The sequence below is a fragment of the Nycticebus coucang genome, chromosome 6 (genome assembly GCF_027406575.1).
Source record: "Nycticebus coucang isolate mNycCou1 chromosome 6, mNycCou1.pri, whole genome shotgun sequence".
In the NCBI taxonomy this organism is placed as follows: domain Eukaryota; kingdom Metazoa; phylum Chordata; class Mammalia; order Primates; family Lorisidae; genus Nycticebus; species Nycticebus coucang.
In genome coordinates this window covers 33,331,672-33,475,850 of record NC_069785.1, presented here as the reverse complement: position 1 = coordinate 33,475,850, position 144,179 = coordinate 33,331,672, and the positions used below count along the sequence as shown (strand labels likewise).

The window sequence follows — 144,179 nt, the reverse complement described above, 5'->3', positions numbered from 1 at the left end:
GTACTATCTACTCCTAACAGGTACAATGCACACATTCTGGATAAAGGGCACACTTAGAATTTTGACCTAAGTGTAGAAAGCAAATTGTGTAACCAAAATGTGTAATATTATGAAATCAAAGCAAATTGTGTAACCAAAATGTGTAATATTATGAAATCAATAAAAAAATAGAATGTAAGTGGTTCATATCTGAGTCACGGACCCCCTCCCCACCAAAAAAAATAGAATATATATATTCTAGGAAAAGTATAGGTAATTCATATTGAAGGGCTCCAAGGAGCTAAAGAGCAGGGGCCCAGGTTGGAGGTCACTTCAGGGAAGTAGATAGGTGGACTCCAAAATGTCAAGGTGTCATAATGGTCAAGCACATGGAATCTAGAACTTCACAGTTTGCACTGAAATTCTAGTTCCAACATTACTAGCTCATCTCAGGTAAGGAGCCCATCTGGCTCCTATTTATCATTAAGTGGAGATATCTGAGTAGAACTAATACAATGTCTTGTATATTGTATGTGCTCAACGTGTTTGTATACTCATTTTTTGCATGGTCCATTCTCAAACATTGGCTAATATGCTTTGATCTATCTTCCCTGGTCCTTTTATAGTTCTTTTCTTTTTTTATTTTTATCTTTATTTTTTGAGTGGGGACCAGGGTCTCAGTCTGTTGCCCAGACTAGATTTATTTATTTAGAGACAGAGTCTCACTTTGTTGCCCTCAGTAGAGTGCTGTGGAGTCATAGCTCACAGCAACTTTCAATTCTTGGGCTCAAGTGATTCTCTTGCCTCAGCCTTCCAAGTAGCTTGGACTATAGGCACTGCCACAAGGCAGCTATTTTTAGAGATGAGGTCTCACTCTGGCTCAGGCTGGTCTCAAACTTGTGAGCTCAGGCAATCCATCCTCCTCAGCCTCCCAGCATGTTAGCATTACAGGCATGAGCCACCGTGCCCTGCCTGAGCTAGAGTTATTTATTTTTTTTTAGAGACAAAGTCTCACTTTGTCACCCTCAGTAGAGTGCCATAGAGTTACAGCTCACAGCAACCTCCAGCTCTTGGGCTTAGGCAATTCTCTTGCCTCAGCCTCTCGAGTAGCTGGGACTACAGGTACCCACCACAACACCTGGCTATTTTTTGTTGCAGTTTGGCCGGGGCCAGGTTGAACCCACCACCTTCGGTATTTGGGGCCGGTGCCCTACTCACTGAGCCCCAGGTGCTGGACTAGAGTTATTGATGTGAAAGAATGTAGATGAGTTCAGTGAAAGAAGTTTATAGTATCTTTATTATAATTTCATTTTATGAAAACATATACCTTTATTTGTAAAAGCAAATTATGTAGATATATTTGCATGTAAAGTTCTGGAAGGACAGATATGAAAATATTATCAATGGTTAATTTTTGGTGATGAGATTTTGGCCAATTTTAATTATTTTAAAATTTATTTGTATTTTCTAGCTTTTTCCCTGGTGATCTAATGAATCATAAGAGTAATACAATTCACTGTAGAAAATTAAGACAATAGCAAGAAAGAAGAAAGTCATGATTGAATGTACTTACACCTTTAATATTTTGGTGCATATGCTTTTAGCCTTTTTTTTTTTTTTTTGAGACAGAGTCTTCCTATGTCACCCTTGGTAGAGTGCTGTGCTGTCACAGCTCACAGAAACCTCAAACTGTTGGTCTTAAATGATTCTCTTGCCTCAGCCTCCCAAGGAGCTGGGACTATAGGTGCCCACCACAAGGCTTGGCTATTTTTTGGTTGCACTTGTCATTGTTGTTTTGGAGGCCCAGGCTGGATTCGAACCCACCAGCACTGGCGTATGTGGCTGGCGCCTTAGCTGCTGTGCTATAGGCACCAGACCCTATTCTTTCTCTTGGATGTCTGCCTTGCTCTGCCCCACCTAGTAGCTTTAGGACTAAATTGTTTAGAAAAGGTAAAGAAGGGAAGAGGGTTTATATTTTTTGAAAATTAAATTATATAATAGCATTTCTACTCTAGACTACGTTTACAGTCAGTACTTCGGGTCTGGAATTGGGGTTGGGGAGAAAGGGGCCGCAGGTGTCAGTGTTGGAGCCATCAGAGGAGCAGAGTGTATTGTTGCTCTACAGAGGCCACATAGGCTGGGTGATCTCAGCAGAGGTGATCTCAGCTCAGCAGAACACGCTGTGATCTTCTTAGAACATAGGAGGTTTGTGAGTTGCTGCCACAAAGCCCTGTCCTCAGCCTCCCAGCCTCCTATCCTCCTGGGAGGCTGCCTTGTACCATGAACCTTGGAACATCTGGTCTCTTAACTTTCTAATAGAAGGCTTTGTATGTGAATATACAACTCCAGATGGCAGTACAGGGCTCATTCAGACCTGCCAGGGTCTGTCCAGCAGCACCCAATATGTAGTGGTTATTTAGGATAACAGTGGCTGCATCGTTGTTGGGTATCCTTTAAAAAGTTTTACCAGAAGATCAGACACAGTGGCTCACATCTGTAATCCCAGGATTTTGGGATGTTGAGGTGGTAGGATTGCTACAAAAAGGACAAATTAGAAGGGTGTGGCACACTCTTGTAGTTCCTGCTACTTTGGAGTCTGAGGTGGGTGGATTGCTTGAGTCTAGGAGTTCCAAGCTAGGGACTTTTAAAACTTGGGAATTTTTTTTTTTTTTTTTTGAGACAGAGCCTCCAGCTGTCGCCCTGGATAGAGTGCCGTGGCATCACAGCTTACAGCAACCTCCAACTCCTGGACTCAAGTGATTCTCCTGCCTCGTGCCTCCCAAGTAGCTGGGATTATAGGTACATGCAGCAACGCCCAGCTATTTTTTTCTTTCTTTCTTTTTTTTTTTTTTGGTTGTAGTCATCATTGTTGTTTGGTGGGCCCGGGCTGGATTCAAACTTGCCAGCTCAAGTATATGTGGCTGGCGCCTTAGCCGCTTGAGCCACAGGCACCGAGCCAGAGTTCCAGGCTATTGTGAGCTATTATTATTCCATTGCACTCTAGCAGTGGATGGCAGAATGAGACTCTATCTTTAAAAAAATTTTTTGTTGTTGTTGGGCACTTGGGTTGATTCCACATCTTGGCAATAGTGAATTTCACTGTAATAAACATTGCAGTATAAATGTCCTTAAGGTAAAATGACTTTTTTTTTCTGTTGGGTAGATCTCTAATAATGGGCTTAAAGGATCAAATGGAAGGTCTACTTTTAGCTAGCCTACTTTTGAGGATTCTCCATACTTCTTTCCAAAGAGTCTGTATTAGTTTGCAATCCCACTAACAGTGTAAAAGTGTTCCTCTCTCTCCACTTTGCCAGCATCTGCAGCTTTGAAACTTTACGATGTGGGTGGGCTATTCTCACTGGGGTTAGGTGACATCCCAAGTGGCTTTGATAGGCATTTATCTGAAGATTAAGGATGATGAGAATTTTTTCATATGTTTTTTGGTCATTTGTCTTCTTCAGGGAAGGTTTTGTTAATTTTTCTTGCCCATTAATAAATGGGAATGTTTGCTCTTTTCTTGGTGATTAGAGTTCTCTGTAGATTCTAATTATTTTGTCAGATTTGTAGCATGCAAATGTATTTTCCTATTCTGAAGGTTGTCTGTTTGCTTTAGTTGTTGTGCTTTTTCCTCTGCAGAAGCTTTTTAGTTTGATCATGTCTCATTTATTTATTTTTGGTGTTGCTACAATGGCTAAAGGGCTCTTTTTCATACAGTTTTTCCCAGGCCCAAGAGTTTTCCCCACACTTCCTTCTAGAGTTTTTATTGTTTCATGTCTTAAATTTAAATCTTTTATTCAGCAAGAGTCACTTTTTGTATGTGGTGAGAGGTACAGGTCCATGGATATACTTATTCAGCCATTAAAAAAGGATGGTGACTTTATTTATTTATTTATTTTGAGTCTCATTTTGTCACCCTCAGTAGAGTACCGTGGCGTCATACCTCGCAGCAACCTCAAACTCCTGGGCTCAAGGGATCCTCTTGCCTCAGCCTCCCATGTAGCTGAGACTACAGGTGCCTGCCATGATGCCCAGCTGTTTTTAGAGACGGGATCTTGCTCTAGCTTAGGGTGGTCTTGAACTCCTGAGCTCAGGCAATCTACCTGCCTAGGCCTCCCACAGGGCTGGGGTGACTTTAATGTGGATGGAGCTGAAGATCATTCTCCTTAGGAAAGTATCACAAGAATGGAAAAGCAAGTATCCTATGTACTCAGTACTAATATTATTTATTTATTATTTATGTATTTATTTTTGAGACAGAGTCTCATTTTGTTGCCCTCGGTAGAGTGCTATGATGTCACAGCTCACAGCAACCTCGAACTATTGAGCTTAAGTGCCCAGCTCCTGAGTACTCCCTCAGCCTCCCAAGTCGCTGGGACTACAGGCGCCCGCCATAATGTCCGGCTATTTTCTTGTTGCAGTTGTCATTGTTCTTCAGCTTGGCCTGGGCTGGGTTCAAACCCACCAACCTTGGTGCATGTGGCTGGTGCCGTAACCACTGTACTATGGGTGCTGAGCCATCAGTACTAATATTAAACCAGTAAAAAGCAACTACAGGCCGAGTGCGGTGGCTCATGCCCGTAATCCCAGCACTCTGGGAGGCCAAAACAGGTGGATCGCCTGAGCTCTCGAGTTTGAGACCATCTTGAGCCAGAGTGAGATTTTTTTTTTTTAAATCAGCTTTTTTTAAATTTTATTTATTTATTTATTTATTTAGAGACAGAGCCTCAAGCTGTTGCCCTGGGTATCACAGGCCCTGTGGCATCACAGCTCACAGCAACCTCCAACTCCTGGGCTTAAGCGATTCTCTTGCCTCAGCCTCCCAAGTAGCTGGGACCACAGGTACCTGCCACAATGCCTGGCTATTTTTTTTGTTGTAGCTGTCATTGTTGTTTGGTGGGCCTGGGCTGGATTCGAACCTGCCAGCTCAGGTGTATGTGGCTGGTGCCTTAGCCGCTTGAGCCACAGGCACCGAGCCCAGAGTGAGATCTTGTCTCTAAAAATAGCCGGGAGTTGTGGTGGGCGCCTGTTGGCCCAGCTACTCAGGAGCTGAGGCAAGAGAATCGCTTAAGCCCAGGAGTTGGAGGTTGCTGTGAACTGTGATGTCACAGCACTCTACCGAGGGCAATAAAATGAGCCTCTGTCTCTAAAACAAACCGGCCAAAAACTGCAAAAAAAAATAAAAAATAAAAATAAAAAAATAAAACAAACAAACAAACAAAAACAACTACAGTTCACAGGAAAGAAAACACAATTACATTCAAGTGAGGGGGGTTAGAAAGGAGAGGGGAGAGGGAAAGAAGGGAGGGATTGATAAATTCGCACCTAATGGGCATAAAGCAAGGGTATATAGCACACCCTTTGGTTGAAGGGCTCAACAACAACTTGTAATTTGGCTAACAAATGCAAACCATGTAACCTAATCCTTTGTACCCTTGAATTAAAAAAAATTTTTTTTACTATGCATTTTCAAATATATTAATATAAAATTTGTTTAAGTATTCCTCTACTTTTGAATATTAAGGTGATTTCCAATCATAAATAATTAGCTGATTTTTTGCCTTAAAACAAATTCCCCCCAGTGAATTTCCCTCCCCCTCCCCCGAGATAATGTTTTTCTCTGTCTCCTAGGCTGGAGGGCAGGGGCAGGATTATAGCTCAGTCTAAACTTAAACTCCTGGGCTCAAGTGATTCTCCTGCCACAGCCCCTCCCACCCACCCCCAGTAACTGGGACTATGGGCTTGTACCACGACACTCAGCTAATTAAAAACAAAATTATTATAGAGCCAGGGTCTTGCTATGTTGTTCAGGCTGGTCTTAAGCTCCTGGCCTGAAGTGATCCTCCTGCCTCGGTCTGCCCAAATGCTAGGATCACAGGCATAAGCTTCCCACTAGCCTCTGTGTGGAACTATTAGGTCAAAGAGTATAAATAATTTATTTATTTATATTTTTTAGCCTGGAGAGAGGACTAAGTATAAATAATCTCAAAGCTTTAGGTACCATTCACACATTCCCTTTCAGTTAAGGCTGTACTTTTCTGTACACTCCCACCGGCAATATACATAATGGACCAATGATACTATGTCTTTTGTATATTATCTTTGGTTTTAATCTCTGACAGTTTGATAGGCAAAATAGGGTTTTCATAATTTTTTAAACTTTCCATACCTTTTGTAAAACAGGCCTTTTCTTTCTTTTTTTGAGACAGAGTCTCACTCTGTTCCTCAGGATGAAGTGCCATGGCCTCAGCCTGGCTTACAGCAACCTCGAACTCCGGGGCTCAAGTGATCCTTCTGCTTCAGCCTCCTGAGTAGCAGGGATTACAGGAACCTGCCATGATGCCTGGCTGATTTTTCTATTTTCAGTAGGATGGGGTCTCACTTTGTTTAGGCTGGTCTGGAACTCCAGAGCTCAAGGGATTCTCTCGCCTCTAGCTCTGAGAGTGCTAAGTATTACAGTCATGAGCCACCATGCCAGGCCAAAACAGGCCATTTCTAAATCACTTCTATGTGACACAAACCCTCATGAGTGTGCACACACTCCCTTTTTGCTATCCTACAAACACAAATTAAAAACTCTTTAAATCTAAGCCGACTTTTCTTGGTGGCTACAGAGTCTTATCAGTCATGTATTCAATATAATTTGAAGCTGGGTTCATTTGGGAAGATAGCTAGAGAAAACATAATTCAAGAATTTCTTCTAAAGCAGAATTGCATCATAGAGCTTAGGTTATGGAAGCCCTGAGGGGTTTCATTCATTACTCAATCCACTTTCAGTCTCACCACGTGCCTTTCTTTGGGCAATGCCACCATCAAGCCTCACCACTCCTGAGACAGTCTATACCAGTGCAGATTGTTCCCCATACTCAGCCTGCTTTCCAAGGGCCCATTCTTATAACCAATTTATTTTGCTTAGTTGGCCCATCTCAACCACTTTTGAAGCGTCTCTTTTAATACTAATCCTACAGTGGAAGAAGATTTAGTTAAAATCCCAAAACAAGATTTACCAAACAATGCAAATCAGTTTATAAGACAGAAACTTTCTCCCTGGGCAGACCTTGTTTGATGGTCACTCATATTTTAAATTTTGAACAGTAAGTATACATCCAGAAACGATCAAATAATCCTCATATGACCTGTGTGATTTCATGGTTCTACAGTTATTTAATTTTCACATCTGCAATCACTTAAATCTATTCTGTGTGGAATTCTAGGACTAATCACTTCTCTAAGTGAAGTTATTGGAGGAAGACTTAGCGAAACACAAATCTTACCTTGTTTCACTTTTTTTGTTATGGTGGTAATATATATATAAGACATATCATTTTCCATATTAGCTATTTTTGAGAATACAATTCAGTACCATTAATTACATTGGCAGTGCTGTGCAACCATCACTATTATCTATTTCTAAAACTTGTTTGTTACACCAAATAGAAACTGTTACTAGAGCCCTACTTTGTACTTATCAAAATAATACATGCAGACAGTTAAAAGCCACAGTCTCCTTCCTGTCACTTTCTAACATCAGTCCAAGTCCAAAGAGCACCACTTCTACTTCTTATTATCTCTAGATAAGGTGTCCCCCTCATTAATCCATCAAGTGTCTGTTGACTTTGTTATGACACATTAAGGTTTAGCTCAATTCCACTTCATCCCCTTCCATACACACACACACACACACACACACACACACACACACACACACACACACACACATATATATAGAGAGAGTCTCACTATGTCGCCCTTGGTAGAGTGCTGTGACATCACAGCTCATAGCAACCTCCAACTCTTGGACTTAAGTGCTTCTCTTGCCTCAGCCTCCCAAGTAGCTGGGACTACAGGCATCGCCCGGCTAGTTTGAGCTGCATTGTTTGTAGGACATGTGGTTGACCGTTGTTTTGCAAGAGCATTGACTTGTCTCTATTGACCAATCTCGGCTGCTTAATCATAAGCATCTTTATCATTCCATTCACTTGGTTGCAGTAGACATCTGCTGTAATAAATTTATCAGTTTTCATGAAGCTGTGGTGGATAATACCAGTGCTGGGCCGCTAAGCAGACACCATTAGCTTTTTCTGAAAAATATTCAGTTTTGGACTGTGTTTCGGCACTCCATCTTTATCCAACCCTTGTGTGGAATGCTTGCAATTGTCAAAAGAATCCATTTCTCATGACATGCAACAATACAATGTAGAAATGGTTTGCCTTTAGGTCATGACAGCAAAGAAAGGCAGGTTTGAGGTGATTTCTCTTCTCTGATGCTTGTTTAATTCATACAGAACCCATCTATTCAGCCTCTTTACCTTGCAATTTGTTTCAAATGCTCCAATATTGTTGGACCAGTAATGTCAAACTTTGCTGCCATTTCACACATAGTCTGAGATGGATTCGCTTCCACTGCAGCTTTCAGCTCATTGTTATCCACCGTGGTCACAGGTCACCTACATGGCTTCATTTCTATTTAACATTGCCAGAAGGGAACTTCTCAAATTAGCCACGCCCTTCCCAAACACTTCATTGATATTTCTTTTCTTTTTTTTTTTTTTGTTCAAACACTTTGTCACCCTTGGCGAAGTGCCTTGGCGTCACAGCTCACAGCAACCTCAAACTCTTGGGCTCAAGCGATCCTCTTGCCTCAGTTTTTCTATTTTTAGTAGAGACAGGGTCTCAATTTTGTTCAGGCTGGTCTCAAATTCCTGAGCTCAAGCAATCCACCTGCCTCGGCCTCCCAGAGTGCTAGGATTACAGGCATGAACCACTGCGCCCAGCCCCATTCATTGATATTTTGAACTTGGAGTTGGCTCCACAATGGAACTCATATTTGAAAATAACACACATTTTTGATTTATCAATGGTTTCGTAAAAATTGCTCTAAAAAAATCTGAAGGATAATCACAACCCAAAATGTGATTTTGAAAGAAGAAGGATGTACCTTCACAATAAAAACAAAACAAGAAGTGTCAAAGTGAGATGTCAGAGATATAAATTGTCAAACTTAGTACTTAAAGGAAATCGAACATTTCAAATCCAAATAAAACCTCCACCAACTACACTGTGTGTGAGGTATGGCACAAGATGGCGCCAATACACTAGTCTTAGGAACAGAATTGTAAAGTGGAAACTTGACTTCTACATGTGCCATACTTTTTAAAGATACATTTGAGTATTCTAGCAATTATCTTGTGACATAAAACCTGGAAGGATATACACCAATAATTTAATCATGACTTTTTGTAGATGATGGAATATAGGTTATTTTTACATATCAATCATTGTTTATTCTTCAGTAACTTAATTATTATCCAAGTGATGAAAATCAAAGAAATATATATCTGTAAAATAGTTGTATTTCAACACAAGATATTACAATATATAGTCTTAACATTTGGGCTGGAAATAAATTAATATACAGGTGCAAACTGGTGACTTAATATTTTCTTGTCACTATTTTAAAATATTCCAAAGCTAATCTCATGAGAAGACATTTTTTTTTTTTTGGCTACAGAGTCTCACTTTGTTGCCCTTAGTAGAGTGCTGTGGCGTCATACTTGGTAGAGTGCTATGGTGCATAACTCACAGCAACCTCAAACTCTTGGGTTCAAGCAATCCTCTTGCCTCAGCCTCCCAAGTAGCTGCGACTATGGGCGCCCACCACAATGCCCAACTATTTTTTAGAGATGGGTGTCCTTCTTGCCTAGGCTGGTCTCCACCTCATAAGCTCAAGCCATCCACCCACCTCGGCCTCCCAGAGAGCAAAGGATTACAGACAAGAGCCACTGTTCCTGGCCACTCATGATAAGACTTTTATCAGAGGCTAGGCACGGTGGCTCACGCCTGCAATCCCAGCACACTGGGAGGCTGAGGTGGGTGAATTACCTGATCTCATGGGTTCCAAACCAGCCTGAGCCAGAGCAAGACCCCATCTCTAAAAATAGCTGGGCATTGTGGTAGGCGCCTGTAGTCCCAGCTACTTGGGAGTCTGAGGCAAGAGGAACACTTGAGCCCAAGAGTTTGAGGTTGCTGTGAGCTATGATGCCACAGCACTCTCTGGAGGGCAACAAAGTGAGACTGTCTCAAGAAAAAAAAAAAGAGGGAAATAAAAAAGAGACTTATCAGAATGTTTTCTCATCTAATACCATTAAAAAAGTGAGAGACACTTCTTCCAATTCCTCCATATACCACCTTCACATTTAAGGACCATACGCTGTACATTTTAGGCATCTTAGATTTCTTTTAAAAACTGATAATGTAAATTAAATACAGAGGAAGTAATAAAAATAGTAATGTAGGCTTGGCCCAAGAGTTTGAGGTTGCCGTGAGCTGCGATGCCACCAGCACTTTACCCAGGGCGACAGCTTAAGACTCTGTCTCAATAAATAAATAAATAAAAGTGTAAACATCCATACACTATTTTATAAATGTTCCTGCTTGGGCATATTTAGTTCAGGTCTTTCTTTTTTCTCCTGTCATCAATCCTGGCCTATGGTTCAAATATTTTTATTCTTCAATTCCATGTATGTTAGATATGCCTCATATGTCTCTCACACTTTTTTTCTCTATTATTTCTCTATTATTATTATTTTGTTTGTAGTTTTGGCTGGGTCCAGGTTTGAACCCACCACCCCCTGTATATGGGGCCTGCGTCCTATTCCTTGAGCCACAGGCGTCGCCATTTTTTTTTTTTTTTTTTTGAGACAGAGTCTCACTGTGTTGCCCTCAGTAGAGTGCTGTGGCATCTTCACAGCAACCTCAAACTCAAACTCTTGGGCTTAAGTGATTCTCTTGCCTCAGCCTCCCAAGTAGCTGGGACTACAGGCGCCCACCATAACGCCCGGCTATTTTTTGGTGGTAGTTGTCATTGTTGTTTAGCAGGCCCGGGCTGGGTTTCAACCTGCCAGCCCCGGTGTATGTGGCCAGCACCCTAACCACTGAGCTACGGGTGCCAAGCCCTCATTAAACTTATTCATGATAACTTTAAATGCTGCAGGACTGAGGTTTAATCTCTGTGAGGGTAGTTTTTATTCATGTCATGACAATATTCTCCTAGGATATGCTCTCAGCATTCAAACTAAAAGCTTTAGATACTGTCAGGTGTCTCCTCATTCTTGGGTCTTAAAGTTTAATTTTTGTCCCCTCAGCCCTGTGATTCTGAGTAAAACTCTTCTCAGCTTCTCATATGCCATGCGGAATTGGCGTTTGTCTTGAGGCGGGGGAAGTGAACCCAAATACTAGGCTCAGCTTCTCCTCTCCTGAAAGTGGTCACAAAATTCATCACTACCTTGGCACTCCGATTCTTTCAGAGAAATTAAGAACATTTTCTTGTTCAGGTTTTTCAATTATTTTAGCAAGGGATTGGTATGTAACAGCCTATCTACCATGCCGGAAGCTGAAATAGTGGAATTTCACACTAGCAGGGGCGTACTGGGCTATCCTTTGAAAGTTAGTAGAGTGGATTTCTACCTCACACCATATGCTAAGAATATTTCATATGAATTAAATATTCTACACGTAAGAAATTTAGAAACCACATTATAAAAGCAAAAGCAGAAAATGTAGGAAAATCTCTTTAAAATGTTAAAGGATATGCAAAGTATCAATTATAATTTATATAAATTTTAAGACTTCTAGATGACAAAAATATCACAAAATTATAAAAGAGGCTGGGCACAGTGGCTCACTAGCACTCTGGGAGGCCAAGGTGGTGGATTGCTTGAGCTCACGGGTTCTTGATCAGTCTGAACCAGAGCATGACCCCCGTCTCTATTAAAAATACAAAAGCTGAGGCAAGAAGATCTCTAGAGCCCAAGAGTTGGAGGTTGCTGTGAATTACAATGTCACCATGGCACTGTACTCAGGGCAGCAGCTTGAGACTCTGCCTCAAAACAAAAAAATTATGAAAGAATCATTTGGATAGGGATCATTTATGCACCTATTGCAAGAATTAATCTTTTTTTTTTTTTTTGAGACGAAGTCTCACTTTGTCGCCCTCAGTCGATTGCCGTAGCATCACAGCTCATAGCAACCTCCACCTCCTGGGCTCCACCTCTTGCCTCAGCCTCCCAAGTAGCTGGGACTACAGGCTCCCGCCACACACCTGGCTATTTTTTGTTGCAATTTGGCCGGGGCTGGGTTTGAATCCGCCGCCCTCAGTATATGGGGCCAGTGTCCTACCCACGGAGTCACAGGCACCACCCAGAAGAATTAATCTTTATTGTATAAATGCTCCTGAAGTTTTTAAATGCATAAAGATATGAAAAAAATAGGAAATTCACAAAAGAAAATAAATTGCTATTGGAGATGGATTTTTTTTGGTTCAAAAAAAATAAAAAGAAAGAAGAGAAAGTAAATTGCTAGCAAACATTTGAGATGTTCACTGATAACCAAACCAATGAAATTTTTTATCTACAGTGCTAGCATAGAATATGACATATTTGACAATAATGTTGGAAGAATTTAGAGGTACTTTTTGTTAGATTATGAACTGATACGTATTTTTGGAAGAAGATTTGTCAATATACTTCAGGTTTTAAAGTGCAAATTGTGTTTAAAACAATAAAAAACTGTTTTTCTGTGAAGCGTATTTTAAAAAATAAAAATAAAATAAAGTGCAAATTTTCTTTGATTCCAGAAAAAATTAAACATATTAAGGTTGAGGCATTACACAGCTATACAAAAGTGCAAAGAACACAAATGTATTATCTTAGTGACACCACAAGTCAAATACTCACGTAACCAAGAGGGGCACTTCTAGGACTCTATCCTTTGGAAATACCCCCAAACAGAGATTCTGTCTGACTTTTTAAATATTTCAGTTTTTTTAAGAATTTAATTTTAAAGACATTTCTATGTGATCACACTCTGTTCTGGATAATTAAATGAAGGACACAGCATAGTCTTGGGACCTAAAAGTAGAAGGGAGCAGCATCTCTCGTGTTGGGGCAGGCTGGAGACATCCTCTCACAGGACAGTCAGTGAACGTGACTCCGGGACAAAGAGCAACAGGAAGAGCTGGAAGGACACGTGAGGATGCGTGAAGTCAGCGCCCACAGGACATTTGGAAGTTACCCAAGGACATTTATGGAGGAGTACATTCATCTGGGGACATGGGCTTTTGAAGTCTTTAAAATGTGTTTTTTAATACAGGTTCAGCCTTGTTTTACACTTAAAATAAGCCTGGACATGTTGCTTTTATTTTGTGAAAAAAGAAGGAAATCAGTACCTGTCCTCAGATAATGAGGACAATGAGGTCAAGGTGAGATAGACTGCACATATCAGAATGTTCCACATCTTCTATGTTATTTTTAAAACTGGTCAACGCTGTCCTTTGATCATGTTCAACCTGTGCCCCAGGATTTCTCCTGGGTCGTCAGGAAGGTCCAGAGCCATTGTTCTATGCCTCTTGACCCTAAGCAAGAAGGCCCAGGACAGGCTCCAGGCCTAACATCACCAGGAATTTTCTATATACTGTACATTGAGTAGCAATTAACGACAGAGGACATGTTGATGTCATCAGGCTATTGCAAAACCGGCCATGTGGAATGGAAGAGCTGATGTGAGTTTTTTGGTGCACTCAAAACAGTTTTTCCAGAAGACCTATTAAGAAGTTTATTTTGGTAGTAATGAGGGGAATTAAGTCGGTTAAAATAAAAAAATTAAAACATGTAGTTTTTCTTTAGGTTTATTCAATTTAACTTGCAAATTTTTTAATTCAATTCATAAGTTCAGTAGATAATCTGACAGCATTTTGGGTCTCTCACGAAGCTTTCTTTTGACCTATAGTCATAAATCATGAGATTGATGTGTGGACTCTGGGCATTAGGAAGCTCAGTCTGGATCTTAGCTTGGGGCTTAGAGAGGTAAAAGGCTGATCAAAGGGCCTCACTTCTGCCTGCAGCAGTCTCAGGGCTAAGAATCATCTGAGTCTAATGAAGCAGAGAAACTGCGTGTAGTCCTCCCGACTCATAAATAAGTGATAAATAGGTGCCTCCCAAACTATAATTCCCGAGCTAAGAGCTGTGTCTTCTAGTCCATAAACTTTAATTTTCTTTTGTTCTCCTCCTACACCAGAACATTTGAGGTAAAGAGTGCAGATCAGACGGAAGTTAGAAAAGGTTCACAATTTCTGCAGTATAGCTTCAGCTGTTGCGCTTCTGTTTTTACAATTATATCATTACACATAATGTGAGAAAGTCATATTCATATGAAGCCTAACCAGGGCAGCCAAATCTTCTCAGGCCTCAGCAGTCTGGGGTCCCTTTAATAGTAGTAATCACTTACATCTCACGTGATTTTGTTCCTATCTCCCTGATTCCTCTGTGTATTAGAATTTGTTTAGCAGTGATAGAAATAGCAGCAGCTTAAACAAGATAGATGTTTATTGCTCTCACATTTATTTTTCCAAAGTCCAGGGATGGTCAGCTGGGAGCTGGCATAGTGCCCCATGGTGTCAGGTGTCCAGGCACTTTTTTTTTGAGGTAGAGTCTCACTTTGTTGCCCTTGGTAGAGTACTATGGCATCATAGCTCACAGCTCAAACTCTTAGGCTCAAGTGATCCTCTTGCCTCAGCTTCCTGAGTAGCTGGGACTACAGGCACCCACCACAATGCCTGGCTATTTTTAGAGACGGGGAGGTCTCACTCTGGCTCAAGCTGGTCTCGAACTCCTAAGCTCAGGCGATCCACCTGCCTCAGCCTCCCGGAGTGCTAGGATTACAGGTGTGAGCCACTGCGCCTGGCCCTTCAGGCTCTTTCTCTCTTGCTGCTCTGCCAGACTGGCAAGGTGGTGTCCATGTTAGGGCCCATATGGCTACTCTAATTTCAGCCACCATCATGTCACAATAAGGAAAAAGAAAATAAAAGGAAAGTATGGGCATTTTCCTTCTCTTCAGGGATACTCCCCAGAGGTTTCACTCCTTTCACTCATTTTCCATACTACTGTCATCTCTAGTATTTGGTCACATGGCCCATTTTACTCACAAACGAAACTTGAAAATACCTGCCTTATTTTGGCTGGCTGTGTGGTCAGGTAAAATGAGAGGTTTCTATTACAACCCACGAAGGAAGAAAGAGGTCACAGATATTGAGGTTCCACTTCTGAGCACTTTATTCTGTTCCATTATCTACTTGTCCTATTCTTTAGCCAAAATTAGAATGCCTTAGTATGGTAGCTTTGCAGTAAGCCTTGAAGGTGGGTGGCGAGTCCTCCAGCTTTGTTCTTCACTGATGCTGTGTTGGCTCTTCTGGGTCTTTTGCATCTCTAGATTAGCTTTAGAATCAGTTTGTTCATATTCACAAAATAACTTGCTGGAATTTTTACTGGAACTGCATTGAATCAGTAGATCAAGTAGGGAATAACAACCATCTTTATTAAGTCTTTCTAATCATGAGCATGAAATACCTAACCATTTATTTAGTTATCTGATTCTGTTTCATTGGAGTTTTATAGTTTTCCTCATATAGATCTTATATACACTTTATTAGCTTCATACTTGGGTTTCACTTTTTTGAGATGCTAATGTAAATGTTATTGTGTGTGCGTGTTTTTTTTTTCTTGAGACAGAATCTCACTATGTCACCCTCAGTAGAGTGCTGTGGCATCACAGCTCACAGCAACCTCCAACTCTTGGGTTTAAGCAATTACCTTGCCTCAGGCTCCCAAGTAGCTGCGGCTATAAGCGCCTGCCACAACAGCCGGCTATTTTTTTGTTACAGTTGTCCTTGTTGCTTTAGCTGCCCCGGGCAGGGTTCGAGCCTGCCAACCTTGGTGTATGTGGCTGGAGCCCTACCCACTGAGCTATGGGCGCCACCATGTTACTGTGTTTTTAATTTCAGATTTGGCTTGTTTATTGCTGGTATATAGGAAAGGATTGATTTTTAGATATTAACCTTGTATTCTGCAACCTTGCTATAGTTGCTTTTTAATTTTAGGAGGGTTTTCTTTTCTTTTTGTCAATTCTTTCAGATTTTTCTACATAGACAATCATGTCATCTGTGAACAAGTACAGTTTTATTTCTTTGTTCATAGTCAGTAACACCTATTTTATACCTTTTTTTATTGCATTAGCTAAGACTTTGAGTATAATGTTGAAAAGCATTGGAGAGAGGGGATATCCTTGTCTGTTTCTGATCTTTGTGAAAAATCTTCTAATTTTTTCCCCATTTAGTATGATAGCTGTGAAGTTTTTTTTCAAATTTGTAAAATAAAGTTGAAGGTTCCCTCTATTGCTAGTTTATAGAAAGTTGTTTTTTTTAAACCATGAATGGACATTGGGTTGAGTCAAATGCTTTTATGTATCTCTTAATATAAGATTTTCTTCTTTTAGCCTGTTGATTTTGATACATGATATTAATTGATTCTTGAATTTTGAACCAGCCGTGCATACTCAGGGTATATCCCGTTTAGTTGTGGTGGGTAATTCTTTCTATAGAGTATTAGATTCAATTTGCTAATATTTTATGGAGAATTTTTGCGTGTATATTCACCCTTGGTAGAGTGTCGTGGTGTCATAGCTCACAGCAACCTCAAACTCTTGGGCTCAAGTGATTATCTTTCCTCAGTCTCCTGAGCTGGGACTACAGGCACCCTCCACAATGCCTGGCTATTTTTAGAGGTGGGGTCTTGCTCTTGCACAGGCTGGTCTCGAACATGTGAGCTCAAGCAATCCACCAGCTCAGCCTCCCAGAGTGCTAGGATTACAGGTGTGAGCCACTGTACCCGACCTTGCTTATTTGGATTTAATTTGCTCTTTCCTCCCTCTAGTTTCCTAAAGTAGAAGTTTAGCTAATTGATTTATAGATTTTTTTCTTCTAATATATACATTCAGTGCTATAAATTTCCCTCTAAGCACTGATTTTGCTGTGTTCCATAATTTTAGAGGAGTTGTATTTTCATTTTCTTTCAAAGTATTTTTAAAATTTTGACTGATATGTCTTCTTTGATCTTTGTGTTACTTATTAAAAGTGTCTTGTGTAATCTCTGAGTATAGTGAGATTTTTCAGTCATCTTTCTGCTCTTGATTTCTAGTTTAATTCTATTTTTGTCTGAGAGTACATAGTGTATGATTTCTGTTAATGTCATCTGTTTTGGAGAACATTCCATATGAGCTCAAGAAGGATGTGTAGTCTTCTATTGGATGAAGTAATCTATAGATTATCAATTATACCAATTAATTAATTGATGACGTTGCTGAGTTTAAAAGTGTTTTACTGATTTTTATACCTGTATTTGTTCATTTATGATAGAGGGTGTGTTGAAGTCTCCAACTATAATAATGGATTCATCTGTTTCTCCTTGCAGGCCTATCAGTTTTTACCTCATGTATTTGACATTCTGTAGTTAGGTGTTTGCAGATTAAGAATGTTTATGTCCTCTTTGAGAACTGACCGCTTTATCATGTAATGACCTCTTTATTGCTGATCAATTTTCTTACTTTGAAGTCTGCTCTGTCTAAAATTAATATAGCTACTTTCACATTCTTCTTTACAAATTATTTTAAGTTTATAAAAACTATATATATTTATCATGTACAATATGATGCTTTGAAATACGTATACACTGTGGAGTGACTAAATTGAGCTATTGACACATATCTTACTTCCATACTCATCATTTTTTGTGGTAAGATCACTCAAAATCTACTCTTACTGATCTTTAAGAATCCTATACTAGCTGTGGACAGTGGCTCATGCCTTTAATCCTAGCACTCTGGGAGGCCAAGATGGAGGATCCTTTGAGGTCAGAAGTTTGAGAACAGCCTGAGGAAGAGGGGAGATTCCATTAATAGCCAGGGGTGGTGGCACGTGCCTGTAGTCCCAACTACTTGGGACCTGAGGCAAGAGGATTGCTTGAGTTCAGGAGTTTGAGATTGCTGTAAGATAGGCTGAGGACATGGCATTCTAGCCCAGGGAACAGAGTGAGACACTGTTTCAAAAAATATATATATTAGCAAACCAAATTCAACAGCCCATTAAAAGCATCATACAGCATGACCAAGTTGGATTTATCCAGGGAGTGCAAGAATATTTCAAGATGTAAATCAATAAATGTGACACGTTAAGCTAAAAGATCATTGCAATAAATACAGAAAAGTAATTCAATAAAATTCAATGTCCTTTCATGATAAAAATTCTCGGGGAATTAGGTATAGAAGTAATTTAAACCAATCTAATGAAGACCATATATGATAAGCTCACAGCTAACACCATACTCACATCTAACACAAAAAGTTGAAAATTTTTTCTCTAAGATTTGGAATAAGACAAGAGTGCCCATTCTCTCCACTCCTATTCAAAAAGTACCAGAAGTTTTAGCTGAAAAATTAGGCCAGAAGAAGAAATAAAAGACATCAAAATCAGAAAGAAAGAAATTAAATTGTCTCTGTTTTCAGATGACATTGTCTTATATATAGAAACCCTAAAGACACTACCAACAAACTTTTAGGACTAATAAACAAATTCAGTAATGTTGCAGCATATAAAATTATCACACAAGAGTCAGCAGTGTTTCTTTACCTTAACAACGAACTATCCAAAAAAAAGAACTCAATAAAACAGTTTCATTTAGAGTTTTTGCCAAAATACTACTTAGGAATACATTTGACAAATTGGGAGAAAGAGTTGTACATAGAAAACTCTGTAACTTTAATGAAAAATATTGAAGATGACACAATTTAATGGAAAGATCCCAAAGGGACCAAGAACACACAGTAAGGAAAAGATACTCTCTTCAATAAACGGTGTTGGGATAACCGGATATTCACATCTCAGAAGAATAAAATTGAAACCTTATCTCACAATTTATAAAACATCATCCCAAAATAGGAGTAAAGACTTAAAGGTCAGACCTGAAGCTATAAAACCACTTTTACAGGGGAAAATAAATCAGCAGGAAAACAGGTGAAAATCTCCTTGATATTTGTCTGGACAATGCTTATTGGATAGGAGCCACAGGTACAAGTCACAAAAGCAAACAAGGACAAATGAGATTGCATCAAACTAAAAAGCTATGCAGCAAATGAAACAACAGAGTGAAGAGACAACGTACTGAATACCGAATCGAAGAAAAGACTCACAAACTACAGTCTGATAAGCACTTAGTATGAAAACTTAAAGAACCCAACTCAAAAGTGAGAAAATAAATAACCAGATTAAAAAATTGGTAACAGACCTGAACAGAGATTTCTTCAAAGAAAATATACAGTTTGAAGAAAATATTTCAAATTGTATATAATACCAGCATTGTACCCCATGATTGCATTAGTGTACAGAGCTATGATTTAATAAAAATAAATAAATAAATAGATAAACTTCTAAAAAAAAAAATAAACTTGGAATGCTATGCTGTAAGCTCCCGGTCAGGGAATAAAGCCCTTCTTCTTCTTTTTTTTTTTTATTGTTGGGGATTCATTGAGGGTACAATAAGCCAGGTTACATGGATTGCAATTGTTAGGTAAAGTCCCTCTTGCAATCATGTCTTGCCCCCATAAAGTGTGACACACACCAAGGCCCCACCCCCCTCCCTCCTTCCCACTTTCTGCTTCCCCCCCAATAACCATAATTGTCATTAATTGTCCTCATATCAAAATTGAGTACATAGGATTCATGCTTCTCCATTCTTGTGATGCTTTACTAAGAATAATGTCTTCCACTTCCATCCAGGTGAATACGAAGGATGTAAAGTCTCCATTTTTTTTAATGGCTGAATAGTATTCCATGGTATACATATACCACAGCTTGTTAATCCATTCCTGGGTTGGTGGGCATTTAGGCTGTTTCCACATTTTGGCGATTGTAAATTGAGCTGCAATAAACAGTCTAGTACAAGTGTCCTTATGATAACAGGATTTTTTTCCTTCTGGGTAGATGCCCAGTAATGGGATTGCAGGATCAAATGGGAGGTCTAGCTTGAGTGCTTTGAGGTTTCTCCATACTTCCTTCCAGAAAGGTTGTACTAGTTTGCAGTCCCACCAGCAGTGTAAAAGTGTTCCCTTCTCTCCACATCCACGCCAGCATCTGTAGTTTTGAGATTTTGTGATGTGGGCCATTCTCACTGGAGTTAGATGATATCTCAGGGTTGTTTTGATTTGTATTTCGCTAATATATAGAGATGATGAACATTTTTTCATGTGTTTGTTAGCCGTTCGTCTGTTGTCTTTAGAGAAAGTTCTATTCATGTCTCTTGCCCATTGATATATGGGATTGTTGGCTTTTTTCATGTGGATTAATTTGAGTTCTCTATAGATCCTAGTTATCAAGCTTTTGTCTGATTGAAAATATGCAAAGATCCTTTCCCATTGTGTAGGTTGTCTCTTTGCTTTGGTTATTGTGTCCTTAGCTGTACAGAAGCTTTTCAGTTTAATGAAGTCCCATTTGTTTATTTTTGTTGTTGTTGCAATTGCCATGGCAGTCTTCTTCATGAAGTCTTCCCCCAGGCCTATATCTTCCAGTGTTTTTCCTATGCTTTCTTGGAGGATTTTTATTGTTTCATGCCTTAAATTTAAGTCCTTTATCCATCTTGAATCAATTTTTGTGAGTGGGGAAAGGTGTGGGTCCAGTTTCAGTCTTTTACATGTAGACATCCAGTTCTCCCAACACCATTTATTGAATAGGGAGTCTTTCCCCCAAGGTATGTTCTTGTTTGGTTTATCAAAGATTAGGTGGTTGTAAAATGTTAGTTTCATTTCTTGGTTTTCAATTCGATTCCAAGTGTCTATGTCTCTGTTTTTGTGCCAGTACCATGCTGTCTTGAGCACTATGGCTTTGTAGTACAGACTAAAATCTGGTATGCTGATGCCCCCAGCTTTATTTTTGTTACAGAGAACTGCCTTAGCTATACGGGGTTTTTTCTGGTTCCATACAAAACGCAGAATCATTTTCTCCAAATCTTGAAAGTACGATGTTGGTATTTTGATAGGAATGGCATTGAGTAGGTAGATTGCTTTGGGAAGTATAGACATTTTAACAATGTTGATTCTTCCCATCCATGAACATGGTATGCCCTTCCATTTGTTAATATCCTCTGCTATTTCCTTTCTGAGGATTTCATAGTTTTCTTTATAGAGGTCCTTGACCTCCTTCGTTAGGTATATTCCTAGGTATTTCATTTTCTTTGAAACTATGGTGAAGGGAGTTGTGTCCTTAATTAGCTTCTCATCTTGACTGTTATTGGTGTATACAAAGGCTACTGACTTGTGGACATTGATTTTATATCCTGAAACATTACTGTATTTTTTGATGACTTCTAGGAGTCTTGTGGTTGAGTCTTTGGGGTTCTCTAAGTATAAGATCATGTCATCAGCAAAGAGGGAGAGTTTGACCTCCTCTGCTCCCATTTGGATTCCCTTTATTTCCTTGTCTTGCCTAATTGTATTGGCTAGAACTTCCAGCACTACGTTGAACAGTAAAGGTGACAGAGGACAACCTTGTCTGGTTCCAGTTCTAAGAGGAAAAGCTTTGAGTTTTACTCCATTCAGTAAAATATCGGCTGTGGGTTTGTCATAGATAGCTTCAATCAGTTTTAGAAATGTGCCACCTATGCCTATACTCTTCAGTGTTCTAATTAGAAAAGGATGCTGGATTTTATCAAATGCTTTTTCTGCATCTATTGAGAGGATCATGTGATCTTTATTTTTGCCTCTGTTAATATGGTGGATAACGTTTATGGACTTGCGTATGTTAAACCAGCCTTGCATCCCTGGGATGAAGCCTACTTGATCATGATGAATGACTTTTTTGATGATAAGCTGTAATCTATTAGCTAGGATTTTGTTGAGAATTTTTGTGTCTATATTCATGAGTGAGATCGATCTGAAATTCTCCTTTTTGTTTGGTTCTTTTCCTGGTTTTGGTATCAGGGTGATGTTTGCTTCATAGAATGTGTTGGGGAAGATTCCTTCTTCCTCAATTTTTTGGAATAATTTCTGCAGTACAGGAATAAGCTCTTCCTTGAAGGTTTGATAGAATTCTGGAGTGAAGCCATCTGGACCAGGGCATTTTTTGGTTGGAAGATTTTTTATTGTTTCTTTGATCTCAGTGCTTGAAATTGGTCTGTTCAGGAGCTCTATTTCTTCCTGGCTGAGTCTAGGGAGAGGGTGTGATTCCAAATATTGATCCATTTCTTTCACATTGTCAAATTTCTGGGCATAGTGTTTCTGGTAGTATTCAGAGATGATCTCTTGTATCTCTGTGGGATCAGTTGTTATTTCCCCTTTAGCATTTCTGATTGAGGTTACTAGAGATTTTACTTTTCTATTCCTCGTTAGTCTGGCCAATGGTTTATCTATTTTATTTATTTTTTCAAAAAACCAACTCCTTGTTTCATTAATTTTCTGAATGATTCTTTTGTTTTCAATTTCATTGATCTCTGATTTGATTTTGGATATTTATTTTCTTCTACTGAGTTTAGGCTTAGATTGTTCTTCTTTTTCCAATTCCATAAGATCTCTTGTGAGATTGTTGATGTGCTCTCTTGCTGTTTTTCGAATGTAGGCATCTAAAGCGATGAATTTTCCTCTCAAAACTGCTTTTGCAGTATCCCACAGGTTTTGGTAGCTTGTGTCTTCATTGTTGTTACGCTCAAGGAAGTTAATGATTTCCTGTTTTATTTCTTCCTGCCCCCATCTGTTATTCAACAGAAGATTGTTTAATTTCCATGCCTTTGTGTGGGGTCGAGCATTTTTGTTAGACTTGAGTTCCACCTTTAGTGCCTTATGGTCTGAGAAGATACAAGGTAAAATTTCAATTCTTTTGATTCTGTTGATATTTGTTTTGTGTCCCAGGATATGATCAATTTTGGAGAATGTTCCATGGGGTGATGAGATGAATGTATATTCTTTGTCTTTGGGGTGGAGTGTTCTATATGCGTCTATCAAGCACAGTTGTTCTAGTGTCTCATTTAAATCTCTTATATCCTTGTTTAATTTCTGTTTAGAGGATCTGTCCAGCTCTGTAAGAGGAGTGTTAAAGTCCCCTGTTATTATGGTATTATCAGATATCATATTGTTCAGACTGAGTAAGGTCTGTTTCAAGAATCTGGGAGCATTTAAATTGGGTGCATAAATATTTAGAATTGAAATGTCTTCTTGTTGTATTTTTCCCTTGACCAATATAAAGTGACCATCTTTGTCTTTTTTGACTTTAGTTGCTTTAAATCCACATGTATCTGAAAATAAGATTGCAACTCCTCTTTTCTTCTGAATTCCATTTGCCTGAAAAATTGTCTTCCAACCCTTGACTCGGAGCTTTAATTTGTCTTTTGAAGCCAGGTGTGTTTCTTGCAGACAGCAAATGGATGGCTTGTGTTTTTTAATCCAGTCAACCAATCTATGTCTCTTCAGTGGGGAATTCAAGCCATTAACATTTATTGAGATAATTGATAATTGTGGTAGTATTCTATTCGTCTTATTTGGTGAGAGTCCATTGCTTAGTTTTATCTTTTGCATCAGTGTGGAGGTTTGGTTCTGTCCTTTAATTTCTGAGTTCTTACTTTGCTGCTGATCCATTGTGGTGGTCAGTGTGCAGAACAGGTTGAAGTATTTCCTGTAGAGCTGGTCTTGTTGTGGCGAATTTCCTCAATGTTTGTATATCCGTAAATGATTTGATTTCTCTGTCAATTTTGAAGCTTAGCTTAGCAGGGTACAGAATTCTGGGCTGGAAATTATTCTGTTTAAGTAGATTAAAGGTAGATGACCATTGTCTTCTTGCTTGGAAAGTTTCATTAGAGAAGTGTGTGGTCACTCTGATGGATTTGCCCCTGTAGGTCAACTGGCGCTTACTCCTGGCAGCCTGCAGAATCTTTTCTTTTGTCTTGACTTTGGACAGGTTCATCACAATGTGTCTTGGAGAAGTTTGGTTAGAGTTGAGGCGACCTGGGGTCCGATAGCCCTCTGAAAGGAGTGTGTCAGAATCTTTGGTGATATTTGGGAAATTTTCTTTTATAATATTCTCTAGTATGGCTTCCATTCCTCTGGGGCATTCTTCTTCCCCTTCTGGAATTCCTATAACTCGTATGTTGGAACGCTTCATAAAGTCCCATAATTCTGACAGTGAACGTTCTGCTTTCTCTCTCTTCTTTTCTGCCTCTTTTACTATCTGAGTTATCTCAAAAACTTTGTCTTCTACCTCTGAAATTCTTTCTTCTGCATGGTCTAACCTGTTGCTGATACTTTCCATTGCATCTTTAAGTTCCCTAATTGACTATTTCATTTCCTTCAGCTCTGCTATATCCTTTTTATATTCTTCATATCGTTCATCTCTGATTTGATTCTGTTTTTGGATTTCCTTTTGGTTATTTTCCACTTTATTAGCAGTTTCCTTCATTGTTTCCATCATTTCTTTCATTGTTTTCAACATGTGTATTCTAAATTCCCTTTCTGTCATTCCTAACATTTCCGTATAGGTGGAATCCTCTGCAGTAGCTACCTCATGGTCCCTTGGCGGGGTTGTTCTGGGCTGGTTCTTCATGTTGCCTGGAGTTTTCTGCTGATTCTTCCTCATGAGTGATTTCTTTTATCTGTTTCCTTGCCCTAATTTTCCTTTCACTTCCTCTTGCTCTTTAAGTTCTCATGCCTGTGGACTAAGGGTTACAGGACCAGAAGGGTGAGAAGGTTGAAGAGCAAAAAAAGGATGAAAGAAAGGAGGACCGAGTGTTAAGAAAAATAGAGAAAGGAGAGGGGTGGGTAAAAGGAATATTGACAAAAAGAAGAGAGGCACAGAAAGAGGGAGACAGAGCAATATAGGTGTACAGTAGGGTACTTTGACACAACCTTAAAAAAAAAAAAAAACCACCTTCTGCGGGTGCCCAGTTGGGTGGTTCCCTTGAGGTCAGCAGCTCTTTGCTAACCTGAGTAGACACAGTACCCCACCTCCACCAAGTAGAGAGGAAAGACAAAAATGCTATAAATCAAACCAAAACAAGCAAACAGAAAACTATACGGGATAAAATTGGGTGGAAAACCAAATAATAGTGGTAGGAACACTAACAAAATTGAAGTTCTAATTATTGAAATAGGCAGCAATGGGAAATTATAATTAAACTAGAAAAATTGAGAAAGAAAAAGGATCTGTATGGAAAAGGTTGAACTTAAAAAACAAAACAACATCAACAATATCAAAATAAACAAAAAAAACAACCAAACCAAAAAAAAAAAAGAAAAACACAACCAAAAACAAAGCAGTATGTATATGTTATTGAGTATTGTCTGGGCAACACGTGGTCTTCTGGGGTATGAGATGTTAATCACAGTTCTGATACGACTGGAGGCTGCTAGTTTCTCAAACCCCAGCAGGTGGACACCCTAAATCTCTCTTCAGCCCACTTAAAAGGCACTTTGAACTTGTTCACTGGCTGAGCAGAAGCTTTCCCAGGGAAGTGCTTGTCTCTGGAATCACTGCTGAAGTGGCTATCCACTTACCCAGTGTGCCAAAACTGGTCTCCCTCTGCCCCTGAGGTTTAGGGCTGCAAGGCGGCTCAGACCCCGCCCTTAGGCTACTTGGTCGTTGGGTTACCAGCTCCCACCCAATTCTAGCTCTGCCACCCTGAGGGCGGAGCTTGCCGGGGCAGATCCCTCACAATGGCTGCCTGTGACCCAGAGCCAAACACTATTAGCTCCGTCTGGCTCAGCGGCTCAGACTTGGGCCCTAGACAATGGCCAAAGTTCTCCGCACTCCCGCTGAGGCTCTCCCCAAGGCAGTTCAGCTGAGTGCCAAGTCCAAAGACACCAAAACAGTTCACAGGTAAGGCCTTTCTGGTTTGCAGTCTTGGTGCTACTGAACTTACAGTTGCGGCGGGTTTAGGCAGATTGAACACACGTGACCACTTGCCGGTTTTCCACTGTTTTAGTCCTCCTCTTGGGGTCCAGAAGTCTCTCACTGACTCCCTGTATCCTCTCAGGGGTGATGATAGGCAGATCCCACCAGCCAGAGATCCCTGGAGTCCTATCTCCCCAGACTCACGGTGCCCAGATGCAAGGAAGCTGTTACTCGGCTGCCATCTTGCTCCGCCTCCCCAAGCCCTTCTTCTTATAAAAAAAAAAAAAAAAGAAGAAGAAGAAGAAAGAAAGAAGGACAAAGAAAATATACAAATGGTCAACAGGTATGTGAAAAAATTATCAGTATCACAAATCATTAGGGATATGCAAGCTAAAACCACAATGAGATAATCACCTCATTTATACCTGCTAGCATGGCTATTATCAAAAAGATGAGAGATAACATGTGTTGGCAAGGATGTGTAGACAAGGGAACCACTGTATACTGCTGGCAAGAATGTAAATTAGTACAACCATTATGATGGTTCTTCAAAAATTAAAATAGAACTAACATATGAACCAGTAATCCCAGGTCTGAGTGTATATCCAGAAGATACATCCAGTATGTCTCATGTTTATCGCAGCATTATTCACAAGAGCCAAGATATGGAATGTCCATCAATGGATGAAAATGTATCTATATATACAGGGGCATAGACACACAATAAAATACTATTCACCCTTATAAAAGAAGAAAATCCTGTCATTTGTGACAACATGGATGGAAATGGAGGACATTATTCAAACTGTAGCAAGCTAAGCATAAAAAGACAAATACTTACATATGAAATTTATTGTAAAATAGCTGAACTCACAGAAGCAGAGAGTGGCATGGTGATTGCCAGAGGCTAGACTTAGGGGAAAGGGGAGTGAGGAGACAATGGTCTAAGCAGCGTTTTTCAACCTTTTTTACGTCATGGCTCACTTGAACCTATAGTTAAGTTTCTGCGGCACACTGAAATTATGTTAATCAAACAAAGAGTAAAAAAAAAGAACTTACTATGCTCTGACCTTCTTTTGAAAATAATTTAGTTAATGATCTTTTAAAAATTTTCTAGGCACACGTAAGCTCCTAAATTTTCTGTGGCATACTAGTTGAAAATCATTGGTCTAGAGGTACAAAGTCTCAAGATGAATAACTTCTGGAGATCTATAATGTAGTATGGTGACTATACTTATTAATATAATGTGTAGAGAAATTAATAAAAGAGTAAATTTGAAACGTTCTTACTACACACAAAAAATGATAATTATGTGAGGTGATATGTAAATTAGGATGGTTGTGGTGATCATTTTACAAAGTATATATATTATCAAAACATCATGTTGTACACTGTAAATATATACAGTTTTTTCAATTATACCTTAATAATTCAGGGGGGAAAAAGAACTTGTGAATGTATTTTAAAACAGCAAGTAGTGCAATCATGTGGAACCTGGGTAGGGGGAACCAAATGTCTGTGCTTTTAAAAGTGATAAGAGATTCTGCAAGATGAATCAACTATTATCAGTTTATTTTATGTCCCTTCTAGTGACAAAGAAACACAATTTTTACTCAGTAACCCAAAGAAGCATATGTAATCCTGTTATTGCAGATGAATCTGGTGAAGGTTGTTTTGGGGATTCAAGCAGTTAATGCAGGCATTGACCTCACTCGACATACACCAAACTTATTATTGATGGACACGGTATTATATCATTAATGTTAATTGTTAGTCACTTGAGGAAAATCTTTACGCCATTTTCCAGAATGTCGTTTTCCACCCATCCCCCCGCTTCATGTTACTGGTGTATGTATACTCAAATATGCAGAGAAGACAATTCCCCCAAATTTTAATATAGCCTAAAAGAAACATTTGCCATTTTTTGAGGCCATCAGCATCTATTACCCTTCTGAACTACATCCAATTTCCTTTCAGGGAATTAATATGTCCATTTGTGTTATAAGGTATTCGTGATAAGCATTTTGAAAACCTCAAGGAGCAGATTCTTCTTTCCAGTTTCCTCTGGACTAACTAACTGAGGGACGAAAACATTGTCTGTGATTGGAAAATCAGACACTGTTCCTGGACCCTGTCTCTTGAGTGAGTGAATCAAGGATTAGAGGAACTGCTGGAGGAATTCATCCATTACAAGGGCAGCATCAATGGCAGTAGCATTTGTATCAGGCTAATCTAATATGAAACAATTACTGTGTTTTCTAGTTCCTGATTTTTCTTTTTCTTTGCAGACAGGGTCTTGCTCTGTTGCCCAGGCTGGAGTGCACTCAAATTCCTGGGCTCAAGTGAGCCTCCAGCCTTGACCTCCCAAAGTGCTGAGATTGCAGGATTCAGCTACCAGGCTGGGCCCTAGTTCCTGCATCTTTATTCTGTTCCATTCATAACCTAGTCCCCTGCTTCCTTCCTTGGTGTGTGTCTGCTAACTTTACAGTAAATTCTATTTTGGCTGAGAGGCCTGGTATCAGTTTCTGTCACGTGAGCCAAACTATCTGATTTAATATAGAGCCTTATCTCATGGCCCATCCAGTAGTGCAGATGGAAATAAATAGGGCTGGGTTTGGCATTGTTAATTTTCTTCAACAAGGAATAGCACAGCTCTGGTTCCAGTCTAGCTCTAACCTCATTTGTGAATGTCTGATTAGAGAGAGAGAGAGAATGGAAGCAATCATGCTCTCTGCTTATTGGGCTAAATTCTTCTCTTTTAAAAATAATATTATGCACATTGGGAATTTCCATCAGAGAATGCTGGTTTGGTTTAATTTGCTTAGGAAACAAAATAATGTGTCTGTTTTCTTTCTAACTCTTGTGAAGTCTGTTTTCTGTAGGATTTAAAATTAAATGTTGCATCATTTCAAGGGAATCTTGCATAAACAATAAATTCTGTGGCTGGGTGCAGTGGTTCGTGTCTGTAATCCTCACACTCCAGGAGACTGAGGTAGGAGGGTCTCTTGAGCTCCAGAATTTGAGGTTACAGTGAGCTATGATGATGCCACTGCACTCTAGCTGGGGTAACAGAGTGAGAGTCTGTCTCCAAAAAAAAAAAAAAAGAATAAATTGTGAGGTGAGTCAAGGGTATGGATAATATTCACCTTAATAATAAAATCTAGGGCTCGGCACCTGTAGCTCAGCAGTTAGGGTGCCGGCCATATACACCAAAACTGGCAGATTCAGACCCAGCCTAAGCCTGCTAAACAACGACAGCTACAAAAAAAAAAAGCCTGGTGTTGTGGCGGGTGCCAATAGTCCCAGCTACTTGGGAGGCTGAGGCAAGACAATCACTTGAGCCCAAGAGTTTGAGGTTGCTGTGAGCTGTGATGTCATAGTACTCTACCAAGGGTGACATAGTGAGACTCTGACTCAAATAATAATAATAATAATGAAATCTAGTATTATTGAAGAGGGAGTGTCAATAGAAGTTGGACAGTGACCATTATGAAATCTTATTCAGTGAAACTGAAAATTGTACAATATCTCTGGCTCTGTTTTAGTCTGTTTTATGCTGCTGCAACAGACTCGGTAACTTATAAAGAACAGACATTTATTTCTCAAGGCTCTGGAATTTGGAAAGTCCAAGATGAAGGTACTGTCATCTGTTGAGGGTTTTCATGCCATGTCCTCACATGGCAGAAGAGTGGAAGAACAATCTAGTTGAATGCTACATAAAAGCTATTTATTTATTTATTTTTTAGAGACAGAGACTTATTTTGTTGCCCTCGGTAGAGTGCCATGCTGTCACAGCTCACAGCAACCTCCAGCTCTTGGGCTTAGGCGATTCTCTTGCCTCCGCTTCCCAGTAGCTGGGACTACAGGCGCCTGCCACAATGCTCAGCTATTTTTTAGTTGCAGTTTGGCCAGGGCCTTGTTCGAACCTGCCACCCTTGGTATATGGGACCAGCACCCTACCCACTGAGCCATAGGTGCCTCCCATGAAGGCTCTTTTATGAGAGCCTTGATCTCACAAGGGAGAGGCTGTCATAACCTAATTGCCTTTTATTTTATTTATTTTTTGAGACAGAGTCCTACTATGTCACCCTCTGTAGAGTCCGGTAGCATCACAGCTCACAGCAACCTCAAACTCTTGGGCAGAAGCCATTCTCTTGCCTCAGCCTCCCGAGTAGCCGGGACTACAGGCGCCCATCATAGCACCTGGCTATTTTTTGTTGCAGTTGTCATTGTTGTCTAGCTGGCCCGGGCTGGGTTCGAACCTGCCAGCCTCGGTGTATGTGGCTGATGCTGTAACCACTGTGCTACGGGCACGGAGCCCTAATTGCCTTTTAAAAGCTTCACTTCGGGAACATCTGAATTTTGGAGGGAACATATTCAGACTATAGCAGGTCCTCTCCTAGGCAATCTAATTGATCGAGGCCAGTTTCTGAATTTTTAATGCAATATTAGACAGCAAGAGTAATCTATGTAAATGATTCTTGTTTTATTTCTATGATTCTATTTCTGAAAGGTATTAGATCACATTGGCTATTCTGGATAGAAGAGGTACATTATGGTTGTTTTATTTTTTTATTGTGCTTTACCATACACTTATAAATACACTGTGTGTTGTATAACCCCAAGATTGATGATAGAGCATGGCCCAGATAAATGGTTCTTGCATACCCAAGCTCGCCCTTGTGCAGAATTTCTTCAGCTCACGTATAGATGGTTGGATTTTAGTGGGTGTCATGGAGATTCAAAAAAGTTCAGTGAGACCCTCATTCACTCATATATTACAATTAAAATCTATATACCTCCAAGGGAAGATAGGTGTCTAGAAGAATGATTTTTGGTCCTTCCTCTTGATCAGTGAAGAGTAATAGCAGTTTTTGCCCCGAGGTCTTCATTTATATCAGTGGTTCTCAACCTGTGGGTTGCGACCCCTTTCGGGGTTGAACGACCCTTTCACACTGGTAGCCTGAGACCATCAGAAAACACATATTTCCAATGGTCTTAGGAACTGAGGCACTGCTCCTCTGTCTGTCTCCAGGCAGGTCCACCCACATGCAGATATGCCCACATACCAGATATCATCACACCAACCCCATCACATACACCTGGTACAAATACAGGTGTATGTGACCAGGTTGGCACCATAATGTACTTACGCGGACCAGTCATACGTGCGTAGCAAGCAGCTACTGTGTAGAGAGCAGCTACTCTGTCAAAAGCAGCTACTGTGTTGAAAGCAGCCGTATTGGAGGTAAAACAACACTTCATGAATTATAATGACTGGGTAAATGTAAAATCATGTACTGTAAAATCATCATCTACTGCGAAAACCCAAAATATCTGTACCATGGGTACTTCATCTGGATGCTGATTGGTCTTTTTATATTCAGCTGTGGTTGATGTGAATACTGCCCCCTTGCAATAGTAACAGGTATGTAAAAAAAAACACAAATGGTAAATCATAGGAAACTTTGATGAACTGTATTGACTGAACTATGCCATGTATTATCTTTTGTATTATTAAAATTATTGTTAATACATTATTTTCATTAACAAACTGTCCCATGACAATGGATCATGTAGAAAAGAACGTTAGAAAAGAAAATATAGTGAGGATTTTTTACAGTATGGTTTTACCTCAATAATTATAGCAGGAATTGAGAAACTGCAATGTGTTATTTGTTGTGAAGTTCTATCAGTCAAATCTATGCAGCGGAACAAACTAAAATGCCATTTTGATAGCAAGCATCCAAGCTTTGCTGCAAGGATACCAACTATTTTAGAAGCAAAGCTGATGGACTCAAGAAAGCTGGATTTGACACTGGTGGCAAGTACCACAAACAAAACGTAGCAGCCATTGAAGCTTCTTATTTGGTGGCACTCAGAATCGCCAGAGCTATGAAACCTCATACTATTGCTGAGGATTTACTGTTGCCAGCAGCCAATGACATTGTTCGAGTTAATGTCGGAGACGAATTTGTTACGAAATTGAGTGCAATTTCCTTATCTAATGACAGTGTCCACAGAACAACAGACGACATGTCTGCTGATATTCTCGATCAGGTAATCCAGGAAATTAGATCTGCTCCACTTCCACTCTTTAGTATCCAGCTTGATGAATCTACAGACATTGCAAACTGTTCACAGTTACTGGTTTACGTGAGGCATATTAATGATGGAAATTTTAAAGATGAGTGTTTTTTGCAAACCTCTTGAGACCACAACTACTGCACATGCTGTATTTGACACAGTTGGTTCATTTCTGAAAGAGCACAAGATCTCTTGGGGAAAGGTTTATGGTGTTTGCACAGACGGTGCTCCAGCTATGGTAGGATGTTGATCTGGATTTCAACGTTTGGTACTGAATGAGTCACCAAAAGTCATCGGAACTCACTGTATGATTCATCGGCAAATATTAGCAACGAAGACGCTGCCACAAGAGTTACAAGAAGTAATGAAAAGCATCATAAATTCCGTCAATTTTGTAAAGGCGAGCACTTTAAACAGTCAACTGTTTTCGCAACTGTGCGAATTGGATGTGCCAAACAATGCTCTGCTGTTTCAACACGAAGTGAGATGGTTGTCAAGAGGAAAAGTTTTAAAACGTGTTTTTGAGCTTCGTGATGAACTCAAAATGTTTTTTAATCAGAAAGCAAGACTGCAGTTTCAAGCACTTTTCAGGGATAAAAGTGAACTGCAGAAAATAGTTTACTTGGTTGACATCTTTGCCATCTTGAATGAGATAAATTTATCACTGCAAGGACCAAATGCAACATGCCTCGATTTGTCTGAAAAGATCCGATCATTCCAAATGAAACTTAAGCTTTGGCAAAAAAAAAAAAAAAAAATTGGATGAAAATAAAATAAAATTTACATGTTGCCTACCTTACCTGCTTTCTTTGAGAAACATGACATTGAACCAGACAAAAGATTATGATGATAATTTCTGTGAAAGAACACTTGTACATGCTTGCAGATGAAATTTTATTGTACTTTCCAAATCTACCTGACACCCCAGGAAGGGGCCAGAAGCCCATGCACAAAGCTGAAGATGTTCCTAAGACAGCACAAGGGAAGTTCATTGAACTTATTAACAGCGATAAAGCAAGAACTGATTTCTCTACAATGTCAGTTACAAAATTCTGGATCAGGTGTTTATAGTCATATCCTGTTCTATCTGAGACTGTGTTGCGCCTTCTTCTTCCATTTCCAACAGCATATCTTTGTGAAGCAGGGTTCTCCAGCTTGTTGGTTATCAAGTCTAAATACAGAAGTGGACTTGTTGTGGAGATGATCTTCGTGGTGCTCTTGCAAAGACTGCCCTGAAAATTTCTGATCTGCTTGCAATCTCAACCTTCACACTGACTTTGGCTTTTTACCCATACTGTCACAAAATGTAGCAATGTACTTTACTGTTGTTATATTCAGACTGTCACCCATGCTACACCATACTTCAAGACAAAATTTCATTTATTTGTAATTAGAAATAAATATTTCACAGTATATAATTACTATTGTTTTGTGATTAATCACTAGGCTTTAATTACGTTCAATTTGTAACAATGAAAATACATCCTGCATATCAGATATTTACATTATGATTCATAACAGTAGCAAAATTACAGTTATGAAGTAGCAACAAAAATAATTTTATGGTTGGGTGTCACCACAACACGAGGAACTGTATTAAAGGATCACGGCATTAGGAAGGCTGAGAACCACTGATTTATATCAACCAATTGATAAATTAGGATCCCGGCTCTGATTATGAAGACAGGGATGAGGAATGGGAGGAGAACAGCTTGGACTGGAGTGAAATGTGCTGGGAGCAGTGGATACTCAGCCTACCACCCCCATCACTATCCCTTCTTCCATTTTCAGAACGTTTTAAGCAATTATAACAAAAAGATGTTAAGAAGTTTGGGGGAAAAGGAGATAAATTGTTACTTAAACTAGACAGATATTTTTTTTTATTGTTTTTTTTTTTATTGTTGGGGATTCATTGAGGGTACAATAAGCCGGGTTACACTGATTGCATTTGTTAGGTAAAGTCCCTCTTGCAATCATGTCTTGCCCCCAGAAGGTGTGGCACACACCAAGGCCCCACCCCCCTCCCCTTTCTCTGTGACACATATATATATATATATATATATTTTTTTTTTTTTTTTTTTGCAGTTTTGGCCAGGGCTGGGTTTGAACCCACCACCTCGGACATATGGGGCCAGCGCCCTACCCCTTTGAGCCACAGGTGCTGCCCTGACAGATATATTTTTTATCATATGATTCTCCACCCTTTTTCTGAGGTGGTGTGTTCTCAGAACCACATACATCTACTGAAAAATGAGGGGAAAAATTGTGGATAATTGTATCGATGCCAGAAAGTGAGAAATTATATGTGGTTTTGTGAATACTGATGTCTAAGCTAAAGCAAAGATGCAGGAATGCACACAAATAACGGGGGACAATTGAAAAGTACTCTGGGGGAATTTGCTTCCATGAAGATTAAAGGCTTTCATCCTGCACTGTCCCCTATCTGGACGTACTCCTTCTTGGTCTCATGTGCTGTGTTGTAAGGAAAGAACAAGACAAATGAAATACCTACAAATATGGTGTTGGAAACTGCAGGCATTTATACCCGCAACACAAGACGTGCTGAATCATGTGAGCTGTGTGAAACCACATCTCTGAGAACTACTTGTGAATCTAGCCCGTGTTGCCTTTGAGGGGTGGGGGTGGGGCGGAGAAGAGAGGGAAGTGGCTGATTAAAATGAATAGAATCAAAATTATCATTCTCGATTTTAATCTATAGCGATCAGTATGGAGAAAATTATATCCTCTCACCCTAACCTCTTAGACAATATTCTGTTAGGATGGTGGAAGACAGACACATTTCTGGTGGATGATTTTTTTCTGCTGATCAGAGTGGAACTATATCATTTATACCATCAGGAATAAATTGTTCGGTTTCATTTTTCCATCGACAAGTGATAAGAACAATTCCTCTCCTGTATGAAGATTGGTATACACATTCTGGCATTCTGAGTCCTTCTAGCAATGTACAATAGACTCCCTGTATTATTTTATTGCCTCTCCTACATCTTTGAATCCCATTCTTACAAGGCACTACTGGGTGGGTGCAGATCTCTAGCAACTCCTCATAGAGCATTTGGAGGAAGAAATGTTCTGTGATACACATGAACCTGTTATGAACATTTCTAAACGTCATTTCACCATTACAATAATCCCGATCCCATAAAGGTCTGTCAGGATCAGCAAGGACCATCTGTAGGAATTTATTTTTGGTAGGTGGTCTGGTAGGTCCTGTACCCGAAATTTCATCAAAATAGTCTAAAACTTCTGTTGATACATTCTCATTTGCAAAAAAATAGTGGTTTCTCCCTTGAAGCTGCAGTGGCTGCAGCAGGAGGAGCAGGACAGGCAGCAGGTGCACGGCGGGCAGAGTCCTCATTCTTTCTCTGCGGGGAGTAAAAATGATAAGGACACATGTGTTACTGTGATAATGTCCTAGCTTCCATTTCCTGGCCAGGGCCTATTCTATTCCTGTTCTGAAATATAGGATTTCAAAATCACTGTAAGTGATGATTCGAAATCTATTTAAATAACTCTGAAATATTGACCAAAAAATGACCATACTAGGTGTATATTGGTAGACTGTGGATAAGGGTAGGAAGGTGAACAAAGGAGAGGAAGAGAGGGAAAGGGGGAGAGAATATGTCGGGAGGGGAGAACAGGCAAAAGAGAGAGGAAGGACAGAACAGAGGAAGAAGAGAGAAAAGGGGAAAAAAGGGAAAATGGGAAAAGAAAAGGAAAGAGACAAGAATGACGAAAGAAGAGATGAATGGGGGGGAAGGACTTAGGAGAGCAGCACAGCTGTGGGAGAGGGAGGGGGACACAGAGGAGGCTCACGTGTTCCTTCCATGTGGAACCAGTGTATCTTATCCCTTCATAACTTGCACTGGCAAGCACCATAAGTGATCCACCCTCCCCTCCTTAACATTCTACTGTGATGAGGAAAATTCTTCAGTATAAGAGTGTTCTTCATCTACTTGCTCACGTGTAGCTGTAGACACGCCCGGAGAAGAGGTCAAGCACCCAAGTAAACATGATGCTAAGCTTTTCTGTGTGTCTGCTTTGCCCTTGCCTCCTTGCCTGACATTGCTTTGTGCATTGTGGGACTATGCCTACTCATACTTCTTGGCATAGTTCTCTCACTAAGACATCACCGCTTTTTGTTTTTCTGGTTCATTTTTTTTTTCTCTTAGGTAGACTTCATGGTTTCTGCTACCATACAATTTTTGTATCCTTTAAACTCTTTCCTTACTGTTCACCCATCTGCAGGTATGGTGACCTCATCATCCGAGATTTCACAGTCATTACATTACGTCTCTGTGTATTTCCAGGTCTCTTCCCCAGTAGCAGGCTGCACTAATATTTCCCCAATACTCTAAAAAGTTATGAGCAAGTGTCTTTGCTACACAAATGTATAATGCTAATCACATGACATACATTAAAAATTAAAATATGAATCTGGCACATATTTGTAGTATTATGCTGCATGGTAGGTAGATTGTGATAAATATGTTTTTTTCTTTTTTGAGACAGAGTTTAGCTTTGTCACCCTGAGTAGAGTCCTGTGGCATCATAGCTCACGGCACCTGAAACTCTTGGGCACAAGTGATTCTCTTGTCTCAGCCTCCCAGTGGCTGGGGACTATAGGCATCTGTCACAATCCTCAGCTATTTTTAGAGAAGGGGTCTTGCTCTTGCTCAGGCTGGTCTGGAACTCGTGAGCTCAGGCAATCCACCCAACTTGGTCTCCCAAAGTGCTGGGATTATAGGCGTGAGCTACCGTACTCAGCCTGTGATAAATAATTTTTTAAAAACTTTCCTAATAGGTCCCTGAGCAATAATAACGTGTCCCAGGAACTCAGGTCACAACCTCCTCTTTAGTAGGGTATCTTTCATAGAGAACTTCTGGGCTTATTTATCATTTTCTATTCCTATTGCAAATCTGAGTGTTTGTCATTAATTTTTGAAGGGCTTTCCTCTTAGACAAAGGCAAATACAAGGTCAAGAGCAGGATTCTAGGCCTCTCGTGCCTCCGGCTGCCTTACTGTATTCAGTCCTTGTGTCGTCAGTCCTTCAGAGAATGGATGGTTAAAGGGCTAGGCTGGGGAGATCCTAAGAGGGCAGGATCCTGGAGTTAGGAAGAAAGAAGAACAAAATTTTTCAGCTCATAAATATACTGTTGGGATCAACCTCAAATAAAAAACATAGGTACTGTAATAAGCAGTTATGTGCCATGTACTATGCTAAGGACTTTATATACATTATTTTCATCATCCAAACAACCAGAGAATAAAGGCTCTGGTTTCTTGTTGTTGCTGTTGTTGTTAGCATGTCCTCCAACCTCAGTTATCCTCTAAGAATTGTAACCCAGACTCCCTAGTCTACATGCGACAGAGATGGAGGTGGAGAGCTGTGGCCAATTTTAGGTTGGATTTCAGTCGTGTGAGTAGAAAAGGCCAGAGAATTGTAGAGATAAAGAAAGGTGGGTGTTAGGGAACACAACAGAAGGTGGAGACAATGGGAAAATTGAGCATTGACGTGCAGAGAATAGGACAGAAAAAAAGTGTATCTGACTTGGTGATGTGAGAGTGGACACTCTGGTATGAAACCGTGTTCGTAACCCATCCCTCCCATCCCTGCTCTCACATTCTCATCCGTGTCCTCCAGGAGTCCTCATATAGCAGCAGGGTCACAGGAATGAGAATGCACACAGAGCATGCCTTGTAAATAGTATTTATAATGTAACCATTAGAATATAGATAACACCTTGCAAATCAGTGCTCATAAGAGTGTAACAAGGTGGGCAATCATGCATTTCTAACCAGAAAGCAATTGTTGCGATCCTTTTTAGGAAAAAAAATGTCAGATATTTAAAAAGTTTTAAAAGCCAAACGCTTTTTTACAGAGTATACCTAGAATTCTAAACTGAGGAAATAATGGGAGAGAGTACAATAACTCGTGTGGTAAGATGGACAGCGAGTTTTACTTAAGGAAGAGAAAGACTGAAAATACATATGTCCAGTAATGTGGGAAAGGTGAAATTAACTCTGGTACGTTCCTAGCAACAACAATAATATACACAATAATAGCCATTCAAGAAGTAGTATCTATGAAGACAGCATTCTATATTCATGAAATGATGTAGCCTTAGAATGGGCTTTCTCACAATTTCAAAATACAGTAATCAATGAAATTTTAGAGATATGGAACATTTTGTGATACAATATTATAGGAGTAGGACTATCCGGTCGACAGTGAGAAATACCACACAAATAACCCTAAACATAAGAATTTCTAAATTAACTCACAGAAGATGGAAGTCCAAGAGATACAGTAGGAGAAAAACATCAAATTCTTCACTGGACTCTTGTTCACTCTCTCCTGCTCTGCTCTTCTTTGTATGCTTACTTCATTTTCATGTAGAATCTCTCCACTTAATGACAGAGTCAATCTTGTCACCTTTTGTACCCTTGTATGTAGGGTCACAATGGGAAGTATCTTCCCTCCCACCTTCACCCAATGTGGACAATAACTACTTTGATTGGCTGTGCTTCTGTCACATAAATAAATTCAGCGATGTGGGGGCTTCTGATTGGTCAACCTGAAAATGCATGCCTTTTCTTGAAGAGTAAAGGCAAAATCACATTATTAAAACCCCTCAGAATTCCAGTTGCCGACAGAACAGCTGTTCTCTACTACACAAAAAAGGGAGACCAAATATAAAAGTAGCAAAGTGCATTACAAATGGGGAAAAATCAAAACACTGTATCTGCAGCATGATCCCAAGTAATGAAAATAAAGATTATACAAGGGTAAAAAAAAAAAAAAAAGAAAAGAAAAAGGAAAAGATAATCTTAATGAAGTGTTATTTCTGATTGATATATTTCTGATTTTGTTTGATTTCAGAACTTGATTTTCCTAAGAGATAAAGAATAGTATGAAAATAGAAGCATGGAATTTATTAGGATGTGGTATCTCATAGATTTTGCTCTAGAATCGGAAAATCTGATGAGACAGTGGGCTCTATATTAAGAAAAAAAAACATACATACAAGGATTCATATCCCCCCATACATTCTCACACTCCTCAATTTAAGATGGATTGAATATCAAAGTAGTATTTTGAAAACAACATATAATATATTGAATAAAAGCATAGTACATTTATTTTTTATTGTTCCAGAGTCAATAAAGGATGTTCTTATTTAAAAAGACAAAGAGCACAGGCATAAAGAAAATTATCGAAAGACTCGATCACTTGGGCAGCACCTGTGGTTCAGTTGGTAAGGCTCTGGCCCCATATACCAAGGGTGGCAGGTTCAAACCCGGCCCCAGCCACACTGCAACAAAAAAATAGCTGGGCATTGTGGTGGGTGCCTGTGGTCCCAGGTACTGGGGAGGCTGAGGCAAGAGAATTGCCTAAGCCCAGGAGTTGGAGTGAGCTGTGATGCCACAGCACTCTACTGAGGGCGATAAAGTGAGACTCTGTCTCTATAAAAAAAGGAAAAAAGAAAGAAAGACTTGATCACACACACATAAACTGAATCATATACCACATATACATGAGTACACAGAAAATTTTATTAAAAACAAATAGCAAAATAATAATCTCTCATGTCAAAAGCTACCCAAATAAAGTTCAAAGACCAACAACAGCTTGAAAAAAATAATTCTGAAACATGTGCAGTATGAATTTGCCTCTCAAACTCAGTGTAAAAAAAGTGTTCATTTCTTTTCTAAATCTAATATATCTGCACCAAAACCCCAATTCTTTTTTTTTGTTGTTGTTGCTGTTTTTGGCCAGGGTCGGGTTTGAACCTGCCACCTCTGATATATGGGGCTGGCGCCCTACTCCTCTAGCCACAGGCCTTGCCCCCAAACCCCAATTCTTTAGAGAGGAAGCTAACTTTACTTCAGCTATAATTTGAGCTATTTTCCACTGAGCTAATATTCCAGAATTAGAGGAATCCAGGGATCTGAAATTGTCTTAGTAATACAAAAAAGTTCAATATGTGGGTGTTGATTGGCATTCATCACAGTTTCTCTTCAATGGTCTTAATAGTGAACATAGTGCTCTCTCCCCTGCTTTTTAGATATTTAAAAATTTTTTAATTTAACACAAATACCATTAACCAGGCCTGGCACAGTGGCTCACATCTTTAATCCTAGCAGTCTGGGACATCAAGGTGGGTGGATTGCTTGAACTCAGGAGTTTGAGACCAGCCTGAACCAGAGCAAGACCACGTCTCTACTAAAAATAGAAAAACATGCCAGACATTGAGGCAGGTGCCTGTAGTCCCAGCTACATGGGAGGCAGAGGTAAGAGGATCTCTTGAGTCCAGGAGTTTGAAGTTGCTGTGAGCTATGATGTCATGGCACTGTACGGAGGGTGAAAGAGTGAGTGTCTCAAAAACAAACAAAAAAGTCATTAACTTCCACTTGAACCATTAAGACTCAAAGATATGACAGCTTTTTGTGTTATAAAAATAAAGTTCTCCCTTTCTTTTCCAGTCTTCCACTGCAATAAAAAATGTCAGTCTCTAATTACAAGGTATAAAATGCCAGTTTATACATTATTCTCCCAAATAGTTCCCTAATAAATCTTTGTAATGTGTAGAAGATATACAACCCCATACAAGGGACTCCTAAAAGACGAGTTATATGGAAGTTATTGTTTAAAGTACATTTTTTTCCTACAGCCAGTTACCAACCTCAGCATTCATGCTCTCGCTCAACCTTAGGCATAAAGTTTGGCTTAGTGAACTTTTATATCCCACTTGTGCATAGAAGTGACTGACTCACCATGAAATAGAAATAGAAATGCTTATTTGTAGGACTTCCAGGAAGACTCTGTGAAAGGAACGAGGTCCCTTTGGACCTACAGAGCTTTCTCCTGACGCTGACCTGGAATATGTGTGTCTTGACAGAAATTTCTTTTCTTTTCTTCTTCTTCTTTTTTTTTTTTAAGAGATAGAGTCTCATTTTATTGCCCGTGGTAGAGTGCTGTGCGTCACAGCTAACAGCAACCTCCAACTCCTGGGGTTAGGCGATTCTCTTGCTTTCAGGCTTCCAAGTAGCTGGGACTACAGGCACCCCCACCAACAATCCCCGGCTGTACTTTTGTTGCAGTTTGGCCAGAACCGGGTTTGAACCTGCCACCCTTGGTATATTGGGCCGGTGCCCTACCCACTGAGCCACAGGCACCGCCCACTGACTGAAATTCCAGCTGTGATCTTGCCCTCAAGGAGGGCATCCTTGAGGATAGAAGCCACACTCTGAGGTTGGCAGAGTGGAGCTCTGTGAGCCCAGGTTCCCAGTGAAAAACATGGGTACTCATGCCAGTCCCAGAGCACTTTACCTCCAGATTTCTTTTACATGTGGAAGTGGAATTTCAGTCTTGCTTAAAGTACTAATACTATCTTTTCCACTTTATTTGGTAATAAATTGCTCACAGGTTCAAGACCAAATTCAAACACATATGGACAATAATCACACAGGAAACAAGCAATAATTGCTTAACAATGTTCTCTTCAAGTTTTCTAAGGTCTGCGTTGCTTAGAAAACTTTAGAAAAAAATTACTTCAGCTCCTTACACTTGGGTAGATTACCAAGTGTAATTTCTGTCAAGAAATTACCAGCAGGACTATGCTCCACTTCAGGTAAAATACCACTGGCTCCTTTATTTTATTTTTTATTTTTTATTATTAAATCATAGCTGTGTACATTAATGTGATCATGGGGCACCATACACTGGTGTTATAGACCGTTTGACACATTTTCACTGGCTCCTTTAATGTCAGGGCATGGGCTTCAGTGAATCTTCCTCCCAGTACTGGGAAGTCTCAAAGAGTTGGGGTTAAGGAAAAAAAAAAAAAAAAACTAACTGCAAGTCTAGTAGCTTGCAGTTCACTGAGGACCTGAGAAAGGTTTTATTTTATCTATGAGTAACAGTTTATTTATTTATTCATTCGTTCATTTATTTAGACAGAGTCTCACTTTGTCGCCCTCAGTAGAGTGCTGTGATGTTACAGCTCACAGCAACCTTAAACACTTGGGCTCAAGTGATTCTCTTGCCTCATCTTCCTGAGTGGCTGGGATTATAGGTGCTCACCATGATGCCCAGCTGGTTTTTGTTGTTTTTTTTTGAGACAGGGTTTCACTATGTTGCCCTTGGTAGAGTGCTGTGGCATCATAGTTCACTGCAACATCAAACTCTTGGGCCCAAGTGATTCTCTTGCCTCAGCTTCCCAAATAGCTAGGACTACAGGTCCCTGCCACAAAGCCCAGCTATTTTTAGAGACAAGGTCTTGCTCTTGCTCAGACTGGTCTGGAACCTGTGAGCTCAAGCAACCTACCTGCCTTGGCCTCCCAGAGTGCTAGGATCACAGGCAAAAGCCACCTGGCCCAGCCCTGAGTAATAATTTAATACTCTGTATTACAAGCCTTAAGGTGAGAAAAGTTGCTATTTTTCTGTTTCTTATCCTTACAAGGTACATCCACGAAGGGCACTAGGGCAAGATAATAGGAGCTGCAACTAGGCAGTCATTTCATTTTATATATATATTAGATGTTTTTTAAATTATTATAGCTACATAATAATTGTTTATCTTTACAGGGTACATGTGATACAAGCCTACAATGTGAATTAATCAAATCAGGGTAATTAGAGCATCTATCATCTTAGGCATTTACTATTTCTTTGTGTTACGAACATTCCAATTCCATTCTTTTAGTTATTTTAAAGTACACCCTAGAGGCCAGGCATAGTGGCTCACCCCTGTAATCCTAGCACTCTGGGAGGCTACAGAGGGTAGATTGCTTGAGCTCACAGGTTCCAGACCAGCCTGAGCGGAAGGGAGACCCTGTCTCTAAAAATAGCTGGGCTTTTTAGTGGGTGCCTGTAATCTCAGCTACTCAGGAGGCAGAGGCAAGAGAATTGCTTGAGCCCAAGAGTTTGAGGTTGCTGTGAGCTTTGACACCATGGTACTCTACTGAGAGTGACAAAGTGAGACTCAAAACAAAACAAAAAAAAAAGTACACTCTACCTTATTGTTGATTATAGTCATTTTGTTGTGCTATCAAATATTATTCATTCTGTCTGTTTACATCTATTTTTATATCCATTAATTATCCTCATTTTATCCCCACCTCCCTGCTGCCCTCCCAGGACTCTGGTAACTATCACATATACTCTGTCTCCATGAGATCAATTTTTTTTAATATTTAGCTACCACATATGAGTGAAAATATGTCAGGTTTGTCTTTCTGTGCTTGGCTTATTTCACTTAACACAATGTTCCCCAGTTCCATCTATGTTGTTGCAAATGGCAGAATTTCATTCATTTTTTGTGGCTATATAACATTCTATTGTGTATATGTACCACAATTTCTTTATCTATTCATCCATTCATGGATACTTAGGTTGATTTCATATCTTGACAATTGTGAATAGTGAAATGCAATAAATAAAGAAGTGGAGATAGCTTTTTTTTTCCCCCAAGACAGAGTCTCACTTTGTCACCCTTAGCAGAGTGCCCTGGTGTCATAGCTCACAGCAACCTCAGACTCTTGGGCTCAAGTGATCCTCTTGCCTCAGCCTCCCAAGTAGCTGGGACTACAGGCACCTGCCACAATGTGTCATGCTCTTGCTCAAGCTGGTCTCCAAATCCCGAGCTCAGGCAATTCACCCTCCTTGGCCTCCCAGAGTGCTAGGATTACAGGCATGAGCCACCATGCCCAGCAAAATATCTTTTCTTTTCTTTTTGAGGCAGAGTCTCACTTTGTTGCCCTTGGTAGAGTGACATGGCATCATAGCTTACAGCAACCTCAAACTTTTGGGCACAAGTGATTCTATTGCCTCAGCCTCCTGAGTAGCTGGGACTACAGGCACCCATCAGAATGTCCAGCTAGTATTTCTATTTTTAGTAAAGACGAGGGTCTCAATCTTGCTCAGGCCGGTCTAGAACTCCTGAATTCAAACAATCCACCCATCTTGGCCTCCCAGAATTCTAGGATTACAGGCATGAGCCACTGTGCCTGCCAGTTTGTTGAACTTCTGTCATGTCATTTAATTCCTTTCTCCTCCTCCTTTATGTGATTGTTTTATTAGACCTTTACATTTTAAATTTTAGTGTGTTTTCATTTCCATGTTTAAGACACATTTGAGCATTTCCTGTAGTGCTGGTCTAGTGGTGATTAATGTCTCAGAGTTTGCTTGTTTTGTAAAGACTTTGTTTCTCCTTCTTTTATAAAGCTCATTACAGCAGTATATAAAATTCTTGGCTGACAGATATTTTTCTTTCAGTTCTTTGAAAAAGACCATCCCATTTTCATCTGGCCTGTAAAGTTTCTGATGAGAAGTCTGCTATTAGTCTGATTGGGTTTACTTTATATGTGGCCAGGACTTGCTAATTAATTGTAGCACAGTGGTTATGATGCCGGCCACGAACACTGAGGGTGGTGGGTTCAAACCCACCCCAGGCCACTCTAACGATGGCAACTGCAATAACAAAAAAAAAAATAGCAGGGCACCTGTAGTTACTTGGGAGACTGAGGCAAGAGAATCACTTTAGCCCAAGAATTGGAGGTTGCTATGAGCTGTGACGCCACAGCACTCTACCAAGGGCGACATAGTGCAACCCTGTCTCAAAAAAATAAAATAAAACAAAATAAAATATTCTCCATGATAATGGAACAAAAATAGAGACATAGATATATGTAACAGAATAGAAAACCTAGAGATTAAACCAGCCTCTTATTGCCATCTGATCATTGGTAAACTCAACAAAGCATTCACTGGGGAAAAGAATCCCTATTCAATAAATGGTGCTGGGAGAACTGGATAACCAGATGTAAATGACTGAAACTGGACACAAACCTCTCACTACTTTCAAAAATTGACTAACAATGGATAAAAGATTTAAAACTTAGACCCCAAACCATAAAAATCCAAGAAGAAAGCATGGGAAAAACTCTTCGTTGATATCAGCCTGGGGGGAAGACTTTTATGAGGAAGACTCCATTGGCAATTGCAACAACAACAAAAACCACCCAAGAGATTGTAACAAACTGGTCAACACACAGAGGTGGTCAACATAAGGAACTAGGCCTACTATACTGATATGTACATGTGGTGAAATTCTGGTCAAATTAAGGAGCTGGTCAACTATGGAGGTTCTACTGTATTTATTGTCTCTGCAGGCTTATATGCCCCTCAGCCAGAGCTGGAAATCCTATTATAGGAAAGAAGAAATCTGAACTAAACTTGAACCAAGAGGAGACTGCTTAGACTATTCTACTATGGATGGAATCTACCGTTTCATTTGGTGAGTGGGTGGTAGCATCAGATTCACTAAATGAAACTGTCCCTAGGTTGGAATTCAGTAAGCACATCCTCTTTCTGGGTCCTGGATTCTTGTTCTCCTCCCATAGAGAAGAGACTTCTGGGACCCAGGTATTTCCCTCTATCAATTAATCTCTTCTCTGTTTGCCATACTTGATTGTTTATTTAACCTGCCACCACACTGACAAGGAAAACCCAGCTAAAAGTTACAATTTTTCTGTAAAGCTGCATATTGGTTGATTATCAGAGTTTTGCAGTTCCAATATAATGAGAAATGTGTACCAAATATGATAAACCTGGGAAAATGAACATATAAAGCGTTATATACAACAAAATGTTACAGTGATGTGACATTCATTTATATGCATTTATTTAAAATTAGAACATTAAGTCTCCATGCCTGTAGCTCAGTGGCTAGGGTGCCAGCCACATACACCGGGGCTGGTGGGTTCGAATCCAGCATGGGCCTGCCAAACAATGACAACTACAACCAAAAAATAGCTGGGCCTTGTGGCTGGCACCTGTAGTTCTAGCTACTTGGGAGGCTGAGGCAAGAGAATTGCTTAAGCCCAAGAGTTTGAGGTTGCTGTGAGCTGTGACACCACAGCACTCTACCCAGGGCGACAGCTTGAGACTCTGTCTCAGAAAAAAAAAAAAAATAAAATAAATGCTCATACTTTATGCTGAATATTGAACCATGAAGACTTAGAAATAAATAACTGCAGTGAAAATGTTCACTAAAACATCAGAAAACATTCATGCTGAAGACCAATCCTGCCTGGTACTTGACATAGACTTCCTATTCCTATCTTTCTGCCCCTTCTCTTTCTCCATGAACTGCCCTTCCTCTCCCATAGCCCCAGTTTGTCAAGACTTTGCTTGAGAAAAAAAAAATTGCAAAAAGAGCTGTATTTCATCTCTTTACATCAACCTGCAAGATAGGGATGAGGGTAGAAGAAGGGAGACTGCATAGACTGGAGCTGTGGATACTGAGAACATCTGCTCAGCCAAAAGATCTTTTTCCTCTGGCAACTAGTAAGGATAGGCCGATCTATGCTTGTGTGATTGAGTGCTCACGCTTATGTGCACACATCAATGCAGACACTTATTTGAAAGGAAGCAGTGACAATATTTTCCCCACTCTTTTACTATTTTTCTGAATAGTTTCATTGGTAGTACAATTAATTCTTAATTATTCATTCTGGTTTGGGATTGTCCGTGGACTCAGCTTCCTGGCTTTATAGGCAAGCTAGGATGAAATTCACTTTGACTCAGAGAAGCAGCATGGTGCTGGGGGGAAGAGACAGAAAAAGAGGAGAGAATGAATCTTTACTCCAAGATCAGTTATAAATTTTCATTGAATTACTCACAATTTTGGATTTTTCAGTCTTTCAGTTAGTATAAATAATCAAGAGTTTGCTATAATGCTAAAAGGTACATCTAAATAATAGAAGGAAAGAAGCAAAAATGGGCATGAACATATCCTTCTTTAGTTAGACCCTAGTGTCATTTACAACTTAGAGCCACTGACTAGCCAGCTCATCAGAGAATGACCTGTCAGCACGGTCAACATTTTCTTTAATGAAGTAACACTGTGGTATGGGCACCTGGGGAATTGTTTGCCTGAAGTGAGCTGGCATATAGTATTCTCCAGTTCTGGACTCCCACAGCAGCTTATGCCACGATTCTGTTCAAACTTGCAGCTGGGGGCCTTGTGGACCCCAGGGATCACTTCCAAGGAGCCAGGGATGAAGTTATTGCTCAACTCACATGATCCATTAGCTTCTGAAACTTTTCTCCAAACTGTCATATCATTGGAACACTCTTTGCCATCACCTGAACTATTTCCCTTGGGGATGCTATAATGTAACCTTCTAAATGTCATTGATGAGGAAGACATAGCATCCTTGGATGTGCTGAGGCTGGTATTTTTATCTAGCAGGGTCAAGTTCATTGATACCTCAACGATGGTTTTTTCTTGGCAACTTCTTGGCATGTCACGTTGTATCTCTTCCTTTGTAAATTCTTCTTTAATTATCTCCGTTATGTTTTCTGAAACTCCTGTAAGAACCAACCCCAGGCCGAGTAGTAACAAAGAGAAGGTCTCCATCTCAGATTTAGTGTAATTCCTTCTGTAGTAAAGATGGAAATAGAAGATTAAAAATGAGATTAACATCTTCTCTTTTCCTTATGACAATTAGGGGTCATCCAAAGAGTGACCCCTACATGTAAGTTAAGACTTCTACATCTATTAATGGAATGGCGATTTGATGAAAAGACAATTAACTGTGGAATCTGCAGACCCCTGTTCAAGTCCCTTCTCCGCTTAAAATTTACTCTACTGGCATGACGCCTTCAGCACAGCAGCTAGGGTGCCAGCCACATACACTGGAACTGGCAAGTTCGAATCCAGCCCAGGCCTGCCAACCAACAATGACAACTGCAACCAAAAAATAGCCAGGTGTTGTGACAAGCTCCTATAGTCCCAGCTACTTAGAAGGCTGAGGCAAGAGAATCACTTAAGCCTAAGAGTTTGAGGTTGCTGTGAGCTGTGAAGCCACAGCACTCTACCCAGGGCAACATAATGAGATTCAGTCTTAAAAAAATTTTTTTAACTCTTCCTCAATGAACCTCATTTCCCAATCTGAAAAAAAAAAAAAGTAAAAATTATGCACTGTAAGATGTTTAAAGTGCTAGAACATTTTCCCTTTGTTTATAATCTCATTGGTAGGGTCTGTAACCTCCACGGTGGTTCACAATTCTCATTCAACACATCCCTCACTATTCCTATATCTCTTACAGCCTCACATAGTACCTGGCACATGGTAGCCACTTGAAAACAACTCAACCCAAAATATACAATGGCGTTTCCCCATCTCACATTTCTTTTTCCACCCATTCTCCGTGATGGGATTCCTGTCTTTACCGGGTCCTTTGTCAAGTTGATCCTGTGGAGAAAGACTCCAGCTTGTTGTAGGGCTAGAAGAGAAAGTGTCCTTGCTTTCTGGGAGTTTCTGTTATTGAATCCAACTGCGGGAAGGAGGGGCAAGAAGGAGGTAGATAGAATTGTATGAGATCAGCAGAGGAAACAGTGTGGAACCGAAGATGCTCAGGGAGAACCGAACAAAGTGTTCATTTGGCAGTCAGAATCTCAGTGACCCAGGGATAAAGCACCCTTGCTTTATCTTCTGTGAAATCTCCGCGTCTATTAATACTTTAACTCAGAGTGATTTTTTTTTCTGGAAATCTATAGTGCAGATTATGTTGTACTTCATTTTATATGAACTTTTTCATTTTTCTGGTTCGTTGATATCTATTAGTCTTTCCCACCTGCTATTAAGGCTGAAAACTCCTTGAGCCTGGAAGACAATTTTTGATTATTTTCATTCTGTATAGCATCAAATTCTGGACTGTACACAGACTAGTTTTTCAACAATATTTGTAAACAACATAACATGGCTTCACTAGAATATAAAATCCTTTACTTGAGGTCAATGCTGAAAAATTCATAATGAGAATCCCAGAAAGGATAATTATTTAAGGTGATAATTCTTTCTCTTTAGAATGATTCTATTTTTCTCTCATTTTTCTCTTCTGCATCTAAACCCTCCTCTTATGCATTTATGACCTACATTGTCACCCTTCCTTCCTAATCACCACTCCTTGGACCTCCAATACGCTACTTTTCTACAAGTACCACTGCGATGGCACCATCTTGGAATTATTTATTTATTTATTTATTTTTTAAGACAGAGTCTCAAGCTGTCGCCCCAGGTAGAAGCTGTGGTGTCACAGCTTACAGCAACCTCAAACTCTTGGGCTTAAGCGATTGTCTTGCCTCAGCCTCCCAAGTAGCTGAGACTACAGGAGCCTGCCACAACACCCAGCTATTTTTTGGTTGTAGTTGTCATTGTTGTTTGGTGAGCCCGGGCTGGATTCGAACCCGCAAGCTCTGTGTATGTGGCTGGCGCCCTAGTTGCTTGAGCTACAGGTGCCGAGCCTCATCTTGGAATTCTTGAAATACTCCTTATTGCCTACAGGAGGAAGTCCAACCTCCGGGGCTGACTAGCCAAGGTTCCGCTTGCTGTAATCGCAATCTGCCTTTCAAGGTTTATCTTCCATTATTTTGTTAGACCTGCTCTGGTCAACCAGTGTGACCCTCTCTTCTCTGAATACACCCTATACCATCTCTCCCTATTCCTTCTTTATTGCATGGCCACACTTTTCTGCCTCTTGAAATTTTTCAAAGCCCAATTCAGGTCTCATTCTCTCATCGACACATTTTATCACTGCTCACATCTACCAAATCCATTTTCCACTTCTCTGAACTTCTTCTCACTCCCTACTTACACCATTCATTTCACACTAGTACATATGTGAACTAGCCTCTCCTCCAGCAAAGCTAGTTTCTACACTACCTACAAGATAGAATTATAGAGCAATAGATGTGGAAAGATCACCTAGTTCAAGACCCTTGCTTTACAGATGAGGCGACTAATAATCAGTGAAGAACAGGCCTTAAAAATCCCCAGAATTAGGAGCCTCTCTTCCTACCCTTTGCTATAACAAAATCAAAAATTACATATGATTTTAAAATGCCCTGTGTGCAAAACCTAACATCAAGAATATATATTCTTAATTGGGTTGATGGATTGTTGATAAATTATGAAGAGTTAAGTGGATGTGTTCAGGCATGTGCCTTGGGGGGGTGTATTCACCACAGACTTGATGCACGTTGAAGGAAGGTAGGAAGGAGGATTTGTAGGTACCTTACTTTGTTTCCTAAACTTCTATATTCGGTACCATTTATATCCACAGTGAAATGATATAGGAAAACAGAAAGATGGTGAAGAGAAAAATAAACAGGAAGAAGAATAGATCAGAGATTCTCAGTCTTTCTGAAACATGTATTTCAAGTAAGCAGAATTCATAGCTGCCTGGGTTTGATTTCAAACTGCTATGTGTATAAGGTGCCCCTTAAAAAATATACATCTCCAAACTACAAGTGTCTAAAATGTCATAATTCAATTGAATTGGGGTTTGATTCGTATTAAATTAAATATTCTGAGGATTGAGAATTGATTCCATTGAATGGTCTCCAGTTACTTACACATTAGTGTGAATACATTTATCTGTGACTTCTTTTTTTTTTTTTTTTGTGGTTTTTTTTGGCCGGGGCTGGGTTTGAACCCACCACCTCTGGCATGTGGGACTGGCGCCCTACTCCTTGAGCCACAGGGGCCACCCGACATTTTGTTTTTAATTAGAGGGAGGGTGGGAGAGGACGGGAACAAAAAGCACTGAGAAAGAAAGATAGGGAATAAAGCCTAGGGAAAGGGGTTGGAAAGGGAAGCAGAAGTCAGAAAATAGAAGCAGGGGCCTAAAGGACACATTTCATCTACTTCAGAGTCTTGTCCAGGAAATGATGCTATTAAGACCCAACAGTCATATACTAGAGACCAGCTGTTCCCACCCAATTCTGTTTAGATGCTGAAGAGTCTGCTGACTTGGGGGCACCCAAATTCTAATTTTTCTTTTATTTTTTTGAGACAGAGTCTCAAGCTGTCGCCCTATGTAGAGTCCTGTGATGTCATAGCTCACAGCAACCTCCAACTCTTGGGCTCAAGTGATCCTCTTGCCTCAGTTTTTCTATTTTTAGTAGAGATGGGGTTTTACTTTGCTCAGGCTGGTCTTGGACTCGTGAGCTCAAGCCACCCATCTCGGCCTCCCAGAGTGCTAGGATTACAGGTGTGAGCCACCATGCCCAGCTGAGGGGCACCCAAATTCTATGAAGACAACAATGATGACAGTCTTACCATAGAGAAATAGATAATGAAACTCAGCTGAAAAAAGCCACCCCAGATGGAAGAAACCATGAGATGGTAAGCTTTGCCTACTGCGAAGTGTCCTTGTAATTTTCACCCGCCAAATCAAATCAATCAGATGGAACTTTATGCTTACAAAAGACAGAGATAACAACTAGCATAAGTGCATTCTCTTCTTTGATATGACCTTGAATTAAGTCCAAATGAGGAATGCAACAGTTGAAATCTCTCAACTGAAAAGATCAGGACAGAAAGTGTTCTCTAAAGCTCGTGAATCACTCATGCCTACTTGAGCTCACTGTACGAATCTCTGGCTCTTCATATACAGGACTGAGAACTCATAGTTCAGAATTAGTGATGCCTCAGTCTGGTCCTTACTTTTGTCATTATTTGCCCCTACTTCTTACCACTTCCCAATACAAAGCCTCTCCTCGAGCAAAGCTAGTTTCTACACTACCTACAAGATAGAATTATAGAGTAATAGATGTGGAAAGAACCTCAAAGATCACCGAGTTCAAGACCCTTGCTTTACAGATGAGGCAACTAATAATCAGTGAAGAACAGGCCTTAAAAATCCCCAGAATTAGGAGCCTCTCTTCCTACCCTTTGCTATACTTTCTCTTCCTTTTTCTAATGTTAAGGATACTATGCCCACACCTTAACATGGGGAGCGAAACAATGAGTCCAGTTGTAAGAATTAAAAAGGGAAAGCAGTATTTAGCTCAAAATTTTCTCTGTTCCCTCTGGAGATCCAAAGAGGAGTTACATTGCACTCTGAGAGACTCAGTCCTTCCCTGGGAAATCCTTATCCTTGTCTTTCCACAGTCTAACTCATGTAACTCACCTCATCTTAATACCAGCCCTGTCATATTGGATCTTTAAAACGTAGATATGATAGGTATCAAAGATTTTTGCATTAATTTTGATTTTTTTAAATATTGGATTAAGGCCAGGCACAGTGGCTTATGCCTATAATCCCAGTACTTTGGGAGGCCTACATGGGAGGATCACTTGAGCCCATGAGTTTGAGACCAAGATGTAGCAAGATCATATCTATATAAAAAAATTTTAAAAATTAGCCTGGCCTGGTAGTGTGTGCCTGTAATCCCAAGTACATGGGAAGCTGAGGCAAGAGGATTTTTTGAGCCCAGGAGTTTAAGACTAGCCTGGGGAACGTAAGTAGAGTCTCAAAAACAAAACAACAACAACAGCAACAAAAAACCCACCAAACCAATTGAGCAGGCGTTCTATGTATCTATGGAACGAAACAACAAAATTATATTGAATTAATATATTAATATATTATCTAAGTTATAGATAACTTTAAGGGGTGTTTTGGTGCCCACTTAAATTTTGTACCTGAAGTGAGTGTCTCACTCACTTTATCTTAATTCCAACTCTGCCTTTGATTCACTCTTGGTTCTCATCAAATGACCCAAATACGAGAAAAAACTTGAAACACATGTAAACTTTATGGTTTAATTCAGTAAAGATTTTTTATTAAAGCAGAATGAAAATGATTCCAACTCACCAATATTGGGAGGGTAAGTTAATTAGTGTCTACCCACCAGTGGCTACCCATTTCACTCAGGGCAGTCCCCCATGTCCACATTTACAGTCTGCCCCAGGGCTGCAGAGGGGAGATGGCAGAATCTCAGACTCAGGCATTGATCTCAAGTTATTCCACATATCCCAGGAACTTCACTGGCCCCAAATCATCACAAATGACAAGAACAAATCCCTCCATGGGGGAAATGTGGTACCTGCAGGCAGGATATCTGGTGCCTTCAGTTAGCTGACAGACTGTCATTTGGAACATTGTCTCGCTCTGGAAGCAGAGAATGTCAGAATAGTTTCGGCAAGCCACCTTCTTGGGAGAAACGCAAATACTGTTGATTTTTCTGGGCCTCTCATGGATGAAGACATGCTGCTTTTTACAAGTGTGATCACGCTCCCTGATGGCTCTCTGTATAATCATGTAGTTGCAGTACCTTACAGGAATGTCACTGTGAGGGTAGTCCACGTGCAGGTGCTCCAGGGATGACACCTGTATTGCTTCCTCACTCAGCTCATTTTCCCAGAACAGAAGCAGCAAGAAAACTATCACCATTATTATCATTAGGGGTAGGATTCCCTTCACATCTCTGGCTTTAACTCCTGTTAAGTAAGCGGAGACAGCAAATATAGCAAAGGGTAGTCATATTCCTCCTGCTCCCACCCCTGACTGCTTTGATATCTTTGGGATATTTTATTTCCTTTTCTCTGTTAGCAAAAATCATGCTGACCCTTCAAGATAGCTGGAAGCACAGCTCTCCAAGAAAGCCTTGTTTGACCATTTCAGCTCTCAGAGTTTGGTATTTAACTACTCTCTAATTATTAAATTAGTAATACATTTTGTGTTTTTTCTTGAAAAGCTCTTTGATAGCAAGTACCATAGCTGTTATTACATCTGAATCCTTCAAAGCGTGTAACACAGAGCTGGACATAACAGAAGGTGGTAAAGAATCCCCACCCCAGACCGTTACCTTCATGTTGCTGAGTAACTGCCCCATACTTTTCTAAATCTTAATTCCACCCCATTTCACATGATTGAAGTACTCCCTGCTAACCTTTTCGTCTCAATCCCTTCCCGACCCCTCCTGGTGTTGATCCTTCTTGCTTCTGTGCTGTCTCCTCTCACCTGTCGTTTTTGTTGTCCCTCTCACAGGTAACATAGCCTTGCTGTCGCTCTCACAGGGAACATAACCTTTTGATCATGGACTTGAGAAAATCCCTTGTGTTTTGCTGTTTCCTGATGATATTTGATAAGGAGCCATTGAGTGTGGGGAGGGCCAAAGTGGAAAGAGCAGAAAGGGAGGAACCTGTAGAAAAATGTGCTTGAGCATCACAAGGGAGGAAGAGAAGTCACCTGTAAAAGGAGAGTTGGATCGGGCAGACCATGAACATTCCCTCCCTAAACATGTGCGGACTTCTTAAAAATTTCAAAATATTAAGGGGGCACATTGTTCTTGTTACATGTCTATCTTGTATAATACTGATAGGGCTTTACGTGCACCTGTCACCATAATAGTGCTCATTGTACCCCAAAGTTGTTACCCCTTATCTCTTTCCTATCTTTCCCTTTCTTAGTTTTGCCATTTGTTTATGTCATTTATGATTTCTTCCATCAGTGTTTCGTAGTTCTTCTTGTAGAGGTCTTTTATATTTTCTTTTAAGGTATTATATATGATACGAGTCATATTGATTTGATTCTCAGCTTGACCGTTATTAGTGTATAGAAGTGCCACTGATTTGTGCATATTGACTTTTTTTTTTTGAAACACAGTCTCACTTTGTTGCCCTGGGTAGAGTGCCATGGTGTCACAGCTCACAGCAATATCAAACTCCTGGACTCCAGCTATCCTCTTGCCTCACCCTCCCAAATAGCTGGGTCTACAGGCACCTGCCACAATGCCCAGCTACTTTTAGAGATGAGGGGGGAGGTCTTGCTCTGGTCTCGAACTTGTGAGCTCAAGCAATCCGTCCGCCAGGGCCTCCCAGAGTGCTAGAATTTATTAATTTCAGGAGTTGGTGAAGTCTTTGGGGTTTTTCTAGATAGGAGATCGTATCATTAGCAAACAGGAGTACGTTAACTTTCTCTTTCCTAATTTGTGTACCCTTTATTTATTTCTCTTGCCTGATTGCTCTGGTTAGAACTTACAATTCTATGTTGAATAGAAGTGGTAGCAGTGGGCACCCTTGCCTTGTTCCAGTTCTTAGGGGGAATGCTTTTAACTTTTCCCCCATTTAGTATGACGTTGGCTGTGTCTTTATCATATATGGCTTTTATATAAAGGTATGTTCCTTTTATGCCTACTTTGTTGAAGGCTTTTATCGTGAAAGATCACTGAATTTTATAGGATGCTTTTTCTGTATCCATTAAGATGATCATATGGCCTTTGCTTTTGCTTCTATCTAGTCAGTGGTTGCAGGTGGCAGGGCTATAAGCATTTGGTATGAGGTGGCTTGCAGCCTGCAAGGATCTGGCAAGTGTTGGACTGCAGGGGTGGTTTCTGCCAGGTGGTTGGTGGAAGCCTCAGGTGGAAGGTGGCAGTCCAGGGCAGTTCAGGAGCTTCAGGGACAGGGGCATGGGTCTTGGCCACCAGACAGCTGGGGCCCTCCCGCTGCCCAGGACCTGCTGAGGCAGTCGCTACAGGGCTTCTCAGGTGGTGTCTGTGGTGCCTGTCCTGCTTGACTCTACTGTGACGGGGAGGGGGCTTGGCTCCCAGTCACAGGCTTACGAGAGCCTCTGCTCTTCCTCCTTCCTCCTCAGCCTGGCCTGGGCACTGCAGAGGCAGCTGCAGCAAAGCTGAGCCCTGTGTATACCTGGTGCTCTGAACCTGAGAGCTGATAATGTCATCAGCTGCAGTGACCCAGCAATGGTGGTCACCAGTTTCCTGCTGTACCCTCTCTCTAGTGTAATGTCACTGCATAGACTCCGCACAGCTCCATGAGCAGTCCAGAGGTCTGCAGTGGTGGTGAGGGCCCCCTCCCAGCTCAGGCCACAGTGTCTGGGTGGGTGGGGAGCATGGAGTCCTGGAGTTCTCTCCTCCTGGTCCTTCTCCACACGTGGGTGCCTCCTCCAGGTTCTTCTCTGCTGATTCACAGTGCTCCTTCCAAGCAGGCTCATCTGTAGGTGGCATCCACCTGCAACCTTCAGTCCTGTCCTTGAGAGCAGTGTGCATGGGCTGCTTCTAGTCCTCCATCTTGCCAGTAGTCAAGTGTGAGCTTTTGAAAACAGTGAAGTCCTGGGTGGTGCCTGTGACTCAGTGGATAGGGTGCTGGCCCCCATATACTGAGGGTGGCAGGTTTGAACCCAGCCCTGGCCAAACTGCAACAAAAAATGGCTAGGTGTTGTGGCAGGTGCCTGTGGTCCCGGCTAATAGGGAGGCTGAGGCAAGAGGATCATCTAAGTCTAAGAGGTGGTTGCTGTGAGCTGTGATGCCACGACACTCCACCGAAGGCAAAAAAGAACAAAACAAAACCCAGTGAAGTCCTAATGTGTACCAGCCCATTTTTAATCAGTCCTTGCTATGAACTTGTGAAGTAGTTATTATTTTCATTTAATTGATAAATCAGTTTTAGAAAGATAGAGGTAGTGATAGAAAGAGACGAGGATGGCAGGAGTCATGCCCTGTCAATGCTAAACACTTGAACTCCAGTTTTAGCAAGAATTATGCCCATGTGATGTCCAGGATAGGGCAAAAAACAATTCCCAGGCATTAACATTAATCTAGAACCAGCCCTGGGCTTCTGAAGAATAGGAATAGTTCCCCAAAGGCTAAACACTGGAATCACCTGGGGATTAAAAAATACTGGCTTCCACCTTCAGATATTCTGCTTTAACTGAGATTGGGTGTAACATGGCTTACATATTATTTAAAAAATCAGCAATTTGGCCAGGTGCAGTGGCTGATGCCTGTAATTCCAGCACTCTGGGAGGCCAAGGTGGGTGGATTGTCTGAGCTCACAGGTTCAAGACCAGCCTGAGCAAGCTCGAGACCTTGGCTCTAAAAAATAGCTGGGCATTGTAGCAGCTGCCTGTGGTCCCAGATACTTGGGAGGCTGAGACAAGAGAATCTCTTGTACCCAAGAGTTTGAGGTTGCTGTGAGCTATGACAACATAGCTCTCTACCAAGGGAGACAAAATGAAACTGTGTCTCAAAAAAAAAAAAAAAATCCCCAACTGAGTCTAATACATGGCAAAATTTGGGAACTACTGAACTATGGTATTCTTGGGAAACCTACATGGTAAGTTAGTAGATGAAAACTTAGTAAAAAGATGATGCCTCAATCTATTGAGACCATAGAATTCTTTTTGTTGCTCTCATCTCCTAGTGAGCTGATCTTAGAAAGGGAAAATGAACTTACTTTTACTATTTCTTTTACCTTGAAATCATGAAATCATCTCTCTTTTGGAGAGGCACCTACAAAGTCTCTTTTGTTCATATCTATGTCTTCTTTTAAAAAATAATCTGACTGTGTTAAGTAACACGTATCTGTGTCTTTCTAATTGGTAAGAAGAAAAAAACATTGTGGGATAAAAAATGGTCTAAGAAGAACTTTGAAGAATGCATCTCTTTCTATATCATAATAAAAATAAAAGCATAGTTTCAGGCCACAAAAAAGAGCAATCAGGAGATAATTCCCCTCCCCCACCTTATCTATTGTCCAAAGGCAGGCTGCTGTGTTATCTTGCTGGGGAACAATTACCCTTAGGTGCCTGAGGGCTATTCGCCTTAGCAGAAGAGAGAGAGAGAGAGAGAGAGAAAGAGAGAGAGAGAAAAGGAAAGAATCTTCAAGGGAGAGAAACAGTCTTAGTAAGAGAATGAATCTTAGCTTTTTTTTTTTCGAGACAGAGCCTCAAGCTGTCGCCCTTGGTAGAGTGCTGTGGTGTCACAGCTCACAGCAACCTCCAACTCCTGGGCTTAAGCGATTCTCTTGCCTCAGCCTCCTAAGTAGCTGGGACCACAAGTGGCCGCCACAACGCCCGGCTATTTTTTTGGTTGTAGTTGTCATTGTTGTTTAGCAGGCCTGGGCTGGATTCGAAACTGCCAGCTGTTGTGTATGTGGCTGGAACCTTAGCCGCTTCAGCTACAGGCGCTGAGCCAGCAGTCTTGTTAGAAGGGCCATGGGCAGGGCGGCGCCTGTGGCTCAGTGAGTAGGGCGCCGGCCCCATATGCCGAGGGTGGCGGATTCAAACCCAGCCCCGGCCAAACTGCAACAAAAAAAAAAATAGCCAGGCGTTGTGGCGGGCGCCTGTAGTCCCAGCTACTCGGGAGGCTGAGGCAAGAGAATCGCCTCAGCCCAGGAGTTGGAGGTTGCTGTGAGCTGTGTGATGCCACAGCACTCTACCGAGGGCAATAAAGTGAAACTCTGTCTCTACAAAAAAAAAAAAGACTCTTAACTTAAAAAAAAAAAAAAAAAAAAAAAAAAAGAAGGGCCTTGGGCAAAGGCCCTGCCAGCATGAGAAGCAAAAGAGTCCAAGTGAGCTAGTTGGTAAAAGAATGTACGCTGTCAGGTGGCACCTGTGGCTCAAAGGAGTAGGGTGCCGGCCCCATATACGGGAGGTGGTGGGTTCAAACCTGGCCCTGGCCAAAACTGAAAAAAAAAGAATGAACGCTCTCTGACTGCCTTCTCCTGCAGCTTCTTACAGAGGTAATCTCATGGCTTTTTTGCACCACAGGTGTAGAGACTGCCAAGCACTGCTGTTCTCGCTCCCGAGCTCTCATGTTAAGGAGAGCTGAATCCCTTCCCCATGCCCTCATCACCAAGGTGTTATGTTACCAGGATGTTACCAGTGTTTCTTACAATTGCAGAGTGTTCCGGCCTTAGCTCTCGCTTCTCCTTTTCATGAGCTATATGGTCTGCTACAGATGATTATTTACTTTCCAAAAATTTTCATTCGGGGTATTCTTTCAGGATTCAAATTGTCCTATTTTGGATAAATGTTACACAATGCCACAAAGATATAAGTGCATGACTAATTTTTTTTGGGGGGGGGAGTTTTGAGACAGAGCCTCAAGCTGTCACCCTGATAGAGTGCTGTGGCATCACAGCTCACAGCAACCTCCAACTCTTGGGCTCAACCGATTCTCCTGCCTCCGCCTCCCAAGTAGCTGGGACTACAGGCACCCACCGCAACGCCCAGCTATTTTTTGGTTGCAGCCATCATTGTTGTTTGGCCGGCCCGGGCTGGATTTGAACCCACCAGCTCAGGTGTATGTGGCTGGCGTCTTAGCCGCTTGAGCCACAGGCACCAAGCCCTTTTTTTTTTGAGACAGAGTCTCACTATGTTGCCCTTGGTAGTGTGCTATGGCATCACAGCTCACAGCAACGTCCAACTCCTGGGCTTAGGCAATTATCTTGCCTCAGCCTCCCAAGTAGCTGGGACTACAGGCACCTGCCACAATGCCTAGCTATTTTTTATTGCAGTTGTCTTTGTCGTTTAGCTGGCCTGGGCTGGTTTTGAACCCATCAGCCTTGGTGTATGACTGGCGCCATAACCACTGTGCTATGGGCGCTGAGCCGTGCATGATTTTAATTTTTGATGAGTTTTTTAATTAACAAAATTTGCTTTTGCATTGTCTTCCAGAACATGTGCAATGTATAAAGAGAAGTATATTTCCATACCATAACATGTTCATTATTTTCTGCCTGAACTTGCAAGTAGCTGAACTACAGGTACTTTTCTATGTTTACAGGCAGGGAAGTGTCTGTGTTACCAATATCTCTAACCAAGGCAACCGAACTGTCCCTACATTTTAGAGCGTTACACTCCAGAGATAGAGTCGAGACCGAGTCCAAACACGTACAAGTGGTGGCAGCCTGGGAGAAAACATTTGTAATGCCTAATTTCACTTAAGGATTAACACCCTTGTGTCAGAAATAAAAAGACAGGGAACCTCAGAAGAAAAGAACTTGTCAGAGAAAGTCAATTTCAGATGCAGCCATAATGGGCCATGAGTAACACTGATCTTCATTTAGTAATCAGAAGCTGGGAGCGGAGGAGCACCACATTAAAGCAGATTCTCACCCCCACCCAACTCTGCGCCAGCCTACTTGTTCCTTGAATAAGTCAGGCAGGTTCCTGTCTTAGGGTGTTTGCTAGGGCTGTCCCCTCTGTCTGGAGTCTTCTTCAGCATGTGAACCATCACCCACTCTCTCTTCCCTTCTCAGTTTTTGCTCAGTGAGGCCACCACAGTCTAACCTATTTGCAATCGCAATTCCTATTCATTTCTGAGCCTCACTTCCCTGTTCTACCCTCTGTTTTTCTATTTCATTTTCACTTTATAACATACATAATTACATTTATATTCTGTTTGTGCTCCCGCACCTTACAGAAGCGTCAGCTTCACAGGGCAGCGCTCAGAATGAACAGTGTGGTCACCCTGAGGAAGGAAATGTCTGTGCTCGCAGCAGCACTGAAGGAAACACCAAGTGGTGGTAGTTACTGGCCTCCAAATAAAAACCTGGGGAGCATGTTGCAAGATTATTGAGAAATAGGGAGATGGAGTAAGGAGGAATGAGGAGAGGAGGTATCTCTTTGCTCACCTTACTGGCAGCATGTAGCTTACACAGTTGCCAAGAATATGCTACACACCATTTCGGCCTCTGGTTGTCCAGAATTCCTATGGTTCCCTTGATTGTACAGCATGAAGGCTTGGAGGCAATGGCCCTGGGGATTGTTTATAGTACCATATTTGTCATTGAAAAATGAAGATTATCAAGCAAGGTGCAGTGGCAAGCACCTGTAGGCCCAACTACTCAGCAGGTTGGGGCAGGAGGTCTCTTGTGCCTGGGAGTTGGAGTCTAGCCTGGACAACATAGCAAGACATGGGTTCTAAAGAAAAAAGAGAAAAAGGTTACCAAAGAAAAGCAGTTTATTATATTCCAATATTAAACATAAATCTCCCCGTCTCCTGGACTTTTTGACTAGGAACAGAGATTGAAGTAGTTATATATATAAGAATACTCCCAAATAATATGATTTATTATAATTAGGATACTTATTGTTAAAATATATTTTTGATCCTAAATCTCAGTTAGCCAAAGCTCTCCATTTACTTCAAGTATCCTTTCTGAATATGCTTTATTATTTTTGTTGCCTTCTCTTTTTTTTGGTTTGTTTGTTTCTTTTCTTTTTGGAGACAGAGTCTCACTCAGTTACCCTCAGTAGAGTGCCGTAGCATCATAGCTCACTGCAACCTCAAACTCTTGGGCTCAATTGTTCCTCTTGCCTCAGCCTCCCAGGTAGCTGTGACTGCAGGCACCTGGCACAATGCCCAGCTATTATTTTAGAGATGAGGTCTTGCTCTTGCTCTGGCTGGTCTTGGACTCCTGAGCCCAAGATTATCAATCCATCGGCCTGAGTCTCCCAGAGTGTTGGATTTCAGGCATGAGCCACTGTGCCCCGCCATGTCGGCTTCTATATAATTTCCTAGGTTACATGTATATCCTAAAACACAACAGGTTTTGAAGAAAGAAAAAACAATGGGATTATTATTACACATTTTCCAAATGGCTACTAATGACAGCAAACCCAAAGTAACAGTAGTCTAAACAAGAGGGAATTATTTCTCACAGAAAAGAAGGCTGCGGGTAGTTGGGCCAGGATTGGTACCATGCTGCAAGGTAGTGAGCTTATATTCCAGTATACGGCTTCCACATCATGGTCCAAGGTGGCTACTCTAGTCATAGCCATCATATCTGCAAAAAACCGGCCTCATATCCAAAGTTTCACTCACCATTTTTACTTACATTTCAATGATAATGACTTGATTACACAGTCACATCCACTTGCATGGAAGGTGGGAAATGCAGGGTTTATTCTGGTTGGAATGTGCCTCACTAAAATCTTGGGGTTCTATTACCATGGAAAAAGCAGAGAATAAATACCAGGGAAACTAAAAACATTTCTTCTCCTCACCTTCAGAGATGTATCACTATGGGAAATGTTGATGAATATGCCTCAACAAAAAAAGTTGCATGATCAAGTTCTTTTCCTCTGATCATGATCATAATGTTGAGAAACATTAACTCTATTCCTTCCCTTCTAGAGCATCAGATTCTGAGAAACCCAGTAATAGAGAAGCTTGACTAATTTCATTTAGTTTAAAAATTAATTTAAGCAAGGAGCTTCATTAAGGGGTGCCAGCATTAACATCCTAAGGGCTAAGGTTTTATGAAATAATTAGCTTGGAAAATGCTGCAAGGATCTATAAGCCATAGATGGCAAATCCAGATCCAGGCCTCGGAGTGGGAACAAAGGAAACAACAATGGGGCTTGAATGCCTTTACTTCCTTTTTTTTTTTTTTTTTTTTTGAGACAGAGTCTCAAGCTATTGCCCTGGGTAGTGTGCTGTGGCGTCATAGCTCATAACATCCTCCAACTCTTGGGCTCAAGCGATCCTCTTGCCTCAGTTTTTCTATTTTAGTAGAGACAGGGTCTCACTTTTGCTCAGGCTGGTCTTGAACTTGTGAGTTCAAGCAATCCACCCTCCTCGGCCTCCCAAGTGCTAGGATTACAGGAATGAGCTGCGGCACCCAGCCACCTTTACTGCTTTAGATTTGGAGGATAGCTCTCCTGAAATCTACATGATCCTAGGATATTGTAGAGGCCCTCCGTATAATGCTTTCATCTCTTGTCCAAAACTGATACTCCAGGCTTCTCATTACTGCTTCTTCATGGAGCTGCAGCTGTCTCTGGCCTGCTTCATCCTCCTCCCAAAGCCTGGACACAGGCTCCACCCTTCCTTCTTTAATGGGCACTAAGCATAAGGATATGGGGTTTTACAGACTTTCTGAAAACTTAATTACAGAAGAGAGAAAAGAACTAAAACTGATTTACGTTGTCTGCTTTTGCTAGCATCCATCAGTGGGCCCTTCACGGGGCCACGCTTCTGAATTGTTCTTTCCTTGGCTATTCTGATGTGGGGCTTTGTCCTGTGCTTTGTATCTCCTCTCCCCCAAGTCCTAGACTCCCATTGACCTTCAATAATGGTGACCACAGAGTTTCTATGGAGGAGGGCCTAGGAAACAGCAGTTAGGCCAGAGAGTGGGCTGGGCACTCTTCTCAAAGCTGTGTTTTCTGAGTGCTTTACATATAACTGGGAGAACATGAATTGCTCATATCAAAGAATGGGAATGAAAAGAGTTTGCATGACCACTGTTTACACTGTCACTTCCTGGCTCCCACAGACTTTGTTTTAAAAAGGGGGGTAGTCTTTAAGTGAAATCTATCAGAGTATCTTGGCTACTAATTAAAAATACAGAAACTTGAGTCTTATCTCAGACATATTGAATCAAAGTCTCTGGTTTTAAGGTCTGGGAATCTGCATTTGTAATAAACAGCCCATCTCACAATAGATCAATTCCAAACTGGCAAACTGTAATCATTTCTAAAGAGTTTCACCCACCCCACAACAAAACTGACTTTTAAATTATATGGGATATGCAATACCCTAATCTGAAACCTCTACATTTTGATTACTGCCCTGGTCTGAGCACTCACAGGGAATGGGGGAGTGCTTAGCCTCACATCACAGAACTAAGCCAGCTCATCAGAATTCTCCCTCCCAGGACACTGAGTGGGCCTGTCTCCTAAAACACAGCATTGCAGGAGGGAGGCTTGGTCTGTATTTCTCACTCAGAGTCTTTAATTACCTGTGTCCTATCAGCAGTTCTGGAAAACAGTTCACAAGAGGATCCTGGAGATGAGCTTCAGTGACAGTGCTCTGTCTACAAGGGAAGCCTGAAAAGCAGTCTGCAGGATGGAGTCTGAGAAGCTACACTGAAGCAGGACCGCTGACCCAGTGTGCTTAGCTCAGTTTCCCACAGGTCCCCCTCCTCACCGTGATTATCTAGTTTAAGGTTTCTCTATGATTATGAGGATGTTTATCTCAGGAGACTCTGAGGAGGAGTCACACATAGACAACAGGTGTTACGATATTGGCAAAGGTTATTTTGATGATAACGATGTTTTCTCTGATGATTCTCTTAGATATTTTGTTAAAATCATCTTCCTGTTGTTTAAACATTTTGGACCGCTAGAATGGAGACTACTTTGATGTTAATTGATATCAGATAAAGTAAAATTTTCCAGTTTCTTTTCCTGGTATTTCATTATAAAAGTTATTAGAATTGTAACTGAGGCAGAACAGAATTAAGAGGCTACTCTCCTGTCCTCCAGAATCACTGGCCTTCTGACAAAATTTGTTTGGACCTATCCTCATCTTTGCATATTGGCTGGCCAGCGACAGCTGGCCAGACCCTCTTCATCTGGTAACACGAGTTCTATTTCTGCTCCCCACCCCCAACACACACAAACACACACAGACACACACACCCCGAGGGAGTGTGAGCAACGGGGAAATGAGGCACAGGAACCAGGAACTAGACCCTGAATGGGGAGCTCTAACTTGGGGGTGTGGATGAAGTAGCCGTGTTTAATGGCCTAGAAATTAGCGTTCTGACCAAGAGGACATCTCCCTAAATCAAGAACACTTGCTATTGGCACCCCTATTTTGGAGGGGTTCATTGGCTACTTTTGGCAATTGCAGGCTGTTTTTCTCAGTGAGCTATTAACTGAAGGACCCCTGCAGTGCCCTCTCCAGCCCCGGTTGGTTTTCCAGTTCCCCTCCCACTATCTCACTTGTCTTCTCATCCAGGTGAGGTGGACAGACTGGGTCCTGCTCATGTCCAAGAACAAACTACTCTTGATCTTGGGCAGGATGTGTTCTGAGACAGGAGTCATCAGTCTCAGCCTTGCAGTTACAGCCCCCAGCTATGCACTCAGGAGGTACTGTTCTCCCTTGGGGGGAAACCAAGCCATTTCTGTTTTGTAACTTCCTTGTCTTCCTAAAATAACTGCTGCAAGGTGATAGCCCAAGGGAGACCAGGTAAAGAGAAGGTTGCCCTAAGTGTCTAACAGCTATGGGTATGGTAGGTCCTCGATTTTGACTTCTAAGAATGCTTTGATCATAGCATATCTGCCTTCTGTGTGGCCCCAGGCTGATCTTTCTACAGTTCCCTTTGAATCCCTATTAAGGAAGGACCTTTACCCAGCTTTTCCCTACAGGACATTCGGATCTTTCATACCCTCCCAAGCTCTGCTCTCTTCTCTGGACCAGTTCTAGCTTTTCTGAAAATCAGATAAGATTCTTGGAAAGAAGATACATAATTGTCCTCCGCTCCCTACCGAAATAATCACCAAACCTTAAAGAATCCAGCGTGTTTTAAATAATTCCCTTTCCAGAGACGTGCAGTTGGAACTGGGTGAGCAGTGGTCTGGGGGTCCTGAAAGCTGGTTCCTGTCTTGACACTAGCTCTGGGGTCCTGACCTAAACTCTGTGGGCCTTGCTGGCTTCCGAGGAAAGTGGCTGGGAGTTGGCCGAGATGGTGGAATAAAGGGGGTGAAATGACTCACAGTTTCAGTGCTGATAAAGCACCCTGTACTATCCCATCAGGCGCTGTGCCTGTCTGTCAGAAAGCTGAAACCAGGTTCCCAGCAGCATATGTCAACCTGCTGCACCACAGTGATCTTTTAAAACACAAATCCAATTACTGGTGATATCCACTCCCATTTCTGCCTAAAATGTGTCAGTAATTTTTTCACTAGTCTTAAGATAATGACCACAGTCCTTATGTTTGTCTGTCGGGCTTTGCCTGGACAGCCTCAGCCAAACTATTCTCCTTCTGTCCCCACAATGCTGCCGTACACTGCTCTGTTCAGTTCCCTGAACTCATCAGACTTCCTTACAGCTCAACGTTTTAAACACATCTATCTCTCTCATTATGAAATATTCCTTACTCTACCGGCCTTCCTCATTCTGCATGGTTAAATCCTGTGTTCTTCCCTTTCTTGAACAAGCCTTTCCTGAAACCCAAGAGTAAGTGAACAGCTTCCATTTTGCTTGCATAAGACCCAGCAAAAAATCCTTTGTGGCTCTTATCAATAGACTAATAAATTAATTATACTTCTTATATAGTGTCTGTTCCATGAGGGCAGAGACCCATCTGTCTGGGGTTTCTGCAATAATCTCTGTTTCAAGCATAGTGCCTGCAGCACAGTAGATGTCCAGCAAATATTTACTCAATAAATATGAAGTAAATAAAAGAATGCACATGGGAATGGCCTAAAACAGATGTATTTTTTTCCTCTTTAACTACAAGTACAAAGGAGCATAAAATTCAATCATCCTTTTTGAAGGTAACTTTGGTGGGACCCTATTGATGTTGCACCATATGGACATAAGATCAGAAAGATCAAGGAAAGGAAAGAAAAAAACGTTGATTCACCTGTACTTATTACTCAAGGGCTTAAATCAATTATTGCTTCTTTGACCCTCTCTCTTCAGCTGTTAAAAGACCAGGTCAGGAATTTTGCTAGTGGCTGCCAGCTGTGCTCTCTGCCTTCTCTCATCTCTGGGATGCCATGAATCAGTAGTTCAGCTTAGTTTTATGAACACCACGCCCCTGGACGATATCACGGCTCTTTCACACAAGTTCCACCCTCACCTTATGCACATAGAGGATCAGCCAAAAGGAGCGAGGTCCCTAGCAGTTGGCACAATCTACCAACTCCTTCAAAGACCCTCAGCCAAAGACGCATGACAGTACCTGCTTTATCCACAAGGGGGCAGATTTCGGTTTGACTTCAGAGCGCCTGTGACAGACGCTTGTCCTATTCACGCCATGTTTTGTGACCAGCCGTTGGTTCTTATTCCTTATTCCATGTATTCCTCCCTCCGTCCTCCCTCCGTGCCAGCAATGTTTTCCGTGGACTCACATTCATAGTGGTGGATCCTTCATCGCAAAAAGCTGGCTAGTTTAAGGAAGTGCTGTTGTCTTTACACATGTACAAGCCCTTCCTCAACCTTAGCTTTTCTCTTCCAATCTGGTCTCCTCCCTGTTGAGGACTGTGTTCCTCATCTTGTTAAGTCATTTGTTTTACAGACTCTTATAGAATGAGCCTGCTATGTGCAACCCTGCGACGTGGCCCCAAACACCATTTAGTTCAGAATTTGCTTAAAATCCTAGGAGCCTGATACAACCCTGTACTTAAGTAGCTCTGCCTGAAGCAAGTTTGCAAGTTATTGGCACCGATTCCCAATTGGCAGCCCCTATACCTTCCTTTATGTCTTTATACCGTTTATAGCGCCATGCTGTGCCAGTAGGAGGGTTGCCACAGCATTTTTTTCTGGCGTTCCCCTCTCCCTCAGCCTTTCTCTGAAGATGGCACAATTCCCATAGGATAGTAGGCTGGCAAGCCTACTATTAAGCCCAGCAAACTTCCAGTCTACTAATCTCCCCCAGTGTCACAGGATCAGGTCCCCCTTAAACGCCTGGATAACTTTTTGGTTTTTCTGAAAGAGGAAGGGGAGAGGAGGGACTCTTGTATAACCTTTTGATTTAGAACAATTCACAGAATTTATTAAGCAACTATTTATTGAGTATTTATTAGGTGCTAAGAACTGTTTCAGCCTCTGAAACTTCGGCTACAAAAGCTTGTAAGCAGAGGAATGTCAAGTTCTGAAGTTTTAACAGGATCATCCTAACTACTCTGTTGAAAAATAGACTTATGGGGAACAAGGGCAAAACAGACAGACACCTGCTAAAGGCTACTGCAATCGTGCGGGTGAGAAATGGTGATGGTTTGGATCACAGTGGTGGTGAGTGAGGATGGTGACAAGTGTTTGGGTTCTGGAAACACTCTGAAGGTAGAGCCAACATCGTTTGTTAAGGGTTAGAATATGAGCTGAAAGAGAAAAGAGTAAAGGATGGTTATAAGATTATTTATTGTACTAGACCTTCCATTTGATCCCCATTACTGGGCATTTACCCAGAAGAAAAAAAAACATTTTATCATAAGGACATTTGCACTTAGACTGTTCATTGCAGCTCAGTTTACAATTGCCAAATTGTGGAAACAACCTAAATGCCCACCAACCCAGGAATGGATTAACATGCTGTGGTATATGCATTCCATGGAGTACTATTCAGCCACTAAAAATGATGGAGACTTCCATCTTTTGTATTAACCTGGATGGAGGTGGAACACATTCTTCTAAGTAAAGCATCACAAGAATGGAGAAGCAAGAATCCAATGTACTCAATTCTGATATGAGGACAATTGATGCTAGTACATGGTGGGGGGTGAGGGAATGGAGGAGTGGAGAAAGGGGAATGGGGGCGTCAAGGTGTGTGATACATCTCTTGGGGGCAGGACACAATTATAAGAGGGACTTTACCTTACAAATGCAAGCAGTGTAACCTGGTTATTTGTACCCTCAATGATACCCCAACAATAAAAAAAAAAGATTATTTATTGTATGGTTCTTCCAAATCAACAACATAGCTAAGAGTGAGCTGAACAATACCTGTGGTTTCTTGCTTTTGTTCATCATGTGAGTAAGGACACATCAGGCTGAATTGTAGGATGTGAACACTGAATACCCAGCAAGTAAAGGGGAAATGAGAGTGAAAATAGAGATCTAAGGGTCTAGCTGTAGGGAATGAAAGCCCACCCCCCACCTATGTCCACATACACATCTCAAATAAATAGGCAACCATTAGGCTCGCTTTTCTCTCCTTGAGTTTCCCGCTGTTAGCACAGTCCATTTCTATGGCTTGGAGAAGTAAGGAGGATCACAGAAAGCAACTAAGTTTGGTTCATGGTTGGACCCCAAAGTAAACTAAGGAAGATAAAGTATCAATTGGAAGGTGGTGATTCTGAGTAAGGTGGAGTGCACAGCGTGCCTAGAGTTACTGGATGCAAAGTGTGGCCTGGAGCAACTTGGTAGCACATATAGTTCCCAGGCAACCTTAATTACACCTTGGGAGCTTTTAAAAAATAATTATGCATGAAGCCCCACCCTCAGAGATTGCATTTAATTGGCCTGGGGTTGGATCCAGCAGTGAAAGGTTTAAAAGCCTCACAGGTGAGTCTAATATGCAGGCAGGCTTGCCAGTTCCTGTTGAGAAGTTTATTCCCAAGGAACTCACCACCTGAGGGTTCCGCTTCCCCCACCACACACACACATAAGGTCCCAGTAATCTCAGGATTGGATAAGGAAGTAAGCCCAGGCTTTATGTGATAAGACACTTGGCCACATGTGTTGCCCAAAGAAGTCTCAGAATGGGCAGAAGGGTCCCTGTACTTTCAGTGAAGGAAAAGTGAGGGCTATGCGAAATAATTAATATAAAACACACCTCTCTGAGTCCTGAATGAACAGTATCTTAAAAATAACAAACAAATTGCAAAAGGGAAATGCTGTTTGGTTTTAGAATGTTGATTTTGTATGAAGAATACCATATAAATCTGGTATTTATGCTAATGAGTTAATATCATGACAAAGAAAGTTTGTTTAAACAGAAAATATATACATCTGAAAAACTAGAATATAAAATAGAGTTCGTAAAATAATTTTAACCACAGATGGTGCTTACTTTGTGCAATGGGTGTTTAACATCAATAAATCTGTAGCTTTATTAGGCAGACAACGGACTGAGAGGGGAAACAAAATGGGCTCGTCCGGGATTTGAACCCGGGACCTCTCGCACCCTAAGCGAGAATCATACCCCTAGACCAACGAGCCAGTCACAATAACTTTTTGGATTTATAAACTTCAATAAGGAAAGTTTTGGCCACATCCATAGTTGGTTGCAAAGTCTTCTTTTAACAACTATGGGTATGAGATGACACCTAGCGGATACAATTAGTCATTGCAGACTCCCCCTTGCCCAAATTCCAGAAGGCGGCGACCTTACACCGTGAATCTTGTTTAGGAAAAAATTTTCAGGCATCAACGAGGGTGATTTTGCAGCTGGCTTTCACTTCCAAGTAGGCCAAAGATGATGCGAAAATGGAAGGAGGCAATCGGGGACAGTCCAGAGTGATTCGGTGGCCGGAGGGCTTCTTCTCAACAGGTACCGACCGCTTTGCCGCGGCCGGCCTAGCGAAAGCTTGTAGCCGCGTGGCGTCCTCCACGGAGAGTCCCCCAGGGAAGGAGAGGGGTCTCGACTCTGCCAGGCAAGCAGCCTGCGCTCGGCGCAGGACAGGAGCTCCATAATCCTTAGGCCTGACAGAGACTGTCCTCCCCTCTCTCCGGAAGCCTTGCAAAACTTGTATTACAGCTCTTTCCACCAATCTGAAATACTGTTGCTTAAAAGCAGAAAGAAAGCTAAATAAACCAAAAAGAAAAGAAAAAAATACAAAATCTTGACAAAATTATAAATACGAACGGAGGGAGGGGAAGACTGTACATGGTAGAGGATATACTTTCAACACGTTGCCAGTAGGTAGCGTGGCCGAGCGGTCTAAGGCGCTGGATTAAGGCTCCAGTCTCTTCGGGGGCGTGGGTTCGAATCCCACCGCTGCCAGGTGTGGTTTCTTTTCTTTTTTTTTTTGAGATTGTGCAGGTGCTGCCAAGTTAAGACAGTTTGTTAACCTTCCTCTTCTAATCCAACCATATGTCTCTAACTGGTAGAGAATCTGGCTATGCACTGTTTTGGAACTTTTATTCCGAGGTTTTCATAATGTTAACTACAATTTATTCAAAGATAGGAGCACCCTCCCCAGATCATAACTATGTCTTTGAAGCCATAGTTTCCTAGAGGTAAAGTGCTGGGATGTGAATATCGTAAATGTGTAAGCGTCGCTTTACTTTTCTTCACTTAGCCAAAGAACATATTTTGAGCACTTGCAATTGACACTATTCTATTATAGTTGCTGAGAAACACAGAAAGAGGAATAAAACGTAGTGCCAGTTCACAAGGGAAGTTCACAGACTACACTGGAAAAGTAAATCATACAAAACGGTCTTGAAAGACATCAGCAAGCAAAATATACATGCAGTACATGGAAGGCAGTGCCGTGATGTGGAAAGAATGGCAAGGGACCGTGGGCTTGGCTGTTAGAACACAAAGCTGCCAATTCTCGTATTACTACCTGGGTGACCCTAGGCTAGCGGCTTACCTTTTGTGTGCCTCAGTTTCCTCAATGTTATCAAATGGAGATACTATATACTTGTATATGAAAATTAGTGAATAAACGTAAGTAGCTTAGAGCAGAGTCTGCAGAGAAGAGGATCCGTTTTAACTTTCCCTTTGTAATATAATCCCCTAGACATGGCTTTTATTTCTGGGAAGATTCTCATCCAAGTCTACAGAACTCAGAAACAAATGCTGTTCAATTGTGGCCTCTGGAGACCTATAGGTGTGGCCAGGAGTGTGGAAATACTCATTCATCCATTCATTCCTTCATTATTAACTACTGAATACATATAATACACATTGCTAAGTGCTGAGGGTACAGCATCGAGGGCAACAAAAGATTTGCCATTCTGGAGTTTATGTCCTGGTAGGGGAAACAGAAAGAAAAAAAATAATAAAGAAAATAAAGAAAGACATAAAATAACATCAAGTAGAGATAAGTGTTGTGAAGGGAAAAAAGGAGTGTAGGGCATAGTGACAATTGGAGGCTATTTTGGAAAGGGTGGTCAAGGAAGATGCCTCTAAAGAGGTGATATTAGAGTCCAGAAGGAGTGAGGGAGGACTTCGTACCATTAACTAAGGAAGTAACATTTTAAGAAGAGAAAACAGCAAGTGAAAGGTCCAGAACAGGAAACAAGGCCCATGTATTTGAGGAACAACCAAAAAATCAGTATAGCTAGGAGAGAATGCATAAGGAGCAGAGAGCATAAGAAGTTGAAGACAGAGGGGTTGTTACTGTCAGAACACGCAAGGGCATGATCACAGATTTTGTTCCAGAAGTTATTGGATGCTTTTTAAGTTGAGAAGAATATTATTTTTCTTACATTTAACTCTGGTTGCTCTCTAGAATAGGTAGTAGAGAGAAAGTAGGAAGATGAGTCAGAAGGCTACTGGGGAACCTGAGTAAGAGATGAAGAAGGGTTTAGACTAGGGTGATAGTGAATGTGTTGGGAAATGGATGAAGGTAGACTCAACAGTGTTCATTAGTGCGTTGGACCGTCTAGTGGGGGAACTGGATAAATGATGGATCTATTTCCTGAGACATGGGTGGTGGTGGGAGAGCAGTTAAGAGAGAATTTAATTTTGAGATGCATGTAACACAATTTAATTTTGGGATGCATGTAACACATTCACATGGGGCAAGCAGGTGAGTATATGTACAAATCTAGGTCCAGGCTTGTGATATAATTTAGGGATCATCAGTATACAGATGCTGCTTAAAAGCCACATGATTGGATGAGTAAGTATAGACAGATAGCCAGAGGAGGGCAAGAGAACATCCATAAATTGAGTGCTGATATGGGTAAATTGCCCATTTGCTGCCAGCAAGGGGATATACAGTAATTTCCTTCTAATGCAGTCGTTCTATTCTGTAATAGTTATTCACACAGTAAAGAAAGTTGCTAAGAGTCCACACACATTCTTTTTAAATTTAACATTTTAAAATTTGCATTTGGGAATTTATATTCCCTATCTTTCTATTGCTCTCCTGGCCTTAATAGAATTCATTGCTTACCTCACAGGGTTGTGATAAGGAAAGAAAAAAGGAAAAGAACAGAAAAGGGTTGTGATGGTAAAAAGAAAGAAAAGAAAGAAAGAAGGAAGGCAAGAAAGAAAGAAAAAGGGAAGACATTATGTGATAACACATAACCTCCTCTTAAAAGGATAAGACATCACACACTTCCACACGGTGAAAATGTTAGCATACATTCGTTTCCAATTCCTTACCAACTCCTTACGTTTACCTAGGGCTATTTAAATTTTCCAAGCAATTTCCTACACACTATTTTCTTTGACTGAACAGGATTGCTGGAGGTAGGTGGGGAAAGGGAGATGTATTATTACTTCCACTTTACAACAGATTCATTAAGAGGTCAACTTAAGTGCTCTCTGACTAGCCACTGGAGGTAAAAAACTTTGTCCGAGCAACCCAAATTGGGGTTGCTCTCTACTTTGCTAATTCATTTCTCTAGGAGGCCTTTGGTTGCAATTTTTCAAACATGAGTAAGTGCAGAGAACAAAGTGCAAAGGAATTTGTTCAATTAGATATGTGTGAGACGCAAAATTGGGCTCGTCCGGGATTTGAACCCGGGACCTCTCGCACCCTAAGCGAGAATCATACCCCTAGACCAACGAGCCACAATACTTAAATCTTTCAGTTCCGCCCCAAGGCTAATAGACGTCACTAGGCGTTTCCGGTGAACTATGTCCTTGAGCGCCTTCTATTGACAGGAATATGTATTAGTTTGTACAGCAGGCGTTAGCCTCACGCCCCAAGTCATTTACCAATTTCTCTTCCAGATCCAGACCAATGGCAATTGGTGGAGACAGAAGTGTATCCACATCGCCTAAATGACTCCTGGAGCAGCGGCGAGGGCAAGGAGATCCATGGAGCACCGCCGCATGCGCGCCCTCTTCCGGCTCTGCCTGCCGGATCTTCTGAGTTGGAATTGACGCGCGAAGGAGGAAAAAGAAAAAGGTAACAGGCCCCAGCGAGATTTGAACTCGCGACCCCTGGTTTACAAGACCAGTGCTCTAACCCCTGAGCTATGGAGCCCCTATCTAGCAAGCGCTTCTCTACCTCTCACCTTATAGATGCATTTTATAAACCTAGCATTCCGAAGTATTAAATTTGATTTTAGTAAAAGGAAAAATCCAGGATATCCTCCTACGAGATTAGACCTCTTTCGCGTCCTGTAAACCTGTTGAAAAGACTGTGCTTTGAACAGAGCCACTATCAGTCACTGTCTTCTCGTCCCTCACCTTGATACTCAGCTGAGACGTTGCCTCCCGTGCCTCTGAGGCGCGTGTAAAGGATGCAGATACAAGAATTTCTCTGAGGCGCGTGTAAAGGATGCAGATACAAGCATTTCGGGTGTTTGGATACACGGGAGATCCCTGAGATGCGAGGAGCACATGGAGGATGTCTGATGGGCAAGAAAATTATAATGCATTCCTTCCACTTAAAATGGTGCTAAAATCCGGGGAAAGGAAGTGAGAAGAGTTTACCACGGTTTTGTCTTTTCTGAATCTAGAGCCCCAAACCTCTAAGTTTGCTTTTTTTGTTAATGCCTGGCTCTTGAAAGTCCAGGGACAGGAACGAATAGGGAAAAGGAATGAGGAAGAAAAGTTTAATGTTTCCCTAAAAACATACACAGATGTACACATCACTGGTATGAAAATAATATGATTTTGGTTGGCACCTGTGGTCAAGTGGGTAGGGCGCCGGCCCTATATTCCGGAGGTGGCAGGTCTCAAACCCAGCCCCAGCCAAAGAAAAAAAAATATATATATGATTTTGAGAAAAGATTTTCAACTTTTAAAAACCTTGTTTATATAATCTAGTAAACAGGAACTAAACTTATTTAACTAAAAAAAGTGTTGCAAATATTACTGCAAATATAGCTGTGGATGAGAACATTGGAGAAAAAAGCACTGATTCATGCAACCCCAAGAAGTGAACCAACTTGGCTTAGTAGGTAGGCTTTAGACCTGCCCACAAGTCTGCTCTTAGACCCATTCATTCGTTCAAAATCACAAACTTAGTAAGAAATCTGTAAGCTTATGATTCATTGTCTCCTTTAATTGTTATTGTGTAAATATAAAATGTAGCGTCACTTGCCTTACAAATTTTTAAGGATGACAAATGTTCTGTTTGCCTTTAGGTAGGCAAAGTTATAAGGCATTTGTAACAGCTGTTGTTGGTTCAGTCATGAGCTACGGAGAGACCACACAATGTTGTCCTCAGATGAATATGTACACTGTACAGTGGGGAAAAGGCAGCAGGATCTTGGGTGGTACCATGAAGGCTGCTCCTTCCAGCACCCATAGGTGTTTAAACCCCAGTCTTTCTATACCAGGCAATAGGCCCCATACCCTCAAAAAAACTACAAGACTTTGTTTTAACTGGCTGAATCAAGAATCAAGTTTCCCCTACATACCACTTGCTTACAGAAGTCACTTCACTGGAGAAAAATTCCAGCATGATCTCTTTGGGCCCAAAGACGGGCTGTATAACTTAAGGAAATGGCACGTTGCCTGACTTTTTTCTAGAGCAGGAAAATCAAATGAAAACCAAGTTTGGGTCATAGATGTGTGTGAATGTTGGAGTGTGTATGCCACACCGAGTATGTGGTACAGTGGTAAGGAAAAAGCTGGCTCAGTTCTTTATCTCTGCCAAATCTCAGAGTCTGTGTTTTAGAAATGTGTGTTCATTATTATCACTGTTATTATTATCTTTGGAGAGACTGACAATAGGTGAAATCAAAAAACAGTCAAAACCGTCTCTTAAACATCCTTCATACCACTTCCATTCCTTGCTGTTCTCCTCTCTTGTCTTTGATGATATTCTTGATGCTTCTTACCTTTTCCAAGACTGTTTCCTCATTCTCATCCTAACACAGTTTCACAAACTCATGGACTGATCCTTCTTTTTTAACCACAGACTGTTACACATTTAAGAGGAATTTAAAATGCTCAAAAGAGCATTCCAAAAAGGAAAACCAGGGCGATAACTATGGACTTGATGTTTTATGTTATTTTCTCCTAGACAGAGGTTGGATTGGGGGTAGAGTTCTCGCTCCTTTATTAGGACAAATAGATCTTTGACCAATAGACCCTTTCCACATTTGGCCTACAGCCTACCCTGGAAGGTTGCTCCAGAACATTATATCAGATTCTCATTCTTCCAGGTTCTAGGAGCCCATGATTCTTTCAATTCACTTGGGTTGGTCTGTCTGATTCTAGCAGATTCCAAGAGCCCCTTCCACTAGTTTTTTAAACTTAGACAGCACATCAAATAGGATTGCCTTCCAGTGTGCTCTGACTCATCCTGAGTACTTCTTCCATTGAGCAACTTGGGCTCTTACAAGTAAATATTTTTAATTACGTAAAAAAAATTATCTATAATGACTTCATTTCTCCTCAACTTCATATTTTGAAAAAAATTTATAATCCTGGGGTGGCGCCTGTGGCTCAGTGAGTAGGGCGCCAGCCCCATATGCCGAGGGTGGCGGGTTCAAACCCAGCCCCGCCAAACTGCAACAAAAAAATAGCCGGGCGTTGTGGCGGGCGCCTGTAGTCCCAGCTGCTTGGGAGGCTGAGGGAGGAGAATCGCGTAAGCCCAAGAGTTAGAGGTTGCTGTGAGCCGTGTGACGCCACGGCACTCTACGCGAGGGCGGTACGGTGAGACTCTGTCTCTACAAAACAAAGTAAAAATAAAAAAATAAAAAAAAAATTTATAATCCTGGTGTGGAAATAAATGAACACTAACTAAATGAGAACAAGCAGAGGCTATTTATACCTTTCTATTTACAAGGGAGTCAGCCACCATCACTTGTGTTTTGACTGAGACTCAAAGGCAAGCAGAGGAGTGGGAAAGATTGATAGTGGACACAGAGAAGGCTTCAGGATGTCCTAATGGGAAGCCATGGCATGGAGGAGCTGTGGGCAGGCAACCAGGAGCAGGGCATCCTGTGTGATAGGTTAGGGGTACACATTTGGCTTTCTCTAGTTGGTCCCAAATTGGAAGCAAGGACAAATATTAGGGAAGCTGTTACTTATTAATCAATTCCTAGCCATTTTGAATGGATTTTTATATAGGTTATTGTTTGGCATCCTAGGCTGGTTGCTAGAGACAGTGGTCTGACTTCCAACTAGTCTGACTTATCAGTGTAGGTTGGCTTCTTGGGTTGGTCACTGTGGGTTGATTTCCTGGGCTGGTTGCTGTAGGTTATAGGTCAAAATTTTATTTTTATATGTGGTCTGGCCATTGTCTATTTGTATATTTACACACTAAAGAAAAGTTGAAAAACTAGTGCAATGAAACCTGTATGCCCTTTACCTAGAAAACCAATTAATAACATCTGCCATATTTGCTTTCTCCCTACCTCCCCAAACTCCTCTTTATATATCCATTACCCTTCATATCCAAATATTTCAACATGCATCTCCTAAAAATAAGAACTAAGAATAAGGGCATAATCTTAGTACCATATTACACATAAAATAATTTATAATAATTCCATATAATCTAATAGACATATAGTCCATATTTAAATTTCCCCAGTTGCCCCCCCCCCCCACTTTAAAGATTCTGGACTCAGGCTATGTTTCTTATTGTATTCAGTTGTAATGTCTCTTTGGTCTCTTTTAATCTGGAATATTCACCCTTTCTCAGTCTTTTTCATAGCAATTTTCTTTTAGAAAGTCCTACATTCTGAATTTGTCTGATTATTTCCTCACATTACATTCAGTTTAACTTTTGGTTACTTCCTCATAAGTAGATTGAGCTTAAATATTTTTTGTCAAGAACACTACTACAGAGACTTAACAGTCTGAAGAACTCAATAATTTTCTAGGATAGATTTTCTATGCTCTAAGTAGGACTAAATTCCTAGCAACCCAAGCAGGAAGAATGACTCTAATAATATTATGTTATTAATTTGCATGAAAGCCCACTATTTACTATTCAAGGAGATTTTGTTCACAAGGGGAGACTATCCTGTCATCCTTGAGTGCAAAACTTGTAATTTTCAACTTCCTTGATTATGGAGTGTCTTTAAAGGTCAGAAATCTAAGTCTCGGAAAAGCAGACACAACTTCCAGGGTCCAATCAATTATTTATAGTAACAATATCTAGGTCCATTCCGTCCCCAGTCATGGTAGCCATATACCAGCTTCCAAGATACATAGATTATTTATCTTGAATATCAAAGAATATGGCTTTGCAAAGCTTAAGTTAAAAAATATTTTTGCCTTAATTTGTGCTTTCTCAAAGTTTTTTTTTTCCAGATTTCCACAGACTTCTTATCTTTATGAAATTGAAGCTGAACTCTGGTGATTATCAGTTACTACTTGTGTTGCTACCTAACCATAGTGTTATGTGTGGGGGTATTCATTCTTTTAAGTTTATATCATATGTATTACAAAAGGTGAAGAAGATATTTTCTTTTATTCAACTACATGTTCCCAATGGCGTTCCGTAGTCAATGAAGCAGAGACAATAACCTTGGTCTTCTGAACTTCCCCAAGAGCAAAGATTTGGTGGATGTGAAATGGACTGTGTGCTATCTTGATGAGCCAAAAGAAGATTGTTTTCCAAAGTCCCAAAGGGCCTCCTGGCTGATGGTCCCTGCCAGTCTGGTCGCAGATGCCTAAACCCGTTAAAGATACTCTTCTATGTTCACAGAGAAACTGGCCAAGTTTTGAGCACTTGGTTCACTATAGAATCGAGTCAGGAGCGGGGAAAGGCAGAAATTCATTTGTACATCAGACTTGATCTTTTTAAATCCAAAGTACCCAGATTATTATATTTGTGGGGACTGAGTAGGGGAAAAAGGACATTGATACCAGAAATATGAACAGAAACAAACAACAAAACATGTTTCAAATCCCTCTGCTTTCTATTCCTGTTGACCAGGCTCTAGTTCAAGATTGCTTTTCTTTTCACCCAAAGCTTGTAGAGATAAGTGATTCCTTAAGGTTGTTCCATGAAATCTCTATTGTCATGTCTCTCCAATAAAGTCTATAAACACTGCAAAGACAAATACAAATTAAAAAAATAAGAGGCTTAAATATCTCTGCCAAAAGCAAGGAAAAATATTTCCCTTTCCTCCTTTATCTCTGAGCATTTATTTCAGAAAACTTGAAAGTATATCGCAGCACTTTGCATTACTATGAATGATCAATGTGATAAACATGGGAGACCATGTAAGAGCTAAATACTTCAGTAGGGGTTCAGTAAAAGGAAATAGCTAAAAGGACTATCAGATACACTTATCAAAAGTATATTATTTACTAGTATTTTACAGCACATAGATTTTATAGCACATGCAGAAGGGGTCCTCAGTCCAACAGTGGGACGATTCTCCACTGGAGCTAGGGACAGCACTTCTACATTGCAAAGTGTGTGTCTTCTACGAGAATGATCCAGAAAGATTCTGGAGGGAACTTTCAATGTTCTTAATGAGCAGAGAGCATTTGATACATAGATTAGTACATAGAGTATTTCTCAAAATTTAATTTGTATTCTACTTTTAGGGGAGCTTGTGAAGATTCTGATTCAATAGACCTAAGATTCTACACTTCTAATATGCTGCCAGGAGATGCTGATTTGCTGGTCTTTGATCATAATTTGAGTATTAAGGTCTTAAAGTAAATCTCTTGTTTGTCTATAGATTTTCACATTGTCTGGACTATAAATAAGGTATGGATAGCAAAAAATTCAAGGTTAAACTCTCCAACAATATACCTAGAATACTAGCATTCCAGGCTGAAGATTGGAGGAATAGCCATGTGCCAGACAAACACATTGCTTGTTTTGGTATCAGGCATTCCAAAGGGGTGGTTACCCATTTGCTTCAGATACTGGGCAATTAAGTATGCAGCAAAGTTACTATTCTACTAGAAACACTGAGGCATGTGGCTTATGGGTCTCCGGGCACTTCTTGTTTGAACTGTGCAGTCCAACATATGATCCACTTCTTGAGAGGAACAGAGCAAGGCTCTCTCCTTCACTGAAGGACCCAGTGAGTACAAGCTAGACAATGGATGTTTAAGCAATATGGATGGCTCAATAGAAGTCATGCCTGCTTGTTAATAAAGGAACTTCAGCCAGGACAGGAGAGTGTGGTACTTTCTCTCTTGATAAGAAAGTGCTTTGAAGCTTGTCAGTTTGGGGGACTTGAACATGCGGCATTCCAGGATCAAAGTGAGTACCACTGTAATGACCAGGTTCTTTCCTGTTGACTGGTTCCTGTTATTGCCTGATCTGGCACTAACAGAGATTAAGAAGGGCTCAGGTCATTTTCATATTTTTAAAAAGTTAACACATAGTTATAGAAACTGCAGGCTATTTATTGTCTTTGTCCATTTTGTATTGTTTTAACAGAATACCTGATGTGGACTAATTCATAAGGAAAAGGGTTTATTTAGTGCATGTTCTACAGACTGAGAAGTAGGAGAAGCATGGTCCCGGGATCTGCGAGGCTTCTGGTAAGAGCCACTGCACTGGACCAAAATATGGCAGAGAAGGTCAAAGGGGAAGCAGACACATGTAAACAGAGAAAACCCAAGGATCATACTGGCTTCATAACAATCCACTCTCCCAGGAACAAATCCAGTCTCACCAGAACCAGAACTCACTATGATGAGAATAGCACCAAGCCATGTCATGAAGGATCCACTCCTGTGAGCCAAATACCTCCCAAATACTGCTCTATTGGAAATCAACTTGAGTTTTGGTGGGGACAAACCAATCATATCCAAACCACAGCAGGTGTATTTATCAAATAAGCATTTTTAACATAGACATAAATGTGACTACAATCTCATTTGGATTGCTCATCAAGTCTGAAGGCCTTGAGTCTTTTGTCAGTTCAGTTCTCTGTATAATATTTCAGTAAATGTTTTCAATATTTGTTCCTTCCAGTCCCATCCAGCTGCCAGGTGTTTTCAAGCAATAAAGAGCCCTGGGCTTTTTCTTCTCTTTCAAACTGATGCTTCCCCTACCTACACCCTGAAATGGTTTGCACATGATTTCTAGGATTTTCTCCAGCTTCAGAATAAGTCATTCCACTTCTGACCCAGGTAAAGACTTACATATACTGATGGAGGCAGTAACCTCACACCATCCCCTCCCCAACTCCTCCAAGCATGAAAACAAATGGAAATTTCTTAGAAGTCCTGCATTCAGGCAAAGGGACTGGCAACAGATATTTTAATTCCTCAGCCTACCAACATCTTTGACCACTCCGCTGGACTCAAAACCCGCAAGAGACTATCCACGGGCCTAGGGTGCTGACTACTTCCCAGCTTGCGTCTCACTCCTGACTCCTCCCTCTTCTAGGGAGAGGTAGAATCGATCAGAGCCTAGGGTGGACATCCAGCTCCGACCATGAAACTCAGATTGTTTCTGGGCTGGAAGTAGAGAAGGGACACCAGAGACCGCAGTGGAGGCGCGTTAACACTTGGCGTATGGTAAAGGGAGTGCGGGAAGAATGGCACATCCAGGAGTTGGGACGATGCGGATGGCAGCCCCGAGGAGCAAAGCCTGCCTCAGACCTTTGACCTCTGACCATTGCGGCCCCTTCCTGAGCTGATCCCTGACCCCGCTTCTCTGCCTGAGATCTACGTTTATCTGATGCTCCCTTGCCCTATTGCTAAGCTATTTTTCTAAAACTTCTTTCGTCTCCATACTCCTGGCAGCGGTGACTGTGCACTAGAAGAACCTTCGCCCAGGGGAAGATCTGGTGAAGAACTCTCCTCCCACCACAACCCTGGATCCCTGGAGCCACCGGGGATTGGGGGGAGATTTCAGAGAGGGCCTTGGCAAAGAGAGGCGAGAGAGGTTGTGGGTTTGGAATGATGGAGGTGAGAAGTGGAGGGAGCACTTAAAATCATGAGTGTTTAATTTGACTCTTAGAAAAAGTTCTGAATCCAGAGACCAAGAAAATAGCCAATCAGAGACGGCAGAGAAGAATGTAAATAACACATAATCCAGAGCTTCGATGCGACTGGGATTCGTTGGTAGGTCAGTGATTCTCAGTTTGGGTGCGGAAGACCCCGGATATCAGCCTCCGAAACTAATTTTCCCGGTGCTTTTTTTTTTTTTTGAGAAAAACAATACCAGGAAAGTGGTCAGATGGGTGCTGCAGCAGCGGGCATGGACGTCGGTGTACCCGAGTGTGCACAGCGTCCCGTGCCACCTTCTTTCTCAGAGCTGCGGGAGGAAGGGAGCAGGAAGTTTGCTTGGAACTTGGTGACGGGTTTACCAGATCTGCGGCTGAAAACGCGCCTAGTACCTCGGACCTGAACTTCAGCCCCAGCGCTCTACGCGACATTCGAATCCACAGAGCAAACACCCAGCGGCAGAGAGTTCTTTATTCCTCAGTCTCCTCTAATAACTTGCGAGTCGCTGATGGGAATTATTTTTTTTTTTTCTGTGTCTTGTCTAGGTTAAAGAAAAGATAAACGTCTTCCAAGCACATTTACGCCAAAAATCGTTAATAACCTTCTAGCCCACTTCTCAGAGCGCGTGGATTCCGCCTTTCCCCCGGATTTGCTAAATCCCTAGGGAAGAATGGAAATACTCCCAGGGAGCTCAGCTTCGTGCAAAGAAAATTTAGAATTTTGCACTGGTATTCTGCGGCGAAATGCTTAGAAATGAATTAATTGTAAATTCTATTGTTATGTGTGGTAGTGTGGCCGAGCGGTCTAAGGCGCTGGATTTAGGCTCCAGTCTCTTTGGAGGCGTGGGTTCGAATCCCATCACTGCCAGTAGTATGTTTTAGTCCAGCCAGGATGTCATTCAAATACCTAAAGATCCTGATTAGAAAGAAATTTGAATTCCCTTTCCCCATGATTCCTTCTGATCACCCAACATCTGAATCTTCTTTCCCCCTGATTCTTTCTGATTACCTACCATCAAGTATCTGTGTGAACTTTGTAACTCGAATGACCTCAGTTTCCTGCTTAAAATATTCGGGTTCTGCAGGGTAGCCTCATCTCTGAACTGCTACTCAGACTTCCTATTGTGCCTAGCTTTTCTCGTGTGCAAGCTTTTGTGTTACTACAATCAGGAATACTTTCTATGCTCACATTGAATCATTTTCAGTATCTGGTTTAGGCACCCAGGCATCTTCAAACTTTTTAAACAGGGGGCCAGTTCACTGTCCCTCAGACCGTTGGAGGGCTGGACTATAGTTTTTTAAAAAAAACTATGAACAAATTCCTATGCACACTGCACTATCTTATTTTGAGGTAAAAAAATCAAAATGGGAACAAATACAATCACACCGCCGCATGTGGCCCGTGGGCTGTAGTTTGAGGACCCCTGATTGGTGAAGAAGACCACAGGTGGCCCTCCAGATCCCCAAGTGCAGCCCTTCGGCGGAATCCAAACTTCATAAAACAAATCAATTTGTTCTGTAAAATTCAGATGTGGCCCCATAGCACATACCCATCTCCCATGACACTGCACCCCCATCAGCCTGCCACCTGCTCTGTTTAGGAGCTGCAGCTGTGTGCTAGCAAAATACTCTGCGAAGAATCTATTTTGGTTCTAATCACATTACTTTTGTTATAGAATGTAGTGAATGAATGTAGAAAGCCAAAAGAGCAGGGTTCAAGCTCTTGCTCAGACATTAATACTTCATGGGGAGCCAGAGAGGACAAATAAACAGTCATATTGATTTTGACTTTGCAGGTGGGTTTGTGATGTCAAAGGACTTTAAAGCTGATTGTTGCTTGACTCTGTACCTCTGGCCCTGGGGATGTGCTGTGAATGTTATAGGCTTAGCCACCTTCTTGCCCCTTCTCAGTGAAATTACTTATTTGTTGACTTTTCAGGTCTCTGAGCCACCCAACTACAATATTGCAAGAACCTAACTCAGTGAGGGAGTGGGAGGGAAGAGTAACCTCAGTTCCTATTTAGTGACGTCATCTCAGAATGGTCCTACTGCATTTTTCCACCATTACAGCCCAACAGTCATTCTTATGGATTTGTCTGGGCAACTTCCCTGCAGTGTTTGAAAAGAAAAGAACAACACAAATAACAGAGCAGAGAACTAGGACTCTGTGTAAGAATCAAGGTCTTAAATTTTTTCGTGTCACTTTTTGATTCTGTTCTCCTTTTTACATCTTCCCTTCTCTTCATTCAAATTCTTCTTCTGTGTCCTCCTATCTCACTTTGGTGACTCCTCTTCAGACCAATTCTCTTCCTTTTCACCCACCTCTCACCAAGAAATATCTTAGGTCCCCAAGGTCTTCACAGAAGATGCCCCGAGAGACAAAGCTTAGTTTGCCTCCTGTGCCTTGTGGCGGGGGGGGGGGGGGGGGGGGAGGGAAGCCTCTATCTCTGAGGACAAAGTGGACAGTCCTGACATTTATGTAAAATTCCCTGTTTAATAATAATTTCCATGTCACTATTCTTTCCTTTTTCATAGGGCAATTTTTTTATCTTCCAGTTGCTCGTTTTTCCTTCTTGAAATCGAATTCTGTGCATTATACTGAGACTGATTTAATTTTGTGTTTTTGTTCATCTCCCTCTATTAACTCCTGGAAACCTTATTTCTCTAGTATGATGTTTTTGGCTGCCTAGAGAATGGCTCTTTTCATCATCTCCTTCTCCCTTCTCTCCCTTACTCACCCCTCCCCTATCAGGTTCTTTTCCAGCACTCTCCATACTCAGGAATGACATTAGCATTTCCCAGATTCTCAAGAGTACCGACTTGTAGTGTTCTTGTTTGGATTGTCCTTTAGTTCCAGTCAATTCTATCTTGTTAATGGAAGGATGCTTGCTTCTTCCTATATCCACTCACTCTTGCCACTGACCACCCCTCCCTTGTTTCTTCCCATATAACCTCTGCTACCACCAAAATGATCCTGAGCCCCCATCAATCATTCCTTCTGTCCCCTCTTGTTCCTCTTGACGTCTCTTGACACTCTAGCTCCACTTTGCCACCTCTGCCTAGCCCTCTACCCTTTCCTCCCTGGCACTCTTTTCTGCCACCTTTCCCACTGCATATACATACCCTAAATTTCCCTCACTTGAGAAAGCATTCATCAATACTTCTCTCAAAGTCTAGCTCAAAATTCAATTTCAGGAAGCTCTCTTCAGGTTGGTGCCTCCTCACCATTCTGATCACTTCCCTGTCCTGAATGTGCTCTTGTATCTATATAGTTTTGTAAATGTTTATGAGTAGTATCAATGTATCAACATAGCGTTATCTATTTTGTTCTTTCAACTAAATTGTGAATTAAGTCATCAGGTTTTTTTAAAAAAAATACATTTTATGTTTAAGAGTTGTATGTTTACAGTAAAATTGTGTGGAAAGTACAGAGAGTTCATATATCCCCCCCCCACACACACAGCTGCCCTCACCTTGACAGCCTGCATCAGTGTGTTAAATTTGTTACAACCAACATTGATACATCATTATTAACCAAAGTCTGTAGCTTACTAGAGGATTCTACCTTCATATTGTGTATTCTACTGGTTTGGAAAAATATACCATGACATGGATTCACCATATGGCATCATACAGAATAATTTCGCTGCCCTAAAATTATTTCGTGCAGTACATATCCACCCCTCCCTCACCCCTAACTCCTGGAAACTACTCCATAGTTGTATCTTTTCCAGAATGTCATATAGTTGGAATTATATACTATGAAGCATTTTCACTTGACTTCACTTCTTTCACTTAGTAACATGCATTTAACTTTACCTCCATGAAAGACTCTTTTGTATCTTTGTAGCTATAAACATTAATTATGCAGGTTATCATGTGGACATAGTTTTTTAGCTGATTTGGGTAAGCACCTATGAGTATGATTGCTGGATTGTATGAGAAACATAGTTAGCTTTTGTAAGAAACTATCAAGCTGTCTTTTACACTTCATTTTTGGCACTGTGCTGTAACTCAAACCTGTAATTGTAGCACTCTGGGAGGCTGAGGCGGGTGATTGCTTGAGCTCAGGAGTTTGAGACCAGTCTGAGCAAGAGTGAGACTGATCATTGTGGTGGGTTCCTATAGTCTCCGCTACACTGGAGGCTACGGCAAGAGGATGGCTTGAGCCCAGGAGTTTGAGGTTGCTGTGAATTATGACACCATAGCACTCTACCCAGGGCACAGGGTAGAAAAAAAAAAAAAAGCAAATTTCATTTTTATAAAATAAAAACATGCTTTTAAAATATAATGTAAAGAAGTGGCACATTTTGAAAAATATATAAAAGTATAAAGAATATCAATCACCCACAGATAAATTATGTTGGCATATTTCCTTTTGGTCATTTTGGATGATAAATTACTAAAAATAGAAATAAAATACTTAATCAAATACAATGTGTTTTTAAGGTTCTTGATTTATAATGCCCAATTGTCCTCCAGAAAGCAGTGACATTCTGCAAGAATGACCTTGTCACTATATTCTTGTCCAATTTGATGACTAAATAATATCCCCTTCCTTTAATTACTATTTCTTTTTTAAGGAAGGGACATTTTCCATTTGCATATGTGACCTTCTGCATTGCTTATTCTCTCTGCATTGTTTGTTTACATCTATTTGAAGAGCAGTTCTTTTTCTGTAGTATTTCTCCTTAAATCCTGAATTGCCTACTATGAATTATCCAGGGTAATGAAAAAATTTCAGGATAGGGTGAGGTTGAGGGATATTACCAATTATTTAGTCAATGCTAGCTAGTCTTACAGATTAAGAGATAACACATCCAAATCTAAAAAGGAAGTCATTAATTCACATCTCCTGAGAAAACAGAATCACATCTGCTGCAGGATCACAAAAAAGACACGAAAATTAAGGTTCATGGCTAGCAAAATGTAGTTCTTTTGTTACTTAAGAATAGAATTAAAGTAAGTGCTTCTCTGCTTGAGAATAGAAAGAAAGTAAATGCTTCTTAGTCATGGGGTTAAGAGGATGTAAACCCCTTTGGGTACTGAGCAGAGGCTTGAAGAAAAGAACACCACGCACTCCCTTCAACTGGGAATCAAACCAGCGACCTAAGAATACCAGCCGCTAAGACCTCTTTGGTCTGGCATTTTACCAGCTGAGCTGTCGACAGAGGCGCTGCGTGGCTATTAGTGTAGGATTTTGTGCATTCAGTAGAAGCTGGTGAGTGACCTGACTTGTTTTGTATTCGAGCCTTGGACTTAGAGGTCAAAAGGTCTCCAGAAGGCCGAGTTTGGAGCGAATGCCAGGAGCAGACTAAATAGTAGCTAGGACGAGATTTGAGTCCGAGAAGTAAGGCTAGTAGGGGAGCAGAAGCCACCTGGATTGAAGTGTATCTGCGTAGCTTCAGAAGAGAAACTGTAAAACCAGGTTGTCCCAGAGTAATCTGCGAACCAGTTCTCACTCCAGGAAGGCAGGAGCAGGACGCCAGCGCAAGCTGCAAGCGGGGAGTGTGCAGGACTCCAGGGGCAACAGTTCGGGGAGTGCGCAGGACTCCAGGGGCAACGGTTGCCAACTGCCTAAGGCTAATAATCTCTCCCACAAACACAGAGGTATGGGCCAACTCCGGAACTTTTATCCCAGACATGTAACCAGTCTAGCTTCTTCCCCCAGTTACTGAAGGGTACAAACACCTGTTTTTTTCCGATATCGATCCCAAGAGCTCTGACCCTGCGTTATTTCCTCCTAAATTTCTAGGATGACTTTCCCAGAAAGATCATTAAGTGCTTCCTTTATTCAAAACAAGTGTGTTTCAATCACCCAAAATAACTGCAAATTCTCTTTGAAACCTGGAAAGAAACTTGCTATGAGGCCCCAGCGAGATTTGAACTCACGACCCCTGGTTTACAAGACCAGTGCTCTAACCCCTGAGCTATGGAGCCACCACACGACTTGGTTTTTAACACTGAATGTGTTAAATTCATAAAATCCCAGGTAAGTTACATTTATGTCTACATAAAGTTTATATATACTTAAAGGGAATTTGGAAGGAAGCATTCATCTTTACATGTAAAAAAGAAGCATTTTCTTGACTAAGTCCAAATTGAAGGGCAAATCACTGGAAGACTAGTGTCCACAGTACACGATCCTCAGCCTCAGGCCTGACAAGTCAGGGAGCGCAGTAAACCAGGGTCAATGTGCATTCCTTAGGTTAGAGAAGTATGCAAGACATGGCATCAGTGCTTCTCTCCAACCTACCTGAACTCATTTAAAAGTAATTGCTCTGGCTTAGACTAAGATCAGGGTTGTTTATGAAATGGAAGAGGCTTTCTCTAAACATAGGTTGTACCACCCAGATGTTCAGAGTCTGGGGCCCAGACCACGGGGGCGTTCCAGCATCTAGTTCTTACCCTCCCCGCCTTTCAGTGGAGTCCGCTCTGTCACAGATTCCTTCAGGTTACCTGAAGCAGAAGCTGCTACGAGGGGACCAGCCCTTTCCTTGGTCCTTTAACGCTCCCCTTCCTAACAACTCTGAGTCAGGGCGACAGCTACTTCTTTCTTGGCCTCCAGCCTTCTCCAGCCGCCAACCTGAAGCCTAGAACAAATAGAAAATGTCATCGTGTAGGAGGGTGAAGAGAGAGAAGTTCTCTTCTCCCTTTCCCTCCTTTGGTCTCAGCCTGCCCGGGAGTATGGCGCCTAGTCCAGGAAGTTCACTTATCGGGCTTCACAGTCAGTGGGCTCCTCCATGGGCCAGCAATGTGCTCCCTGCAGGGTAGGCTGTGTGACTGCTCCGACATAGGGAAGTTAAAGCTAGAGCCCAAGAACTTTGTTCCCTAAGCAGAAGGACTGTAGGGCAAGGACAACCCTCTCCCTTTCCAGCCCACCTACCACTTTTTGAGTGATAGAGAATTCTATAGAAGGCAGTACTGGAAGCCAGCAACTTCCCCCCATGCACCTCCTGCACGCTTTTGAATGATGCCTTAAATATAGACTTGCAATACACAATTAAGCCAATTAAGCTGAAAGTAAACGGCAAAAGCACATATGTGAAGTGTGAGGCACTGTAGCCAAGGGATTTAAAGTAGTGGCTATTAGAATTTAGCTTATTTGGGAACATTGGTTGGAGTTCCTCCCTCTGTCTACTTGTCATTCTTGTTTTTCCTGGGCCCTTTAACGCCAGAACCAATTATTCTGGTTCTAACCCTGTAAGTATTCAAGCCCTCTTGGTCCACAAACCCACTTACAACTTAGTCTGAATCCTGAGATGAATATTTCCACCCTAAGAATGGTGCTGCTCAGGTCCTTTTGAACCTGCATCTTGACTGTTTTGGGGTCCAAAGAAAATCGCTGGGAAAAGGAATCAGAAATGAATACCTGTGCTACATCTAAAAGGATAAATGAATATTCTTAGAGGAAAAAGGCCACCCAATTCAGGCTCGTTGGTCTAGTGGTATGATTCTCGCTTTGGGTGCGAGAGGTCCCGGGTTCAAATCCCGGACGAGCCCTAGCTTGCCATTTTTTTCGTCCCCCTTACAGCCAACAGTCGCCTAATAACGCAATCACGCCAGGACTAACCTCGCCCCCTTTCAGGATAAGATTGTTGAGCAAACTGGCCACTTCGGGATGAGGTTGCTGACCAAATTTATCCCTTTTGCCTAAAGATTCAAAAGCAACGAGGATGCTTACTAGGGGCCAAGGGCTTCGCTGCATATCGGAGCTCCCAGTATCGCTCCAGGAGGCAGTTTCGTTCGGAATGGCACGCTCTGGCATTTCTTCCCTGGGCACTTCGGGTGAAACAAAAAGGCACACTTCCCAGTACGGCATCTCATCTCGCATGGAACAATTGGTGCTGGGGCCACGATACCAAGACAGAGCCCTCTTCCTGAGGCCCTGGCCTTGGTGACCCAGCCTCAGGATGAGGCTAGCTAGCCCTGGCGCCTGGTCCACAGCGGGAGGTTGCGCTCTTGGTTCTGACACTGCCCACCCCACAATTGCAAGCGCTGTTGCAATCGTTCGAATGCAGGTCGCTGCCCTGGGAAACCTAGAGCTTGAAGGGCATGGACGTCCATTTCGTTCAAAGGGAGAGCAATTTAACTGTGTCCAGGTATTATTTTCCAAAACACAATATAACATATTGATAGTTGTTTTTTGCCATTTCTGGCAAGAATCCATCCAGACCCTTCAATATTCTTTGATTGCTCTCCGGAGAAACCAACAGGGTGTGCTGTTTGGCCTCTACCTATAATCCTTGAGCGTAGTTCCGTTCTGGCAACACATAATCCTTGAGTAGTTCCATTCTGGTCTGTAGGAGTTGCTCACACTATCAGCTGCTGGGATGACAGGCCCTTCAAATTTGCTTGCCTTTCTAAACTGCTTGTACACAGGAAACTTTGACAATATTTTTGTATGATGATCATATTTGTCATTTTCAAGGTTCCTCTCGAAAAGTTATGTGGGCAAAGGAGAAGAAAGAGATTGTGGTTAGTGATTGGAGGGAGGGAAAAGAGAGGGTAGAACCTGCCAAGATGCCCTGACTTCCAGGTTGGTTAGCTGGAGAGGAAGTGATACTTCTGACCCAGGATTTTGTGTTTGCTGAATGACTTACCTGTGGAGTTGGATATAAAGTTCTTGGGTTCAGGCTAAAGATCCAAACTAAAGAAAGAAATTTTATGGTTATTCAATGTGGTATAATAAACTTTGGAGAGTCAGAAAGGGAGGAAGTTGGAGAGATGAGGGATCAAAAATGACCTATCAAGTACAATGTACACTCTTCAAGTGAAGAGTACACAAAAATTCCTGACTTCACCACTGGATAGATCATCCATATAACAAGAACAACAACAACAAAACCTACTGTAGCCCCTAAATCTATTGGATTTTTTTTAAATAACAAGAAATTTTAGAAATCAAAAACATGGGGTGGTAGTTTACATTGGTTTGGGCAAAAGCCCACTAAGAAGAGCACTCACAGAAAGAGAATTTGAGGACAGAGCCCTGGAATCCCCAGTATTTAAAAAGTTAAGAACAGAATTGTAGTGAGTGAAGGAACTGGAGAAGGAATTCTCATGACAACCACTTATTCTGATGACTGAATTTAGAGATTCAGGGGTATTGGCAGTCTTTGCCAGCATTTGAAGGAGAAGGTTTAGGTGAAGATGACAGAGCTGGGTAGACTGAAGAATGAGGGAAAGATGTGGATTTGTAGACAAAGAATTCTTTCTAGGAGCTTGGTGGTGAAGGGGAGGATCTAGAAAGGACACATGTCTGTCTCACTGGTTTTAGGGTAGCTCCATTATTAGTTAGTGAGTTATTTCTTTTTCTACCCTGAAATCTGGGCAAAAGTAGTTTGGATTACCAAGAGTGTGCTCTTTGGCATAGGGATGATGTTCTAAATTCTAAAGATTTGTATGACTAGTAAAGATGAAAGTGGCACCATTATTCCTCCTAGGAAGAGGCAGAAATACCGGCAGTATCTACAATCAAGACAGAGAGAACTCAGCAGCACTTGAAGAAATACACAGAGGGGTAAATGAAAGGGAAAGCACTCTTGACCTGAGGAGGGAGTTGAAAGAAGGAAAGTTAGTTTCAGAAAGCATATATAGGGATAAGATAATCTTAGTTGGGAGAGAGGTTGGAGTTTCAAAATTCAAGATCTTTTGACATTTAAGAAAATCATGGCATTGGGAACCAGAAAAGAGACATTTGGCTGAAGATTCAGCAGGCATTGCTTGCCTGTAGTGGCTGGAGTTGGGGTCTTCTGGTTTTGACCTGAGTGGAGCAGCACCACTTTCTGTGCCTATAAATCTGATCTTGGAATCAGTGTTACTGCTGATAAGTAATTTTGTTGATCCTTGGGGCTGAGGATCACCAGTTCATCCTCATTGACTAGGGAGTGTTAGGAGTCTCAAAGAAGGTTCAGGTCCTAGAAAATCTTATGCCAGTGTCCTCAGACTTTTCTGTATTGTCAGATTTCAAAAAAGGAAGACCTAAGAGAGACATCTATACACAGGTTTCACAAAGTCCTGGTTTTCCTGGAATGGGGATCTGCCCCAGGCATCACTCAGGAACTCAGCTACTAAAGCCAGGGCCTGTGCAAACTCACCTAGACACTATGTCTTCCTCACGCCTAAGCAATAACTATAGCATTTTGTGCCAATATGGGTCTTTAGTACTCTACAGACATTATTATCAACGTGACCCCCTTGAACAATGAGAAAGTGCTCCCAGCAAATCACCAGTGAGCATCACTATTTGGTGTTCTTTTTTTCCATGCCTTATGTCATTTGTCCCTTCAAAAAGCCACCATACGCTGAGATATTTTCAGTATTCCATGTTACCATACATTCTTCCTGCTGACAGGGATGCAAATTCAAGTGTGGCCCCCTCTTCAAAGAGTTTGCATTGTAATGGACAAACAGGGAAAATCATGCAGTGTATTATTGCAAGAGGAAGCATGTAAGTTGAGGATAAATTAGAGCAGCTGAACCACTATGGTGATGATGAATAGGGATTTATTATAGGAATTAGGCCTTTCTCAATTGTGACATGTAGTGAGGAAGTCTATGTAAGGTTCTTGTCTCTGCCTGAATGTAACTGGTGTTGGTCACCAGATCTCTGTAGCTCAGCAGGGTGAGCAGTTGGAAAGGACAGCTGGACATGAATTGAGGAGAGCAAATGCAAACTGAAACCATAAAATTCGCAAACTGGAATCCACATCTGTTTCTCGTTGTCTCATTGTTAATGTGGATGACCAGAGGGAGAAGCTGGCACTCTTCATCGTAGAACTACCTGTGCACTTAGCCCAGGAGAGGGAGGAGGAGTTGTGGGCCAACCGCAAGCTTTGAGCCAAAAAGCGCATGCGCAGACCAGCCGCAGTAACTGCGCGCGGACGCAGAGCCTGATACCCACCTCGGGCCAATCTTCATAGCACAGCGGCTACTGCTGTATTTTCACCCCCAAATCTCACTAAAAATTTCTCCATACAGATCCATTTAGACTTAGGAAATCTAAATCCACACAGAAAAGAAAATTCTAGGAAATTGAAGTACAGTTTACGTAAATTGACACAGTACAAAGTCACGATCTGATCTCTTTATTCTGTCCTTTTGTAACGTGTACTGGAGAATCTCTTAGCTTCTTTTACATGTTTCCCATGTCTTTTTTTTTTCTTTCTGTGTATATTTTGTAAAATTAAAAAAATTATCTTTATTTTTATTTTACAAATAGGGTCTCACTGCAATCTAGTCTAGAATGAAGTGGCATGATCATAGCTCACTGTAATATTAAACTTCTGGGCTTAAGGGAAGCTCCTGCCTCGGTCTCCCAGATGGCTAGGATTACAGGCATAAACCACAACGCCTGGCCATTTTGTATAATTTCTTTTTTAATTTTATTTATTTATTTATTTTTATTTTTATTAAGTCTTTTGTACATAGATCATAAATACTTTTATGCCCATTTCAGTGTGTTGATTATTTGTACAAATTGGAGTGCTTACATCATACTAATCAGCATAGCTTTCATCTCATTTACCCAATTATAGCATTAGGACATTTGTGTTCTACACATGAAATTTTGTGTAATTTCTTAAGATCTATTTATATTTACTAAATATTTCTCTGCTTCTCTAATTTTCTGTGTAAGGTATTCAGAGTCTTTAATTTCAATGATATTTTTCATTCTAGACTTTCCATTGTTTTCTTTTTGAAAACTGCCTACATTTATTTATTTATTTATTTATTTTGAGTCTCACTATGTCACCCTTGATAAGAGTGCTGTGGCATCACAGCTCACAGCAACTTCAAAATCTTGAGCTTGAGTGATTCTTTTGCTTCAGCTTCCCAAGTATCTGGGAATACAGGCACCTGCCACAACCCACGACTATTTTCTTGTTGCAGTTGTCATTGTTGTTTGGCAGGCCCTGACCAGGCTGGAGCCCACCAGCCTCAGTGCATGTGGCTGGCGCTGTAACCACTGTGCCACGGGTGCCAAGCCTGCTGCCTACTTATTTTTATTGTATTGTTTTCATTTCCTATGCTATTGATTTTTCTTTTATTTCTTTAATAATTCTTAATTTATATTCTGTGAATTTAATGGTTATATTATCTGAAGTTCTTAAAGGTTTAAATCAATTTTATTGTTTATCTGCTGACTCTTGTTCTGAAAATCCTGAGTCCTTGTTTGTGTGTGTTTTGAGAAATAACCTTATTGATATAACTCACTCACTAAAAAATGCACATTTACATGATATTTAGTAGATTCATAGAGTTGTACAATCATCACCACATCAACTGTGGAACATTTTAATCACCCTAAAAAGAATGTCTGTACCCAATAAAAGTCACTCTATTTTCTCCCAACTCTACCCCACGAATCTATTTTCTTTGTGTATAGATTTCCCTATTTTGGATATTTTAGATAAATGGAATCACACAATATATTATCTTTTGTGACTGGCTTCTTTCATTTAGCATATTTTTAAGCCTCTTCCATGTTGTAATATATCACATTTTCTTTGTTTTGGGTGGTTTTCACTTTTGGCATTATCAATAGTGCTGCTGTGAACACCATACACAAGCTTTTGTGTGGATACGAAAGTTTCAATTTCTCACAGGTATGTACCTAGAAACAAAATGTATGGATCACATGGTGACTCTATGTTTAAACTTTTGAAGAACTGCGAGACCATTTCGTAAGGTGGCTGCACCACTTTACATTCTCACCAGCAATGTATGAGAGTTCTACACTTCTTCATCAACATTTGTCTTTTTGATGATAGTCATTCTAGTGGGTGAGAGGTGGTCTCTCATCATGCTTTGATTTACGTTTCTTTGATGACTAATGATGGCGAGCATCTTTTCATATACTTATAAATCTTCTTTGGAGAAATGTCTATTCAGATCCTTTGTACACTTTTATATTAGGTTATTTTCTTTATGTTATCGGATAGAATATATTCTAGATACAGGTCTCTTATCAGATATGATTTATAAACATTCCCTGCCATTCTGTGGGATTTTTTTTTACCTTTTTGATCTTACTTATCCTTAGAAGCACAAAAGTTTTGGATTTTGATAAAGTTCCTTGTGTGTGTTTTCGTTTTGGATTGTGAGCGTGTATTCACGAAGGTTTTATCTAAAACAGTCCTTTGCTATCTGGGTATGAGGTAAGACCCTCCTGAGAAATATTGTACACCTTCTGCTATGGATGTTATTAGCTGAGAACAATGTTTATATAAAATATGAGAGTTTGAATAAAGGCATTTAACACAGTACCTTTATGAAAATTTGAGAAAGTACATGTGACTTTCCTGTTGACTCTGTTTACTAACTTGATTATTTAACATACTATTAAACCTATTTATATATGTGTGTGTATATTAGAGGAATGGCTAATTTCACATCAAATAATCAACAGATTCATTTTAATCTTAGCAAAGTGGAACTTTATTTTTTTAATCTTTTGACTCATATCCAGAGTATGCTTATTACCCCACTAAATAAATTTATAGTCACATGTATCTTCTTGAAAATGAATAGAAATTTATTCTCTTAAATACACTATAAAATATTTACATATTTTAAAATTTTGTTCCTGTGTACAACTTTTATTTTGATATTTCTACTCTTAATCAGGTTCATTTATCCAGTATTTTCTCTTTTGCTTTATTTTATTTAATTAATTAATTAATTTATTTATTTATTTATTTATTTTTTTTTTGTAGAGACAGAGTCTCACTTTATGGCCCTCGGTAGAGTGCCGTGGCCTCACACAGCTCACAGCAACCTCCAACTCCTGGGCTTAAGCGATTATCTTGCCTCAGCCTCCCGAGTAGCTGGGACTACAGGCGCCCGCCACAACGCCCGGCTATTTTTATTTTTTGTTGCAGTTTGGCCGGGGCTGGGTTTAAACCCGCCACCCTCGGCATATGGGGCCGGCGCATTAATTAATTTATTTATTTTTAGAGACAGAGTCTCACTTTATCACCCTTGGTAGAGTGCTGTGGCATCACAGCTCACAGCAACCTCCAACTCCTGGGCTTAGGTGATTCTCTTGCCTCAGCCTCCCAAGTAGGTGGGACTACAGGCACCTGCCACAATGCCCGGCTATTTTTTTTGTTGCAGTTTGGCAGGGGCCAGGTTTGAACCTGCTACCCTCAGTATATGGGGCCGGCACCCTACCCATTGGGCCACAGGTGCCGCCCCATTTCTCTTTTGCTTTATTAGGAAAATGTTATCTTGTTATAATCACTTTTAAATTTTACAATAGTGTTATTACATTTTGATCCACAGTCTCTTATCTCTCTCATATACATGCACACACACACATACAAACCTCACACAAAATTCTGTCAGTTCCTTGATGGCAGGGATCATATATTCATACCTCTATATATGTGAAGAACAAGATATTCAATAAATTTTTATTGGATTCAATTGAATCCAAACTAGTTCCCCACAATACAACTTTTTTCTTTCTTATTAAACTGATGCCACAGCAAAATAAAACAGATTTTTTTTTTTTGTACATTGTTCCTATCTACATTAACACACTTCAACATAGCATTAATTTATGTTTAATGTGTGATGGCCTCTGTGAAAAATTCTCTAAAAGAATACACCAGAAAGGGTAAATCAGTTTTCATGTGATCTCCAATATTAGTTAATAAACCACTTTATAATCCAATCACAAAAACAAATAATTTCTTTAACTCATCTCTGTATAATAAACTACAAATTAGAAAAAACATTAAATGTTACTCTTCATGAAATCCCTCATTAATTTGCTTTTCCAAAAGCAACCAAGACTGCCATAGAGAAGTGATTAAGTCTCTTTATTAAATTTGCTTTACTTTTTATCCATCTAGTAGTAAATATAATTTTTTTCTAGAAAGTATATACAAAAATATCCAGGTAATCTATTTATTTTTATTTCTTTTTATGGCTATCAGGAAATTTTTTTTAAATTCATGATTTGCATAAACGATTGGAAGTTTCTACTGAGATACTTAATCAGTTTTAACTTTTGAGGAGAGGGCACACACAGATCTAAAATTTGGATTAGGCGGCACCCATAGCTCAGTTGGCAGGGTGCTGGCCACATACATCTAGGGTGGTGGGTTTGAACCTGGCCCGGGCCTGGTAAGCAACAATGACAACCGCAAACAAAAAATAGCCTGGTGTTGTGGCAGGCACCTGTAGTCCCAGCTACTTGGGAGGCTGAGGCAAGAGAATTACTTAAGCTCAAGAGTTGGAAGTTGCTGTGAGCTGTGATGCCATGGCACGCTACCCAGGGTGACAGCTTAAGACTCTGTCTCAAAAAAAAGTAAATACAAAATAAAAATTGGGGTGGTGCCTGTGGCTCAAAGGAGTAGGGCCCTGGCCCCATATGCTGGAGGTGGTGGGTTCAAAAAACTGCAAATAAATAAATAAATAATAAAAATTGGATTAAAGCTGTGGATTAAATGCATATATATTCCAAACTCATAAAGTTTAGATACCTATGGGATGTACAAGTGTTCTGAGACCTATCCTAAGATTTCTCAGGTGACTATAGCCCCAACAATTAAGATCTCACAGATTGGAAGGTCTTATGAAGTGATAATGATGTTGATTGTGATGTATCCATAATAATGTGAATTATTATTAGAATCAAGGATTTTTCTTGAAAGAGAAGGGAAGATTTGATGACCTGGGAGTTCATTAATGGTTCCAAAATTCAGTTCTTCCATGATGTCCATGATGATAATGGGAAGGAGAGAAACAGTGGAGAGTGTATGGATGTAAGACGTGCTACTGAGTCTCTTTGCTTTCACCTTACTGTTTTCCTATTAAGACTCTTATCAAGGAAAAGATGCCCTAAAAAATCTCCTACCACTTTCCTAAACATGTCCTTCAAAGCTTCCTTGACCTGCTTATTGCGCAAGGCATAGATGAATGGATTCAGCAGTGGCGTCACGAACGTGGTTATCACCGTCACTGCCCAGTTAGTATCCACTGAGCCACTCTGTGATGGCCGCACATAGAGAAACATGGCACTTCCATAGAAGAGGGTCACCACCATCAAGTGGGAAGTACAGGTAGAGAAGGCCTTCTGACGGCCTGAAGCAGAGGGGATGCGCAGGACAGCCCGGACTATCTGGCCGTAAGATACCGCCGTGATCATCAGTGAGGATACAATGACAAGAGAGGCCAGGACAAAGTCAGTCTCCTCCAGCTTCTTAGTATTAGTGCATGCCAGGCGGAGCAGTGGGCCACTGTCACAGAAGAAGTGCTGCACCACAGCACCCTGCCTGCAGAAAGGAAGCAAGGCCACAGCCACTGTGGGACCAAGCACAGGGAGGAGTCCCCCCACCCAGCAGGCCAAGGCGACGCGAAAGCACACAGGCCCACTCATGAGCAACGGGTAGCGCAGGGGCTGACAGATGGCCAGGTAGCGATCCATGGACATGACAGCCAACAGCAGGAACTCAGAAGCCCCAAGAAAGAAGTAGAAATAGAACTGGGTGATACATGCAGCAAAGGAAATAGTGTGTTGCCTTGAGAGAAAATTGCTTAGCATCTTAGGGATGATGACGGAAGTGAGCAGAATCTCTAGGCAGGACAGGTTACCCAGAAAGAAGTACATGGGGATCTGCAGGCGAGTATCAGCTCTTACCACCCCCACAATCAACACGTTGCCTGTCAGAGTCAGTAGATAGATAAGGAGGAACACAGAAAACAGTTCCATTGTTGTGCTGTTGAGATTTGGGAACCCTGCCAGGATGAACTCTGTTGCACCAATACTCTGGTTCCCATCAGAAGCCATTATCTTTCCCACCTGTGCAGTAATAGGAACATGGTCCTGGTGAGAGCAGGTCCTCTTCTTAACGATTCTGACACTTGTTTTATCATGGCATGGCACATGTATCCCCACTTTCTCCAATCCCAGATTGGAACACCTGAGATTATCATTGAATGGCTTTTAGAGCTTGAGACGATTTTCTATAAAGGGCAGCTGAAACTTAGGTATGAAAATACCAGGAGCCTCCATCTTCACATCTTTTGTCCTCAGATCTTAAAATTATGACAGCTCATTATTGTAATAACAACATCACTCAGATGAGTTGGGCAAAAATACCAGAAAAATGATTTTGTGAGGAATATGATTACTGTTAACCAAGATCAGAACTTGAACCAGTCTGCCTGGCTTTAAATTTCTGCATCACCACTTACTGGCTGAATAGCCTCGGCAAGGTTACTTAGCCCCTCTGTGTTCCTCAACTGCACATGCAGTAAGGAGCAAATGAAAGAATAGTGCAAAGGACTTAAAAGAGTTTCTCCCACTTAACTAACAAATAATGTGGCAGTGAAGAAAGCCCTTAGCTCTAAGTTAGGACACCAAAGTCTAGTCTTGGCTTGCCACCACCCTTGGAAGACTATCAGCGAATCTAGTCCTTATTTGTACTTAGACTGCCCAGCTGCACAATGTGTCATAAGAATCTAGAACATTAATATGCCCAATATATGAAATTTCCCTTTTAGTGGAGAATTTTCCCAACAACCCAAGGGTCTAACGGAACTTATATTACCATGTGAAGTGGTTTCTAAGGCAAATTACGCCAGGGGAAAAGGGATAATAGGTATAAACTGTATTGATTCACTCATTCTCTCAGTTATCCACACCTACTTATTTAGTGTCAAATTCTAATCAGTATTTTGGGGACTAAGATGAGTTCTTTAGGCTTTTTCAGTTCATGATATTTATCCTATTGAATTACCAATCCAGGCCCTTTGACAAACTTGGGCTCCATTAGATACTTTGCTAGAGACAGAATTATTGGTATCTGGTTGTAATTATTAATAGAATAAAAAATTAAATTCATATTCTTTTATTCAAGTCCCTTCTACCTCTGAGGGCCACCACCAGTTAGAAAAATCAAATCCATGATAATTGGGAACCTTGTTTTAAAAATGTCTTAGGTAGCAGGAAAATACTGTTTCCTCTTAGCCATGCAAAGTGTAAGGAATGATCTTAAAGATCCTAAGCTCTCCATCAGCCCTGTTGTTCTCTAGTACATCCTAACAGGCTTTGTTCCCAGCAAGTATTAGGCTCTTTACTTACAATTTCTTACCTGGGGCTCCCACAGGTGTAAACAGGAAAATTTTTGTACCTTTTGTCTAGGATAAAGCAGATCTGTGGTCTTTCTCCCTAAGGAGTCATTCAGAGTCTCTCTCTCCAGCTTCTTTAGAAATTGCCTTATTGTCAACAAAGGCATCCATCTTTTGCTCTGTATTTATTATGTACCAGATGCTGCTGTTTTTGGTTATTTAGGGATAAGGGAGACATTGTCACTACCCTCATAGAGCTCATTGCCTAATAAGACTGACAGAAAAATTAAGATGTATGACAGGTGGAACACTGCAGATAAGAATAAGGTAAAAAGGTGGCCAGGGAAAGGGAACCAAACTGAGACTTAAAGAGACAGGTAGTGGGCGGCGCCTGTGGCTCAGTGGGGAGGGTGCTGGCCCCTATACTCAGGGTGGTGGGTTCGCACCCGGCCCCGGCCAAACTGCAATAAAAAAATAGGTGGGCATTGTGGCAGGCACCTATAGTCCCAGCTACTTGGGAGGCTGAGGCAAGAGAATCACCTAAGCCCAGGAGTTGGAGGTTGCTGTGAGCTGTGACACCAGAGCACTCTACCGAGGGTGACAGGATGAGACTCTGTCTCGGGGAAAAAAAAAAAGACAGGAAGTATTCTGCAAAAAGGTGATGCCCAAAATAAATGCTACAAAATGAGTATGCCTTTGACAGACGTCATAGAGCATAGAGACTGGAGTGCAATGAGGCAGGATGGGTCACCTCAGAAGGGACTCTTTCTGGCATTCTGCTGCTGTCTGTGAAAACACTCTATTGAACTAAATCTAAACTGTATCTTAAGTAACAGAAAGATGAGTCCCAACCCTAAATATGGAAGGAATTCTATCTACCTACCCCTGAATGCCTGTGATGTCTCCATGAATATGGAGGTTGCCCTGAAAAAAGCCTCTTTCCTTTTTTATGATCAAGGTCCTGCTCCATCCTGGAGTCCTCCCCACACCCTATACTGTGAGGTGGACAGTACGGAGGCATACCTGAAATTGTCCACAATGTGCAAAGCACTTGAGAAAACAAAGAGAAATCAGATAATCTCCTTTCTCTCTTGAGCTTTCTCCCCTGGCCTATTTCTTTAAGTGCTATTGCTCTACCTTGTGAGCAGGAGGCTTTCTGATCCTAAGGAGGCTGTGTCATGTTGCCTGTTCATATGGTCATGAGCAAGTCAGCCGTCAGGGCCCACCCTTCCCTCCCTGCAGAAAGAATGTCTTGGCCCACATGAGAGGAAAAACACAAATAAATTCAAGTAGGGGTAGGGAGGTAGGGAAAGGGGCTCAGTAAGTTCCCACCTAACAGGTACAATGTAGGGGTATATGGCACCCTTCCTGGGTGAAGGACTCAGATACAACTTGGATGTTACCTAACAAATGCAAACAATGTAACCTAGTCATATGTACCTTAATAATAATGTGAAATTTAAAAAAAGGGAAAAATGTCTTGTGCAATGTGATCTCTGTTTTAGCCTTTAGCAGGCTAAAGTGAAAGACAATGATCTCACAATGCCCCAAGAAATGTCACTCCAAGGACAAGAGGTGAATATGTGGATTTTGGGAAAAGGAGCACTTTGGCTTCTGCTCTTCAATAAAAGAACATGCTCTAGGGCAGCGCCTGTGGCTCAACGGGTAGGGCACCGGTCCCATATGCCGGAGGTGGCGGGTTCAAGCCCAGCCCCGGCCAAAAATAAAAAAAAAAAAAAAAAAAAAGAACATGCTCTATTTTAATAATACGTAAAATTCTTAGTTATGAGCTGGGAATCATTTAGAAAGGAAAGACTCTCAAATTCAAAAGTTTATTTTAATGTAGTAATTGGGAAGACTTAGATATTGGTTACTGACCACTCTGTGCAAATAATTCCACAGAACTCTGTAAAGGCAGTGGTGGGTGTCACTTTGCTCTAATATAGTAATAAACAACAGCCAAAGGGCCGACTTTCACTTCAAACTCTTGGCCACAGCTTTCTGAATCTACTGTACTTATATTTCAGATTTACTTGGCTGTTAGAGAACAGGTTGCCTTGCTGTGTAAAAAAAAAAAAATCATCTTAAGATCATCTCCCACCTTTGAAAAGACTTAGCACACTTACCTATTATTACTGGGTCTTCACTTTTTTGCTAATGAATTTTTTTGAGGGGGGATACAAAGTGTCAGTTTTCTTCTTTTAGATCCGTCCTCCCTGATTCCTGGCATTAGTCTGAGTGCATAGTAGAAGGCTGAAGAAGTCATTGATTTCTCATCAATCCCTCTGTTGAAGGGTAGGATCCTTCATGCACAACTTTAGTTTCCAATGGAGCTGTCCCCAAATGAGGACTGATCCAGACATGAGGAGCTCAGCTAACAGTAGTGCTTTCCGGGAAAAAGTTGCCCAGATGGTGAGAAAATAAGAACACACAGAGAAAAAAAAAATTCCTAAAAGACCCAGGGGATATTTGCAATTCAGTGGAAATTTCCAAGACTCTGTACCTGATAAAGCTGGGGCCAGGCAGGGGGAGGTTGACCTTTGATTCAACAAGGAGTGATGGGGATATTTCTGCATGTCTGTTGACCACCTTAAGCTAGGCTACTGCAAACGTTCAGGGACATTAACAATGGGAATGAGGGAAAAGATGGAGTTTGGCCAACCATGGGAGGCCATGACCCTCATCCACCTTTCTGCTGTATGGCACTTGTGGGAAATGATTATATTCTAAGTAACACAAACATGGTGTCTCCTCCTTGAGGACTTAAAATGACATTGGGAATCCCTCCCCTGGCTTCTGTGTTAGGAAAGAATGGAATCCCCAAGGGCTTGATAAGGGAAAGTTCTCTGCATCGTCTACAGCTTCTTCTACTGCTTCTCCCAGACCTGTACTTTCTCCCCCACTGATAATATATATGGTTTTACACACCCAGAGTACTATTTAGAATTCCAGTCCATTGTTCACATTTTCTTTCTTTCTTTCTTTCTTTTTTTTTTTTTGAAACAAGAGTCTCACTTTGTTAACCTCGGTAGAGTGCCATGACATCATAGCTCACAACAACCTCAAACTCTTAGGTTCAAGTGATCCTCTTGCCTCAGCCTCCCAAGTAGCTGGGACTATAGCCACCTGCTACAATATCTGGCTATTTTTAAAGACAGCGTCTCGCTCTTGCTCAGGCTGGTCTCGGACTCCTGAGCTCAGGCAAGTTCACATTTTCTACCTGTGTCCATTCTATTCCCCTTACTAAGGACTTGACTACTTCCTACTCATGTTCTGAGAGTTGGTTTACTCCAGTGCATATTGGTTCTTCTGAAAAGCTTCCCCTACTCTACCCCTCAAGCCCACCAACCCTACCCACTCCCCAACCTGAACCAGGCTCTGCTGACCTCAATCTCAATATTTAATCCACAATTTTGTAACGTTGCTTTCTTGTCTGTATCCCCTGCTACACTCTGAATTCCTAGGGCAGAATATTTTCATCTCTGTATTATTAGTACCAATCACAGTGGTGCTCAATGCTTAGTACTGGGTGCTTAATAAATTGCATGTCAATGAAACTGTTCTGAACCCCAGACTTGAGTAGTAGCTGCTCTTGTGTGATCAACAGAAGTTAGGTCCTGAGGTGAGGGGAAGAGGACAGAGGACCCCTGGCCCTCAGTTTGGGTCCATCCTTTGTGGACATACTCCTTGTGGAAAAAAACAAAGTATCTAAATGGAAGCACTAGTAAGGCACAGGGAGTGTCATCACTAGATTCTAAAGGAATGGGAGCAGAGACTGGGAGAACTGGCTGAGCTAAGCAGGACAAAACTAAACTAGAAACTGGAATTCCAGTTTGTTGAGCTGAGGGAAGAAAGTCTGAAAACTAGTCAAATATACTTAAACTATACATGTTTTTCAAGCTTAATTGAATTTTAAGGATTAAGGCTACTGCAGAAAGAGATGAAATCAAAGTCAATTTGTTAAAAGGAAAAATGTAGTTATTTGTCCAATTGATAATGACTTTATATTTAGATTATAATATTTTCAAACATTTTATCATAGGAATTCCTTAGTTTTTGCATGAAAGTAAGAGCATATTAGAAGAAAAAAATTATTTACTGTCAAAGCATATTCACATGGTTTAAAAATAAAAACCCCAAAATGGACAGATTAAAAGATCCTAGCCCCAAGTCTGGGCTCAGTAGCTCACGTCTATAATCTCAACACTTTGGGAGGCTGAGGCAGCAGGATCACTTGAAGCCAGGAGTTCCAGATCAGCCTGGGCAACATAATGAGATGCTGTTTTGTAAAAAAAATTAAAAAATAAAAATAAATAAATAAGTCCAGTCCTTGCCACCATTCCCATTCACTTCATCCTCCCTCCCTAATTAACCATTTTGATTATTTTATTGTGCATCCTTCTGTGTGTATACAAAAAAACCCAGACTTTTTTTATTTGCACTGTTCTGCACCTTTTTTCTTGTTTTTCCCTGGAAAACTTTCCCTGTCTGTACATAGAGAACAGAAGAAAATGTTTACACTAAGGATATTATTAGCATGACACATCCGTCAATGAATGAATTGCAATATTCTTGAATTATACTTCTGCTTTAATCATTCTCTGACATCTCTTTTGCTTCAATTCTCCTGAGCAGCAAAAATCCTATTATGGTAAAAAATTATATCAAAAATCTAATAACTTTGCAAATAAAAATGAGTTAGAGCAAAATGTTATGTATCTAGAATTTCTTCAAAATATAGGAGTAGAAATAAAACGTATTTGGCTGTGAATTGGTAATTCATGGATCTATATGTCAGTCACATTATGGTCCTTCATACTATTCTCTCTACTCTGAGTATTAATATGTTTTAAAATTTTCATAACAAAAAGCCTCAGAAATATGCAGTGACAATCAGGTATCTATTTAAAGAAGACTCTAAATTTTTAGAAATTTTCAGTTAAAAATTAATGAATGTCAGGAATACTTCCCTGAAGATGGAAATTCTAATTCCACAAAATTAACCAGCCAGTCACAGGGGACTGTCAAATACCATGTGGGCTACTCAGAGCCAGAAAATGCAAAACTGTAATGACTCCAACTCCAAGAGGAATTCAACCCTCTCTGTGACAACCTGTTTTCTGATACAGATGGAGTGGAGGCAATGTAGAAACACATATGTACTCATAGAATCATAGTTCAGAATTAGGAGATTGGATGGAAATGGTAGATTAAATTCAGAGCCCATCTTTCTCATATAGCAAATTCCTTAGTATAAAATTTAAGGCTGGGTGTGGTGGCTCATGCCTGGGAGGCTGAGGAGAGAGAATCACTTGAGGCCAGGAATTTGAGATAAGATTGAACAACATAGCGAGACCCACAACTCTACATAAAATAAAAAACTTAGCTAGGTATGGTGGCACATGCCTATAGTCTTAGCTGATTGGGGGCAGAAACAGGAGGTCAGGAACTTGAGGTCCAGAACGTGAGGTTGCTGTAAACTATGATGACTGCACTCTAGCCCAGGCCATAGACCAAGACCCTGTCTCAAAGAAAAAAAAAAATTTAAGTTTTTTCTTCTTTTTTTCCCATTTCTTTTTTCAACAACATAGTAAAACAAGATAGAGTGCTATCATTGAGTCTTATAATAAAAAGTTGTCTTTGTTCAGGCTCCTATAACAAATCATAATAGACTAGGTAGCTTAAGCATTTATTTCTCACAGTTCTGGAGGCTTGAAGTCTGAGATCAGGGTGCCAGTTTGGTCAGGTTCTTGATGAGGGCCCTCTTCCTGGTTTACAGAGGGCCATGTTGGGTTGTCTTCTTGCTGTGTCCTCACATGGAGGAAAGACAGCTAGCTAACTCTGTGGCATCTTTTCATAAGGGCACTAATCCCATTCATGAGAGCTCCAGCCTTGTGACTAAATTACTTCCCAAGAGCCCACTTTTAAGTTCCATTACATTGGGGTTAAGTTTTAATATATGAATGTGAGGGGGAAATAAACATTCAGTCCATTGCAAAGGAACTACTAGGAGAAAAAAATAGCACATGGAATTAATTAAAAAAAAAAAAAACAGAAGTAAATACCAATATTCATCCAAATAACAGACATATAGACCTATGGCACAGAATAGAGAACCCAGAAACAAATCCATGCATTTACAGCCAACTCATTTTGACAAAGGCACCAAGAACATACATTGGGGAAAGGACAGTCTCTTCAATTAATGGTGCTGGGTAAACTGGATACCTATGTGCAGAAGAATGAAACTATACCCCTATATTTCACCATACGCAAAAATAAAATAAAGTTTAAACTTAAATGTAAGACCTGAAACTATGAAACTACTAGAAGAAAACACTGGGGAAACAGTTTAGGATATTGGTCTGGGCAAAGGTTTTTTGTGTAACATTTCACAGGCAACAGCCAGGCATGGTGTTGTGTATTTATAGAACCAGCTAGTTGGGAGGCTAAAGTGGGAGGATATCTTGAGGCTAGGAATTCAAGGTCATAGTGCACAATGATCTTGCCTATGAACATGCATGTACTCTATCTTGGGAACATAGTGAAGCCCCCCTCTTCAAAGAAATAAATGAAAAACACAGACAACAAAAGCAAAAACAGACAAATGGGATTAAATCAAGCAAAAAGCTTCTGCACAGCAAGGAAACAACAGAGTGAAAAAACAGGAGAAAATATTTGCAAACTATCTAGTTGACAAGGAATTAATAACCAAAATACATGAAGAATTTAACTCAATAGCAAAAAACAAATGATGGAATTACAAATGGGCAAACAATCTGAAAAGACATTTCACAAAAGAAGACATACAAATGGCCAATGAGTATATATCAGGGAAATGCAAATCAAAACCACAATGAGATATCATCTAACCCCAGTTAAAATGGCTACTATCAAAAAGACAAAAAATATCAGATTCTGGTGAGAATTCAGAGAAAGGGGAATGCTACAACGCTGTTGGTGAGAATATGAATTAGTCCTGTCACTATGGCAAACAGTATGGAGGTTCCCACCCCCAAATAAAAATATATCTACCTTATAATCCAGCAATCCTACTGCTAGGGATATATTCAAAAGAGAGGAATTCAGTATGTCAAAGAGATATCTGCACTTCCACATTTATGGCAACACTATGCACAATAGTTGAGATATAGAAGCAACCTAAGTGTCCACGAAAGATGAATGCATGCAAGAAATGGTGTGTGTGTATGCTATGGATAAAATATTATTCAGCCATAAAAAGAACGAAATTCTGTCATCTGAAACAATGTGGATAAAACTGAAACATTATGTTAAGTGAAATAAGGCACAGGCATAGAAAGATGAATATGGCTTGTTCTCACTCGTAGGTAGGAGCTCAAGAAGTTTATCTCATGAAGGTCAAGAGTAGAACAATAGTTACCAGGTGTAAGCATGGGTAGGTTGGCTAATGGATACAAAAATACAGTTAGAAGAAATGGGTCCTAGTGCAATAACACAGTAGGATGGGCTATAGTTACCGATAATTGACTATATATTTTGAAATAGGAGAAGATTTGGAATATTTCTAACACAAAGAAATGATAAATATTTCAGGTGATGGGTATCATGTATGCAGAAAAATGATTAGGAAATGGTTAGCACCTTTCCACTGCTATAGGCTTAGTGGAATTTCAGGATGAAATGAATATAGATGAATGTATTGGAGACACTATCTTTATCCCCATGCTTACCCATTTTTTGGTGAACCTTTCCTTCTTGTATATTCGTCTATTTTTCTAAACTCATTTTCCATCTTCTCCAAGACCTATTGGTCAGTGTGGGGCAAGGAAAAAAGTGTTTGGGCTTTCTCACCCATGGCTGGAAGGCGCCTTGTGCTCCTAGATAGCCATCACAGTGTACAGCGAAGCCATGCTTCTGTAACCGCTGCTTGGCATGCTGCCACTCTTATTCCCCAGGGTCAAAGGTTCACAGGACCTTTCCCTTGGATGGACTGTGGATCTCAGATTGTGATGTATAACCTCATTCCCCGGCCACCAGAAGCTAGGCAGGACTCCTCATGCTTGCTACTCTTGTCTCCGTGTGAGCTGAATAAAGCACGTTACACCTGCCCTCCATGCCCCCGTTTCTCTCCGGGCAATGAGAGCACTGGGATTACAGTCATTAACTCTCTTGGTTTTTACTTACCAGAATAATGTCTTTATTTTGCCCTTGCTCTTCATAAATTTTCTGCATCCATGGTTCTAAAAGTGGTTTTTTCTCATCACTGTCTTCAATCTGTCATTATTGCTACTGGGAAGTCAAATACCTTCTTGTTATTCTTTTTCCTCTGGGTGCTTATAAGGTCACTTCTTTGCCCATGATAGGTTGGCGTTTCACTGTAATGAATCTACATGTGAATTATTTTTAATCCTGTGTTATTCACATTGTGCTTGTTGTGCATGATGCTTCTCATATCTGGAACTCAACTCTTTCATCTGTTTTCTGAATTCATTCCCTATAATCTCTGTATCTTCAATTAGCCTCTCTTCTTCACTCTGTTTCCTTCTCTAGAATATTATTTCCTAATTTTTATAAATCTCACCTCTCTTAACACCTCTGTTAAATTCTTAATAACATTTTCAAATATTTATTTACATTTACTAATACCCTCTTGACATGTGCAATCCACTAATTCTTATTCATTAAGAATGACGACCTAAGGATGGCTGCAGAACTATTCTCTACAGTCTTCCTCACTGTCAGAGATGTCAGAGAGCACACAAATTGACTATAGAACTTGGTTTTTTTTGGAGAGGAGGTTGTTAGTAAATGTCACATGAGCCATTTTATATTAGATGACTAATTGGAGGAATCCAAGTTCGTGGACCAACCCAAGAAGGTAGTGATTACCCCCTTCAGCTGGAGCAGCACATCCTGTCTCGGAAGTTCTGGGAAGCTCAAAGTCAATAGAATCAAACAGCCTTAATATCACCTAGTAGAGAAATGCAAACAAAAAATTTTGGTCTTTGTTCTCACTGATGAAAGAGGAATTTTCCTATTGACAACTGGAAGAGCATAAGATTTGAACTAGAGGTTTCCTGTGTCTACAATAAGAGTCTTGCTCTCACCAAATCACATTTTGAATAGAAAAATATAATTTTATTGATTCTCAGAATTAACTTTCCTCCTTCTCCTACCCACTTCAACAAGGTGCTCGTCTCTCATGTTTGCCAGCACCTTGCTTGCTCACATGCATTGGAACTCAGCTAGAAGATTCTTTCTAGGGCTTATACCAAGCCTTTGCCTTTCAAGCCTCTGCACTCTGGCACCTATGGTAGGTCAGAGTTTCTTTAAGACCCAACTATCTCAGTGCTCTAAATCAGGAGTTTCATTTGTTTGCAGGTGATAGGCAAGTATCTAAGTTGGATTTACTCTATACTAGTAAATTATTGTGGATTTCTAAATTTACAACCTCTCCCAAAAGGCACAGTAGAGAGACTCCATGCCCCAAAGTTAGCACACTATAGATCAGGGGTCATGAATCTAAATCTTTCTAGGGTCTTTGCATTTGAATGGTGCATTAGCTGTCACATGCATTAGCTTCTTATTAACCCTGTCTGGCATTGGATGACACAAAAGGGAGTTAACTCCTTACTAAAAAGGAGTTTTCAATTTGGCTAGCAAAAAGAAAGGAGGAAGGAAGGAAGGGAGGGCGGAAGGAAGGAGAGAGAAAGAAATTATACTAGGGTTGTCACCTTGCTGTACTGATGTAAGGTGATTTTGGTTGATAAAGTAAAAAATTCCCAGCTCACAGTTATTTTTAAAATACTTGGGATGTTGGGGAATTATGGTTATCAACACAAATTAAATAAAATTATTTTCCTGCCTCCTTAAAAGGATGCAAAATACAGGGAAACTAAATAGACAATTTAATTATGGGTTTTTTTGTTTTGTTTTTTTGAGGCAGAGTCTTACTTTTTTCCCTAGGTAGAGTGCCGTGGCATTATAGTTCACAGCAACCTCAAGCTCTTGGGCTCAAACCATTCTCTTGCCTCACACTCTGAAGTAGCTGGGACTTCAGGTGTCCAACACAATGCCAGGCTATTTTGAGAGAGGGGATCTTGCTTTTGCTCAGGCTGGTCTCTAACTCTTGAGCTCAGACGATCCACCCCACTCAGCCTGCCAGAGTGGTGGGATCACAGGTGTGAGCCACCACGCCCAGCCTATAATTAAATTATGTTAAAAATTATCCAGTATCTAAAGTCAGTGCTGTTTTGTGAATATAATGGGTCAAAAGTAATTCTAAATCTCTGCCTATGTAGAATGCAGCACTATTTATTGAGCACGTTCTATGTTCTAGGCACTGTTCTAGGTGCTGAGGCTACATCAGGGAACAGCACAGTAAAAAAGCTTCCCCTTTTAGAGCTTCCCTTCTAGTAAATTACATCACATGAACTAGATAAAAGAGTTTGAAGAGGATAGATGGCTGCGTAGCTGACAGAATAAGAGAGACATAAAAATAGGCAAAATGACAGACAAATGAGAAAAAAGACACACCAAAAAAAAAAAAAAAACCAAAAAACCATATAAGAGATTTAAATGAGACCCTAGAACAACTATGCTTGATAGACGCATATAGAACACTCCACCCCAAAGATAAAGAATATACATTCTTCTCATCACCCCATGGAACATTCTCCAAAATTGATCACATCCTGGGACACAAAACAAATATCAACAGAATCAAAAGAATTGAAATTTTACCTTGTATCTTTTCAGACCATAAGGCACTAAAGGTGGAACTCAACTCTAACAAAAATGCTCAACCCCACCCAAAGGCATGGAAATTAAACAATCTTCTGTTGAATAACAGATGGGTGCAGGAAGAAATAAAACAGGAAATCATTAACTTCCTTGAGCATAACAACAATGAAGATACAAGCTACCAAAACCTGTGGGATACTGCAAAAGCAGTTTTGAGAGGAAAATTCATCGCTTTAGATGCCTACATTCGAAAAACAGAAAGAGAGCACATCAACAATCTCACAAGAGATCTTATCGAATTGGAAAAAGAAGAACAATCTAAGCCTAAACTCAGTAGAAGAAAAGAAATCTCCAAAATCAAATCAGAGATCAATGAAATTGAAAACAAAAGAATCATTCAGAAAATTAATGAAACAAGGAGTTGGTTTTTTGAAAAAATAAATAAAATAGATAAACCATTAGCCAGACTAACTAGAAATAGAAAAGTAAAATCTCTAATAACCTCAATCAGAAATGATAAAGGGGAAATAACAACTGATCCCACAGAGATACAAGAGATCATCTCTGAATACTACCAGAAACTCTATGCCCAGAAATTTGACAATCTGAAGGAAATGGATCAATATTTGGAATCACACCCTCTCCCTAGACTTAGCCAGGAAGAAATAGACCTCCCGAACAGACCAATTTCAAGCACTGAGATCAAAGAAACAATAAAAAAGCTTCCAACTAAAAAATGCCCTGGTCCAGATGGCTTCACTCCAGAATTCTATCAAACCTTCAAGGAAGAGCTTATTCCTGTACTGCAGAAATTATTCCAAAAAACTGAGGAAGAAGGAATCTTCCCCAACACATTCTATGAAGCAAACATCACCCTGATACCAAAACCAGGAAAAGACCCAAACAAAAAGGAGAATTTCAGACCAATCTGACTCATGAATATAGATGGAAAAATTCTCAACAAAATCCTAGCCAATAGATTACAGCTTATCATCAAAAAAGTCATTCATCATGATCAAGTAGGCTTCATCCCAGGGATGCAAGGCTGGTTTAACATACGCAAGTCCATAAACGTTATCCACCATATTAACAGAGGCAAAAATAAAGATCACATGATCCTCTCAATAGATGCAGAAAAAGCATTTGATAAAATCCAGCATCCTTTTCTAATTAGAACACTGAAGAGTATAGGCATAGGTGGCACATTTCTAAAACTGATTGAAGCTATCTATGACAAACCCACAGCCAATATTTTACTGAATGGAATAAAACTCAAAGCTTTTCCTCTTAGAACTGGAACCAGACAAGGTTGTCCTCTGTCACCTTTACTATTCAACATAGTGCTGGAAGTTCTAGCCAATACAATTAGGCAAGACAAGGAAATAAAGGGAATCCAAATGGGAGCAGAGGAGGTCAAACTCTCCCTCTTTGCTGACGACATGATCTTATACTTAGAGAACCCCAAAGACTCAACCACAAGACTCCTAGAAGTCATCAAAAAATACAGTAATGTTTCAGGATATAAAATCAATGTCCACAAGTCAGTAGCCTTTGTATACACCAATAACAGTCAAGATGAGAAGCTAATTAAGGACACAACTCCCTTCACCATAGTTTCAAAGAAAATGAAATACCTAGGAATATACCTAACGAAGGAGGTGAAGGACCTCTATAAAGAAAATTATGAAATCCTCAGAAAGGAAATAGCAGAGGATATTAACAAATGGAAGAACATACCATGCGCATGGATGGGAAGAATCAACATTGTTAAAATGTCTATACTTCCCAAAGCAATCTACCTATTCAATGCCATTCCTATCAAAGTACCTACATCGTACTTTCAAGATTTGGAAAAAATGATTCTGCGTTTTGTATGGAACCGGAAAAAACCCCGTATAGCTAAGGCAGTTCTTAGTAACAAAAATAAAGCTGGGGCCTCAGCATACCAGATTTTAGTCTGTACTACAAAGCCATAGTGGTCAAGATAGCATGGTACTGGCACAAAAACAGAGACATAGACACTTGGAATCGAATTGAACACCAAGAAATGAAACTAACATCTTACAACCACCTAATCTTCGATAAACCAAACAAGAACTTACCTTGGGGGAAAGACTCCCTATTCAATAAATGGTGTTGGGAGAACTGGATGTCTACATGTAAAAGACTGAAACTGGACCCACACCTTTCCCCACTCACAAAAATTCATTCAAGATGGATAAAGGACTTAAATTTAAGGCATGAAACAATAAAAATCCTCCAAGAAAGCATAGGAAAAACACTGGAAGATATTGGCCTGGGAGAAGACTTCATGAAGAAGACTGCCATGGCAATTGCAACAACAACAAAAATAAACAAATGGGACTTCATTAAACTGAAAAGCTTCTGTACAGCTAAGGAGACAATAACCAAAGCAAAGAGACAACCTACACAATGGGAAAGGATATTTGCATATTTTCAATCAGACAAAAGCTTGATAACTAGGATCTATAGAGAACTCAAATTAATCCACATGAAAAAAGCCAACAATCCCTTATATCAATGGGCAAGAGACATGAATAGAACTTTCTCTGAAGATGACAGACGAATTGCTAACAAACACATGAAAAAATGTTCATCATCTCTATATATTAGAGAAATGCAAATCAAAACAACCCTGAGATATCATCTAACCCCAGTGAGAATGGCCCACATCACAAAATCTCAAAACTGCAGATGCTGGCGTGGATGTGGAGAGAAGGGAACACTTTTACACTGCTGGTGGGACTACAAACTAGTACAACCTTTCTGGAAGGAAGTATGGAGAAACCTCAAAGCACTCAAGCTAGACCTCCCATTTGATCCTGCAATCCCATTACTGGGCATCTACCCAGAAGGAAAAAAATCCTTTTATCATAAGGACACTTGTACTAGACTGTTTATTGCAGCTCAATTTACAATCGCCAAAATGTGGAAACAGCCTAAATGCCCACCAACCCAGGAATGGATTAACAAGCTGTGGTATATGTATACCATGGAATACTATTCAGCCATTAAAAAAAATGGAGACTTTACATCCTTCGTATTAACCTGGATGGACGTGGAAGACATTATTCTTAGTAAAGCATCACAAGAATGGAGAAGCATGAATCCTATGTACTCAATCTTGATATGAGGACAATTAATGACAATTAAGGTTATGGGGGGGGGAGCAGAAAGAGGGATGGAGGGAGGGGGGTGGGGCCTTAGTGTGCGTCACACTTTATGGGGGCAAGACATGATTGCAAGAGGGACTTTACCTAACTATTGCAATCAGTGTAACTTGCTTATTGTACCCTCAATGAATCCCCAACAGTAAGAAAAAAAAAAAAAAACCCAAAAAACCAAACCAGGGTGAGATGACAATGTCAGATACCAGGGAAGCGGAAGAAACCCAGAGAAGGAGATGCAAGGGAAAGGGTGATTTTTCAGGGATGTTGGCACCATTGCCTCTGAATGGTGTCCTGTCCAATAGGCTTGTTGAGACTGGGGGGCGGGTATGAAGGAGAGACCTACACCTCCCAAGGCCTGAGCACGGGCCCACCTCTTCGCCCAGCTGGTCACCAGGGCTCGGTCAATGGTGAGCAGCTAGGTACTGGCTATTCTGAGGACCAAGAAGAGGCTGTGAATCAAGGTGGAAGGGAGCGGAATGGTGGGCCATAGGGGAGCGGGTATCGGAATGAACTGACTGTGCTCGGAGGTAGAGGCCACCGGGGAGGGCGGGAGAGGGTTGGTGCGCTGAAGGGTTCGCGTCCGCGGACCGAGGAAAGAATGAGCAGGGAAGTTCCATGGCTCAAGCACAGGAGCAGGCAGCCTTTTGGTCCCGAAAGGCTTTCCAGACTTTGGCCTGTGAGAGGGTGGCTGCAGCTTAATGGTCACACAACTTTGGACCAAGCACGGCTGGCGCGAGGCGGGCGTTGGTGCGTGCGCAAAAGCATCAGCACCTCCTTCGAGCCGGAATCGAACCAGCGACCTAAGGATGTCGGCAGCTGCGTGTCCAGTCTACAGTCCTCCGCTCTACCAGCTGAGCTATCGAAGGGTGCGCGCTACCACAGCTCGGTCGTTTGGCTCTTCTGGAAATGAAGGAGGCCAAGTCCCCTAAGCCATGGGATGGCTGTAACCGCCCTTCCGTGCAAGCCCGATTCTTGTCGCCAAGGCGCCCCCTTCGGGTCGGAGCAACTCCTCTAGGCACCATCGCCCTGCACCCCCAGAGTCAGGGACTGGCAAGCTCCCCCTGCCGATGGGAGGCGGGATGCACGGTGCGGGGTGGTTCCCCCTGTGGCCTTGCTAATCCCTCTACATGTCCTTTCTACACGTGAGAAGGACAGCTGTCACTGACCAGAGAGAGAGTGACAGGGTGAGAGGTGGGAGCTTTGTGAAGTGGATGGGTGGGTCGGTGGGGGAGGGGTCGCTTGAGGAGGGAAGGAGGAGAACCGGAATGGGCACTGGGGTAGGCGGCTGTCAACCGCAGCCCAGCCTCAGGGTGTGGCAGAGGCCGAGAATGAAAAGCTTTCCCCAGCCGCCTGGGCGCTACTCTCCTCCCCATCCCGACCCGCCGCGCCCCTCCCCTCCAGGTGCCCCAGCCCTCCTACCCAGGATGTCTGGTGCCCGCTTTGGGGAGCACTGGGCCTTTCTAAGACGTGACCATGAGAGGAGAATTTGCAGTAGGTGAAGGGACTACACCCAGGCCTTGGGGGTGTCCGAGTGATACCCGCTGGGTGGGGGCAGCCTTGAAGGCTTGGCTCCCCTCCTGGGCAAACTGACCAGGCTTTCTCTGCCAGAGGCCACACCTTTCTGAAGTGGAGTCAGGTTCTGGAAGTTTCTGGGAGAGGCCAAAGGGCTGGGTAGGGGATACAGCACAGGTGTATTCTTGGGACTCCTTACTCTGGCCTCACATCTGTCACAAAGGTTGCAGACACCAGGTGATGTGATGTGTGCCCAAATCCTGCCAGAAACACTCAGTTACCCCCACCTTTCTCCAAGACACCTTTAGTGGAGGCACATCCAGGCAAACCTAAGTGACCTCCCTGGACTGAGGACATTTGGTGCTTTCCCCTCCAGCCTGTCCCTGGCCCCACCCCTCACTGGCAGATCCCTCTCAGGATCTTCCAGAGTGAGAATCAGATCTTTTAAGGAGCTCCTGCAACTCTCAGTGCAGTGGTACACAGAGTCCTCATCATCCACTGCACCCTGGCTTGTTGAATTACCAAATCCCACTCACTGGCCCACCCATGCTATCCCCACCCAAATCCCCAAACCTAACTTCCCAGAGGCCCAGCTGCCCACGTCCCAAAAGGGACACATCCAATGAAGACAGGAGTTCCTAGCCTTGGACCCTCCTTGTGGATCTCTGCAGTGGGCATCACTGGATGCTGGTTCTGTGCTTTTTGAGCTGTGGAGTAGTGCACCCTCAGTGTTGGGCCCCTTTTAAAATTTGGCAGATGGAAGTGGAAAAGGCTGAGATAGCCCCTGGTGGGGATTGGGGTGTGGAGATGAGGTGGAGAGGCCATAGGGAAGGCCAAGAATCTGCTTTGGAGGACAGGAAAACATGTGCAGTTTGCTGAAAAATCACCCTCTCCCTCTCTTCTCTTTCTTAGCATCTCAGTTGCTGCCTTCTCCCAAGGGGGCTTCCAAAGGCCCTGCTCTCATGGCCATTCCACTTGGAGTGCGCTCTGTGACACCTTCCACCTGTCTACCAAGTGTCTGGAGATTTATTCCCAGACTGAAGCAGACGACCAAGGGATGCTCGCTGACATTCCTTTTATGCCCCCAAAGAAACCATTTCTTGTCACCAGTTAAACCCAACTTGGTGGGTGTACGACTAACCCATTTCCTCCTGCATGCTCTCTCCTTGGCCCAGGTCATCTTCTGTCTGGGGGAGGCCAAGAGAGGGCCAAGGTAGCTTCCAACCTTGCCTCTGGGGCTGGGTATAAAACTGCCCAATTGGGTCAGACCCACTAGACCAGTGGCCTGAGTCAGCAGGTGAGGTGGAGTGCCCCCCAGTCAGCAGGTGTGTTAGAGTGCCCCTAGGATGACAGCTGTCCCCCAAGCTTCACTTCTGCTCCATGGCTTTGAGCCAATGGCCCCCAGCTCCCCTGGGTCAGGCGCCATTTCCACATCTGTGTGCTTCAGCTATCTCTTCACCTCTGCTTCTCCCTCACAAGTAGCAGGGAAAGCCATGTGGGTGGCTGTGCCAGCCTTGAACTGACTGTTAGGTTTCCTTACTCTTCCACCGGGAGCCAAAGCCCTGCTGCAGGCACACCAACAGGTGTGAAGGCTCAGGCAAGTTGAGGCTTGGGGAGTGTGTGTATCTGAGTGGGAGCCACACTCCTGTCCTTCATCTGAAGGACAACCTCCCCAAGCCAGTGGAAGTTCAGTTTATTTTGAAGTTCTCAGGGTGGCAGTTCTCTCCAACATGTAGACCAAACAGAGCAGGGATGGGTGTTTCTGTTGAGAGAGAGAAAAAGAGAAGAGATTGTCCCATACCAAGGCAGTAACAAAGACCCTGAGGAGATCAGAGGGAAAGGGTGACTTTTCAGCTTTCAGCATCATTGTCTCTCAATGATGTCCTGTCTAGTAGGCTTGAAGGACTGGAAGGTGGTAAGGGGATGGGGGTGGGATGGGGGTGGGGCGGGGGGGGCGGGGGGGATGGGGTAGACTACACTTGAGCGTGGACCCACCTCTTTCCCCGGCTGGTCACCAGCACTCAGTCAATGGTGAGCAGAGGTCTGTAGCCCCAGGCACTGGCTATTCTGAGGCCGGAGAGCGGAATAGTGTGCAGTAGGTGAGCGGTGTCCGACCAAACTGACTGTGCTCGGAGGCAGAGGCCACCGGGGAGGGCGGGAGGGGAGTATTGCGCTGAAGGGTACTTGTCCGCGGACTGAGGAAGAATGAGCCCGAAAGTTGCTCCAGCACAGGAGCAGGCAGATAGGTAGTCCCGGAAGGCTTTCCAGACTTTGGCCTGTAAGAGGGTGGAGAGGAGGGGGCGCGGCGGGTCGGGACCGGCAGGAGCACGGCTCCTTTCCAAGCACCGCTGGCGCGAGGCGGGCGTTGGTGCGTGCGCAAAAGCATCAGCACCTCCTTCGAGCCGGAATCGAACCAGCGACCTAAGGATGTCGGCAGCTGCGTGTCCAGTCTACAGTCCTCCGCTCTACCAGCTGAGCTATCGAAGGGTGCGCGCTACCACAGCTCGGTCGTTTGGCTCTTCTGGAAATGAAGGAGGCCAAGTCCCAGGGAACTCTACAGGTCCCCTAAGCCGTGGGATGGCTGTAACCGCCCTTCCGTGCATGCCCCGTTCTTGTCGCCAAGGCGCCCCCTTCGGGTCGGAGCAAGTCCTCTAGGCACCATCGCCCCGCACTCCCAGGGTCAGGGACTGGCAAGCTCCTCTTGCCGATGGGAGGCGGGATGCACGGTGCGGGATGGTTCCCCCTGCGGCCTTGCTATCCCTCTACATGCCCTTTCTACACGTGAGAAGGACAGCTGTCACTGGCCAGAAAGAGAGAGAGTGACAGGGTGAGAGGTGGGAGCTTTGTGAAGTGGATGGGGGGGGGGAGTCCGGTGGGGCGGGGGCTTGAGGAGGGAAGGAGGAGAACGGGAACGGGCACTGGGGTAGGCGGCTGTCAACCGCAGCCCAGTCTCAGGGTGTGGCGGAGGTCTGGAAAGAGAACCCTTCCCCAGCTGCCTGGGCTCTACTCTCCTCCCCACCCAGATCCGCCGCACCCCGTCCTCTCCAGGTGCCCCCCTCTCCCCAACCGCATGAGCTCTAGTCCTCCCCTCCACCCCAGAAGTCCCCCACCCTCCTACCTAGGATGTCTCATGCCCACTTTGAGGAGCATTGAGGCTTCCTAAGAAGTAACCATGAGAGGAGAACTTGGGATAGTTGAACTTGGGCCTTGGGGGTGCCCAAGTGATACCTGCTAGGTGCGGCCAGCCTGTAGGCTTGGCTCCCCTCTTCTGCAAACTGACCAGGTGTCCTTCGCCAGAGGACACTGCTCTCTGAAGTAGGGCCAGATTCTGGGAGAGGCCAAAGGGCTGCCCAGGGAACACAGTTCAGGTGTGCCTTGGGACTCCTTACCTGGCCCGGAGTCTGTCACAAAGATTTCAAACCCAGGTGATGTGATGTGTGCCGATCACCCACCAGAAATGCTCAGTCACCCACCTTTCCCAGGGACACCCTTACTGGAGGCACATCCAGGCACACCTAAGTGACCTCCCTGGACTAAGTACATTTGGTGCTCTCCCCTCCAGCCTGTCCCTGGCCCCACCCCTCACTGGCAGAGACTCTGAGGTCAGATCTTGTAAGGAGCTGCCAGAGTGGGGTCAGATCTTGTAAGGAGCTCCTGTGACTCTCAGTGGAGTGGTACACAGAAAAAGTCCTCATCATCCACTTCACCCTGGCTTGGGTGGTCACCAAGTCACCACTCACTGGCCGACTGGTGCTCTTTCTCCCAAATCCCCCAAACCTAGCTTCCCAGAGGAGTAGCCCCCCACGTCCTAACAGAGACATATCCACTGAGGGCCAGAGATTTCACCCTTAATGTCTTTTTCCTGATCTCTGCAGTGGACATCACTAGAAGCTGGGCTCTCTCTGTGCTTTCTGAACTATGGAATGGCCCCTGAGCAGCACAGACACCACTGCCCAGCCCTTTTGAAAAGTTGGTAGAGGGAAGTAGGAAAGGCCGTAATGGGGAGGAGTGAGGTTGAAGGCAGGGGAGGAGTGAGGTTGAAGGCAGTGGTGAGAGACCAGGAGTTGTTTGGAGGAGAGGAACACATGTGCAATCTTCTGGTCAACTAAACAGCTTGTGGACATAGTGGGTGGGGAGGGTGGGGACTGGGTCCCCTGAAGGCTTAAGGGCCCTGTCTTGGTGGACAGGTCACTTGGTGTGCTCTCCCTGATATGCTCCACCTGTCCACCTTGAGTCTGGAGGGTTTTTCCCAGAGGGAAACGTGTGACCAAGGGATGCTCAGTGGAGTTCCTCTGGTACCCTTCAAAGAACCCACTTCTTGCCACCAGTCAAACCCAACTTGATGGGTGTAAGACTAACCCATCTCCTACACACTCTCTCCTTGGCCCTGGGCACCTTCCTCCTGGGGGAGATCTGTTGACCTCCCCAGGAAGATGGTAGCTTCCAACCTTGCCTCTGGGGTCTGGTATAAAACTTGCTCAGACCCACCAGACGAGGGGCCTGAGTCAATAGGTGAGGTGGAGCACCCCCCCCTTCAGCAGGTGAGTTAGAGTGCCCCTAGGATGACAGCTGTCCCCCAAGCTTTACCTCTGCTCCGTGACTTTGAGCCAATGGCCCCCAGCTCCCCTGGGTCAGGCGCCATTTCCACATCTGTGTGCTTCAGCTATCTCTTCACCTCTGCTTCTCCCTCACAAGTAGCAGGGAAAGCCATGTGGGTGGCTGTGCCAGCCTTGAACTGACTGTTAGGTTTCCTTACTCTTCCACCGGGAGCCAAAGCCCTGCTGCAGGCACACCAACAGGTGTGAAGGCTCAGGCAAGTTGAGGCTTGGGAAGTGTGTGTATCTGAGTGGGAGCCACACTCCTGTCCTCCACCTGAAGGACAACCTCCCCAAGCCAGTGGAAGTTCAGTTTATTTTGAAGTTCTCAAGGTGGCAGTTCTCTCCAACATGTAGACAAAACAGTGTAGGGCTGAGCAGGGATGGAAGGGGTGCTGGTGGAGGAGAAAGAGAGAGAGAGAGAGGCAATTGACCCATATCAAGGCAGCAATAGAGCCCCTGAGAAAGAGATGAGAGGGAAAGTGTGATTTTTCAGTGATGATGGTACCATTGTCTGTGAATGGTGTCCCATCCCGTAGGCATGGGGAATGGAGGAGGGGAGCAGCCAGACCTCCCAAGGGTTGAGCATCAGCCCACCTCATTGCCCACCTAGTGGCCAGGGCTCTGTCAATGGTGAACAGGGGAATTTGGCCAGAGACAGTGGCTAAATTGAGGCTGGAGATCAGCTTGAGAATAAAAGTAGAAGCAGAATGGGATGGTGGATGTGTGATGGCAGATTGGATTGGCTGGATCTAAAGGCAGAGGCCCTAAAGAGGATATTGAGCTGAAGGAAGGGTATATGTCATCAGCTGAAGGGAAGAGTGAGGAGTATCATTTCCTGGCATAAAAAGATCAAGCACTTTGAGCTGGAATTGAACCAGCAACCTAAGGATGGCAGCAGCTGTGTGTCTAGTCTACAGTCCTCTGCTCTATCAGCTGAGCTACAGAAGGATGCACACTGCCACAGCTGGGTCATTTGGCCCTTCAGGAAATGAAGGAGGCCAAGTCCAATGGAAGGCCAGAGATCTACTAAGCTTTAGGATGGCTAGAAACCTGCCTTCCAGGAGAGCCCCATACTTCTCACCAAGGGGCCCCCTTTGAGTCAGAGCAACTAGTCTGGTCATGGTTGCCTGCCATTCCTTGGGGTGGGAATTGCTAGCTCCTTGCAGGTTGGAGCAGGGGAGGGGACAGGGGTGTTTCCTCCTTCTGTTCTCAAGGTTCTAGAGATGAGAATATCAAATAGGAGTTCAGGCTATGGGTGAGACATTGTCAATATCTTGTAAGGAACCAACGGAGCCAGTGCCCTAATTTTCCTGACGGGTTAGTAAGGATCCTGACTGCAAGAGTTGAAACAGGGCCCTCGTCTTACAAGCATTTTTTTTCCCCCTGAATCTCCTCTGCCACAGGGTTCCTCAAGTTCTCTTTTTCCTTTTCACTATCTACCAAAGAAAGACTGGTAGGGAAAGAAATAGGCTTTGTTGGGAAACTAGGAATTGGGTAAGGTGTGGGGAGGTATAAATGTTCCATAGGAAATAGTTCAGTAGGGAGCTGAAGACCGGAGGAGTCCACTGAAGTCACAGCTGTGCTCTGACAGCAGAAGGGACAACAGAGGCTGTCCTTTGTGTTCCTGCCAAAGGAGTTACCTCTTTGTGTTCACCTGTCTGTGTAGTTTCTATGATTTTCAATTTATGAGAAAAAATGTAAACAAATAAATCCAAACTGCTGCCTGTCCATCCCTGGTGCTTACGTCAATCCTCTAGCTGTATGGACAGTTGCTCCTTCACAGATCATGCCTGAAAAGTGTTTTACTTCATCCCTAATCTCCCTGTGAACTCCAACCTTGAGGACTCATCGAAAAATTACCACCACCCCTGAAGTCTCAGCTACTCCTGGAGACTGAGTGGATGATTGCTTGAGCCCAGTGGAAATCTTCTCTATAAACAAATAAACAAAAAGCAGTAATAACAATTGGAGAAATCAGAAAATAGGTCACTGTTGGATTTAAATGGTTGGGGTACCCTAGTTATGCTAGGAGTTCACAGTTACCCTCTCATCCTACCCACAACCTAGTACTTGGCTCTCATGGCTTATGGAGGATATTAGCTATCTATTCATCATCTTTTGGCTTTGTTTGTACAAGTAGCAACAATGTTGGTATTCAAATAATCTAGAACCTTAATCCAAGACCTAGACCCCCTCAACCACAATATCAGACAATATATAATGTCTTGTCTTCACTTTTGATGACAAGTACCTTCTTTTACATTTCTCTATGCATATGCCCTCAGTGTTCAGGAACCACTTAAAAGTATATGGAAGAAGGGTTCAGGGAACAGATGGTCCTATGTCAAAAGTTGCTATCCTTGTTAACTCTGGATCATTTATTTTCCAACAGAAGTTTAGAGGGGGTTAAATACAAATAAAACCCTAAGCCCCGCTGCCAACTAAATGGTCCTCCTCTTGGTCAAAAGTAACCCAGAGATACCTTAAAAACTGAGTTCCTGGCCATGACAAGAAGGAAAGTCAGACGGGCCTTGCTATGCTCTCTCCTTCTCTAATCACCATTAGACTTTCTTGCCTAAGGAAGGGTTAAACAGAAACCAGACCTTTTGGAAGGTTTCCCCATTCTGATTTGGCCTAATTGCCTGAAGGTGCAGCCAGACTCCTCTCCCTTTCTGCAGTTCAGACACAAGTGACCAGCATTCCTTCCTGATAAGAGACCACCAACCCTAGCCAGGGTTCTGACTGGTCTGTGGAAGCTATTCTCAGGACACCACTGTGTCCTGTATTTTATCTTTTGATATGTACATCCTAATTTTACTATATTTAAATATTATCTTCACTCCAAAGTGAACACAGAGATATGTAACACGCGTTTGCTTACTATACATGCTCACTCCCTTTCATAAATATTCATATGTCCTCCTATAACCTGCTGAATATGCTTAGCCAACACATTCAGCATGAATTCCTGCCTCACCCTTCCTCTTTCAAACTTCTACTTTCAAGTTTCTGCTGGAGGCTATACTTTCCAGTTTGCAGAGTGGCCTTTAAAAGAAATGCAGCTCTCCTTTTCCAATTTATAGATCTTATGATTTTAAAGTCAACTGGCCTCAAACCACAGCTGGAAAGGATCAGGTGCCAGGATAGAGTGCAGTTGTTCACAGACCATGTAGAGATGGAAAATAATTTTCTCCTCCTCCCTTCACAAGTTCTCAGCTATGACTCCCCCTAACAAAAGACAGATTAACAGAAGAAAAACAAATAGAAGTTTACTAACATGTATACCTCATGTATACACTAAAGATAATCCAGAGAAAAGAATAAATCTCTAGTGTAGATCTCCAAGAACTGTCTTAGACTTCAGGCTTAAATACCATCCTTCTCTGAAATAAGAAAGAAAAGTCTGGGGAAGGTCCAAGTTAAGACAGGATGGCCAGAAAAAGCACCATAAACAAAAGCAAGGTTTGTTATGCAGATTTTAGTTGATGCTTTCTCCAATGATTAAGAGTCCCCAGAGATTTATTCATCCCTTTCTTCCAGGTATAGAGTGTCACCTTCACAAATGGAGACTTCCTCTATAGATGTAAATTTCTCTCACAAAAGAGTAACTTTTCAGAGTTTCTTCTGTGTGTACAGTTTCTCAAGATAACCAGCTTATAATATCCTTATGTTAAAAAGACATATTGTGGGGTGGCATATTCTGGTCTCTCATAGTTATATTTTGTGGCGGCTTGTCTTGAATTCCATCAATCATAAGGAACCACGTTTAGGAAGGGCTCTTCCCTAGTCCCTCTGGATTCCTCTGTCTTTCAATATCATTCTTTTATGCCTCTTGAGTTGATTTGAGTTCCTTACTCACTGGTCCCTGCCCACACACAACAGAAAAGTCTGGACAAGTTGCCTTGGCTTTTGGAGTAAATATATCCAGGAAATACCTGAGAATGGGTTTTCTCGTTCATGGTTGTGTGGATCCTAAGTTATTCATTTTTAACTCTTGGAGGTTAACCTGACCTATATATTCTAAAAGTATTAGCTTTTCTGTGACAGAACTTATAGAAGAGATGACACAGAAATGCTGCTTCCAGCACCAGCTGGGCTCTTCCCATAGACTGTTGGAGGCAGGGGACCTTAGGGAGGTTCTGGCACAGGTCCTTGAACCTGTCTGCACTAACACTTTGGAGATTTTCCAGGTCAGGGGAGACAAAGTGGTCATAGTGGGCCCGTGTTTCACCAGTGTTTTGACTCAGTAGGTTAAAATAACTGACACTATAGATTTAAAGAAATCAAAGTTAATTTTATTCTGAGCTAAGTTTGAGGACTACACCCCACAAATGCAAACTCAGAGCAAACTAAGAATATATCCTAGAGTGGGCTACATGAGGCACAGTATGTATGTGTTTTGATACACAGAAAATGGAAGTAAATGTGACAATTGTTATAATTTTGGTTGGTGTTTAGCAACATTATATGTAAGATAAAACAAATATGTTGTTAATATATATAGGGTAAAAAAGTAGGGAGTATGTAGGCATCTAAGGGTCTGGAGAAGGATAATTGATTTTATCTCATCTTTGGGCTTCATCCCATAGTCCAGGTTACAATCAGTACATGTGAGAGAAATATTTCTCCAGCCTTGCGGGCAAGAGTTCGGTTTTAATATACAGGCCTAGTTTCTGTTAAACTGTATGCCTACCCTGTAACCATCTTCGGCTGCTTTAAAAGTGTTTTGTTTCAGATTTTCCTTTTCCTGACAAGTGTCACACAGGAAAAATCAGGAGGAAGGTGGGCAGCAGGGTTTCCGTCCTGGGAACATTTACATAGATTGTATTTCTGGTCTGGTCTGGGGCCTTGTCTTCCAGAATATTGACCTTAGGAGGACAAGTTGCTAAGCCTAGGAACAAATATCTGCTTCTTCCTTTCTGACAATTTTGTTGACTGTGGATCAACAAAATGAAGGTGTCTCCTAGAAGAACAAAATTACAAGATGTTGTTACTTAAGAGTTAGAGCAGTAGGCTGTAATTAAGGTATGAGTTCCACCTCCCCAGGGGGCTCTGGTTACTGAAGTTTTTATGCTTGAGGATGTATTTATCAGGTTCAGACAACTTCACTAACAAATTTTAACAAATATTTCAGGGATAATTGTAACTACACAATATCTGGTAGAAAAACTGAGGAGGAGGTAATAATTCTTAACTTTTTATATGGGGACAGCATATTCTGAAAATAAAATCAGACAAAGACACTATAAGAAAACTGCAGAACAATATTTCTTAAGAATATAGAAGCAAAATTCTGAACAAAACTTTAGCAAGTTGAATCCAATAATATAAAAAATAATGATACATCAGGATCAAGTGGGTTTTATCTCAGAAAAGCCAAGTTGGTTTGATATTCAAAGTCAATCAAAGCAATTAATTGTATTAACACACTAAAAAGGAAAAACCATATAATTACATCAAAAGATGCAGATAAAACCATTGACAAAATTCCACATTAATTTCTGATATAAATGGAATAGAAGGAAACTTTTCAGCTGGGTGCTGTGGCTCATGTCTATAATCGTAGAACTTTAGAAATGGAGGCAGGAGGATTGTTTGAGGCCAGGAGTTTAACATCAGCCAGGACAATATATCAAGACCCCATCTCAGCAAAACTAAGAAAAAATATCTGAGTGTGTTGGTGTGTGCCCATAATCCCAACTACTTGGGAGGCTGAGGCAGGAGGACTGCTTGAGCCCAGGAGTTTGAGGCTGCAATGAACAATGATGATGCTACTGCACTCCAGCTTGGGCAAGACCTGACTCTTAAAAAAAAAAGAGAGAGAGAGAAAGAAGAAAGAAAGAAAAAAACAGATCTATGGAATAGAAGTAGAGAGATAGAACCACACATATATTGTCAATTGATTATTGGTAAAGCTTCAAAGGCGATTCAGTGAAGAAAGATGTTAGAAAACCCAACAAAAAAGATTTTTGATCCCTACATCACACCATATACAAAAATTAACATAAAATGGATCATAGACCTAACAATAAAACCCCAAACTCTAAAATTTTTACGGTAAAACCTTGTCAAGTTGTGTTGGGAAAAGATTTCTTAGACATAAGACCACTGAAAATACGATTCACCAAATAAAAACATCATTAATTGCACTTCATCAAAGTTCATAACCTCTGACCTATGAAAGATACTGTGAAGAGACAAGCCACACACCAGATGAAAATGACATTTGACAATGTCTAGAGATAATTTTACTTGTCAAAGCTGGGGGAGGAGGGCAGTATTTTTGGCATCTTGTGGGTAAAAGTCAGGGATGCTGATAAGCATCCTACAGACCTTAGCAAAGCCCCCCACAGGGTACTGTGGTAGAGTTGACCACAGTAACAAGCCACATGGACAATCTATCACTTGCCTCTTTAAGGGGCTAGTCAGGTTCCATCACCAGCAACTAAAATAAGCCGGTGACTCCTTCCCAAGCCCTTGGTGGAGGCCAGGGTGGTCTTCCTTGGTTGGCTCAAGTCTGGGAGCCAAATCTTCTTTAACATGACCTCTCTGAGCTGGTGGACGGTTGTCCCCCTTGGTGACTTCTGTCCTGCTTAACTCATCTCCTTCGCTGTCCTGGTGGTAGAGCTGGAGGGAGAGACACAGGAAGGAGAACGGGTGGGGCCGGAGGGGTTGTATAATAGCAAGAGACCAGACAGTGAATAGGTGTAGAAATCGGAGACAACATCCTGTAGGAAACACAGTGGAGAGTCTAGAGACTCTGTGTGCAGCTGCCCACATCTCTTGGAGTTAACACTTGGGAGAAAATGAGACAACACCTCACTTCACTTCGTGTTTCCCTCCTGGCCTTACCCCACCCTTTCAGGAAATACCCTGAACTTCTGAGGCTATTTCCTGAGTTCCCTCGGGTATTCCATGAGACATTCATTCTCTGGCCCATGGCTCTGGTCCAGTGATAGGTGATTGGACAATCGGACATTAGATTTTGACATTAGGTCCAATATTGGGTGAAGACACACAGAATAATCACCAGTGATGCAGCAAGAAAACCCTGGGGATGGTGGGATTCAAACTCACGCCTCCAAAGAGACTGAAGCCTACCTCCAGTGCCTTAGACAGCTCGGCCACAATTACCACTTTGTTTATATTTTCCCACTCTTCCTAGTTTTGTCATTCTGTCCTTTTTCTAGTGCTGTCCTCTGAACTTCTGGCTTTAAAATAGGACTTCAGATGTCACCAAAAGATGCCAAGGAAGAAGTTCTCAAGAACAGCCTTTTTTCTTCCCTCCTTCCTTCATTCCTTTTGAATCTTCAACTGCCCAACCTGACCAGCTACTCTAGCTCGGCTCCAGGAACTAAAGGGAAGCATCCTCCCACTCCCTTTGCCAGCAGGAAGAGTGGCCACTCCTCCAAGCCTTAGTGCTTCTGTCACAGAGTCTACCAAATTTAGGTTTCGATGCTCCCTGTAGGAGAAGGAGCTCTTGCTCATTTTGATTCCAAAATGCTGATATGTCTCTTTCACTAGTTTGTGGTGGTAACAGAGAATTTAACTCACTGCTGCCTAGACTTGCAGAGATAAATAGGTGACTGTCCCAAGAAAGGGCTGGGGGATTGGGTTGGGGGAATGTTTTGGCCAATTTTCTACCTTCCAAGGGCAGAAACTGTGACCTGCTGGGGACACCAAATCACATGTTTCCATCGATAAAATTAAGGACATTTCAGGGAAAATTCCCACAAAGAGGCTGTTCATGTTCTATGTTTTCCTCTCTCTTGAAAATATACAGTCTATGTCAGGGGGTAGGAGGGAAGAATAGACAATAGACAAAATGAAAATCTTCTCTTAATCACCTGTGCTTCCCAAGAGAAGGAAAAATTACTCCCATGGTGAAGGGGATGGGAGATTGGGAGATATTCTTAGGACACATAGAGGAGATTTTCCCAAGAGTATCTGATAAAAATCCATGATTTTTCTTATGAGTTGAATTTTGTCTCTCCAAAATAGATTGAAATCCTAACCCCCCAGACCTCAAAATGTGACCTTATTTAGAAATCAGGTTTTTATAGAGGTAACTAAGTTAAAATGAAGTCATTTGTGTGGGCCTTGGTCAAACATGACTGGGGGAAATTTGGGCACAGAGACAGAGCATGGGGAGATCACCTGCATGTGAAGATGAAGGTGGGGACGGGAGTGACACCTCTACAGGCCAAGGATGCCAAAGATTGGCGACAAAACACAAGAAGCTAGTGGAGAGCCATGATCAGATTCTCCCTCACACCCTCCAGAAGGAACCAATCCTGAGGACACCTTGAATTCTGACTTCTGGCCTCCAGAACTTCAGGACAATGAGCCGGTTGGTTAAGCCACCCACTTGTGATACTTTATTTCACATCCGTAGGAAGCTAATACAGTCTTTAAGGCGTTATCTGAATTTTCTAGTCTTTTGAGTTACTATTGTAGGTTGTCTTTGTGGCAGAGATAATTAGCCTTACCCTAACATTGTCCATTCTTTTTTCTTTAGTAGTAAAACACCAGTATTAGCAGGACACGAGAGTGCATTTTCCCACCTCCCTTTCCATTCATTCATCTTTTTTCATTACCTCTACATGCCAGGCAATTGTCTGCTGGGATAAACTAAACCAGATAAAAATACCTTATGCACAGAATTTTTATACTTTGAAAGGGGAAGGAAAAAAATTATAAATAAATATAACATATGTGTATGTGTATGTATGTGCTATTTCAGGCGGTGATATGCTACAGGAGGAAATGGACACTTAGGTTGCTTTTATATCTTGGCTATTGTGAATATTGTTACAGTGAACATTGGTGTGTAGCTATTTCTCCAATGTACTGATTTCCTTTCTGTTGAATATATACCCAGCAGTATATGGGGTCAGCGCCCTACTCCTTTGAGCCACAGGTGCCACCCCATGTGGTAGATTTTTTTTAGTTTTTTGAGGAGCTTCCATATCGTTTTCTACAATGGTAATACTAATTTACTATTTGTAGAAATAGTGCTCTAGTTTTATTTTTCTATATGTGGATATCCAGTTTCCCCAGCACTATTCATTGGAGAGACTGTCCTTCCCCCAGTCCCAATACCAATAAGAGAAAGGAGATGTGAGGGAGAGAGAGAGAATTTAAGCAATTGATGCATGCAATTGCATAGACTGACAAGGCTGAAATCTGAAATCAGAATCTATAAAGCAAATTGGCTAATAACTCAGGATATAAATAAGACTGATTTCTTGATTTCTTTTTCTGCTAGCTCATTGTTAGTGTATAGAAACGCTACTGTGGTTATATGTTATTTTTCTGTTCTTTAACTTTACTGAATTCTAAGAGTTTTTTGGTGGTGTTTTTAGGGTTTTCTATATACAAGATCATGTCATCTGCAAGAGACAATTTGATTTCCTCCTTTCCAGGATAGATGATCTTTATTTCTTTCTTTTGCATAACTGTTTTGGTTTGGATTTCCCCAATGCAATTTTGAACAAGCTAAGTTTAAGTAGTCTTTTAGATATCCAAGTCAAGATATCATGTAATGACAATAGCTATGAAAAGGTAGCCAAATCAAGACCGTCTCTTCAATTCTGGGACAAAATATTATCTGCACAATGCTAAGATTATATGAAGATCTTTCTGAGAAGCTACAGTACCCAAATGCAACTAATTACAATTTTTTTTCCTAACAGTTGTAGCAAGTGTATGGTTTTCCCACTCGTTAGTATTTCCTATGTTCATTTATATATATTTTATATATATATATGTTGCAGAGGAGAAGGAGTAAGATACCTGGAATCTCATAAAGCCAGAAAATGTAGACTGATTTTCACATAATATCCTTGAGTCACTTATGCAGTTCTAATTAACAGGGGAAGACAGATGGTTTTGCTTATACTTGGCAGCTGTGTGAACTGCGCCATGACTTAAAACCTTATGGTCGCTATCTATTAAATGGGCACGATAAAAAGGCATCTGGTTTAGAGCATTGAATGAGATTAATAAATTTTTGTTTCCTCTGAAGGTGCGTAATACTGAGTATTGTCACTATATCTTTACCCTGTGGTCATATGTGCAGGGTGTAGGCAAAGAGCTTGAGAATTGGGAGACAAAGCCAGATTCCAAGGGCCGAACAGTATTGAAAATGATTTTCTATTCTTGGTCTGAAATCTCATAGAAATTTGTGCCAGGCAGGGCACTGGCTGGTGTAGCTTCTGACTGCTGCTGGAATCACTGGCCTCAATATTAGTTCTCTTGCTCATTTCAGGGTGATGTGTCCTTTCATGTGTAAGTAACTGATGGTTCTCTACATTAGTCACTGTGAAGCCTAATTTATGTGTCGACTTCATCAGGTTATGGTGCCCTGTTATTTGGTTCAACCCTAGTCTAGATGCTGCTAGGAAGCTATTTTGTAGATATGATTAATAGTTACAATTATTTGACTGTACGTAAAGGAGGTTACCCTCAATAATGTGGCTGTTTTAACAAAATCTCTCATTCTGAATGTAAAAGCTTCATCAACATTTTCAAATTCTGTGTAGGAAAAGCAGGAGTAGATTTTAAGTCATTTAAATATCACAAAAAACCCCTAACATTACATTAGTTAGTGAAATATGAGAATGAGTTGTTAGATTCTTTTATACAATTTCAACTGTGTTGCTAATTTGTAATTTTTTTGTGTGTGTGTGTGTGTGGAGACAGAGTCTCACTTTATGGCCCTTGGTAGAGTGCCGTGGCATCACACAGCTCACAGCAACCTCCAGCTCCTGGGCTTAAGTGATTCTCTTGCCTCAGCCTCCCGAGTAGCTGGGACTACAGGCGCCCGCCACAACGCCCAGCTATTTTTTGGTTGCAGTTCAGCCGGGGCTGGGTTTGAACCCGCCACCCTCAGCATATGGGGCCGGCGCCCTACTCACTGAGCCACAGGCGCCACCCATCTAATTTGTAATTTTTTTTACAAATGTTTATAAATTTTATAACTAATTTGTGCAAATAATGGTTCTCTTCATTAGTGACTATAATGGTTAATTTTGTGTCAACTTGGCTAAACTAAGGTGTCCTGTTGTTTGATTAGATACTGGGCTAGATATTGCTATAGAAGCATCTGGTAGTACAATTAATATCTACAATCAGTGGACCTTACATAAAGGAGATTACCTTAATAACATAGATGTGCCTCACCCAATCACTTGAAGACCTTAGAACAAAAACCAAGGTTTCCTGGAGAGGAAGGAATTCTACTTCAGGTTGTAGCATAGAATCCCCTGCCTGAGTTTCCAGTCAGCTAGCTGCTCTACAGATTTTGGATTTCAGATTTCAGACCTGTCGGTCTTTAGAATTGCATGAATCAATTCCTTAAAAACTCTCTCTCTCTCTTTTCTTCTACTGGTTCTATTCCTCTGGATAACCTGACAGACCCAGTGGCCATCAAGGATTTGAAAGATTATCATAAAAATGACTTGAAAGGTTATCATTTCAAATCAGGGATTTCAAAGATTGTCATTAAAATGGCTTGATTTGGGGTAAATAAACTTTGTTTAATTGATTTAATCATAAAAATGATTTTATTATTATTATTATTATTTTTTTATTGTTGGGGATTCTTTGAGGGTACAATAAGCCAGGTTACACTGATTGCAATTGTTAGGTAAAGTCCCTCTTGCAATCATGTCTTGCCCCCATAAAGTGTGACACGCACCAAGGCCCCACCCCCCTCCCTCCTTCCCTCTGTTTCCCCCCCATAACCATAATTGTCATTAATTGTGCTCATATCAAAATTGAGTACATAGGATTCATGCTTCTCCATTATTGTGATGCTTTACTAAGAATAATGTCTTCCACGTCCATCCAGGTTAATACGAAGGATGTAAAGTCTCCATTTTTTTTATGGCTGAATAGTATTCCATGGTATACATATACCACAGCTTGTTAATCCATTCCTGGGTTGGTGGGCATTTAGGCTGTTTCCACATTTTGGCGATTGTAAATTGAGCTGCAATAAACAGTCTAGTACAAGTGTCCTTATGATAAAAGGATTTCTTTCCTTCTGGGTAGATGCCCAGTAATGGGATTGCAGGATCAAATGGGAGGTCTAGCTTAAGTGCTTTGAGGTTTCTCCATACTTCCTTCCAGAAAGGTTGTACTAGTTTGCAGTCCCACCAGCAGTGTAAAAGTGTTCCCTTCTCTCCACATCCACGCCAGCATCTGCAGTTTTGAGATTTTGTGATGTGGGCCATTCTCACTGGGGTTAGATGATATCTCAGGGTTGTTTTGATTTGCATTTCTCTAATATATAGAGATGATGAACATTTTTTCATGTGTTTGTTAGCCATTCGTCTGTCATCTTTAGAGAAAGTTCTATTCATGTCTCTTGCCCATTGATATATGGGATTGTTGGCTTTTTTCATGTGGATTAATTTGAGTTCTCTGTAGATCCTAGTTATCAAGCTTTTGTCTGATTGAAAATATGCAAAGATCCTTTCCCATTGTGTAGGTCATCTCTTTGCTTTGGTTATTGTCTCCTTAGCTGTACAGAAGCTTTTCAGTTTAATGAAGTCCCATTTGTTTATTTTTGTTGTTGTTGCAATTGCCATGGCAGTCTTCTTCATGAAGTCTTTCCCCAGGCCAATATCTTCCAGTGTTTTGCCTATGCTTTCTTTGAGGATTTTTATTGTTTCATGCCTTAAGTTTAAGTCCTTTATCCATCTTGAATCAATTTTTGTGAGTGGGGAAAGGTGTGGGTCCAGTTTCAGTCTTTTACATGTAGACATCCAGTTCTCCCAACACCATTTATTGAATAGGGAGTCTTTCCCCCAAGGTATGTTCTTGTTTGGTTTATCAAAGATTAGGTGGTTGTAAGATGTTAGTTTCATTTCTTGGTTTTCAATTCGATTCCAAGTGTCTATGTCTCTGTTTTTGTGCCAGTAACATGCTGTCTTGACCACTATGGCTTTGTAGTACAGACTAAAATCTGGTATGCTGATGTCCCCAGCTTTATTTTTGTTACTAAGAACTGCCTTAGCTATACGGGGTTTTTTCCGGTTCCATACAAAATGCAGAATCATTTTTTCCAAATCTTGAAAGTATGATGTTGGTATTTTGATAGGAATGGCATTGAATAGGTAGATTGCTTTGGGAAGTATAGACATTTTAACAATGTTGATTCTTCCCATCCATGAGCATGGTATGTTCTTCCATTTGTTAATATCCTCTGCTATTTCCTTTCTGAGGATTTCATAGTTTTCTTTATAGAGGTCCTTCACCTCCTTCGTTAGGTATATTCCTAGGTATTTCATTTTCTTTGAGACTATGGTGAAGGGAGTTGTGCCCTTAATTAGCTTCTCATCTTGACTGTTATTGGTGTACACAAAGGCTACTGACTTGTGGACATTGATTTTATATCCTGAAACATTACTGTATTTTTTGATGACTTCTAGGAGTCTCGTGGTTGAGTCTTTGGGGTTCTCTAAGTATAAGATCATGTCATCAGCGGGCGGCGCCTGTGGCTCAGTCGGTAAGGCGCCGGCCCCATATGCCGAGGGTGGCGGGTTCAAACCCGCCCCGGCCAGACTGCAACCAAAAAATAGCCGGGCGTTGTGGCGGGCGCCTGTGGTCCCAGCTGCTCGGGAGGCTGAGGCAGGAGAATCGCTTAAGCCCAGGAGTTGTAGGTTGCTGTGAGCTGCGTGAGGCCACGGCACTCTGCTGAGGGCCATAAAGTGAGACTCTGTCTCTACAAAAAAAAAAAAAAAAAAAAAAAAAAAAAAGATCATGTCATCAGCAAAGAGGGAGAGTTTGACCTCCTCTGCTCCCATTTGGATTCCCTTTATTTCCTTGTCTTGCCTAATTGTATTGGCTAGAACTTCCAGCACTATGTTGAATAGTAAAGGTGACAGAGGACGACCTTGTCTGGTTCCAGTTCTAAGAGGAAAAGCTATCAGTTTTACTCCATTCAGTAAAATATTGGCTGTGGGTTTGTCATAGATAGCTTCAATCAGTTTTAGAAATGTGCCACCTATGCCTATACTCTTCAGTGTTCTAATTAGAAAAGGATGCTGGATTTTATCAAATGCTTTTTCTGCATCTATTGAGAGGATCATGTGATCTTTATTTTTGCCTCTGTTAATATGGTGGATAACGTTTATAGACTTGCGTATGTTAAACCAGCCTTGCATCCCTGGGATGAAGCCTACTTGATCATGATGAATGACTTTTTTGATGATAAGCTGTAATCTATTGGCTAGGATTTTGTTGAGAATTTTTGCGTCTATGTTCATGAGTGAGATTGGTCTGAAATTCTCCTTTTTGTTTGGATCTTTTCCTGGTTTTGGTATCAGGGTGATGTTTGCTTCATAGAATGTGTTGGGGAAAATTCCTTCTTCCTCAATTTTTTGGAATAATTTCTGCAGTACAGGAATAAGTTCTTCTTTGAAGGTTTGATAGAATTCTGGAGTGAAGCCATCTAGACCAGGGCATTTTTTGGTTGGAAGCTTTTTTATTGTTTCTTTGATCTCAGTGCTTGAAATTGGTCTGTTCAGGAGCTCTATTTCTTCCTGGCTGAGTCTAGGAAGAGGGTGTGATTCCAAATATTGATCCATTTCTTTCACATTGTCAAATTTCTGGGCATAGAGTTTCTGGTAGTATTCAGAGATGATCTCTTGTATCTCTGTGGGATCAGTTGTTATTTCCCCTTTATCATTTCTGATTGAGGTTACTAGAGATTTTACTTTTCTATTCCTTGTTAGTCTGGCCAATGGTTTATCTATTTTATTTATTTTTTCAAAAAACCAACTCCTTGTTTCATTAATTTTCTGAATGATTCTTTTGTTTTCAATTTCATTGATCTCTGATTTGATTTTGGATATTTCTTTTCTTCTACTGAGTTTAGGCTTAGATTGTTCTTCTTTTTCCAATTCGATAAGATCTCTTGTGAGATTGTTGATGTGCTCTCTTTCTGTTTTTCGAATGTAGGCATCTAAAGCGATGAATTTTCCTCTCAAAACTGCTTTTGCAGTATCCCATAGGTTTTGGTAGCTTGTGTCTTCATTGTTGTTATGCTCGAGGAAGTTAATGATTTCCTGTCTTATTTCTTCCTTCACCCATCTGTTATTCAACAGAAGATTGTTTAGTTTCCATGCCTTTGTGTGGGGTCGAGCATTTTTGTTAGAGTTGAGTTCCACCTTTAGTGCCTTATGGTCTGAGAAGATACAAGGTAAAATTTCAATTCTTTTGATTCTGTTGATATTTGTTTTGTGTCCCAGGATATGATCAATTTTGGACAATGTTCCATGGGGTGATGAGAAGAATGTATATTCTTTATCTTTGGGATGGAGTGTTCTATATGCGTCTATCAAGCACAGTTGTTCTAGGGTCTCATTTAAGTCTCTTATATCCTTGTTTAATTTCTGTTTAGAGGATCTGTCCAGCTCTGTAAGAGGAGTGTTAAGGTCCCCTGTTATTATGGTATTATCAGATATCATATTGCTCAGACTGAGTAAGGTCTGTTTCAAGAATCTGGGAGCATTTAAATTGGGTGCATAGATATTTAGAATTGAGATGTCTTCTTGTTGTATTTTTCCCTTGACCAATATAAAGTGGCCATCTTTGTCTTTTTTGACTTTAGTTGCTTTAAATCCACATGTATCTGAAAATAAGATTGCAACTCCTCTTTTCTTCTGAATTCCATTTGCCTGAAAAATTGTCTTCCAACCCTTGACTCGGAGCTTTAATTTGTCTTTTGAAGCCAGGTGTGTTTCTTTCAGACAGCAAATGGATGGCTTGTGTTTTTTAATCCAATCAACCAGTCTATGTCTCTTCAGTGGGGAATTCAAGCCATTAACATTTATTGAGATAATTGATAAGTGTGGTAGTATTCTATTCGCCTTATTTGGTGAGAGTCCATTGCTTAGTTTTATCTTTTGCATCAGTGTGGAGGTTTGGTTCTGTCCTTTAATTTCTGAGTTCTTACTTTGCTGCTGATCCATTGTGGTGGTCAGTGTGCAGAACAGGTTGAAGTATTTCCTGTAGAGCTGGTCTTGTTGTGGCGAATTTCCTCAATGTTTGTATATCCGTAAATGATTTGATTTCTCCATCGATTTTTAAGTTTAGCTTAGCAGGGTACAGAATTCTGGGCTGGAAATTGTTCTGTTTAAGTAGATTAAAGATAGATGACCATTGTGTTCTTGCTTGGAAAGTTTCATTAGAGAAGTCTGCGGTCACTCTGATGGATTTGCCCCTGTAGGTCAACTGGCGCTTACTCCTGGCAGCTTGCAGAATCTTTTCTTTTGTCTTGACTTTGGACAGGTTCATCACAATGTGTCTTGGAGAAGCTCGGTTAGAGTTGAGGCGACCTGGGGTCTGATAGCCCTCTGAAAGCAGTGTGTCAGGATCTTTGGTAATATTTGGGAAATTTTCTTTTATAATATTCTCTAATATGGCTTCCATTCCTCTGGGGCATTCTTCTTCCCCTTCTGGAATTCCTATAACTCGTATGTTGGAACGCTTCATAAAGTCCCATAATTCTGACAGTGAACGTTCTGCTTTCTCTCTCTTCTTTTCTGCCTCTTTTACTATCTGAGTTATCTCAAAAACTTTGTCTTCTACCTCTGAAATTCTTTCTTCTGCATGGTCTAACCTGTTGCTGATACTTTCCATGGCATCTTTAAGTTCCCTGATTGACTGTTTCATTTCCTTCAGCTCTGCTATATCCTTTTTATATTCTTCATATCATTCATCTCTGATTTGATTCTGTTTTTGGATTTCCTTTTGGTTATTTTCCACTTTATTAGCAGTTTCCTTCATTGTTTCCATCATTTCTTTCATTGTTTTCAACATGTGTATTCTAAATTCCCTTTCTGTCATTCCTAACATTTCTGTATAGGTGGAATCCTCTGCAGTAGCTACCTCATGGTCCCTTGGCGGGGTTGTTCTGGACTGGTTCTTCATGTTGCCTGGAGTTTTCTGCTGATTCTTCCTCATGGGTGATTTCTTTTATCTGTTTCCTTGCCCTAATTTTCCTTTCACTTCCTCTTGCTCTTTAAGTTCTCGTGCAGTTGCGGGCGGGTTTAGACGGATTAAACACATACGACCACTTGCCGGGTTTCCACTGTTTTAGTCCTCCTCTTGGGGTCCAGAAGTCTCTCGCTGACTCCCTGTATCCTCTCAGGGGTGATGATAGGCAGATCCCACCAGCCAGAGATGCCTGGAGTCCTATATCCCCAGACTTCACGGTGCCCAGATGCAAGGAAGCTGTTACTCGGCTGCCATCTTGCTCCGCCTCTGGTCAGATCCAGCGGGACGTTCTCCTCGCCGCTGTCATTCCGCCCTGCGCGAAACAGACACACAGCCCCAATTAGGATTCGCTCACAGGCCAGCTGCGGCTGCCCTGGCACCGGCCAGCGCCCCGGCTTGCTCCCCCCACCCAAGGCCAGGGGATGGCAAGTCATAAAAATGATTTTTTAAAGCTCAAGGTTTATATGCAATATTAAAAATGATATACTTCAATGTTAATATTGACTTAATATTCATATATTTGGTGTTTAAAATGTTCGGATTTTATTTGTGTATTTGATTTTATTATCATGATTGTATAATCCAAGGGAAGTTATTTTTTCAAGGCTACGCTCCTCCTCTCAAATTCCTTTCAATATACCACGTTACATAATGCAAATATTATAATTTAATTTTCTATGCATACCATGACATAAAAAATGAGATTTTTAAGGAAATATAACTGCTTCTTTATGTGTGTATCCCAGGGCCTGACCCAATAAATGTTTGTGGAACAAATGAATAAACACATAAGTAAATGAAAGATTTTTCCCCCAAATCCCATAAACTTTAAGATAAAAGTGAAGGGACCAGGGATAGGAAGAAGAGCATTAACTTTGAGATTCTTTGTAGGATCTCTGAAAAAGAACCTCAGTAGATCTTCAGGGACAGGCATGGGCATATTGGGGCTAGGTCTCCTTGCCAGTGTGGAGAGAAATTACTGGAGAGGGAGGGGCTGGGTTTTAAACAATACGACAGCAGGTCTCAAGTTTTAGCAGGCATCACTATCACTTGGAAGGCTTGTTTAAAAGACAGATTTCTGGACTTAATTCCTGGAATTTCTGATTTAGTAGAACTAGGACCTGAGTATTTGCATTTCTAACAGGATGCTAGATGCTGCTAATGTTATTAATCCTGGGACCACATTTTGAAAATTAAATCATTTGATATGATCACTCTTTATCTGTTCCTTGTTTCTTTGTTTCTTCTTTCCTAACTTTCTTTGGATTAAATAAGAACTTTTCACCACTCCATTTATTCACAAACTACACATCTGACCAAGGACTGATATCCAGAACCTACCAAGAACTCAAATAAATCAACAAGAAAAAATCAAATAACATCATCAAAAAGTGAGCAAAAGACACGAAAAGATTGAAAGAGGATAAACAAATGGCCAAGAAACATATGAAAATATCCTCAACATCACTAACTCAGGGAAATGCAAATTTAAACTGCAATTAGATATCAGAATGTCCATTATTAAAAAATAGAAAAGAATTGATGTTGGCATTGATGTGGTGAAAGGGGAATGCTTATCCTGTTGGGACTGTAAATTAGTACAACTGCTATAAGGGAAACAGTAAGGAGATGTCTCAGAGAACTAAAAGTAGAGCTACCACTTGATCCGACAATTCCACAACTAGGTATCTACCCAAAGGAAATGAAGTTGTTTTGCAAAAAAGACATCTGCACCCAAATGTGTATTGCAGCACCATATGCAATTGCAAAAATGTGTGCTAAGGGCCTGGGGAGGGATTTGACTCTCCTAACATGAGAGCTTGCTAGAAGAGAAAATCAGTGATTGGCAGTCTCTACACCTGTGGTGCTAGGAGCCAGGAAATCACTTCTTTAAGAAGCAGCAGAAGGCAGTTGGGGAGCAGGCACATTCTTTCAAGGACCCGCTCACTCTGACTCTTTCACTTCTCCTGCCCACAGAAAGCCTGCATGGCATCTCTCTACGAAGGACTGCTAGGATTCATACTCTTCTAATAAGACTGCTCTCTCCCTCAAACACTGTCTTTCTCTCTCTCTCCCTTCTGCTAAAGCAAATAGCCCTCAGGCACCTAAGAGCAATTGTTCTTGAGGAAGATGTCAGGATACTAGGTAAGCCAGGGCAAGACCTGGCCAGTCTCGGCCCGACATTGTATTCCATTTTTTATTCACTCTCCTTTCAATATTTTCCAAACTTGTTTTTTACAGACTCAGTACTAAACACTTAACATCTCTTTCCCTCAAATTCTGTAAGTAAGCTCAATCTGTAAGGATGGGAAACCATTACAGCCAGACCTTGGGCAGGCAGAATCCTCTAGAAGCTAAGATCCAAAGAACATTCTTTGCCTACACTCAGGAGCCACTCAAATTTTATAGCTCAGAGATGATAGAGTTGGAATAAAGACCACACCCAAATAACCCTGGACTTTGACAGAGGAAAAGCTAAAGGAAAGAGGGTCACATACATAGAAGACAGAGCGGGGCTTCTCCTCGTGGATGGTATGTCTTCTTGAGGCTCTGGCATCACACATTGGCATGAGAAGGGGAATCAGGCATTTCTCAAAGACTCTTGCCCTAGTAGGGCTTAATATACGTGTTAAATTGCTTCTAGGAGTTTTGTTGAAGAGCTTTGCCTTCACAGTAGGCATCCTCAATATGTAACCATATTTTTATTATTTTCCCTTTTTTTATAAGGTGGGGTAGAGAGAGAGAGAATGTACATGCATTGGTGCATTGGGTAAGGACAACAGTAACTCCTAGTTGCAGTTTTATAATTCAATTTAGTAAGTACACACATTCACAAAATGAGAATTGGCATGTGAATTGAGATTTGTTTCCTGGAATTCATACTCATACAGTATCAGAAGTGGAGGAAATTTAGATATTACTTAGGATTCCAGGAAGAGGGAACTAAAGAATTCCATAGGATTCGATTTCTTTATGGGTAGTAATTTCCTTTACACTCTGTATGTTTTTGATTTTTCTTTTGTTCCTGCTATTAAGAATTTAGAGACACCCTTAATTGTGCTGGACACTATGATAGGTAATATAAATCACACAAATATCCAAAAGGAGGTGACGACATAGTTGATGATGTCAGATTAAAGTACATGAATCTAAGAAAAAAGTAAAATAATCTGTAATTAAGTTTTCCTTTTCATTTAGCACTTGGTTTATGTCTTTGAAAAATTGTAAAGAAAATGAACATTGAGATCCATGGGGAACCGTAACTCAAAAGTAGGCCTTGAGTATTTAAAATATCATACATTTGGGTGACGCCTGTGGCTCAGTGGGCAGGGGGCCAGCCCCATATACTGAGGATGGCGGGTTCGAACCCGGCTCCGGCCAAACTGCAACAGGACATTGTGGTGGGCACCTGTAGTCCCAGCTACTCAGGAGGCTGAGGCAAGAGAATCGCCTAAGCTCAGGAGCTAGAGGTTGCTGTGAGCTGTGACACTACAGCACTCTACCGAGGGTGATAAAGCGAGACTCTGTCTCAAAATAAATAAATAAATAAATAATAAAATAAAATCTCATACATTTATTTTCTGACATCTTTCCACACACGGTAAAGATATAAGTACATAGGGTACTAAATAGGACAATTTGGTGAATTGGTAACTAGAAAAAATACATATGCAAAGACTGCTGTTGAGTAAGTTTCATTAGTCTGAGGCCTTACTTCTTAGTGTCATGGATACCATCTTCCAGTGTCCTGTTCAGAATTTTGGGAGTAAGAGTGAGATAGAGAACTGTCAGGCATTGCTTAAATGAGTCAGAAAGTCTCAAACCACCCTGATAAAAACAGGATCCGAGCCAGGAGGTTCTGAACTACCTTGATCAAAACAAGATGGGGACAGGACAAGTTCCAAGCAGTTAGAACCAAGATGGCTGAGAAATCCACCACTTCCTGATGCAGCTTCAGAATTACCCTCATTACCATAGAAGATTCTAAGAAACCTCCCATTCACATCATGCACCTGAGGCCATGACACTTCCAGCTTGACCATATTTAGTCAGAGGGCATCTCTCTAATTCTAGGAAAATGACATAAACATTCATCCCCTTGTTTACCCTATAATTAAGCTGCTGCTTAAATAGAGGGACTAAAGGAACCATGAGGGCTGTTCTCTAAAGAGAGAACTAGACTCCAGGCTGTCTGTGTGGTAGACTTTCTATACTTCCTAAATGAAACTTGCTTTCACTTTACACTGTCAGTTCCCTCCTGGATTCTTTCTTAGGTGAAGCCAAGGACCTACTGAGACTGACTTCAAGTAATTTCCCGAATGGGGAATCACTTTCCTGTGTCAGAGGCAAAGTAAAGAAGGCATTGGCTTGAGGAAGGTCAGACATTCTTTAGAGAAAACCTGCTTTAGCAGGGCTGAATGCAAGTGCTTGTTAAACTGATCCACCTAGAGTTTTGTTAAGGATCTTAGAGGTTCACATTATCAATAACTAATCATATGTTTATTTTAAGGTAACTTTCTCCTTTTTCTGTCCAGATTCTCTCTGTGTTTTAAGTGAGTGAGACATTCATCTCTGTACTGGTGTAAGGTACACCATTTAGTGACTACACAAATCTAATTGACACTTGAATTCAGACTGGTTTCCTAGAATTTATACTTAAACCACATGAGAGCTGGAAGGCACTTAGAGGATTTTAGTATTTGTTTTACCAAGAACTCCAAGAAGAGGAAACTAAAGGTCTCCACAGTGTTTGAGATTTCTGTGTGAAGCAATTTCCTTTTTTCTCCACATGCTTATTTTCTATTTCAAGTATTTTTTAATGTCCTGATATGTGATTGTCACTTTGCTAGGTGTTTTGGAGACTCAGAAGTATGAACCATACAACCTGCCCCTCAAGGAGATGAGGTTATAAGCCAAGGATTCTGTACTAATGTACATGATTCTGAAAACAAATAAAGCAACCTTTAACTACAGTACAGTCTCCCCTTCCTTTCCTCTTTGCTTTCTCATTCAGTTCTTCCTTTGTATCTTCTGTGGCATTTTCAAAAAGATAGACTTAAGGAATAGACGGGAAACCATAATTCAGAAGTAGTTCTGGAAAAAAAATTTTTTTTTTTTTTTTGTAGAGACAGAGTCTCACTGTACCGCCCTCGGGTAGAGTGCCGTGGCGTCACACGGCTCACAGCAACCTCTTAACTCTTGGGCTTACGCGATTCTCCTGCCTCAGCCTCCCCAGCAGCTGGGACTACAGGCGCCCGCCACAACGCCCGGCTATTTTTTGGTTGCAGTTTGGCCGGGGCTGGGTTTGAACCCGCCACCCTCGGCATATGGGGCTGGCGCCCTACTCACTGAGCCACAGGCGCCGCCCCAATTTTTTTTTTTTTGACACAGAGTGCCATGAATCACAGCTCATGGCAACCTCAACTCTTGGGCTCAAGTGATTCTCTTGCCTCAGTCTTCCCAGTAGCTGGGACTGCAGGCACCTGCCACAACTCCCGGCTATTTTTACAGACAGGGTCTGGCTGTTGCTCAGGCTGGACTCCAACTCCTGAGCTCAAGTGACTCATCCACCTTGGCATCCCAGAGTGCTAGGATTATAGGCATAGAAACTTTTCTTTTTTTGATACAGAGTCTCAAGCTGTCACCCTGGGTAGAGTGCTGTGGCATCATAGTTCACAGTAACCCCCATCTCTTGGACTCCAGCAATCCTCTTGCCTCAGTTTTTCTATTTAGTAAAGATGGGGGTCTCGAGGGAAGGAGGGAAGGGGGTGGGGCCTTGGTGTGTGCCACACCTTTTGGGGGCAATACATGAGTGGAAGAGGGACTTTGTCTAACAAATGCAAGCAGTGTAACCTGGTCTATTGTACCCTCAGTGAATCCCCAACAATAAAAAAAAAAAAAGATGGGGGGGGTCTCACTTTTGCTCAGGCTGGTCTCTAACTCGTGAGCTCAAGCAGTCCACCCACCTTGGCCTCCCAGAGTGCTAGGATTACAGGTGTGAAGGCGTAGAAAGTTTTTAAAAAGGAAAATGTTCATTATCTTTTGACAAACTTCATTTTAAGTATAGGAAGAAGAACAATTAATGATGTCATAATGGATTACATATATGTACAAAAAGTGTGCTATTGAATGGTTAATATCAGACTGGTTCATTACTTTGGGGAACTATGGGTCACCTCCATTGGATGTATCCTGGTCAATATCTGGGGAGTGGGACTGAAGAGGAGGGAATAACAAAGACGAAAAGGTGTCATGGGTTTAGAGGAGGGAAGACATGAGTCTCCTTGGGTGAACAGTAAAGGAATAGTGAATTACAACACTGACATAGTCTTTCTATGATAAGTAGTGTTTCAAAATAGGTGTAGAGAAATGAGAAATCATTCTATCTGAAGAAATAATAAACAAATGATAAAAACTGGGTTATATTTCAGAAATTATAAGTAGATGAACTTGACTGGAATAAAGATCTGTACAGGAGTATAGGGAAATCTGTCATTTGATAAATGTTGACCTGAATATTAGAAGATAAGGCAGTAATGTGGAGTACTGAGAATAAATTCACTGTTAGTTAAGAGCCTTTAAGTTGAAAAGAGTTTTTGTTAAGATAAAAAGGGGGAATTTCTATATTGATTCGGGGAAGTATCTGAGAATTGACCTTTGTAGCCCTGAACATATTTGCTAATTCCTTTAAAGTTGGGCAGCCTATTCAAGTGGAAGAAACAAGAGGGTCTTGACATCTGACTCTCCAAAGGCAGGAAGTCTAGTAAGACACCCTCTCAATCTTAAGCTGGGACTCCAAAGAGCTATTTCTGTGAGGTAAGGGTAAAGGAAGAAGTAGACCTATGTCAATTCTCCCACTTCCAGTATTTGCTGTGAATCTCAGCAAAAATAAGTTAAGCTTAACAAGGGTATAGGTCTCCCTGATTTGCTGCTTGGGCTTACATATCTTGGAGGTGCAGAGAATGAATGACTTAGCCATGAACTTTGTTTAGGGTCCTCTTGAGCTGATAGATCTCCAGGTGCCTGGGACAAACAGTCTATGGGTTTAAGAAAACCTACACCTCAAAACCTGACACCTTCACCATATTTGGAAAAACACGGGCTTTTCCTATGGGATCATCTACTTCTGTTTCATACTTCTAAAAATTGAAAGCTTCCCTGGGTGAATCTGATTGGTGGAACCCAGGACACATCCCCCAGGTACAAACTGGGAAAGCAAGTTTTCTAGGACAGACTTACTTATAATATGTGAAATTACCAAATGTAAGGAGAATGTTTAAAATATGTTGGACAGATGTTAATACAACAAATACTTAAAATAGGACTATTCAAAGTTCATGCTCAGGTTTCTGATGTTTTCTCTTTCTTTTCTCATTCTTGAAGAGCTCAGAACTCTTAGACTCGAGTCTCTAACTCAATGCATGACTTTCATCAAAATAATTTAATCTACCCCTGATCTATTAAAATAATCCATGGGACTCTAGAAACAAGCATATTCTGGCTACTTTACATTTCCTATGAGCAGCTGCATCCTCAACTCAAATTCAGCTTACCTAAATCCTGGCACTTCATTCCTCTGCCCTCTCAGATAATCGGAAGTAGTAGACTTCCAAATTTTCTTTCCCTGTGTTAGACTGTGCTGGGTAGGGCAATATGATCTTGCTTCTTCAAGGTACTCTTGAGAATTCTCTCTCTTTCCTCTTTGTTGTATATCATATCTAAGTTCTGCAGAATCTCCCTTCTCTATATCTCTCTCATTCTTTCCTTCCTTTCCAGTCCCATAATGTTACCCTTTTGTTTTGCAGCTTCATGTCTGAGCATCTGCACCGTGGCCAATCTCTGATGTTCCCGACTTGGGTTTCTCCTCCCTTTAGTTCATTCTGCAATCCGTGCTTGGTGAGTTTCCATTTTCCGTTTTAAAAAAGGCTTACTTAAGGCCTATCTCCTGCTACCCTGTCTTTTCACCAACCTTCACTTCCAGGAGGGGGAGAATTTGCCACAGCCAGTGCTACACTGTGGCCCCTTGAATGCGGCACTCTTTCATAATTTTCTTCCTGCAGGGATCACGCTGCCACCAAACTTGTCTAAGCTTTAGCCTCCCTTCATAATGCAGCTCGAGCCCCATGCCCTCCTGA

General features: G+C 41.5%; 4 protein-coding genes and 9 non-coding genes across 13 annotated transcripts; 3 read left to right on the top strand and 10 right to left on the bottom strand.

Annotated features, from left to right (window-relative positions):
* Positions 1-34,641: 34,641 nt before the first annotated feature.
* Positions 34,642-36,098, bottom strand: RNASE9 (ribonuclease A family member 9 (inactive)). The gene is made up of 2 exons (XM_053595522.1): positions 36,067-36,098; positions 34,642-35,200 (listed from the first exon to the last, which is right to left on the bottom strand). Exons 1-2 carry the CDS (start codon positions 36,096-36,098, stop codon positions 34,642-34,644), a joined length of 591 nt encoding a protein of 196 aa, XP_053451497.1.
* A 10,566-nt stretch (positions 36,099-46,664) lies between these two features.
* RNASE11 (ribonuclease A family member 11 (inactive)) lies at positions 46,665-47,264 on the bottom strand. The gene has a single exon (XM_053593193.1). The coding sequence runs from the start codon at positions 47,262-47,264 to the stop codon at positions 46,665-46,667; it is 600 nt and encodes a 199-aa protein (XP_053449168.1).
* Positions 47,265-52,561: 5,297 nt separating this feature from the next.
* RNASE12 (ribonuclease A family member 12 (inactive)) lies at positions 52,562-60,145 on the bottom strand. The gene is made up of 2 exons (XM_053595198.1): positions 60,073-60,145; positions 52,562-53,136 (listed from the first exon to the last, which is right to left on the bottom strand). The coding sequence occupies exon 2, from the start codon at positions 53,096-53,098 to the stop codon at positions 52,658-52,660; it is 441 nt and encodes a 146-aa protein (XP_053451173.1). The 5' UTR covers positions 53,099-53,136; positions 60,073-60,145; the 3' UTR covers positions 52,562-52,657.
* An 8,899-nt stretch (positions 60,146-69,044) lies between these two features.
* TRNAP-AGG (transfer RNA proline (anticodon AGG)) lies at positions 69,045-69,116 on the bottom strand. Its single transcript has one exon. It is a non-coding gene; the product is annotated as a tRNA-Pro (tRNA).
* Positions 69,117-69,818: 702 nt separating this feature from the next.
* TRNAL-AAG (transfer RNA leucine (anticodon AAG)) lies at positions 69,819-69,900 on the top strand. Its single transcript has one exon. It is a non-coding gene; the product is annotated as a tRNA-Leu (tRNA).
* A 2,679-nt stretch (positions 69,901-72,579) lies between these two features.
* TRNAP-AGG (transfer RNA proline (anticodon AGG)) lies at positions 72,580-72,651 on the bottom strand. Its single transcript has one exon. It is a non-coding gene; the product is annotated as a tRNA-Pro (tRNA).
* A 345-nt stretch (positions 72,652-72,996) lies between these two features.
* Positions 72,997-73,069, bottom strand: TRNAT-UGU (transfer RNA threonine (anticodon UGU)). The gene has a single exon. It is a non-coding gene; the product is annotated as a tRNA-Thr (tRNA).
* An 8,638-nt stretch (positions 73,070-81,707) lies between these two features.
* TRNAL-UAG (transfer RNA leucine (anticodon UAG)) lies at positions 81,708-81,789 on the top strand. Its single transcript has one exon. It is a non-coding gene; the product is annotated as a tRNA-Leu (tRNA).
* Positions 81,790-86,788: 4,999 nt separating this feature from the next.
* Positions 86,789-86,861, bottom strand: TRNAT-UGU (transfer RNA threonine (anticodon UGU)). Its single transcript has one exon. It is a non-coding gene; the product is annotated as a tRNA-Thr (tRNA).
* A 1,491-nt stretch (positions 86,862-88,352) lies between these two features.
* Positions 88,353-88,424, top strand: TRNAP-UGG (transfer RNA proline (anticodon UGG)). Its single transcript has one exon. It is a non-coding gene; the product is annotated as a tRNA-Pro (tRNA).
* An 8,305-nt stretch (positions 88,425-96,729) lies between these two features.
* Positions 96,730-97,725, bottom strand: LOC128587221 (olfactory receptor 6S1). The gene has a single exon (XM_053593151.1). It carries the CDS (start codon positions 97,723-97,725, stop codon positions 96,730-96,732), a length of 996 nt encoding a protein of 331 aa, XP_053449126.1.
* A 15,971-nt stretch (positions 97,726-113,696) lies between these two features.
* Positions 113,697-113,790, bottom strand: TRNAY-GUA (transfer RNA tyrosine (anticodon GUA)). Its single transcript has 2 exons — positions 113,754-113,790; positions 113,697-113,732 (listed from the first exon to the last, which is right to left on the bottom strand). It is a non-coding gene; the product is annotated as a tRNA-Tyr (tRNA).
* Positions 113,791-116,829: 3,039 nt separating this feature from the next.
* TRNAY-GUA (transfer RNA tyrosine (anticodon GUA)) lies at positions 116,830-116,923 on the bottom strand. The gene is made up of 2 exons: positions 116,887-116,923; positions 116,830-116,865 (listed from the first exon to the last, which is right to left on the bottom strand). It is a non-coding gene; the product is annotated as a tRNA-Tyr (tRNA).
* Positions 116,924-144,179: the final 27,256 nt, after the last annotated feature.

What these genes read in the sequence shown, in the direction of transcription:
- RNASE11 (XM_053593193.1), bottom strand. Translation starts at nt 47,264, where the DNA reads ATGGAGACCTTCTCTTTGTTACTACTCGGCCTGGGGTTGGTTCTTACA.
- LOC128587221 (XM_053593151.1), bottom strand. Translation starts at nt 97,725, where the DNA reads ATGGCTTCTGATGGGAACCAGAGTATTGGTGCAACAGAGTTCATCCTG.
- RNASE9 (XM_053595522.1), bottom strand. Translation starts at nt 36,098, where the DNA reads ATGAGGTCACCATACCTGCAGATGGGTGAACA. An exon ending in TACCTGCAGATGGGTGAACA is followed by an intron (nt 35,201 to 36,066) that starts GTAAGGAAAGAG and finishes TACTCCCCGCAG; the next exon opens with AGAAAGAATGAGGACTCTGC.
- RNASE12 (XM_053595198.1), bottom strand. Translation starts at nt 53,098, where the DNA reads ATGATAATAATGGTGATAGTTTTCTTGCTGCTTCTGTTCTGGGAAAAT.